The following is a 144,179-nucleotide window of genomic DNA, read 5'->3' as shown; positions in this document are numbered from 1 at the left end:
CCCGGAGCAGTTACCCTCCCAGCGTGTAGATCTGTACAGACCACTCCAGTGCGGTGCTCGGTTAACGCTGCGTTAAATCGCTGCCCAGTTTGGGGAAACTTGCAGCCCATGCTGGAAGTGACAGGATGTGCTGCTCCCATCCATTTACAGCTCCATATCTCCAATGTGCCATGACAAGGGGTGCCATGGGTGTGAAAATCACTGCCAGAGAGAGATGGTGGGGAATCAGTTTAAATACGAACAAATGGGATGGATTGGATTTCTAGACAGAGACGGGGAGATTGAGAGACTGTGTCATGGAAGGATGTGCTCACAAGTTTTAGAATACTGACATGTAGACATTTTGATAGCATCTTGCAACATGGGTCAGTGTTTCAGGAATGATGTGTGAATAGGATATTGCTGTGAGTTCAGATGATGGAGAGTTTTGAATGAGCATTTGTTCTGCATTTGTGACAGACAGTGTGGTGAGCACAGTTTTTGACTCATTGGGCTGAATCTAACAATAATTTGTCTCAGTGACATTTCAATTGAGTTTGACAGAAGGATAGTCTGCAGGAGGCCGAGCTAGTTTTTTGATGCTATGTTATCAAACTCCCCTCATTTTCTCCCTCACCCAGCACATGCCATTCCTCTCATTCAATGCCAGCCTGACTCTCCCACCCATCATGGCTGGTAATAGTTCCCATCGCCTGGATGGCCCAGGTATTCCATCCCTGGTGCAGGTGCCATTCTTTAAAAGGCCAATGGGCACACATTAGAACTTTCTTAGTTTGGTGCCAGCCTACACGGTTTACCCCGAGCCTGGCAGATCAGGAGCAATTGCACCAAGATTGATCGAAAGGGACACGGAGATCCTGGTGCATGGGCGAGTACAAAGGAGGACCATTCTTTTAGCAGAGGAAACCACACCACCAGACCCACCGAGTATGGCCTGAGCTCACCACACAGCCCAGTGCAGTACCTGCAGTCTGAAGAAATGTCCAGCAACACAGGGCAACAATAGCCTTCCCCGCTCCGTCAGGATAAACAACACTGTATTCTCACTGCTCCATCTCTCCTTCTCTCTCTCTCTCTGCCTCTGTGTCTCTCTCACTCTCTCTCTCTGTCTCTCTCACACACACACACACCACCTCCGCTACTCCCCTACACTGAAAACATTGCATGGAATCAACATTGTCAACTGATTCAATCCGGACACCTCACCAATTCCCCCTCACCTACACCATCACTAACAGCAGGGCCATGCACATTCACCTTCATTCCAACCCTCCCTTTCCCTCATTCCAGGAGGAACAGCCTGGGATAGGACAGAAAAGGCCAAGCAGGGCGGTGGTGTTCCCCACATCAGTTCCCTCACCCACCTTCCCCCGCCGCATGGGGTGGACCCTGGAATGAGCTGGAGAGAACCAGGACGACCCGTGTGGAGATTCCAAAATATACATGTCCCACCGACCGAGTAAGCAGCAATGTTCAGTGAAGGGTAATTCTCACTTTAACCCCACTGTCAGTTCCATTTCCACCTGGCACAGCTTAGAAACTGTGTCCCTGATGCCATCTCCCTTTTATATCGAGCCGGTATAAATGGAATCCCCACGGTCTCGGTGGGCAGGAGGGTGGGCTCACAACACATCGTCTCCACCAGCTCCCAGGAAGGGAGCACGGAGTCTCCCTCCTACACCTCCTCCTTCAGACAGGTCAGATACTGAATCTAACCTGTAATATTTACTAGTCTCCCAACTTGTCCCTACATCTTCAATAATCAAGCATTGAAAATCTCACAGAGTCACAGTCCCCATGGAACAACTGAAAGACTGTCACACTCACTGGAGAGAGCAAATACTGATGTACTCTCATGGAGTGACTCAAATAATGAAATGCTGTCCACGGAATAACAGGAATCCTGACACACACCAGATGGAATGAATGAAATATTGACAAACCACAGAGCCAGAGAAATTCTGATAGTCTCCCCTTATTTGTGTAAGTATCGGTGTATTTGTGTATGTATCTGTGTGTCTCTGTGTGGGTCAGGTCTGACAGTCTCTGTGCTGTTTGGTGTGATGCAATGCCACCCTCTGCTGGTCTCCACACGCCACTGCACAGGCAGCAGCAGAGGATGAGGACCATCTGGGATTTATTCAGAGAGGGCCTGGGAAGGCAGCAGCTCACAACACCATCCAAACTGATTTCTTCCTCATGTACTTATCTAAATGTCTTTTAAACATGGTAACTGTCGGCACTTTCACCATTTTGTCTGGAAGTTTGTTCCATACACGAACAACTCTGTAAAATAATTGTTCCTCATGTCTTTTCAGATATTTGTTCCTCAAAAAATTAAATATCCCCATCATCTTGAAATCCTCCACCCCCAAGAAAAGATGACTAACTTTCAACTTATCTGTGCCCCTCAAGCTTTGTAAACCTCAATCAGGTCTCTCCGCAATCTCCAAAGCACAACTGAGAAAAGTCCCAGCCTGTCCAGCCTCTCTTTATAACTCAAACCATCAATTCCCACCGACATCCTGGTAAATCTCTGCTGTTCTCTCTCCAGATTAATACTATCCTTCCTATAACAGTGCGACCAGAAGTGGACACAGTTCTTCAGAAGATGCCTCACCAACGTACTGTACAATCTGAAAATGGCATCCCAACTCCCAAACTCAAAGGCCTGAGCGATGAAGACAGTAAACTGAGCACCTTCTTAACCAGCCTGTCTATATGTGACAAAGACTTCACAGAATTATACCTGACAGTCTAGTCTCTGTTCTGCAACACTACCAAAGGCCCTAATTTAAATTGTATCAGTCCTGCCCTTGTTTGTTTCACCAAAAACAATGTCTCGCATTTATGCAAATTAAACACAATCTGCCCCACCAAAGCCCAGTGAGTGATATTCCCACCACCACCCCCACACAACACTGACATGTTTTGAAAGACCCTCCCATCTCCAGAATCTCTACAAACTCCAGTCTGCATTTTCCCAAAGACCCTGAGCTTGGTTTGCCTTGTGTGGGCAGGAGGAGATGGGTGGAGGGTGGATTGCTGACCAAATGAGGAGACTAATTTTCTTCAGGAAAGAGGGGTTGCCATGGGTACCTGGATGGGCCCAAGTTTTGCCTGTCTCTTCATGGGGTACGTGGAACATTCCGTTTTCCAGTCCTATTCTAGCCTCCACCCACTAATCTTTCTCCAATGCATCAATGATATCATCGGTACTGCTTCTCTCTCTCATCTGGAATTAGAAAACTTCAGATATTTTGCTTCCAATTTCCACCCTGCCCTCACTTTCACCTGGTCTATCTCTGACCCCTCCTTTCCCTTCTTTAACATTTCTGTTTCCATTCCTGGGGAGAGATTGGCCACTAACGTCCATTACAAACCCACAGACTCCCACAGCTACCTGGACTATACCTCCTCAATCCCACTTCCTGTAAAGACTCCATCCCATGCTGTCAGTGCCCCCGTCTCGGTCGCATATGTTCAGATGAAGCCAACTTCAAAAAGGGATCGTCTGACATGTCCACCTCCTTCCTCAATCGAGGATTCCCCAGCTCCGTTGTCGACAGGGCCCTCAGCCAGGTCTGACCCATCTCCCACACTTCTGCCCTCATCCCTTCTCTTCCCTCCCGCAACAGCGATAGAGTTTCCCTTATTCTCAACGACCATCCCACCAGCATCCACATCCAGAAGATCGTCAGAAACCATTTCCGCCACTTTCTGCGAGCTGCCAGCATCAAACTCAGATCCCCCTCCCTTTCCTTGTCTGCCTTCTACAGGGCCATTCCCTCTGGGACACCCTGGTCCAAACCGCCAACCTCCCCACAGCCCTACGGCACCTTCCGCTGTAACCGGTGAAGGTGCAACACCTGCCCATTTACCCCCTCCCTCCCCAGTATCCAAGGACACAAACATACCTTCCAGGTGAAGCAACACTTCACTTGCACTTCCCAGAATCGTGTCTACTGCATTTGCTGCTCACAATGTGGTCTCCTCTACACTGGGGAAACAAAGTGTAGACTTGGAGACTGCTTTGTAGAACATCTACATTTTGCTCCCAAGAAAAGTCCCTGAATTACCTGAGATAATGGGAACTGCAGATGCTGGAGAATTCCAAGATAATAAAATGTGAGGCTGGGTGAACACAGCAGGCCAAGCAGCATCTCAGGAGCAAAAAAGCTGACGTTTCGGGCCTAGACCCTTCATCAGAGATCTCTGATGAAGGGTCTAGGCCCGAAACGTCAGCTTTTGTGCTCCTGAGATGCTGCTTGGCCTGCTGTGTTCATCCAGCCTCACATTTTATTATCCCTGAATTACCTGTTGCCTGCCACATCAATGCACCATCCAGCTCCCTGGCCAACATCTCTGTCTCTGGCTTGCTGCACTGTTCCAGCAAAGTCCAATGCAAGCTGGAGGAACAACACCTCATTTTCCACTTGGGGACCCTGCAGCCCTCCGGACTCAGTATTGAGTTCAATAATTTTAGGGCCTAAACTCTCCCATGTCCCACACCCCACTGCACACACCAGGCCTTGTTACCACATACCCTGCCATTACACACTCCCTGTTGTCAGTCACTAACAGTCCCTATTAGCAACTACTCACCCTCCCAGCCTGATCGTTATTAACTCCTTTGTCTGTCCAACTTCTTTCTCGCTCTTTGCGCCCTATCCTATTGTTTACTCCCTACCCGACCCACCTCCCTATTTTCGGCAGACAAACTGACATTTTCCCAGCAGCCATAACTTCTGGGGAAGGGTCACTGGACCCCAAACATTAGCTCTGTTTTCTTTGGCCTTCACAGATGCTGCCAGACCTGCTGAGCTTTTCCAGCAACTTTGCTTTTGTTCCTCGAATATAGTTTGTTGCCTTGTAACATTTAATGGTTTTAGGGTAGGGCAGCCACACATTAGAGACAGGAAATCGTGATCTGCAATATGCTCTTTCGGGGTTGGAAATTATGCTCTTTGGTCATGTCTGGTGTTCAGTAATGTCTAATCGAGATTCTCTATAGTGCAGAATATGTCTGCAGAGTTTGTTTCGCTAACATTGAAGTTTACAGACAGAGTCGGAACTGCCAATGCTGGAGAATCGGAGATAATAAGGTTTAGAGCCGGATGGACACAGCAGGCCAAGCAGCATCAGAGGAGCAGGAAAGCTGACGTTTCAGGTCTGGGCCCTTCTTCAGAAATGGGAGAGGGGAACGGGATTCTAGAATAAATAGAGAGAGAGGGGAAGTCACATGGAAGATGGATAAAGGATCAGATAGATGCAGAGGAGAAGGACAGCTCAAGGAGACAGTGATGAGGCCGGTAGGTATGAGGTGGGGGTAGGAGTTGAGGTGGGAGGAGTGGATGGGTGGGAGAAAGAGCAGACAGGTTGCAGGGGCAGGGACAAGCTGGGCTGGTTTTGGGATGCAGTAGCGTGAGGGGAGATTTTGAAGCTTGTGAAGTCCACATTGATGCCATTAGGCTGCAGGGTTCCCAAGCGAAATATGAGGTGCTGTTCCTGCAGCCTTCAGATGGCATCGTGTGGCACTGGAGGAGGCCCATGATGGACATGTCGTCCAAAGAGTGGGAGGGTAAGTTGAAGTGGTTTGCAACTGGGAGGTGTAATTGTTTGTTGCAGACCAAGCGTAGGTGATCCACAAAGTGGTCTCCAAGCCTCCGCTTGGTTTCCCAACGTAGAGGATGCCCCATCAGGAACAGGGGATACAATATACCACATTAGCAGATGTGCAGGTGATCATCTATTTGATGTGGAAGGTTTCCATGAGGCCTGGGATGGGGGTGAGGGAGGAGGTGTGGGGGCAGCTGTTGCACTTCTTGCGGTTGCAGGGAAAAGTGCCGGGGATGGTGGGGCTGGTGGGGAGTGTGGAGCGGACAAGGGAGTCAGGGGGAAGAGTGGTCCCTCTGGAAAGCAGATTTGGTAGTGGGGTCCGATTGCAGGTGGCGGAAGTGCCGGAGGATGATGCAATGGGTCCGGATGTTCGTGGTGTGGTACGTGAGGAGAAGGGGGATTCTGTTTTTGTTGTTATTGCGTGGAGGGGGTGTGAGGGATGAGTTGTGGGAAACACAGGAGGTCCGGTCGACAGGGTTTTTGACCACTTGGAGGGGAAGTTGCAGCCCTTGAAAAACGAGGACATCTGAGATGTACGGGAGTGGAATGCCTCATCTCGGGAGCAGATGCGGCGGAGGCGAAGGAATTGGGAATAGGGGATGGCATTTTTGCAAGGAAGGTGGGTGGGAGGAGGTGTATTCTAGGTAGCTGTGGGAGTCAGTAGGCTTGAAATGGATATTGGTTTCCAGGTGGTTGCCAGAGATGGAAACAGAGAGGTCCTGGATGGAGAGAGAGGTGTCAGAGGTGGTCCAGATAATTTTAAGGTTGGAGTGGAAGGAGTTGTTGAAGTGGATGAACTGTTCGAGTTCCTCGTGGGAGCATGAGGCGGCACCGATACAGTCATCAATGTACCGGAGGAAGAGGTGGGGGATAGGGCCGGTGTAGCTTCAGAAGAGGGACTGTTCCACGTACCCTACACAGAGGCAGGCATAGCTGGGGCCCATGCGGCTACCCATGGCCACCCCCTTTGTCTGTAGGAAGTGGGAGAAATTGAAAGAGAAGTTGTTAAGGTTGAGGATGAGTTCAGCTAAACAGACAAGGCTGTCAGTGGAGGGGGACTGGTCGGGCCTGCGGGACATGAAGGAGCAGAGGGTCTGCAGGCCGTCTGCATGGGGACTGCAAGTATGTAGGAATTGGGCGTCCATTCTGAAGATGAGGTGTTGGGGACCAGGGAGTTGGAAGTTTTGGAGGCAGTGGAAGGCGTGGGTGGTGTCACAGACGTTGGTAGGGAGTTCCCAGACCAAGGGGGAGAAAGTTGAGTCTACAAGGGTGGAGACAACGTCGGTGGGGCTGGAGCAGGCAGAGACAATTGGTCGACTAGGTCAGTCCGGTTTGTGGATTTTGGGAAGGAGATAGAAGCGGGTGGTGCGGGGTTGGGGAACCATGAAGTTGGAGGCTGTGGGTGGGAGGCCACCTGAAGCGATGAGGTTGTGGATGGTCTGGGGGATGATGTTTTGGTGGTCGGGGGTGGCGTCATGATCCAGGGGGCGGTAGGAGGAGATTTCAGAGAGCTGGTCCTGGCCTCGGTGATGGAGAGGTCAGTGCGCCATATTACAACGGCACCTCCCTTGTCCGTGGGTTTTATACTGAGGTTAGGATTGGAGCGGAGGGTGCAAAGGGCTGAATGCTCTGTGGGGGAGACGTTGGAGTGGGTGAGAGGCTGGAGAGGTTGAGGTGTTTGATGTCTCAATGGCAGTTGGAAATGAAGAGGTCAAGGGAGAGTAAGAGGCCTTGGGGTGGTGTCCAGGAGGAGAGAGAGAAGGGGTCAGTGGAGGGAGGGTTTCAGATAATAACCATGAAAGTTGGAAATCATAGCCAAGCAATTCAAGATGTTATTAGTTGATCTCAATGGCACAGAAATGCACTCAACATGCTAATAGTTGAGGCAAGTACCTTGCATTTGGTCAACACTGAAAAATCTTCCCTGTGTACTTCAGAAAAGTTAACCAGGATTTGATAAACCAAAACTCAGTTGACAGCTGGCAGGCAAAATGTGACTCAAAATCTGAACATGACTTAGGCCTTGTGTAATGGGTAGTGCCAATGCCTCTGTGCTACAGCTCTGGATTCGATTTCCGTCCTTGAACCTGTGGCAATGTCACTAGCCCCGGAGCAAAAGTTCTGGATTCAAGTGCTGCCAGTCACAGAGGTGTGTCACAGCCTGTCAGAACAGGCTGATGAGCAAATTTACAGGAGAGTAATGTTGCAGATTCAGGGGCCTTTGCAGTGTGGTGGCAGTGTCTCCACCTTTGGGCCCAAAGGTCTGGGTTCAATTCCCACAGCAGTGTTTCATAAAATGTCTGAACAAATTGGTTCAACTTTTTTCCAGAATTGTGACTTGATTGAGAAGGATCAGTGTTGAATTACAGAATTCAGGCCCGGGATAACAGAAAGCACAGCCATTCGTGTGGACTGGAGTAAAATGTGCACCTTATATATGTTTATAAAATCATGAAGGGCATGGATAGGGTGAATAGTCAGGGTCTTTTTCCCAGAGTATGGGGAGTCAAACATTAGAAGGCACAGGTTTAAGGTGCGAGGGGAAAGATTTTAAAAACATTTGATTGAACTGCCAGATGACATGCTAGAGGCTTGTTGAAACACCATTTTAAAGGTATCTGGATAGGTATATGAATTGGAATGGTTCAGAGGAATATAGGCCAAACACTGGAAAATGGGACTAGATTAATTTCAGATACCTGGTCAGCATGGACATGTTGGGCCAAAGGATTTGTTCCCATACTGTACATCTTTATGATTCATTCATTCAATTAATCAAGTTCACTTTGTAATCTTGGAAAGCCTTCCCTGTTGACAGTTGAAATAATCTCAGTGTTATATGTAAACTTGCTACCCATGCCTTCTATCATTTTCATCTAAATCATTTATTGAAATGACAACCAAAAATAAATCCAGCACCAATCCCTGTGGATCACAGCGAATCACAGGCTTCCAGTCTGATGGACAATCCCACATGACCATGATATTTCCTGCCATAAAGCAGAAATACACAGACACACAGACAGACACACACACACACACACACACACACACACACACACACACACACAGAGACACAGACACACTCGCGTCTTTAAGATAAAGATAGATACGTTTTGATCAATGAGCAGATTGAGGGTTATGGTGAGAAGGCAAGAGAATTATTTTGAGAAACTTGGCAAGCAGGATCGAACAGTAGAGCAGACCTGACGGGCCAAATGGCTAATTCTGCTCGAACTTCTTCTGCTGTCTGGTCTGAAGGTATCGGGAATGTTTTCCCAAGAGAGCAGTGATGGCTGAGATTGATAAATACTTTACTGAACAGAGCCAATCGGAATATGGAATAGGTTTGAGGGAATGAATGGCCTACATCTGCTCCTATTTGTTGTGCTCTTTAAAGAGGAGGTAACTTGCTGTGAGGGTAACCCACTTTAAGGAGTTGCCCAATTAAGATTGAGATAAGAATTTATCTTTCTCTTTAATATTGTGCTGTCTGTGGTGTTTTCATCCGCAGGGAACAGTGAAGACTGGGTTAGTGAAGATATTCAATGCAGAGATCAACTGACCTTTAATGGACAAGAGAGTCCATTATTGGGAATAAACAGGAAACGGGTGTTCAGCCACAAACAGATCAGCCATGATCTTTCTAAGTTGAGCAGCAGGCTCGAGGGTCTGAATGGCCAACTGCAGTTCCTATCCTGTGTGTTGTTCTCTCACTCCACCCCTCAAAGCTGTTACAAAGGGAAAGGAAGTTATAATGAGATAGGGGATCATTCTTCCCCTCTCAGGAGTTACACAAATGGAGCAGTCAAACATGGATTCAGAGAGACATCGAGATAGACAGCATCCAAACAGACCCTTCGGTCCAACTCGTCCATGCCATACAGATATCCCAAATAAATCTAGGCCCATTTGGCAGCACTTGGTTCATACATCTTTAAACTGTTCCGAAACATATACTCATCCTGATAATTTTAAATGTTGTAATTGGACCAGCCTCCACCACTTCCTCTGGCAGCTCATTCCATAAACACATCACCCTCTGCATGAAAATGTTGTCCCTTAAGTCCCTTTTAAACCTTTCCCCTCTCTCCTTAAAGCTGTGCCCTCTCGGTTTGTACTCCCCCACCCCAGGGAAAAGACCTTGGCTCTTTGCACATCTGTGCCCCTTATGACTTTGCAAACGTCTGCAAGGTCACTCGTCAAAGACTTTGTTCTATTTTGTTATGGGAAATTTTCCACACAGCACCTACAGCCAGAAATGAAATTAATTAAGAAGATTATCTGTATTTGTGGTGTTTGTAAAGGGGCGAATGTTAACCAGGCTGATAGGAAATCTCCGCTCCTCCTCAATATGTGTCCAGGGAAAATTGAGCACCTGATTGAGAGGGTAGACTAGATTTATTGCTGCATCTAAAAGACAGCATTTTTGACCGTACAGCATTCTACTCAAATGTCAGTCTATATTCTATGCTTGATTTTTTAAATGCTCAAGGATCGGAATCATTGACAATACAACCTCTACCTGATGATCTGACAACAAATAGCCCTAATGGTGTGTTGCTGAGCTCAAATACACCTCGTCTACGAGTTACACACTGCAGTAGAGGCCCTGCAACCTTTCTTGGCTGCTACACAGCAAGCCCTGGTTCGCTAACAGGAAATGCAGAGTAGAGATAATTATTTATTTTCAGTTTGAAAAGCTGCAGCGACTGGAATTCCTTGGGGATGAGTGCGAGGTCATCAACAGTTCACAATCTAGATTAACGATTTGGACGAAGGTCTGACAAGATTGGAGCTCAATTTGCTAGTACACCAGTACAGTCATTCAATAAGATGTCAAGTGGAGGCGGAGCATCTATAACGGGCTGTAGACAGGGGATGATAATGAGCGAACTTTCAGCATTGCAAATAAAACAGTACAGTGTGGGTTATGGGAAGTTTGTGTTTTGGGGAAAGGGTAAAACGGCAGTAAATTATTTAACTGGAGGGAGAACACAGAGTTTGCGTGCGAAAGAGGGAGTTGTGGGTCCTGGTACATAAATCAGATAAAGTTAATCTGAAGATGTCACAAGTGATTTGGAAAGGAAATGGAATGGTGCTGTTTCCTGCAAAGGGTGCTGGGTATGATCTTAGGCATATTTCCCTGCATTTCTACAGGACATTGCTGAGATTCTACCCAATGCACTGTCTGTAGGTATCATGCCCTAAACTAATAAAAAATGATGGCCTTTGAAACTTTTCAAAGATGGGTCTCTATATAGAACAGAACAGTGCAGCACAGTGTAGGGTTTTCGGCCCACAATGTTGTGCCAGACCTTTACCCTAAACCTAAGGTCTATCTAACCTCCACCCCCACCTTATACTATCACATTTTTACATGTCTAATAGCCACTTAAATGCCCCTAATGAGGCTGACTCCACTACCCTCTCTGGCAATGCATTCCAAGCCCCTACCACTCTCTGAGTAAAGAACCTACCTCTGACGTCTCCACTATATCTACTTCCACTCACATTAAAACTATGTCCCCTCATAAAAGCTACCTCCACCCTAGGAAAAGTCTCTGGCTCTCCACTCTATCTACACCTCCGATCATTTTGTACACTTCTATCAAGTCACCTCTCATCCTTTGTCATTCTAGGGAGGAAAGCCCTAGCTCTCTCAACCGTTCCTCAGAAGACCTTCCCTCCATTCCAGGCGACATCCTGGAAAATCTCCTCTGCACCTTTTTACAATGCTTCCAGATCTTCCCTGTAATGAGGTGATCAGAACTGAACACATTACTCCAGATGTGGCAGAACCAAGCTTTTGTACAGCTGGAGCATAAACTTCATGGCACTTGAACATAATCCCTCTATTAATGAAAGCTAACACACCATGTGCCTTCTTAACAACTCTATCCACCTGGGTGGCATCTTTCAGGGAACTGTGGACATGAAGCCCAAGATCCCCCTACTCCTCCACACTGCCAAGAATCTTTCCGTTAACCCTGTATTCTGCTTTCAAATTTGTCCTTCAGAAATGAATCACGTCACACTTTTCAGGGTTATAATCCATTTGCCACTTCTCAGCCCAGCTCTGCATCCTATCAATGTCGCTTTGTAACCTACAGCAGCCGTCCACACTGTCCACAGTTACCCACCTTTATATCATCCACAAACTTACTAATCCATCATTCCACCCCTTCATCCAAATCATTTACAAACGTCACAAACAGAAGAACACCCAGAACAGATCCTTGTAGTACACCACTTGTGACAGAGCACCATGTTGAATATTTCCCATCCATTACCACCCTTTGTCCTATAAGGGTCAGCCAATCTGCCACATTTCCCCATATCCCATGTCTCCTTACCTTCTGCATAAGCCTACCCTGGGGAACCTTATCAAAGGCCTGGGTCAAATCCGCAGATACCACATCCACTGCTCCACCTTCATCCATGTGTTTGGTCACCACTTCAAAGAATTCAGTAAGGTTTGTGAGGCATGATCTAACCCTTACAAGTCCATGCTGCATATCACGAATCAAACTGTGCCTGTCCAAGTGATCATAAACTCTATCTCTCAGAGCCCTTTCCAATAACTTGCCCAGCACTGAAGTAAGACTAAGTGTTCTGTAATTTCTGGGGTTATCCCTGTTCCCTTTTATGAACAAGGGAATGATGTTTGCCTCTTTCCAATCTTCCAGCAATATAACCATGGACAGTGAGGATGAAAAGATCATTGCCACAGGCCCTGTGATCTTGTCCTTCACTTCCCACAGAATCCTTGGATAAATCCCATCAGGGCTGCATGACATATCTACCTTCAACTTCCTCAGAATTCATAGTACATCTTCTTTACGAACATCCACGTCCTCTAGCCTACCTGTTTCACAATGTCCTCCTCTACAATGAGGTCCCTCTCAGTTGTGAATACTGAAGAAAAGTATTCATTAAGGACCCCTCCTATCTCTTTCGGCTCTGTGCACAAATTCCCTTTACAATTCTTGATCGGCCCTACCATTCCTCTGTTCATTCTCTTGTTCTGCACATACGTGCAAAAAGCCTTGGGGTTTTCCTTGATGCTATCCACCAAGGGTTTCTCATGCCCCTTTATAGCTCTCCTAAGCCCTTCCTTCAGCTCCTTCCTTGCTAACTTGTATATACCGTCCTGTGATGAAGGCATTCAGTTCCTGGAGGATTAACAGTTTAGGCCTGAGAACGAGAAATGTTCTTGACTATGTAAGAGCTTGAGGTGAGTGTTAATGGTGAAGACCTGACTGATATTTCCTCTTGTATGGGAGAATAAAACTGGGGAAATAATTTTAAAAATAAAACAGTTTCTGAGGAAGGATCACTGAACCTGAAACATTAATTCTCATTTCTCTTCATGGATGCCGCCAGGCTGCTGAGCTTTTCCAGTAATTTTTGTATTTCTTTAGGAATAAGACACATTCTTGTTAACACAGATTATATATGTATTAAACATATATTAAACATGTTATTTTTATATTATGCAGGCACATATAAACATACCTTTATAACGAGTGCGGTCATATGTGGCTCTGTGTATTACAGCAGCAATGATACATCTACGTGGAGCAGGGAATGTGATGTACGCATATAATGGAGACAATGTTCAAGGAGACCTCACATGTTCCAGTTTGTGGGTTGGATAGTGTTATTGTGCGATTCAACTCAGAGGAAAAAAAAGTAACCTGCCTCGAAAGCAACAGCCTGTTGCTCCGTCTCTATTTCCTTGTTCCTCATCACATCAATGTATGAGAGCTGAAAATGCACCAATCATCTTTACCACTCATGGAGGATTCATGATGAGGATTAATTGTAATCTCCCACCAGCTGTAGCAAAGGGAATTCAGCCAAATCTAAGGGCTGCAGGAAGTAATCCCATTGCCAACAACTTGTGCGAACAGAATAAATTTTGCACCAGAATAACATTTGTGAGAATTGATCACATTTCTTTGTGTGTGTGTGTGTGTGTGCGTGTGTGTGTGTTTGTGAACTGCATGTGTCATTCTTCATTCCATCATAGTTTGAGTAAATTTGTTTTGATCATAAACATGTTGTTTTCGCAGATCAAAGTAAACTGCCTGACTTGCTCCTTACACTGATGCTGACACAGTCTGAGCCCTTTCTCATCGGCCACATCACCAACCTGGTTGCATTTAAAATTTGCTGTGACCAGTGGAGGAGTGGGACTCGAAAAGGAAACAATGATCAGCCAAGCCAGTGAACCATAGACCAGTGAGGCTGACATGAGAGCTGGGTAAGTTGTTGGAGGGGATTCTGAGGGATAGGATTTACATGCATTTGGAAAGGCAAGTATTGATTCGGGATAGTAAACATTGCTTTGCGCAGTGAAAATCGTGTCTCACTAACTTGATTATTTTGAAGAGGTGATAAAGAAGTTTGATGAAGGCAGTGTGGCAGACATTTTCTATATGGGCTTCAGGAAGGTGTTCGGTAACGTTCCGAATGGTAGACAGATTAGTAATGGGTAATCACATGGGATCCGGGGGGAGATAGCCAATTGAATTCAAAATTGGCTTGAAGGCAGAGGATTGTTTTACAGACTGGAGACCAGTGACCAGCGGCGTGCTGCAAGTATCAGTGCTGAGTTCACTGCTGTCCATCATTAATATAAAGGGTTTGGGTGTGAATATCAGAGGCATGGTTAGTAAGTTTACAGATGATATTAAAATGTGATGCAGTGGACAGTGGTGAAGATTATCTCAGAGTGCAATGGGACATTGATCAAATGGGCCAATGGGCCAAGGAATGGCGGATGGAGTTTAATTTAGATAAATGAGAGGCTTTGCATTTGGTAAGGTGATGCTGGGCAGGACTTAGACAGCCCTGGGGACTGTTACTGAATAAAGAGACCTTTAGTGCACACACATAGTTCCTTGAAGGTGGAGTAGCATGTGAGACAGGGTAGGGAAGGACAGTGATAGTGGGAACTGCAGATGCTGGAGAATCCAAGATAATAAAATGTGAGGCTGGATGACCACAGCAGGCCCAGCAGCATCTCAGGAGCACAATAGCTGACGTTTCGGGCCTAGACCCTTCATCAGAGAGGGGGATGGGGTGAGGGTTCTGGAATAAATAGGGAGAGGGGGGAGGCGGACCAAAGATGGAGAGTAAAGAAGATAGGTGGAGAGGAGAGTATAGGTGTGGAGGTAGGGAGGGGATAGGTCAGTCCAGGGAAGACGGACAGGTCAAGGAGGTGGGATGAGGTTAGTAGGTAGGAGATGGGGGTGCGGCTTGGGGTGGGAGGAAGGGATGGGTGAGAGGAAGAACAGGTTAGGGAGGCAGAGACAGGTTGGACTGGTTTTGGGATGCAGTGGGTGGAGGGGAAGAGCTGGGCTGGTTGTGTGGTGCAGTGTGGGGAGGGGACGAACTGGGCTGGTTTTGGGATGCGGTGGGGGAAGAGGAGATTTTGAAGCTGGTCAAGTCCACATTGATACCATTGCGCTGCAGGGTTCCCAAGCGGAATATGCGTTGCTGTTCCTGCAATCTTCGGGTGGCATCATTGTGGCACTGCAGGAGGCCCATGATGGACATGTCATCTAAAGAATGGGAGGGGGAGTGGAAATGGTTCGCGAGTGGGAGGTGCAGTTGTTTGTTGCAAACCGATTGGAGGTGTTCTGCAAAGCGGTCCCCAAGCCTCCGCTTGGTTTCCCCAATGTAGAGGAAGCCACACCGGGTACAGTGGATGCAGTATACCACATTGGCACATGTGCAGGTGAACCTCTGCTTAGTATGGAAAGTCATCCTGGGGCCTCGGATAGGGGTGAGGGAGGAGGTGTGGGGGCAAGTGTAGCATTTCCTGCTGTTTAAGGGGAAGGTGCTGGGTGTTGTGGGGTTGGAGGGCAGTGTGGAGCAAACAAGGGAGTCACAGAGAGAGTGGTCTCTCCGGAAAGCAGACAGGGATGGGGATGGAAAAATGTCTCACATTTGTCATGGTTGCCCTAATCAGTCAGAGCATTGGGTATAGGGGTTGGGATGGCATGTTGCTTCTGTACAGGACATTGATGAGGCCACTTTAAGAATACTGCGCACACATCGGTTGGCTCTGCTAAAGGAAAGATGTTGTTAACCTTGAGAGGTGCAGAAAAAAACAGATTTACAAGGATGTTCAAGGACAGGAGGGTCTGAACTGTAGGGAGAGGCTGAACAATTTGAAGTGTTTTCCCCGGAGTGTGGAGGCTGAGGGGTGACATGACAGATGTTTATAAGATCATGAGGGGCATGAATAGCCTGAATAGCCAAGGTCGGTTTCCCAGGAGAGGGGAGGCCAAAAGTAAAGTGCTGATGTTGAAGGTGAGAGGGGAGCGACTTAGAAGGAAACTTCGGGCAACATTTTCACGCAGAGAGAGGTGTGTGATCAGAAAGTGCTGTCAGAAGTGGTGAAGGTGTGTGCAATTACACAGCTAAAAAAGTATCTGGATTGGTACAAGAATAGGAAAAGTTGAGGGGGATATGGACCAAATATTGGCAAATGGGAATAGATCAGATTACATATCAAGTCAGTGGGGGCAAATAATCTGTTTCTGCGTTGTGTGACTTTCTGATTCCATCAGGTAGATGAGAAGAAATTTGAAAAGGGCATTTGGAGTGGGAATTCTCTTCCCTAGAGGTCTGTGCTGCCTTTGTGTTGACATTTATTCAGAGATACATTAATGAAATAGTTGACAGATGTTAAACAAAACACAATTTATTTAAACACTGTAGTCAAAGTAGAACCAAAAAAAAGGAATTTAGAATAACCTCGCTCTGGTGGATAAACTTATAGTATAATAGCTATAGCAAATATTACTAATTAACTGTTCCAGCATAGTAGCAGCCCATAAACAGACACTTTGGTCAGAAATAAAATTCAGAGAAGGTTCTCACATGCGGTTCTCCAATTCAGGAGGAGAAAATAATCATCCAAAGAAAATTCTGCAGTCAGGAGACATTCACTGAAGCTTCCAACTCCATTGAGACACCAATAGCTTCTGATGCAACAGAAAAGCAAAACTCAGAAATTCTGATCTGTGAGAGCTCGTCGCACTCATTCAGGCTGCATTTAAAAAAAACCCGAACCCTCTCAAGACTGTTTACTCAATGGTCTTAACTAGACAGCTTTGTGCCTCTCGTTCAATCCTTCTCTTAAAAGAAACCAAAATAAAATAATATCTTACAGTTACAGCAATGTCACATGAACACATCGAACTGTTCCTCAGGAGCCCAGGGTGGATCAATTCAGCATTTGGCCCTGCTGTACAGCCCCTTGCGTCCCTACATATGAAAAGGAGAAGGCCATTGAGACCCTACAGTCACTTACATGTAAACAGACTTAGGTAACATGACAAGCAAATGGAGCTAGGCTGTACAGATAGTCTGCTTCACGCTGGTCAACATGCCTCCATTGTTCATGGTACACATGCAGTACTTTAATGCAGTTTTACAGTAGTGTGGTGGGAAGACTAATGTTTTGTGCAAAATCACAAGTGGCATCCTCTGAAAATACATGCTTCCGTTCTCTATGGAGATCAGAATCTGGTTGGTCTGGCTAATGTCACAAAGAGGGTATTTGGGCTGCTGTCAGGATTGTGAACAACATCGGGTTCAGTGTAAGGTCACAGATTAATGTGGGGAGAGTTCATTCAGAGCCTGTGCTTCTCTCTGAATCACTGTGGGGCTCTATGTCATTTTATATGTAAAATCCACATGTATTTACATGGGTCACGTATGGGATTTCTCACCCTATCAATTTCTTTTGTGGATAAAAGAGTTCATCACCAACTTTGTAATTTTAATGCAGTAATCTCTGATTCTCTCACAGCACAACATATTAAACACTCACTTTCTTCACTCGCTCCTCATGGTACCATCATCTCAGGGATTAGACTGGTGATGACCATTTGTACCGTGTCTGTGGCAAGGAGTTCTTTCATTACAAAAGGGATCAAGCCTATGCACAGTGCCCATAAATAGTCTTTCATCAAGGCTGTACATGTGCAGACATATGGTTTTATTCATGTACATGAATCATCTTACAATGAAGGACAACATACCATTTACTTCCCACATGACTGATAGCGCTGCATGTACCAATTTTGGTGACCTACGATCAAGGACATGCAGGCCCTTTTGTGACCACAACACTTCCCAACCTCACATCATTTAATCATTACAAAATGAGATGTATGCTGTTGCTGGCCACATCCAAATAGTTTGTATGCCTTTTAAATTACTGTGGTCCAAACACTGATTCATGTGATACCCCATAACGAGCAGCATTCAGCCTGGAAAAGGGCTCCACTCTCTGTATTGCGTCAACTAAACAATTCTCAATCCATGTAGTATATTCCACCTTACCTCTCAACTCTAATTTTATTCACTCACCTGTGTGCAACCATATCAAAAGTACTCTGTAAATTCAAATACACCGCTCTCACTGGTTCTCATGTGTGGATACTTCAACTATTATATACATATTACTCAGTCGTACATGCACTGGGCAAAGGATCACAACACACAGGAATTGCCAAAACAAGTTGGAAAGTACATCAACTTCAGTCGATAATGCAGTTTTCTCTATTTTCACATCTCATCACCCATATTCTCTCTCTCTCTATCTCATACATACATGACATAAATCAAGTTAATGAATACTCCAATCTTTCTCCATGTTTTATCTCTCAAAGCTCCCTCTTTCAGTTTAAATGTATTGTTTGCATTTGGATGTGACACAATTACAACTGAGTGATGAAACTAAAAAAACATCATGAGGAAGGAACTGGCTAGAGTTAATAGGAATAGAATCTTAGGGAAGATGGTGGAGTAGCAATGGAAGACATTTCTGGGGATAATTTGGACACACATCTGAAATTTTTGGATGTTTCAATTAACATAAACTGCACAGGTTTACCAAAGATAACTTCCCTTTCCTGAATCGAAGTTGACTCTGCCAAGTCATATCATGATTTCCCAAGTGTCTAGTTTTTACAGCCCTCAAAAAAGGTTCCATATTTTTCTCATAACAGATATCAAGTTGTCCAAAATTTATTTTTATTTTGATTTCCCTCTCACTCCAGTTTTTTTTTAATGTGCGTTACAACAGCTACTTCCATTCTGCAGGAACTGGCAATTCCAGAATCTGAAGAATTCTGAATGGTAATCAATAATTCTTTCTCGTAGTTACAAGTTTTAAATGACATTTGGACAAGTTCATGAACAGGAAACAGTTGGAGAGATATGGGCCAAGCCCAGGCAGGTGGGACTGGGATAGTTTGGGATTATGTTTGACATGGACTGGTTGGACTGAAGAGCTGTCTGACCCTGTAACTCTTTCACAAGCTCTATTCCCACCTCCATGTAATCTCTGGGACATACCAGAGCAAAGTACCAAACTTCAGTTCAATTAGTTTTGAGCAGTTCCGCTTTATTAATTCTAATCTCCCACAGTTTCTCATTTTCACAGTCACAGTCCTGTAGAATTTCTGGAAGATTTCCTATATCTTATTCTGTGGAGACAGAGTAATGTATCCCACTCAGCAGTGGGTCAGTGGGGGTTGGGGTGAAGAGACACTGCCTCCTTCAACAAGTGAACACATCGGAGCACTGCACTTCAGAGATAATGGACATGGCACCACTGCTACTTGGAAAGTTCTAGAATCTAAACAGTTCAATGAACTGTCATTTGATGGCCATCGACGGGTTATGCTGAAACCACTGACACAAAGCTGTAACCTCCTCATTTTAGAATCAAACTGGCTCCACACTTTGCAACTGGCATAGGTCGAGGTAGAGATAAAAATAAGAATACAATCAAAATATTAATAACTGCAAGTGTGGCCAGAAGAGAGCTGCAACTGGAAAGGAGCAGATTATGATTTAATCAGAAACAGCACTGAAGCGGAAGTGAAAACTGAGGATATTATTAGTGATAAAGGGAATATTGTGATATAAATCAGATCAGGACAAAATGGGCCAATGGTGGTTATGAACACTTTTCTTCCTCCTCGGGTGTTTGTAAGTGAAGGTGAAAAAATCCCTGGAATAAGAGTTGAGTTTGTCACTGAAAGTGAATACAATAGTTTCCTTCGTTGCCAAATACAGAGCTTAGAAATTGAGTCGCTGGTCACAGAATAAATGAATGGACAGAGATAGAGAGACTTACCGGGAACACCAACAATAGCGAGGATGGGATAGTAACCCGCCTGAATAACCATCAGTACAGCTTCTATCCACAATGTTAATGGTAACCAATTGATAGAAAGATAGTAAAGGCCAGAGGATAAACTCCTGTCCATTGTTGGAACATTCCAATCTATTCCTCTCAGTTTCTTATACATTGTTGTCACATTCCCGGCTGTGGTTCTGAGATTCTGATCCATCATTTGGAACATCCCAATCTGCTGGTCACAGATTCTGATCTCTCCACATCTCTGGAGCTGCTGATCCCAATTGTGTTGAATATGCCACAGCCACAGATACTGTGGGATAACGCATTGGGAGAAACCCCTTATTAATAGAAGAGGGAAACCCTCCAGTGACACAGTTAGTATCCATGGAGACTGACATTAATTCGAGTCACTGAACAAACAGCTCCAGTTAACCCCTTTCACACTGACACTTTTAATGTAACAACAATACCTGGTTTGGGTGACATTGCCTGCTATTGGACTCAATGCCCATCTCCAATTCCTCTCACAATGATAGAGACAGAGGAGAAAGTTGATACTTTCTCTGCACAGGCTCAATGATTCTGCCGTGTTATCCACATGTGATGATGTATGTAACCATTTTCCTGAGAGCCAAATGAGAGGTTGTTATTTCACCGAAGTCTCCTCCACCACAACAACTGCCAATCCAAACACTGTCTCTGGCCACAACAACCTGGAGAAAGACAGGAAATGTGGGTTTTGCTGAACTTTCCTCTCACTGCCCTAATAAGGCAACATTTTATCTTTAACACAATATTTTCAATAATTTGCTTCTAAAGTTGCAAACAATTTTTTTGCAGTTTATACAGCCTTTCCTGACCAATTTTTTTAGCCTGAGCCCAAAAGTAAACATTACATTTCCAATAGCTTTGCTTATTGGGAGGAAAGGGTCAGAGACAATATCTATGTGATTGATTAAGAAACAGTAAGGAAGAGGGGACAGTGGCTGTGCAGTCTGGACAGGATGAACTTGATATTGCCCAGTAGGCAATTTCTTCTTCATAGATGGAATAAAACAAAATGCAGAGAAAGAGACAGAATAAATTTGGCTGAAGGAATGGCGACTGACAAGGTGAACAAAACACGATAGGTTGCAACGGAACGGAGGAGAAATGATTTTATATACACTGTTTAATCAGCGTATGTGTGGAGACATATAAGATTGTTCACATATGCTCAACACACTCAGGGTTATTAATGAAGATATGATGTACACAATATGGCATAGGCGATGTGACCTTGTCTTGTTTGTGTCTTGTTAACATTGCATTTAGTTGAGGGAACCCATCTCCCCCATTCATAACTTTATTTACTCCCATTGTACATCTGCTTCTCTTTCAACACAATTAAAAGCCGATTTGTATTTTGCACGGCACCCCAACACCCTCTGTTTTCTGTTAGCCCTCCTCCACCTCTCGTAAGGTATTAAAAAGGCCATTTCCCGAACCTGTTCAGTTCTGAAAAAGGGTCTTGCTGGACTTAAAGCCTTAACCCTGTTTCTCTGTCTCCACCGATGCATCTCGACCTGCTGAATTTCTCCAGAAATGAATCAGCACTGACTGAATTTTCAACAAAACAAAGAACCATGCATGCTGGAAATCTGAAAAATGAAAAATTGCTGCAGAAACTGGAAGCTTTGAAAAGGCATCACTGGGTCCAACAGCTTAACTTTGCTTTCACTCTACAGACACTGCCAGACCTGCTGAGTTTCTTCAGCAAATTGTGTTTTTGAATAAATCCCAAAAACGTGTGTCAAAGTTGCTCAAATACCCTTTCCAACATGGATCACCAAACACTGAGAAGTGAGTGACAGTGCAAGGTGAAAAAATTACTTGGTTCTGAAACTACATAACTCTAGCCTCACTGACAGTACAGAGCTCTTAATCATGGTCAGGGAGAGAAACATTCACTTTAAAAACCTTCCGACAGTGTGGAAACAAGCCCACCAGCCTAACAAATCCACACCGACTCTCACAGCATGCCATCCAGACCCAGCCCCCTATTACTCACCTAATCCACACAATGGGCACTTTAGCATGGGCAATTCACCGAGCCTGCACAGCTTAGGTCTGTGGGTGGAAAGTGGACCACCTGGAGGACACCCACGCAAACATGGAAGAACATGCAAACTCCACACAGTCGCCTGAGGGTAGAATTGAGCCGACATCACAGGGGCTGTGAGGCAGCAGTGTTAACCACTGAGCCACTGTGCCACCCAAAGATGTTCCTACTGGAAAGGGAAAGGTTCAGATGAATATGTTAAAGGGTTTTGAGCAACGTGACAAATTGGAGATGTGACACCATGGAGAGACTGTCAGTAGAATGAGAATATTAAAATGTAAGTGTTACCACATCAGAAAATAGAGTAGGTCACTGCGTACAAGGGCAATGGGGACTCAGTCTGAACTGGGGAACATTACATTGCACTTATTGCAGCTCAAAACTGGGCATCCATGTGGTGATGGAAACCACAGCAGCAGCAGCAGAAGCAGAATTGTATTCCACCAGAATCTGTGACTCTTTGTCCCGGATAATCCCTCAGTCTATGATTCCCATGAAGCTGATCAATGGTTCAGTGACGAGTGCAGGCAAACATGCCGGGGTCAGAACCATGCGTACCTGAAACTGATGCCAACCCATTATAGCGACTGCATTCAACTGCTTGCATTACAAACAGCAGAACTAATGCATTACAGACAGGGTGGAAGGATTGCAACTATTCTGCTACAACCAGTCATGAATGGTGATGGGGGCAGCAGGAACTGCCGATGCTAGAATTTGAGATAACAAGCTGTGAAGTTGGATGAACACAGCAGGCCAGGCAGCATCAGAGGAGCAGGAAAGCTGATGTTTCAGGTCTGGACCCTTCTTCAGAAAAAAAGTAGGGGAACAGAGCTCTGAAATAGAGAGAGGGGGAGGCAGTGATAGAAGGTAGATAGTGGAGCAGATAGGTGGAGAGAGGATGGACAGGTCAAGGAGTTGGGGATAAAGCCAGTAAAGGTGAGGTAGGTAGGGAGATTTGACGGGGGTTGGTCAGTGAGGAGGGAGGGGCGAGTAGTGGGAGGGAAGACGGACAGGTCGAGGAGGCAGGAATGAGACTAGTAGAGGTGAGGTTAGTGTAGGTGGGAAGTGGGGCTGGAGGTTGGTCAGTGAGGGGGGAGTGTAGGTGCTCCACAAAGCAGTCTCCAAGCATTCGAGATAACACGGTGTGAAGCTGGATGAACACAGCAGGCCAAGCAGATTCAGGGGAGCAGGAAATTTTGACGTTTCAGATCGGGACCCTTATTCAAAAATGGGTGAGAGGAAGGGGATTCTGAAATAAATAGGGAGACAGGGAGGCGGATAGAAGGTGGACAAAGGAGAAGATAGGGTGAAAGGAGACAGACAGGTCAAAGAGTTGGGGTTCAAACCAGTGAAGGTGACTGTAGGTGTGGAGTTAAGGGGAGATAGGTCAGTCCAGGGAGGATGGATAGGTTGGGAGGGTGTTGCGTGAGGATAGTGGATAGGGGATGGGGGTGGGGCTTGAGAAGGGAGGAATGGTTAGGGAGGCAGGGACTAGCTGGGCTGGTTTTGGCATGTGGTCGAGGGAAGGGAGATTTTGAAGCTTGTGAAATCCACATTGATACCCTTGGGCTGCAGGGTTCCCAAGCGAAATATGAGATGCAGTTCCTGCATCTTTCGGGTGGCATCATTGTGGCAATGCAGGAGGCCCAGGATGGACATGCCATCCGAGGAGTTGGGGGGGTTGGAAATTGAAATGGTTCGCAATTGGGAGGTGTAGTTGTTTGTTGCGAACAGAGGATAGGTGTTCCACAAAGCGGTCCCCAAGCCTCCGTATAGTTTCCTCAATGTAGAGGAGGCCACAACGGGAACAGCGGATACAGTGTATAACATTGACAGATGTGCAGGTGAACATCTGTTTGATGTGAAAAGTCTTCCTCGGGCCTGGGATGCGGGTGAAGGGGGAGATATAGGGGCAGGCATGGCACTTGCTTCGGTTGCAGGGAAACATGCCCGGGGTGGTGGGGCTGGAGGGGAGTGTGGAGCGGACAAGGGAGTCACAGAGAGAGCGGTCCTTCCGGAAAGCAGATAAGGGCAGGAACGAAAAAATGTCTTTGGTGGTGGGGTCGGATTGCAGATGGCAGAAATGTCAGACGAAGATGCGTTGGATTTGGAGGTTGGTCATGTGGTATGTAAGGATAATGGGTATTCAATTTTGGTTATTATTGCGAATAGGGGGTGTGAGGGATGAGTTGCGGGAAATGCGGGAGACATGGTCGAGGGTATTTTTGATCACTGTGGAGGGGAAGTGGCGGTTTTTGAAAAAAGAGGACATCTGGGATGTTTGGGAGTATCATAGGCCGAGACATCTTTGTCAAAGATCATCAGTCTCCTTCGCTTTGTGCAGAACATCTTCAGTTTCACCAACCTGACCTTACAATTAATATCCCTCAGTTCCTGAATCATTCTGATCAATCTCCTTTCAATCACTCCACAGACCCTCACTTCCTTGGTGCACACCACCTGTTTGTGCAGACCCGAATGCTCTGTGTTCAAGTGGGTGATGTTATCACACACGGGCAATTGCTCAGTGACATCACCCTGAATCCTGGGCATTTCATGAACTGTGGGTTTCCTCTGATCCCAGTGGCTCTGATATCTTTTGAGCTGCAGACTCCAGCATTTGATTTTAAAGTTGAAGACAATGAAATTATTTCATTATTTTCAACCAGTAATGTACACATTTTGTATCAGAGATAATAGGAACTGCAGATGCTGGAGAATCCGAGATAACAAAGTGTGGAGCTGGATGAACACAGAAGGCGAAGCAACATCTTAGGAGCACAAAAGCTGACGTTTCGGGCTTGGACCCTTCATCAGAAAAGCGGAATGGGGAGAGGGTTCTGATATAAATAGGGAGTGAGGGAGAGGTGGATTAAAGATGGATTGAGGAGAAGATAGCTGGAGAGGCAAAGGTGGCAGAAAAACTGCTCAATGTCCTAACGTGACTGTCATTCGTGGATGTGTGGGTGAATGAGGACAAAGGTGAGCCCCTTACTGAGGACTAACCGTTTGACCTCAGTCAGTGGGAGGTCTGGGGGATGGTGAAAATTCGGCAGGGCTCAGCGTGGCTGTCTCCTCTGGGGCTGCTGGCTGTGGAGGCTGTGGGCTGTTTGGCCTGCTGTATTCATCCAGCTCCACATTTTGTTATCTCATGTACACATTTTGCTTCACATACTGTTCCCAGTCATCTGACTCTGGTGTTGGTGTGATGTAAATCATGTCCCACTAACATGAGGATTTTGCAGAGGTGACAAAGAAGGTTGGTGAAGACAGAGCGGGTAAAAATTGTTTGGATGCACTTTGGAAAGGTGTTTGAAAAGGTTCCTCATGGTAGACTGGTTAGATCACATGGAATCCAGTGGAAGCTAATGGTTTGGATCCAAGACTGGCTTGAAGGCAGGAGGCACAGAGTGATGGCGGAGTATTATATTTCAGACTGGAGACCTGTGACCTGTGGTGTGTCACAAGAATCAGTGCTGGGACACTGCTTAGCCATAACTTTATATAAATGATTTAGATGGAAGCATAGGAGGGGTGGTTAGTAAGTTTGCCGATGGCCCCAAAATTCATGTTGTTGTGGATAGTGAAGAATGTTATCTCAGAGTACAACGGGACCTTGATCAGATGGGCCTATGAGTGACAGATAGAGTTCAGATAAATGTGATGTGATGCGATTTGGTAAGGCAAACTAGGGCAGGACTTACAAGTTAATGGTAAGGCCTTGGGGAGTGTCACCAAACAGAGACATTGGGGTGCAGATGCAAAATTCCTTGAAAGCGGAGCCACAGTTAGACAGGGTGGTGAAGAAGGCATTTGGCACGCTTGCTTTTATTGATCAATGTATTGAGTATCGGAGTTTGGACGTTATAATGCAGGTGTACAGAACATTGCCACTTTTCGAATACTGCATTCAGTTATAATATCCCTGCTACAGGAAAATTGTTTAACTGAAAGGTTTCAGGAAAAAAAACATTTACAAGAGTGGTGCTTGGATTGAATAGTTTGAGCGACAGGAAGAGGCGGCTGAATAGGCCGGAGCTGATTCCCTGTAACGTCATAGGCTGAGGCGTGACCTTACAGAGGTTTATAAAATCATGAGGGGCTTGGATGGGGTGAATTGTCAATATCTTTTTCTCAAGGAAAGGAATCCAAACCTGAGAGCATGGTTTAAGTTGACAGGCGAAAGGTTTAAAAGGGACCTGAGGGACAGTTTTACATGTAGAGAATGCTGCATGTACGGAGGAGGTGGTACAATCCCAGCTCTTAAACAGCATCAGGATTGGTAAATGAATAGGAAGGGGACGGAGGGATAGGGGCCAAATGTTGGCAAATGGGACTAAAATAACTTAGGATATCTGGTTCGAATAGACAAGTTGCAGCAATCAGTCTGTTTCCATCCTTTATATCTCTGCAGCTCTTGGATCTTAATTTGCAATTCTAAATTACCAGATTGTAATTGGAATGTTTGGAGTCGAAGCCAAACCATTTGTGACTTTTCAAGGTACTGAACTTAATATCCAGCAGCATCACGCTGCTCATTTCCATGAAGGGCGGGGAGTGACGTTAGGGATGTTGGAGTGGTTTGGGGACCAGAGTTCATATATTCCAGGTCAGATGGATTAGTCTAAGAAATTCTGTTTGTAACTGTGACCCAGTACTTCCTGACAGGGATATTACTTGATCAGAATTAGAATTTGTTTCAAGTATTTGATTTGATTTGGGAAGAGGCAGGCATTTTTATGCATTGCTAACAGTTCAGTTTGCTTAGTGCACAGAATAGAATGGCATAAAAATCAGACCCTTTTAGCAACTGCAGGCACATTGACACTGCAGGCAGTTACACATTCCAAAGAAATAGACGGGGTGGGATGGATTTGGAGGGAGGGGATAGTGATTCGCCTTTTTTTGTAACAAAGAGTCACATTTATCAAGGGAGGGGGACCCACCATCTTCAGCGAGTGGTTCCTGCCGGCTGTGCACTGCCTGAGAGGGCGCTGGAAGCAGAATTATTCATGGCCCTCAGGAGAGAGTTGAATGATGAGATTTACAGGGCATCGGGAGGGACTGGTGAAGTTACCCATACAGAAAGCTGATGCAGAGAGTGACAGGCTGAAGCACCTTCCTCTGTGCTGGGACATTCTCTGAGCGTGCCGTTCTCTGCCGATTGTTGCTGCAATCTCACTGACCCGCTGCTAGTCATGGAGCTGGTTGATGAGGCTTGTTGGTGACGTCAGCTCTGCCCTACCTCATCTGATTGGTACATTTTCGATGATCTACATTCACTACGAAGATGTTTTCTAGAAAAGTGATGAAAAAGCACTGGTGCAATCTGACTTCTTTGCCCTGGTTAAGAAACCCAGGAGTTTGGGAACAACAGTAAAAACTGTCAGCAGTGATTTACAAGTCTTTGCACACAGTCAGGCTGGTGGAAAATAGGATCAAGTGTTTATTATACCAAGTGTTCACAGTTGGTGGCTATCTCATGTGTGGAAACATGGCCTTGCTTTTAGTGGTTTTGGTGTGAAGACAACACCACAGAAAAAGCATTTGTCCCTATCAGCTTTAATATCTGATATGTCCTTTGCCTAAGGACCCTATATTAAACTGATTTTTGGAGCAGGGAGTTGGAATACGAGCTTTCTCCATGCATTATTGTGGTATTGCAGTGTTCCCAGGAATGATGAAGTCTTATTAAACCAATTTTAAAAGCAGACTGATCAAAACTTGAAAAATCCTAGGTCCAAACACCTTGTTATCTCAGATTCTCCAGCATTTGAAGTTCCTACTATCCTCGATATGCTGGGATATGCTCAATGCTCTGGAACCATAATCATGGAATTCCTACAGTGTGGAAACAGGCCCTTCAGCCCAACAAGTCCACACCAAACCTCACAGCATCCCAGCCAGATCTATAACCCTCCTAATGTACCCCTCCCTGAATACAACAGGCAATTTAGCACAGCCAGTCCACCTAACCTGCACATCTTTGGACTGTGGGAGGAAACTCACACAGACATGTGGAGAATGTGCAAACTCTACAAAGGCAGTCGCCCAAGGCTGGAATCGAACCCGGGTCCGAGTGCTGTGAGGCAGCAGTGCAAACCACTGAGCCACCGTACCACTGAAATGCTTTCTCTCAGTACTTTCACCCAACTTTCTCTAAATATGCTTGTTCCAAGGTAAACGTTAATCTCTCCTTTTCTGCATGGTCAGCACTTACTCTGAATATTATTGCCTCATCCCTGGTACATGCTGCACCTTCCCACCAACACCATCCCTGAATATTCACACATGGCATCAGAAGTAAAAGAAAATCACCTGCCAACACTACCTCATTACAAATAGCATTTCACAAAAAAATGCTATCGAAGTATTCACTAATTTTGAATTTGATGATGATGACTTGGATGTATTGAATGAGAGATTTTGGGAACACTGTGAGCCAGGAAAGGATATGGTGTATACAACGCACATTTTTCATTTGAGTGCAAAAGCAACCAATCAAACAGATGTGCACGTGGCTGCTTTATTTTTCGCAAGTCGAGGCCTATGAGTTTAATCAGATTACTGACTCACTGATGTGGGACACAACTGTGAATGACCAAGTCAGTGGCATATTACGCCAAAAGCCATTTCTCACATTAGCCAGACCAATAGATATTTGCGGATCTAGCAAAATGAGCCAGAGTGAAATAAAAATGCTACATCAAGATGCCCAAAAAGTACATTGTTGCTGTCAGAACTCTACATGCTTTTCAGCACCTGAGGCATGTTCTGCTCAGGGCCTGGCACAATGTCTCTGCCTTTCCCTGGCATTTTTGCACTTTGATGTCTCAACTAGAACCTAATGTCCCACAGTGCTCCTGTCTTGCCTGGTTGCTTATCACAGGCATAAGTCAGGCAGCTTAGCATCGTTATTACCAGCAGTCAGTCAAGGGCTGGTCAGCAGCTGTGGCAACTAATGCATTTTTTTCAACCAAATGGTCACGTCTACAAGTCTCAGGGAAACAGTTCTCAGTCAGGGCAAGGGAGACAGGATTCAGTCAGGGGATCCTGACACAGCATGTCCAAGGAATCATTTGATATCAGCCCAGGGACTTTGACAGTGTCAGTCAGCCATTGGGGCAATCAGGATCAGGGAATCTGTATCACTACAGTACAGAGAGGTGGCCACACTCACTAATTACATTCTCAAAATGCTGCAATAGACTTGTTGAGCCTGAATTATGTTCATCAATCCAAGCTGACCCTGTCCATTCCTGCCATTGGAGGTCAGTTTGATGAAATGCTCAAGGTTTTTGGGAGTTTGGGAGGTTCAAGTCCATAGCTCCCTGAAACAGCAGCACAAGTAGATAAGATGGTGAAGAATTTCGCTTTCATGGTAAACAGCATCAGGATATGGTCAACGTGGATGTCTGGTTCCTAAGTGGCATGTCAGAGCATGCACTATTTGTACGAGAATTACTATGGTTTCAACCACGAAATGGCCACAACTTGATCAAAAGAGAAAGTGACCAACAAGCAGTTTGAACCATCAGCTGTCAAATAAATTAAGACAGAGTTAAACGTATTGGCAGGAGTTTTTTTTACATTTTTTTAAAAAAAATTCATTCATGGGATGATCACATCACTGGATAAGAATGGCAGTTTCCTTCCCTAAAGGCCGTTGGTGAACAGATGGGTTTTTTCCAACAAAGACAATGGATTCACAGTCATCATCAAATTCTTATTTCCAGATGGATTCACACCTAGGTCCCCAGAACAGTATCTCAGCCTCTAGGGAAGTGACGGACAGAAGACTAAATAGAAAATATGTACTAGAAATCATACAACGTCTTGGTTTATGTTTCCATCATGAGATCCATCACTGCTATGGACACCAGGTAAAGAGCTGAAGAGACTGCAATGCCCCCAGGCAGAGTCACAGCGGTCACCAGGTTTCATAGCCGACTGGGAAAATGCAATCAGGGATTATAGGACATGACTCAGCCCAATCCTATGTTTGGATTTAAAACTTTCCTTTGATTTTTATCCACAAAATGAAAGATTACATTGTTTCCAATAAACAAATGTCTGTGGAGAGCAACAGAATCCGTCATTGTAAAGGTGTGCAGACCTGTCTAACAAATAAAGGGCCATCGAGATCATCACAGAATTCCTACAGTGTGGAAGATGGCCATTCAGTCAATATCAACCCTGCAAAGAGCATCCCACCCAGTCTCACACCCTACCCACCCTATGCCTGCATTTTGCACACAAGATACTATGGGCAATTTAGCATAGTCAATCTACATAATTTGCACAGTTTTGGACTGTGGGAGGAAACCAGAGCATCTGGAGGAAACTCACGCAGACAGTGTCTGGGTAAGACACTGTTTGTCAGGTCAGTGCGGACATGATGGGCTAAATGGTCTGCTCCCACACTGGAGGGATTCTATGATCTCCAGCAACAAGCCCAAAACACATGGTTTTTGAATCTACTATAACAATGTGTGGAGCTGGATGAACACAACAGGTCAAGCAGCATCTCAGGAGCACAAAAGCTGACGTTTCAGGCCTTGACCCTTCTCTAGGCCCGAAAAGTCAGCTTTTGTGCTCCTGAGATGCTGCTTGGCCTGCTGTGTTGATCCAGCTCCACACTTCGTTGTCTTGGATTCTCCAGCATCTGCAGTTCCCATTATCACTGATACTATTTTTGATTCTACTGTTAGCTATATTCAAACCAATCAACTTATTCAGAAATTTGCTGGCAGTTAACCAGTCCTGATGAACCAGCAAGTCCCTTTTCACATATCGTGCAGGTGGATAGTCTTTAGTCAGTGCGAATGTGTCGACGTGTTGTGACAACGTGACTATTTCCAAGCTCTACCTTACACAACTGTTAGTGTGACATTTTATTCACAATACCAGCACCTTTAATTGAGCAGGGGTCGGTAACATCTGTACAAACAGCCCAAAACCATGGTTCATTTGATAGTGAGAGTGACAGCAAAGTTCTTCAACTGTGGTTGTCTGTGAACTCGCTGGTGTGTTAACAGTTTGGATGACAATGAATCCCTTCCCACACTCAGAGCTCATGAAAGGTCTCTCCCCAGAGTGAACTCGCTGGTGTATCAGCGGGGAATTCGAATCAGCAAAGCCTTTCCCTCATGCAGAACAGGCCAATGGTCTCTCTCCAGTGTGACTCTGGTGGTCAGTTTCTAGCTGGGATGGATGAAGAAATTCCTTCCTGCAATCTGCACATTTCCACACTGTCTCCCAGTGTCACTGCACTGGTGTTCGGACATTTCAGATGAATCTTCACAGACTCTTCAACACACACACCATGTGCATTTCTCCCCAATGTGAGTGCTGCGTTTTCCTTCAATGTTCAAAACCCTGAGATAATTGGGTTGTGATAAACAAAGTGACCGTCAGACCTGGATGTGGACCTGTTAAAATTCTCCAACTGCAGACTATACTTTCAAACAGAAAGTTAAGTGTAGCGAGTAAGAAACCAGAAGGACACAGATTGTGAAACTGAGAAATTCTCTGGGCATGTGTGGAGCGATACTTGGGGAAAATGCTGGATCACCATTAGAACAAATTCATTCATAAATATCCTCCAGGTAAGGGATCCAGTCAGTGTTTGCATAAAACTACCAAAAGAGAGGTGGGGGAAGCCAGCGAGGAAGGACAGTCATTGTATAGATCTGTAACTCAACCTTTCGATCCCTCTGAAAGACTAAGAATAGTGCAGAAGTAAAATTGTGGGAATCTGAAATGAAAACAAAAAATGCTTCATCAGCATTGTACAGCACAAAACAATCCCTTTGGTCCCAGTTGTCCATGCTGACTAGATATCCCAAATTAATCTAATCCCATTTGCAAGCATTTGACCTATACTCTGCGACACCCTTCCTATTCACATACAACATTTAAAAGGTATCTGGATGGGTAACTGTACCAGCTTCCACCAGTTCCTCTGGCAGCTCATTCTACACAGGCACCACCCACTTTCCCTTTTTAAAAAAAACAAATTCGCTGGAAAAGCTCAGCAGGCCTGTAGCATCTGTTAAGGAGGAAAAAAAGTTAACATTTCAGGACCGGTGACCCTTCCTCAGAACCCGAAACTCTTCTCTCCTCCACAGATGCTGCCAAACCTGCTAGGCTTTTCCAGCAAATTTGTTTTTTTTTAGATTTAAGGCATCTGCAGTTCTTTTGGTTCCCTTTTAAGACTTTCCCTCTCGGCTAAAGCCAATGTTATTAGTTCTAGTCTCCCCTAACCTGGGAAAACAATCTTGGCCATTCACCCTACGCCCACCATAATTTTAACAACCTCTATAAGGTCACCCCTCAGCCTTCAATGCTCCAGGGAAAATAGACCCAGCATATTCAACTTCTCCCTACAGCTCAAAATTCCACCTCTTGCAACATCCTTGTAAATCTTTTCTGCACCCTGCCAAGTTCAACAGCATCATTCCTATAGCAGGGAGACCAGAACTGAACACAGTATTCCAAAAGCAGCATAATCAATGCCTTGTTCAGCCTATAACATTGACCTCCCAACTCCTACGCTCAATGCACTGACCAATAAATGCAAGCAGAGCAAATATCATCTTCACTACCTTCTGTACCTGCAATCCACCTTCAAGGAACTGTGCACATGCACCCCAAGGAGTCCCTGTTGCATAACAGTCCCCAGGGCCTCATCATTAACTGTTTAAGTCCTGCGCTGATTTGCATTACCATAATGCAATTGCTCACATTTATCTGAACTAAAAACTTATTTCTATCACTCCTTGGCACATCAACCCATGTGATTATGTTCCCATTGTGCTTGGGAAGTAAACGCCTTTGCTGTCTACTACAACAACAATTTTAGTGTCATCTGCAAACTTACTAACCATTCCTCCAATATTCATTCCGCATGATTTGCATCAATGATTAAAAAAAAGCAGTGGACCCAGCACCGATCCTTGCAGCACACTGCTGTTCATAGTCATCTAGACTGAATCCACTCTCCCCCAGCTGACCATGATCTTGTCTCCTACCTTCAAGCCAATTTTGTTTCAAATAGCTAACTCTCCCTGGGTTCCATTTGATCTAATCTTGCTAACCAATCTGTCATGTGGAGCTTTGGTGAATGCCTTGCTGAAGTCCATAATAGACAATGTCCACTGCTTTGAGTTTTTTGAAGAAGTGACGAAGAAGGCAATCAAGTTAATGAGACAAGATTTCCTACTCACAAAGCCATGTTGACTATCCCTAATCAGTCTTTGCTTCTCTAAACACATGCAAATCCTGTCCCTCAGAATCCCCACCAGCAACTTACCCACCACTGACATCAGGCTCAACGGTCGATGGTCCCGTGGCTTTTCCTTAAAGAATGACACCACATTAGCCACCCGGCCTTCTGGCACTTCACTAGTGTCAGTGATACAAATACCTCAGCAAGGGGCCAGCAATTGCTTCCCCAGCTTCTCCCAGAGTTTGTGGGTAACACCTGATCAGGTGCCAGGAACCTATCCACCTTTATGCATTTTAAGACATCTAGCACCTAGATCTCTGTAATATAGACACTTCTCACGACTCACTATTTATGTTTCCAAGCTCTCTCACTTCCATATCCTTCTCTGCAGTAAATACTAATGCGAAATACTCATTCACTATCTCAGCCTGCAGTTCCACACAGACAGCCTCGTTGATCTTTAAAGGGGCCCTATTTTCTCCCTAGTTGCTTTTTTGTCCCAAATGAAGTTTCAGAATCTCTTGGGATTCCCCTTAACTTGATTTGCCAAAGATAGCTCATGTCTCCTTTTTGCCGTCCTGATTTCTCGAGTATAATCCTACTGCCCTTGTACTTCGAGGGATTGACCTAATTCCTGCTGTCAATACCCGACATGTGCTGCCGCCTTTTTCTTGACCACAGCCTCAATTTCTCCAGTCAGCCAGTATCCCCTACATTTACCAGCCTTGCCCTTCACATGAACAGGAACATATTGTGTCTGGGCTCTCCTTATTTTAGTTTTGAAGACCTCCCACTTTCCAAGCATTCCTTGACCTGCATATTACCTCTCTGGATCATCTTTTGCAAGTTCTTGCCCAACAATGTCAAAGTTGGCCTTACTCCAATTTAGAATTTTGAAATGTATATTAAATAAATAAGTTTTATTTTAAACTGATCACATCTGCCTGCATCTGGCATATACTCCTCTAAACCTCTCTTGTCTATGTCCTAATTCAAATGTCTTTTAAACAACGTGGCTGTACCTGTATCTGCCACTTCCTCTGAAAGTTTGTTCCACACATGGAAAACTCCATAAAAATAAAAGTTTCCCTCATGTCTTTTTAAATATGTCTTTCTCCTCTCACCTTACACACATGTCCGCTTGTCTTGAAATCAGCCAACCTTGTGAATAAACCCTTGCTATTTGCATAATCTGTGCCCTCATGATTTTATGAACCTCCAAGGCCACTCGTTAACCCATTATGCTGCAGTGAGAAAAGTGCCAGCTTTGGCCGTCTATTTGATAATCAAGCCCTCCATTCCTGGCAACATCCCAGCAAGTCTATTCTGAACTGTCTCCAGTTTAATAATAATGTCCTTCCTGTAACAGGGCGACCAGAGCTGCACACAATACCTCAAATGAAGCCAAAACAATGTCCTGTACAACCTCAACATAACATCCCAACTCTGAGACTCTAAGGTCTGAGCAATGAAAGGAAGTGAGCTAAACAACTTATTAATCACTCTGTCTACTTGTCTACATAAACTTCAAAGAATTATGCACTTGAATCTCAGCATTTCTCTGTTCCACAACACTACCCTGGGTGCAACCATCAATTGTGCAAGTCCTACCCGGTTCATTTTACCAAAATACAATGTCTCACATTTATTCAAATTGAACTTCATCCTCCACTCCTCAACCCATTGACATAATTGATCAAGATCTTGCTGTCATCTTCGATAACCTTCACTGACCACTATACCAACATTTCATACCACTAATTCTAGTATCATCTGCAAACTTACTAATCTTGTCCCTTAAATTCTCATCCAAATCATTAATATAAATGAGAAACAAAAGTGGACCCTGTGCCAAATGCTGTGGAACATGCTGGTCACAGAACTCCACTCTGAAAAATCCTCCAGCACCACCGTCTCTCCTCCAACTGAGCCAATTCCGCTTCCAATTAGCGAGCTCTTCCTGAATCACATGTGATCTAACTTTACGTATCAGTCTACCATGTGGAATCGTGTCAAAGGCTTCACTCTCACTCTGGAGGTGCTGCAAAACTGAAACAATTCCCCCACCATTTGCCCATCATTCCTTGAAAAGTTAAATCCAAACTCTTTTTTGAGAATAACTGCTAAATCTGCATCCAGCTGCCATTCAGACTGTTCCAGATCCTGGGAACTTGCTGAGTCAAACACTCTTCACATTTTCACTCTGCATTTTTTGCCAATTATCTGAATGTTGTACTCCACGGTTACCAAACATTGCTACAATGGAGAATTACCTGAGCTTTTGTTCACTCTCTCCAAACCAGAGACCCATCAATTTTAATTGACTTATGGGATGTGGCCTTTGCTGCACAGGCTAATATTGATTTCCACTTTTATTCAATTTGGAGAAAGTGGTACTTTCTATTACTGCTGCACTCCATCTGCTGTAAGTACACCACTGTGCTGTTATGATAATAATCCACCCTGGAGCCTCACTACCCTCCCTACTGCAGGAATCATACCTCAGACCTCACTACCCTCCAGATCATGCCCTCAAGCCTCACTACCTGCATTGTTGCAGGCATCATTCTCGAGTCTCAACACCCTTCACATCTGTGGAATCCCTCTCCAGCCTCATGACCTGCCTATCGTTGGAATCCCCCTCCAGCCTCAACTCACACCATCTATCTAGATTCCTCCAGTCTCACAGACCACCTTATCTGTCATCTCCTCCAGCCCACAAACTTCTTTAGCTCTATAATTGTCTTTACCGTCACAAACTCCCTCTGTCTGGTCTCCTCCAGCCTCACAATCTTCCCCATTTCTGTAATCTCCTCCAAGCTCACTTTTCTCTATTTTTGTAGTCTTCTCCAGTCTCAGAACCCTTCCTGTCTCTCATATCATCCAGCCTCACAGATCAGTGATACAAGAACGATATTTCTTTCCTCTAATACAATCCTTATTTTTATTCATCCACATGATGGCAGCACTTTCAATTTCCTGGGCTTCAGGCCCCAGAATTGAAGTCAACCGCTTTCCCTCTATACCTCACTTTACTCCCGAAAACACTGACCAATCATGAGTCATTTAGTCTAATATCTCATTTTCTGAAATAACTTGAAATATTGCTGGGCATCTTCCTATGTGAAGAGTCTCGGAGGTCTACAGCACAGAAAAAGGCTTTGTGGCCCATACAGCCTGGGCTGGTTAAAAACCACACCCTAACTATTCTAATCTAATTTTCCAGCACTTGGCCCATACACTTGTCTGTGTTGGCATCACAAGTGTGCATCTAAATATGCCTTAAACGCTATGAGGATCTCTGTGCCTACCACCCTCACAGAGAGTGAGGCTCAGTGCCATTGTCACAGCATGATGACATCACAGACAGGAACAGAGACGAGCTGAGTCTGTGCAAACCAAAGATCCCCCACACACCGTGAAGGACGGGAGGGTCCCTGATAGGGGGCAGAGGAGATTTAACAGAATGGTTTGTACGAAGAGGGTTTTTAGTTGCATGGATAGGGTTTTTTTTAAAGTTATAATTTCATGTGACTTAGGTATTGCTGGTACATATTGAGAATATCCATCGACAATAGATGGACTCTCATTCTCAACCTCTCCCCTTGCCTGGGGTGTGGTAATCTTCAGGTTAAACTAGCCCTATGGTCAGGTAGGATAATGGTGACTTCACCTTAGGCACAGTGATGCCACTTTGCCTCAGTGGTGTAGAGGGGAATGTTGAATGTGGTGGATGGGACACCACTCCGACACTGCTTCATCTGGAGGATGTTAACTTCCTTTAATATTGTTGGGGCTGTACTCATGCAGGTAAGTGGAAATGAAAAGTGGATGAGTGCCTCACACACAAGAAGCAAACTGTCATTGGGTAATCAGGTGCTTGGGGAAACGGAGATTGATCTCCTTGTAACAAAGGATTTTGAGGGGACCTTTGATAGGAGGTGTTTACAAAAGATAAACATTAGAATGGTAAAACGTACACAACTGGCCATAAAAAAGGACTACAGGACATATATTGAAAGTTGTAGGAAAGATCTATTGAGAGAATGGAGTAATAAGAGAGAAATTTTACATGGCAAATGGGAATGAGCAGGAACACAATACTCACACACAATGCGAATATCCAGGTCCTGATGAATTGAGTAATTCTGTCAGAGTTTGGTGTTACAATTATTGAGCTTCCTACCTGAAAGTCCACTTGTAATATCCTGTAACACAAATTCATAAAATCCATCACTGTCAGAGTAGAAATCCACAACATCCCCTCCTCCTGGCCGAGGGTAACTGTGCATTGTTCCTGCTGCACATTATTCCTTGTGGGAGTCAGCAGCTGATTTGAGGGATTTCTATTTGGGTTTCTCGGAATTTCCACATTGGGGCTTCATGTCACTGAACAGAACAACAGGTGTTTGACACAAGGCAAAGAATGGCCAAGATTTAGTGCGATGCAGGCAGCAGGATTTGCTTCCTTTTCTTTCCTTCTGTGCTGCTGCACTGCCACAATGAGACATCAGCTTTTCCGGCCCAATGCAACTTGATGAACAAGTTGTCTCGATTCTGAGAAATGGGCAGTAAGCTTCTCCCAGTCATTTGAAAAAACGCCCCTTAAAAAGGCAGCAATTACATATGTGTCATGTTGCCCAGTGCTCCCAACAAAAAGATGAGAAGAATGAGGGAGGATCTCATAAAAAGGGATAACAGTCAAGTTCCATGAGGGTTAGAGTTTATGGAGAGATATTGATAAATGGGCGACAAGTCGGCAAATGGAGTATAATTTGGGAAAATGAGAAGTTGCTATTTTTTGAGGAGATGACCGAAGAACAGTGTTATTTAAAAATGTAAAAACTGTGGAAAACTGCAACACAAAAGGGATTCAGGAATAATTGTGCAGGAAGCATGAAGCGAGCACACAGTTGCAACAGGTAATCGGGAAGGGTCATGGGATGTTATCCTTATGTCAAGGTGTTTGCAGTAGAAGAGTTTGGAATACATGTCTTAGGACAAATATCCAACTTGCTGGCAAGACCACATCTGGAAGAATGTGAGCAGCTTTTTTGGTCCACTTATTCGAGCAAGTATATCACTTCACTGGAGGCATTTCAAAGAAGTTGAACTAAGATGATCATTGGTTTGGAGGGATTATGTTTTAAGCTAAGACTAAACAGGTCTGGAATATACTAACTAGATTTTTTTGAAGAATGAGAGATGTTCTAATTAAAAATAGAGGATTCTCAAGGGAGTTGACAGGATAAATGCTGAGGAAATATTTCTCATCGTGGGAGCAGATTCTTGATAAGGCAGAGAAGAGAGGGTTCTCTTTTGGAATTGTCAAGCTTAAGGCAACACAGACATGGGTAAGGGGTTTCAGTCGCGAATGAGCTGGAGAGAAGGAGCATTTTAGAGATTGAAATTTCTGGCATTTGTGATTGAAATGTACGGTAAGATGTTCATCTTGAGACCAGATATGAGAGCATTATTGAGAAGGGTGCAGTTCAGCCTCAGACAGTTCCCAATGAGAGGGATGGATTCAGTACAATAGTAAGGAAAAATAATTTGTAATAATAACTGAAGGCAATGTGTTTTACTATCACAAAGTGTTATTGGAGGAAATTTCAGCTAATCAAGTAGTGGAAGCATGAAAAGCAGTTTTATAATTGAGTAACAGTGGAGCAAAGTGATGGAGACGAGTTAGATCTGAACATTGTAGAATACATGTGAAAGTTAACACAGTGCTTGTCGAAGATCTCACCTCCTGGAAGTATGTTGGTGAGAAACAGCATGGGCCAAGGATAGATCCTTGAGGGACATTTACTACATGGATTTCAGACAGGAAAGAGAGATGGAGTGGGATTTTCCAATGACGGTGAGGTCGAACATTGGTTTTAAACAGAATGGGTGAGAAGGACATAACCAGAAAAGAGAAACAGACAGAACAAGTAACAATATCTGTGAATTGGCATGGGGGAAGAGGCAGGGAGGAGGAGGAGGAGAAATAAGAGTTGGAATATTTGTAGTTTAGTGAGAATAGGGCAAAGGGTTAAGATGAGCTCTGATAAGGCTTGACATGAAACTGGACAAAGATGCAAGTTTAAGCCTAAAACGAGGAGCAACATGCTAGGCAATTTGGTTTGGTGGGCTTGTGGAAGAGAGGGAAGCAGCAGAGGCAGCTGATTGGATTGTCTCAATCTTAGTGACATAGAAACTGCATGTGTCTCCTTCACTTGCTGTTGGAGCGGAGGATGGAGGAGACAGGATGATGGACAGTGTTTTGCAAAGAAACAATGCCTGTGTTAGTGATATTTAAAAATGAGTGAACAAACCTGATGACTAACTTTTATCCAGAATGTTAAAATGTACAACAGAAGTCCAGGTTCAAATCCTATCTCAGCAGATGGTGGAATTTGAATTCAATTAAAAAAACTGGAAGAATCAACTGGTTGCCATGGCAACAATTGCTGATGACAGAGTGAAAAAAAATCTAATGTCCTTTGGGGAAAGAAATTTGCCAACCTCAGCAAGCCACTCAGTTGCAAATCACTGCAAAGTTTCAACAAAGGAATGAAGCTGGGTGGCCCATTTGGCATCTACCAGGGAACTAGGAAAGACAACTGCAGAATCAGCCCTATCGGCCCCCCAAACTCCTGCTTAATAATATCTGGGGGCTAGTGGCAAAATTTGGAGAGCCGCTTCAAAGACGAGTCAAGGAACAGTGTCAGACTCATGGAAACATACCTGGCAAACAATGACACACACCACTATCATTGTCCTTAGTGAAACCCTGTCCCAGCAGACGTGACAGCACAGTGCTATTCTGACCAGATTATTTGACCTGGGAGTACTCAACTTTGACTCTGACGCCTGGAAGTCTCACGGCTCCTGCTGATTACCATGTACCATCCTCCCTTGGTTGATAAATCAGCAGTAGTATTATCGCTAGATTATTAATCCAGAGACCCAGGTAACATTCTGGGGACCTGGGTTCGCATCCTGCCATGGCAGATGGTGAAACATGAATTAAATAATGATCTGGAACTAAGATTCTCATGATGACCATGAAACCATTGCCAATTATCAGGAAAGACCCATCTGGTTCACTTATGCCCTTTCCGGAAATGTGCCATCCTTACCTGGTCTGGATGACATGTGACTCCAAACCCATAGTGATGTGCTTGACTCTTAACTGCCTTCCAGGTTATAAACGCTGGTCCAGCCAGCGATTTCCACATCCCAAGAGGGAATTTTAAGAAACAAAAAACTCCATCATGTTGAACAGCACTTAGAGAAAGCACTGCGAGTGTGAATAGCACTAAATGGACTCAATGTCCACATCAGGAGTAGTTTGCAGGAGGATTACCAATCAGGCTGGTCGGGTCCTGAAGGACAAAGCTGCTTGGCTGGGACTGCAGCAGGTGCTGACGCACCAAAACGGGGAAAATATAGCTGATCTCATCATCACCAATTTCCCAGCTGCAGAGGCATCTGTCCATGACAGGATTGTTAACAGCAACCACCGCACACTCCTGTGGAGACAAAGCCTCATCTTAAACTTGAGAATACCCCCCATTGCGTTGGGTGGCACTAACTTCGGCTAAAAGGGACAGACTTGGAACAGACACAGGAGCTCAAAACCAGATATCTATGAGGCTTTGAGAGAGACTGCAACAGTAGCAGACCTTCTCCAGCACAATCTATAACCTCATGGCCCAGCATATCCTACAGACAGCCATTGCCATTGATCCAGGGACCAACACTGGTTGAACGGAGAGTATTGGAGGGCACGCCAAGGGCAGCACCAGGCATACCTAAAAAATAAGGTGCCAACCTGGTAAAACCACCAAACAGGACTATCTGCATGCCAAATAGCATAAGCAGCAAGAGTTAGAGCTAAGCCACCCCATAACCAATAGATCAGATGCAAGCTCTGCAGTTCTGCCACACCCAGTCGTGAACGGTGATGGACAATTAAACAACTCACTGGAGGAAGAATGCCAAAAATCCCCATCTTTACCCGACACAGGACCCCAACCTATCCATGCAAAAGACAAGTCTGCAGCAATCTTCAGCCAGAAGTGCCAACTGGATGATCCATCTCAGCCTTCTCCAGAGGTCCCCAACAGAGATGTGAGTTTTCATCCAATTTGATTCATTTCACATGATATTAAAGAAATGAATGAACAGTGCAAAGGTTATGGGCCCTGGCAACACTCTGACAATAGTAGCGATGACTAGTGCTCTAGAGCTTGCTAGCATCCAAGCCAAACTATTTCAGTTCTGCTACAGCGCTGGCATCTACTAACAATTTGGGAAACTGCCCAGGTCTGTTCAGCACAGAAACACTGAAAATTGAACCCGACCAATTTCCCCTCAAGCAATCTACTCTCTATCATCAGTAAAGTGATGGAAGACGTCGTCGACAGCGGTCGTAAGCAGCACTTACTCAGCAGTAACCTGCTCAGTGACACCCAGCATGGGCCATGGTGGGCACTCGGTTCCTGATCTTATTACAGACTTGATCCGCAAATTCACAAACAGCTGAATTCCTGAGGTGAGGGGAGGGTAAACAGCAGAGCTCTGCACAAAAACCACTTACTTCCACTTCAGTGACAATGACTGACAGTGACACCTTAGTTTCAGCTCATCTGCTGAACCTCTCATCTATTCCTGTGTTACCTCTAGACTTAACTATCCAAACTCACTGCCAGTCGGCCTCCCACATTCAACATCCCTGCAACCTCAAGAATACCTAAAATTCTGCTGCACACAAGTTCATTTGTACCAAGACCTGTTCACCATCACTGCTGTGCTCCCTGACCCACAAAGGCTCCTATTTATAAGCAACAATTTAAAATTCTCACCAGTGATTTAATTCCTGGCTGTGATGAGCCCTATCTCCCTGCACCAAACAACCTTCAAGACTTGGATAACTCATTTAGTTCCAGACTCCAACAATGCGTTTAATCATCCCTTCACTATTGGAGGCTGTTTCTAAAGTTGCCAGAAAACGTGATCTGGAATTCCCCTGATAAACCTCTTAGGTTTGCTTTCCTTGAGAGAGTCAGGAAAACCTGTAGATTTGGTAACTTTTTGGTCACCTGACCTAATATGGCCTTACGTCAAAAGTTTGTTGATAATATTTTTGTGAAATTATAAAACATGATAAAAATACAAATAGTTTGTTGATTTGGACATACACCATTAGCTCTTCAGTATCGCTAGATGAATGATCTGTAACTTCTCAAATGGAGCATTGTGAGAGCACCTTTATCATACAAACTGCAGTAGCACACGAAAGTTAAACATCACCTTCTCCACAGGTAACAGGGCTTTGGCAACGATCGCTGGTATCTGTGGAAGGAGAAACACACAGTAAATGTTGCAGAAGTGCAAAATGAATGACAGATAAAAACGCTGTAGAATTTGGTGGTCTGAAATGGAAGAAAAATACACTCTTTCTGGGAAAATATTTCCTGACTGTGAAAGATACCATTCAAAAATTAATCTGGTCAGAGAGCAGCACATGGTCAGGGGGTGGGCAGCAGAGGAAAATTTATTTACAAAAAAGGTACAAGGAAATTACAGTAAAATACTACAGAGATCAAATCTATCCATCAGTAGAGACTGAAGAGATTAGACACCGACAAAGGTGATCAGGGAGCACAGAAGTGAGCAAGAGCAGTGTGAGCTGCTATGATCCAACAGTCTGGGAAAAAAAATCCATAAGAAACAAACATTTCTCTTGGATAAGAGATAATAGGAACTGCAGATGCTGGAGAGTCCAAGATAACAAGGTGTGGAGCTGGATGAACACAGCAGGCCAAGGAGCATCTTAGGAGCAGGAAAGCTGACGTTTTGGGCCTGGACACTTCATCAGAAACGGGGGAGGGGAAGAGGATTCTGAACGAAATAGGGAGAGGGGGGAGACAGATCAAAGATGGAGAGAAAAGATATTTGGAGAGGAGACAGACAAGTTAAAGAGGCGGGCATGGAGCAGGTAAAGATGAGGAGAGGTGGGGAGGTAGGGAGGTGATAGGTCAGTCCAGGGAGGACAGACAGGTCAAGGGGGTGGGATGAAGTTAGTAAGCAGGAAATAGGGGTGCAGCTTGAGGTGGGAGGAGGCGATAGGAGAGAGGAAGAACAGGTTAGGGAGGCAGGGACAAGCTGGGCTAGTTTTGGGATGCAGTTGGGGGAGGGGAGATTTTGAGGCTTCTGAAATCCACATGGACACCATTGGGCTGCAGGGTTCCCAGGCAGAATATGTGTTGCTGTTCCTGCAACCCTTGGGTGGCATCATTGTGGCACTGCAGGTGGCCCAGGATGGACATGTCATCTGAGGAATGGGATGGGGAGTTGAAATGATTCGCGACTGGGAGGTGCAGTTGTTTCTTGCGAACTGAGCGTAGGTGTTCTGCAAAGCGGTCCCCAAGTCTCCGCTTGGTTTCCCCAATGTAGAGGAGGCCACAACGGGTACAGGGGATGCAGTATACCACATTGGCAGATGTGCAGGTGAACATCTGCTCGATGTAGAAAGTCTTCTTGGGGCCTGGGATTGGGCGGGGGGGGGGGGGGGGGAAAGAGAAGAGGGAGGAGGTGTGGAGGCAAGTGTAGCACTTCCTTTGGTTGCAGGGGAAGGTGCTGGGAGTAGTGGGGTTGGAGGGCAGCGTGCAGCGGACAAGGGAGTCACGGAGAGACTGGTCTCTCCGGAAGGCAAGCAAGGGTGGGGAGGGAAAAATGTCTTTGATGGTGAGGTCGGATTGCTGATGGCGGAAGTGTCAGAGGATGACGTGTTCGATCCGGAGATTGGTGGAGTGGTATGTGAGGATGAGGGGGATTCTTTTTCAGTTGTTATTGCAGGGACAGGGTGCGAGGGAGGAGTTGTAGAAAAATGCAGGAGACACGGTCAAGGGTGTTCTTGACCACTCTGGTGGGGAGGTGGGGAGTGGAGTTGCGGTCCTTGAAAAACAAGGGCATCATAGATGTACGGGAGTGGAATCCTGGGAGCAGATGCGGCAGAGGTGAAGCAATTGGGAATAGGAGATGGCATTTTTGCAGGACGGTGGGTGGGTGTGAGATGTTAATGTGATAACATCCCATTAATTTAAAGAAGTATAGAAATCAAAGTCTTTCATCTGCATTTGATTCCTATACAGAGACTTCGATTTATAGAAGTAAAGTCTTTTATCTACTCACATCGGTATGCAGACACTGCCCTGAAGCTTCCTGCCCAGCTAGGAATTCAGTGTAAAGCTTTTGTAACTCCTTATCTTCTCACACATCGGCATGCAGACACTGTCTTAAGTTTCCTGACTGAACTGAAATTAGAATCAATCTGTATCAAATAGGGTTAGGTGGGGAAATTTTGTAAAGGTGTGAAACCTCTAAAGCATGTAACTTCTGTCGCTGACTAAGGAGCCAGGGCACTGACTTTGTCCTAGCCAGACACACTGGCAACTTGAAATCACAATCTGTCCCGGACAACAACTCAAAATCACCTCCTGCCATGAGCAGCTACTTCACAAGCAATCGATACTATATCCTGGTCTTTTATGTTGTCGATGTAATAATTGCTTGGTATCCTGTTTTTGTCTGTTGTAGTAATTGTTTTATGTATCATGTCATTGGAGGTTGTGAAATCGTTTTCTGTATCATGTCTTTTGTAAAGTATAAAAAGCAGGGACTGTCCGGGGAGAACTCCTTGTGAGACTTTGCACTGTGTGCCGGGTTGAGTACAGTGATTCTTCACAGCTTGTACTTGCTTGGTAAGAAAATGATTGGTGTTTTTCTAAACAGGTCAGTGTCTTGTTATTGCAGCACGTCCGTGAGGGTCTCCGAAAACAAACTTGACAGGTGGGAGGAGGTGTATTCTAGGTAGCTGTGGGAGTCAGTGGGCTTGAAATATATATCGGTTTTGAGATTGTTCCCCAAGATGGAAATAGAGGACCAGGAAGGTGAGAGAGGTGGTTAGAGATGGTCCAGGTGAACTTAAGGTTGGGGTGGAAGGTGTTGGTGAAGTGGGCGAACTGTTCGAGCTCCTCATAGGAGCACGAGGCAGCGCCGATACAGTCATCCATGTACTGGAGGAAGAGGTACGGAAGAGGGATTGTTCCAACAAAGAGGCAGGCAAAGCTTGGGCCCATGCAGGTACCCATGGCCACCCCCTTTGTCTGTAGGCAGTGGGACGAGTTCACCGAAGCACATAATGGGGTCAGTGGAGGGGAACTGGTCAGACCTGCAGGACAGGAAATAGCGTAGGGCTTTGAGGCAATCTGTATGGGGTATGCAGGTGCTAATGTGGTATACTGCACCGCTGCACCCGTTCTGGCCTCCTCTATATCAGGGAAACCAAGCAGAGGCTTGGGGACCACTTTACAGAACACCTACACTCAGTTCGCAATAAACAATTGCTCATCCCCACCTCCCTAACCTGCTCTTCCTCTCACCTATCCCCTCCTCCCATCTCAAGCCACACCCCCATTTCCTACTTGCTAACCTCATCCCACCCCTTTGACTTGTTGGTCCTCCATAGACTGACCCATCCCCTCCCCACCTACACTCACCTTTACCTGCTCCATCCTCACCTCTTTAACTTGTCTGTCTCCTCTCCACTTGTCTCCCACTCTCTCCCTGTTTGTTTCAGCATCCCCTTCCCCTCCCCCATTTCTGAAGGGTGTGGGCCCGAATACGTCAGTTTTCCTGTTTCTCTGATGCTGCCTGTCCTGTTATGTTCCTCCAGCTTCACCCCCGGCCCTTTTAAAGTTTCAAAGCTGTCGCGCATGCGCCCCGCGGATCACTGCCCCCAATAAAGATGGTGACGGTCACACGGGCCTATCGCCATCTGAGGCGTTGATTTGTTTTCTGCAAACGTGAGTCTGGGAGTTTCAAATGGGTGTGTTTTCCGACGTGCACTAACTGTTTGTAAAACTTCCAAACCCATACGAATATCACTTCCCTCCAGCTTTCTACCGTTTTGCTTTCTTTACTGTGGCCTGCTCTTACCTCAATTGCACAAATCTTGGTCTCAGCGAAGGATCTAGGCCCGAAACGTCAGCTTTCCTGCTGTGTACATCCAGCTGCACACCGTGTTATCTCGGATTCTCCAGCATCTGCAGTTCCGGTTATCTCAGCGACTCTGCACCGCACTCGTGGATGATCACGTGGTTTTCACTGATCCCGCCCTCCCTTCATTCCGATTGGGCGACATCCGTCCGGTCATGCACGGCACACCTGTGCTCCTATTGGTCGCGCACTGACATCAATCAGCCGGACTTCACTGTGAGCTGGAGCATGCGCAGTGCTTTGTGTTATTGTTGGAAGCAAGTGAACGTCGTCGCAATGTTGCATTTTGAGACGAATGAGACTGAAAACTGGATCTGTCTTTTTACCTTCACAGATGCTGCCAGACCTGCTGAGCTTTTCCAGCAACTTTGTTTTTGTTCCTGATTGACAACATCCCAGTTCTTTTGTTATTTTTTAATAAGTCGCGATTGAAAAGGCTTCCGGCAGCTCAAAGCTAAAGGTACTCTTGATACCGCTCTGTCAGCCAATAGAGAAATAGCGATGAAATAAGGGTAATAAATACAGGTCTAGCAGTCCTCAGGTAAGATGTAAAGGGAATAATTATGAATATGAAGAACATCACGTGGTGAAGTGAGGTGAGTGTTGTTCATATGAACTGTGATTGGACAGAGAGGGAGGTTAATCAAAAAAGAACAAGCAGAAAAGAGACTCTCAAGAAAGGTCTGTGCAATGGAAAGCAACGAGAATCAGAAGATAAAAGCCCAACACAAGAAAAAGTTTGAAGACCGCGGCTGCAGAAACTCCAATAAGTTGTTTCACTGCTCTACTGCCTAGTTATTGACTTAAGCAGTATAATCCACATTCAACTGTAAGTAGCTGTCTGAGTTTGTCACTGTAGTTTACTTCATAACAGATAAACTCCACACTTTGTCTCAATAAAGCTGACAGTTGGTTCACCAATTAGTTCTGCTGCCAAGTCTGTTCTTGTTTGAAAAGGGGTATAGATCACATTTAAATAGACAATGAAAAATGTCAATCCAGGCTGGGAGCAAAATTCTACTCCCTCGCCACTGACTCCATCCCTGCCCCGGGTAACTGGCAGGTAACACACTGGTCACAGTCAGGGTGCAATATTTCACCCCAAGATGAGCTTCTAACCACATTACTCACCCCCACACTCATTATCACAAAGACCACATACAATTTCAACCTCAACAGCATCTCAGGTCATCTGCTGCTGAAACTCTCATCCATTCCTTTGCTACCTCTCGACTTAACTCCCCAAACACACTCCTGGCCGGCTTCTTAATACTACTTCCCTGAAATCTTGAACTGATCCAAAAATCTGCTGCCCATGTGTTTATTCTCACCGATTTTAACATCTTCAAGTTTTGCCATTCTGTGCTCACTAACATAAACATTTTCTCAGTGGCAAAGCACCAAGGTTTTGAAATTCATATCCTTATTTTGAAATTTTGGCATCACACCACTTTCGTTTGATAGTCCCTCCAGCTGCAAACCCCTCTGAGATATATCTGAAGAAGGGTCACTGGACACAAAACAGTAATGCTGCTCTCTCTCTCTCCACAAGCACTGCCAGATAAGCTGAGTTTTACATCAATTTCTGCTTGTGTTACAACTTTCAAGCATCTACTGTCCTTTTGCTTTTTCCTTCAAGACATTTGTTCTCCCTGACTTCCAACCTCCTGTGGATTTCTGGTTTTAACTCCCACCTTTTTCATGTTTTCAGTTCCTAAGGCCATAAGCTCTTGAATTTACTCCCTAAACATCCGTGGTTTTCAAAGTCCCCTTGTTTGTTCAGGATATTCCTTGAAACCTACTTCTTTGGCCAGTTTTGGGTCACTTGTCCTAATAAGTACCTGGTATCAAATATTGTTTTGTGACAACCTTGTGTAATATGTCAGATCATTGGATTGAATCAAAAATGTGAAAACATTTAAATTGTTCTTTTGGAAAACATCACTAATCCTTTACGATCATTTGGGAACTCGTTACCTAATATCATTGCAAGTGCGACTTCACCACATGACCTGCACTGGTTCAGAAAGGTCAAACATCAAGTTCTCCAGATGTAACTGAGGATTGGCAATAGTTACTGATACCTTTGGAGAGTGATCCAACGTTCATGTATCTGGATATGGTGAATGAATAGACAATAGGTGCTGGAGTAGGCCGTTCGACCCTTCGAGCCAGCACCACCATTCATTACGATCATGGCTGATCATCCACAATCAGTATCCTGTTCCTGCCTTATCCTCATAACCCTTGATTCCACTATCTTTAAGTGCTCTATCTATCTCTTTCTTGAAAGTATCCAGAGAGTTGGCCTCCACTGCCTTCTGGGGCAGTGCATTCCATATATCCATCGCTCTCTGGGTGAAGAAGTTTTTCCTCAACTCTGCTCTAAATGGCCTACCCCTTATTTTTAAACTGTGTCTTCTGTTCTGGACTCACCCATCAGCGGAAACATGCTTCCTGCCTCCAGAGTGTCCAATCCCTTAATAATCTTATACGCCTCAATCAGATCCCCTCTCATCCTTGTAAACTCAAGTGTATACAAGCCCAGTCGCTCCAATCTTTCAACATATGATAGTCCCGGACGCCATTCCAGGAATTGACCTCGTGAACCTACGCTGCACTCCCTGAATAGCCAGAATGTCCTTCCTCAAATTTGGAGACCAAAGCAGCACACAATACTCCAGGTGCGGTCTCACCAGGGCCCTGTACAGCTGCAGAAGGTCCTCTTTGCTCCTGTACTCAATTCCTCTTGTTATGAGGCCAGCATGCTATTAGCTTTCTTCACTGCTTGCTGTACATGCATGCTTGCTTTCATTGACTGATGTACAAGAACACCTAGATCTCGTTGTACTTCCCTTTTACCGAACTTGACTGCATTGAGATAGTAATCTGCCTTCCTGTTCTTGCCACCAAAGTGTATAACCACACATTTATCCACATTAAACTGCATCTGCCACGTATCCGTCCACTCACCTAGCTTGTCCAACTCACCCTGTATTCTCATAACATCCTCCTCACATTTCACACTGCCACCCAATTTTGTGTCATCAGCAAATTTGCTAATATTACTTCTAATGCCTTCGTCTATATCATTAATATATATCGTAAACAGCTGCGGTCCCAGCACTGAACCTTGTGGTACCCCACTGGCCACTGCCTGCCATTCTGAAAGGGACCCGTTTATCACTACATTTTGCTTCCTGTCAGCCAGCCAATTTTCAATCCAACTCAGTATTTTGCCCCCAGTACCATGTGCCCGAATTTTATTCACCAATCTCCTATGTGGGACTTTATCAAAGGCTTTCTGAAAGTCCAGGTACACTACATCCACTGGTTCTCCCTTATCCATCTTCATATGGACATGTTGCAGAACCTGTTGGGTAGGAGAAGTTCAGAAACAGAACTGCGATGGCTTCCTTCTGACTCGAGAGGGTCTAACTTTACTTTTTAATTGAAAAATCTTCAGGTTCATTTATAGTTCTTCACGGAGTATGAATTGTTGAACTTATTCAGCTGCATGTGTCCAATAAATTTCTTCAGATGTGAGGTCAAAGAAATTCAAAACTATTCCTCATCCTCCCACAGACTTTCTCTCACTGTTAAGGTGCCTACTCATGGACTTAGGGGATCCAGGTACATGATTATTTGAAGTTTACATCTCATTTAGACAGTGGTTAAACAGTCTTTTGGCACGGCAGCCTTCATTGCTCAATTGTTTCAGTTTAGGAGTTGGGAAGTCATATTGAGGTTGCACAGGATGTTGATAAGACCTCTTCTGGAATACAATGTGCGGTTTCTGTCACACAATTACAGGAGGCATATCATGAAGCTGGTGAGCGTTAAGAAGAGGTTTACCAGGATGTTGCCTGGTATGGAAGCTTTGATTTATAAAGAAAGGTTGGATAGACTTTGACTTTTCTTGCTGGTGCTTAGGAGGTTGAGAGGCGGCCTGTTAGAAGTTCATAAAATAATGAGACATGTAGATAGTATGAATTGTGGTCGTCATTTCCCAAGGATGGGAGATTTCAAGACTAGGGAATGTCTTTAAGTTGGGAGGAGATAATTTAATAAAAAAAATATGCAAGGCAGAACTTTGCAGTGACTGTGAACAAAGCAATGGCAAGTTCCAGCAGAGAAACGGGTGGCAAAGAAACAGGTGACAGCCAGGCATGTGAGGGCTAATGTGTTTCGTTTGCCAGTGACATTCACCGCTTCACAAAGTGGAGAACGTTGAAGTGCAGCAGCGACGGTGATTATTTTGCAGGATATTCACCTTGCAAATGGTTTTTCCGCCAGTATCCCTGATTACATCGCAATCGACAGGATGAAAGCTGCAGCAAGACGTGTGGAGCCAGTGGTGTAATTGAGACGGCATCTGATTTTGAATTGGAAGTTTGGAATATTGTATCCTCTCTCACTCGAGTGAAGTTGACAGCTTTTCTACCCTTGCAAATTGACAGACACTCCCGAAGAGGAATGTCTGGCCAACGCTGTTTTTGTCAGGTTCCCAGCAGCTTAAGTGAATGGATTGCTGGGTTTTGGAAATTGAAAATTGAAATTAAAAGGTAAATGAGTAACTTGAGTGTGGGGCTACTTCAGCTCATTGTATATTTCATATCCCAGCTCATGGCAACAGTACCCATTGTCAGGAGAAACTGCATGTGTTCCACACAAAGCTGCCTTTTGCTGGGAAACCTTGTGTACAGCAGGAGAAGCGGGTAGAACACTGTGTGTATAAGACTGACACTGAGCCACACATTAAACGGTAAAGATAACAAGTAAAGTTGTAAACTTGCTCACCCAGCTGGCTTGTTTTCGTTCAGACTTTTCGTCACCACGCAAGGTAACGTCATGAGTGAGACTTCCGAAGAAGCGATGTTGTTCTCCTCCACTTGAAATTTATACTGCCCGGTCTGTTCCGGCAACTTCTGTCATTTCGCATTCTGTTCTGTATGGGTTGCATATGGGGTCCAATTCTATATGTTTGCCGACTGCATTATGGATTGAGAACCATGCCTCTAGGAATTCCCATGTGTGGCTATGTTTGGATTGCACTACTACGGTTATGTTGTCCCAGTTAAACTGATGGCCTTCATTATCCGGGTGTACTGATATTAGGGAAAGTTTGTCATGTCATTTTGCTGCCGGCTGATGTTCATGTACACTGACGGCTAGTTTCCTTCCTGTCTGTCTGATATAATGTTTGTGGCAATCGTTGCACAGTATTTTGTAAACACTGTCAGTTCTGCATGTCGTGGGTATGGTGTCTTTAATCCTTGAGAATGTTTGTCGTAGCATGGCTTTGGGCTTGTGTGCTACCGTAATTCCTAGTGGTCATAGGAGTTGTCAGTTCTGATATGTTCTTGATGTGTGGCAGTGTGTCCAGTGTGTTAGGGCATAATGTGTCCTCTTCGTGTTGCTGTTTAGTCAGTACCTGTGGATGAAATTGCAGGGATAGCCATTCAAAGCGAAGATTTTGTATTGGTGTTCTTCCTCTTTCTGCATAGTTCTGGGTCATTGCAATGAGTGGTGACCCATTTAAATAGTGTCCCGACACAGCTTAGTTTGTGCACCACTGACCTGAGTTAGTTGCCAAATTAAAAATATCCGAGCCCCTCGAGGCACTGACCCGAGTTGTTGTGTGCAAAAGACAACACACAAAGGAGGATCCTTGTGTGATTGATCCAATGTGATCTGTATGCCAGGGTAACAGTGAAGACTGGTCTTCAACACCCACATTGAACCTGGCTCCACTTGGCCTCCAGTCACCTCTCACAAACTACCATTGCCCTTCACTTTTCCTGACCTCCCCTCTATTCTTGTTTTAAACTGATTGCACGCCAGGCAGTTTCAGCTGGCATTGCTGATGTGGAACTGTAACATGGAGTGAATTGATTTTGACTGATCAATGACATAATTCTGCTTCTCAAGATCAGTCAATATTTCAGATTTATTACTTTAAATGATAACCATGAACAGGCTACGACAGTGAAGGCACTGAATAGTAATCTCTGGACCAGCAGGAAAGATCAGTTTATGGCACTCAGGACACTGTCTGATTCGGCCTTGCATTCTCCCAACCTTCTGCACATGATGCCCCTCTGCTCTGTTTCGGTTTTGTTACGTCTTGATATATAATAGTCTCCAGTTATCTATTCTTTTGCTATTTCCAATACATGAGACCCTCTTTCCATGCCTTGTGCCTGGCTGCACAGCTCAGTGGTCAGAGCACTGTTCTCAGAAACTAGTGGTTGTGAGTTCGAGCCTGTGATAGTGTTTGTACACCCCCTGCTTCAAAGGGCAAAAAGAGCCCTTTAAAAATTATCTGAAATTATAACAGTATCATTTCCTCCACAGACCAGAAATATGTGTGAATTTCCACATTGCTGTTTGTCCTTCCACTTGAGGAGGAGCATTTGGAATGGCAGGAAGCAGCTGACATCAGTGATGTTTGGCTGGAAGTACAAGGTGAAGCAGGAAAACTGCAGGTGAGCAATGGGGGAGGAGCACAAACCCAGGGCATCCATCAAATACTTCCATTTGTTGCTGTAAACAGGTTCTAGTTTTGGAGTCTGGAATGGGACAATAGAGCCAAGTGAGTGACGTTCTGCTTTCTGGGGGTTGCTCTCTCCGAAAGCCTCTGGCACTCTCAGTGGAAGGTGTCCTTGTTAGTTTCCTTCTGTGGGTGAAAATGAGGGTCACTTCCCCGAGGGGGCATGGACACAGTCTTCCCACCTCAAACTTCAGTTTTGCTTGTTGGTTCCTCAAAGTGTTGACCCAGAAACCCGCACTGCACACACTTCATTGGGGAGACAGTGGCCTGAGATTGTTATCACTGGACACTTAATCCAGAGACCCAGATAGTACTTTGGGGACTTGTGTTTGAATCCAGTTGCAGCAGACGGCGGAATTTGAATTCAATACAAACCTGGAATTAAGCGTCTAATGATGAGCATGAATCTGTTGTCCTTTAAGGGAAGTAAACTGCCAGCCTTGCTTACATGTAACTCCTGACCCACAGCAATGTGGTTGACTCTTAACTGCTCTCTGGACATTTAGGAATTGGTAATAAATGTTACCCTAGCCAGTGATGCCCTCATCCCGTGAATGAATTTAATAAGTATGTCAGGAATTCCTCCTGTATGCAATGATAACTGATTTGCTTTGCCCAATCTTTATGCAGACTGAAGTCACCTGACTCTTGAAGTCAGTGACCTTTCATCACAGTTAGAGCTCTCCCTTTCTGCTGGTGTCTTCAATTTCCTGTTTAGTGCCTTCTGCTAAAATTACCACTTGAGTTGACTGGGGTGGATATACATCGACCACTGTCAATTTCTGTCCCTTGATGTTTCTAAACTGTACCCAGACTCCATTTCACCAGAACTAATATCCATTGTCATTACCATATTAATTTTATTCCGTAACCAGTAATGCTGACCTACCTCCTCCTTCTTGTCAGTCCTTCCAAGAAACTGAATACCCCTGGAGCCCAGCTTCAGACATCGTAGATATTTTGGTTTCTGATTTACCAAAATATCCTGGATTCTGGAAAAGTCTGAGTTCAGTAGAAATTAGCAGTTGTAACACTGCTATGTAAGAAAGAAAGAGGAGCAAAAATAAGGGATAAAGCCAGTTAACATGATTTCAATCAGTTGGGAAAGTGCTTAATAATGTCTCTTCATTAAGTATGTTTCAGCAATGCTTTTAAAACAAAAATCGTATCATCTGATTAAATCAACGTGGTCAATCCAGAAGAAGACATTCCATGATGGAGACAGGGCAGTTGCAGGTAAGTTCAAGGTCACCCTGGGGCCAGGCATGTTTGACAATTTCATTCCTTTTTCAGAGTCAAACAAGTGAGGTCGCAAAGAGGAAACCAACAGCTGCATAACACCTGGATCCCCAAGAGGCATTTTGTAGGGTGTCACACTGGTGGCTAATAGATAAGATAAGGGCTCTGGAACTGAAGGTAATGTATGAGCATGAATAGAGAGTTGGTGAACATGCAGGACATAACAGTAAGTGTTATTGTGACTGTGATGAGAGGAGTGCAAAGGATTCGAAGGTGAATATAAAGGTTAAATTAACCTCAGGGATGTTTTTAAGGGACTTTCAGGACAGATGAGACCATCCATCCTCTTGACAGCTGATCAGCCAGTCTGGCCACCAAATAAATTAATAGACGGATTGGTCACATGTGGGCAGGCCTCCTGGTGCCTTCACCCCCATGGGCAATATCCCAGGAAGGCTGTTAAGGGAAGATGGTGAAGATGGGAAACTGCATCCATGTTATGATGCCCACGTTTACAAACAAGCCCTCCCCACATGACAACCGCGTACACGGAGATGAAGTGGAAAACAGCAGGTAACTGCTGGAACAGGTTTTGTGTTCTTTCTCGGGAAGGTTTTCTTTTAAAAAAGAATAAGCCCAGTGACATCACAATGGTTTGCCTGTGATGTCATAAACACAAACAAGAATAAACAATAACTGCTGTGTGTCTTCACTTCATGTTGAGACAACGTGAGGTGAACATTGCAGACTTGTAGCTCTGCAGTTTCAAGTGCGAATCGCTTATTTCTTTTCTCTCCCTCATCAGTGTAATTAGAACTAACACTAATTGAAGCGGAGGGAAAGGAGCAATACCTTTGTGGTATCACTCTTGGTTGTGAGAAGAGTTTTGAGGTAATTTGAATTCAATATATACTGGACACTATTTGTAAAGAAATTGGATTTTAGTACGAATTTCAAAGACGGGAAAACTGGAAAAATGATGTGAATTTGGGGTAACCCGATTGAATTAATGCGTGTATGTTGTGGGTCGCAATGGTTCCAGTACTTGCCAAAACCAAAATTATATTGGCCACATTTTTGTGTCCGCTCTTTGATGGAGGAAAATGTTTCTTCTGGTCTTTGCTGAAGGTGATATTAGCAGGAAAAATGTTCATCTCGGATGACCGCAAGATCCCATTATCACAACAATTCGCAAAAAAAACAAGAATGGAATTCTCCCGTATAAATCATCTACTATTTATCCCTCAGTGAATGTTATTTCAATGGAAAAGCTAATCATTACCAATTGTTATTCATGAAAACGTGCTTTCTGCACATTAACCAGTGCCTTTCCTACATTACAGCAGCCAAAAAATAGTATTTAGATGAAAAAGGCCCTTTGGGAAATCATTCCAGATGTTCAAGGTGTTGGATTAGAGCAAAGCTTTGTTGAGTTTCATTTTGAACTGAAGTATCTGAAGGGTGATGTCCTGGCTGCTCAGTTGACAAGTTAAAATGTTAAATTGTTGAAGGAAGACCAAGTAGACAGTGAAGGCGCAAATGAATATTTGACATATGTAATGAGGCTGAAGTCAGCATATTTTTTGGTCTTGTATTTAAGTGTGATCGTACTCTTTCTCTTTTCATGTTGAATTTGGTTTTTACTTTTATGGTGTTTTCATTTGTCTTTTAGGTTTGACGATACTTCACCTTTCTCATTCCTCAGACTCCAACCCACTTTGATTCTGAAAGGTATGAGTTATCATTAATTTTTCACAAAGCACAAGCTTCAATCCAGTTCCTTGTCTCCCTGTGTTCAGTCAGGCATCGACTCACTTATTCCAGACCTCACATGGAAATTTGCCTTTAGAGACAATGGGAACTACAGATGCTGGAGAATCCAAGATAACAAAGTGTGGATAATAAAATGTGAGGCTGGATGAACACAGCAGGCCAAGCAGCATCTCAGGAGCACAAAAGCTGACGTTTCGGGCCTAGACCCTTCATCAGAGAGGGGGATGGGGGGAGGGAACTGGAATAAATAGGGAGAGAGGGGGAGGCGGACCGAAGATGGAGAGCAAAGAAGATAGGTGGAGAGGGTGTAGGTGGGGAGGTAGGGAGGGGATAGGTCAGTCCAGGGAAGACGGACAGGTCAAGGAGGTGGGATGAGGTTAGTAGGTAGCTGGGGGTGCGGCTGGGGGTGGGAGGAAGGGATGGGTGAGAGGAAGAACCGGTTAGGGAGGCAGAGACAGGTTGGACTGGTTTTGGGATGCAGTGGGTGGGGGGGAAGAGCTGGGCTGGTTGTGTGGTGCAGTGGGGGGAGGGGATGAACTGGGCTGGTTTAGGGATGCAGTGGGGGAAGGGGAGATTTTGAAACTGGTGAAGTCCACATTGATACCATATGGCTGCAGGGTTCCCAGGCGGAATATGAGTTGCTGTTCCTGCAACCTTCGGGTGGCATCATTGTGGCAGTGCAGGAGGCCCATGATGGACATGTCATCAAGAGAATGGGAGGGGGAGTGGAAATGGTTTGCGACTGGGAGGTGCAGTTGTTTGTTGCGAACTGAGCGGAGGTGTTCTGCAAAGCGGTCCCCAAGCCTCCGCTTGGTTTCCCCAATGTAGAGAAAGCCGCACCGGGTACAGTGGATGCAGTATACCACATTGGCAGATGTGCAGGTGAACCTCTGCTTAATGTGGAATGTCATCTTGGGGCCTGGGATGGGGGTGAGGGAGGAGGTGTGGGGACAAGTGTAGCATTTCCTGCGGTTGCAGGGGAAGGTGCCGGGTGTGGTGGGGTTGGAGGGCAGTGTGGAGCGAACAAGGGAGTCACGGAGAGAGTGGTCTCTCCGGAAAGCAGACAGGGGTGGGGATGGAAAAATGTCTTGGGTGGTGGGGTCGGATTGTAAATGGCGGAAGTGTCGGAGGATAATGCGTTGTATCCGGAGGTTGGTAGGGTGGTGTGTGAGAACGAGGGGGATCCTCTTGGGGCGGTTGTGGCGGGGGCGGGGTGTGAGGGATGTGTCGCGGGAAATGCGGGAGACGCGGTCAAGGGCGTTCTCAATCACCGTGGGGGGGAAGTTGCGGTCCTTAAAGAACTTGGACATCTGGGATGTGCGGGAGTGGAATGTCTTATCGTGGGAGCAGATGCGGCGGAGGCGGAGGAATTGGGAATAGGGGATGGAGTTTTTGCAGGAGGGTGGGTGGGAGGAGGTGTATTCTAGGTAGCTGTGGGAGTCGGTGGGCTTGAAATGGACATCAGTTACAAGCTGGTTGCCTGAGATGGAGACTGAGAGGTCCAGGAAGGTGAGGGATGTGCTGGAGATGGCCCAGGTGAACTGAAGGTGAACTGACCTCTACATCGCCGAGGCCAGACGCCAACTCTCCGACACCACCTCCTACCGCCTCCTCGATCATGACCCCACACCCGAGCACCAAACCATCATCTCCAACACCATTCATGACCTCATCACCTCAGGGGACCTCCCACCCACAGCCTCCAACCTCATTGTTCCCCAACCCCGCACAGCCCGTTTCTATCTCCTTCCCAAAATCCACAAACCTGCCTGCCCTGGTCGACCCATCGTCTCAGCCTGCTCCTGCCCCACCGAACTCATCTCCACCTATCTGGACTCCATTTTCTCCCCTTTGGTCCAGGAACTCCCCACCTATGTCCGTGACACCACCCACGCCCTCCACCTCCTCCAGGACTTCCAATTCCCTGGCCCCCAACACCTCATATTCACCATGGACGTCCAGTCCCTGTACACCTGCATTCCGCATGGAGATGGCCTCAAGGCCCTCCGCTTCTTCCTGTCCCACAGGCCCGACCAGGCCCCCTCCACCGACACTCTCATCCGCCTAGCGGAACTCGTCCTCACACTCAACAACTTCTCTTTTGACTCCTCCCACTTCCTACAGACTAAGGGGGTGGCCATGGGCACCCGCATGGGCCCCAGCTATGCCTGCCTCTTTGTAGGTTACGTGGAACAGTCCATCTTCCGCACCTACACAGGCCCCAAACCCCACCTCTTCCTCCGGTACATTGATGACTGTATCGGCGCCGCCTCTTGCTCCCCAGAGGAGCTCGAACAGTTCATCCACTTCACCAACACCTTCCACCCCAACCTTCAGTTCACCTGGGCCATCTCCAGCACATCCCTCACCTTCCTGGACCTCTCAGTCTCCATCTCAGGCAACCAGCTTGTAACTGATGTCCATTTCAAGCCCACCGACTCCCACAGCTACCTAGAATACACCTCCTCCCACCCACCCTCCTGCAAAAACTCCATCCCCTATTCCCAATTCCTCCGCCTCCGCCGCATCTGCTCCCACGATAAGACATTCCACTCCCGCACATCCCAGATGTCCAAGTTCTTTAAGGACCGCAACTTCCCCCCCACGGTGATTGAGAACGCCCTTGACCGCGTCTCCCGCATTTCCCGCGACACATCCCTCACACCCCGCCCCCGCCACAACCGCCCCAAGAGGATCCCCCTCGTTCTCACACACCACCCTACCAACCTCCGGATACAACGCATTATCCTCCGACACTTCCGCCATTTACAATCCGACCCCACCACCCAAGACATTTTTCCATCCCCACCCCTGTCTGCTTTCCGGAGAGACCACTCTCTCCGTGACTCCCTTGTTCGCTCCACACTGCCCTCCAACCCCACCACACCCGGCACCTTCCCCTGCAACCGCAGGAAATGCTACACTTGTCCCCACACCTCCTCCCTCACCCCCATCCCAGGCCCCAAGATGACATTCCACATTAAGCAGAGGTTCACCTGCACATCTGCCAATGTGGTATACTGCATCCACTGTACCCGGTGCGGCTTTCTCTACATTGGGGAAACCAAGCGGAGGCTTGGGGACCGCTTTGCAGAACACCTCCGCTCAGTTCGCAACAAACAACTGCACCTCCCAGTCGCAAACCATTTCCACTCCCCCTCCCATTCTCTTGATGACATGTCCATCATGGGCCTCCTGCACTGCCACAATGATGCCACCCGAAGGTTGCAGGAACAGCAACTCATATTCCGCCTGGGAACCCTGCAGCCATATGGTATCAATGTGGACTTCACCAGTTTCAAAATCTCCCCTTCCCCCACTGCATCCCTAAACCAGCCCAGTTCATCCCCTCCCCCCACTGCACCACACAACCAGCCCAGCTCTTCCCCCCCACCCACTGCATCCCAAAACCAGTCCAACCTGTCTCTGCCTCCCTAACCGGTTCTTCCTCTCACCCATCCCTTCCTCCCACCCCCAGCCGCACCCCCAGCTACCTACTAACCTCATCCCACCTCCTTGACCTGTCCGTCTTCCCTGGACTGACCTATCCCCTCCCTACCTCCCCACCTACACCCTCTCCACCTATCTTCTTTGCTCTCCATCTTCGGTCCGCCTCCCCCTCTCTCCCTATTTATTCCAGTTCCCTCCCCCCATCCCCCTCTCTGATGAAGGGTCTAGGCCCGAAACGTCAGCTTTTGTGCTCCTGAGATGCTGCTTGGCCTGCTGTGTTCATCCAGCCTCACATTTTATTATCTTGGAATCTCCAGCATCTGCAGTTCCCATTATCTCTAACAAAGTGTGGAGCTGGATGAACACAGCAGGGAACTGCAGCTGCTTGGCCTGCTGTGTTCATCCAGCCCCACACTTTGTTATCTTGGAAATATTCCTGCTCCTTTGTTCCATTTGCTCATACTCATCTGTGACATATTAAATTAGATTAGATTCCCTACGGTGTGGAAACAGGCCCTTCAGCCCAACAAGTCCAAACCGCCCCTTGAAGCATCCCACCCAGACCCATCTTCCTTTCACCCACACACCCTTCAACACTACGGGCAAATTAGCATGGCCGATCCACCTAGCCGACACATCTTTGGACTGTGGGAGCACCCAGGGGAAGCCCATGCAGACACGGGGAGAATATGCAAACTCCACACAGTCAGCCTGAGCCTGGAATCGAGCCCGGGTTCCTGACACTGTGAGGCTGCAGTGCTAATCACTGAGCCACCGTGCCTCCCGTATCCGACGAGATTAAAACAGCAGCGGTCCATGACACCTGTGAAAAGTAGTAGTTGTCAGCCTTGCATCAATGACAGCAGCCTGACCCTGGAGTCAGACAGTTCTCAGTGTAATATCTTTGAGCACAATGAGGACTGATGTGGCAGCCCCCTTTTGCGACCTTGACAGACTGAGCAATAGGTGACCCGACATCTAACTGATGTCTCTACAGTTTCCCAGCTGTTTTCTCCCCACTCCCCACACCGGGTTCGGTCTCCCACTGGGCTGACTGTGTCCCACTCACTGGACTGCAGAGGTGTGGATTCTGAGAAGCTGACTGCCTCAGGTGTCCATCTGGCAGAGCCCATTACCCTGTATTAATGCCAGAGACTGCTCTTGGTGAACCGATCCTGCATGAAGGCAGCCTCGCTTGCTTTGACTCTGGGTTACTCCCTTTAGATTCTGAGACAGTGCTTCCAGGGTGTGTAGAGTGATTTTTATTCATATATTGATGTGAAAGCTTTGTTGATTTTTATTTTGAGTGGCCTAAAAAGTCTGAATCCTGACGTCCGTGTTGGCTCAGTTAGGATTTTAAAGTTGTGTTTTCTGAACAAGAGCAACATGATATCAGAAGAGCAAACAGATCATGGACACATGTAACTACACTGAAGTCAGCATTTTATCTTTTTTGGTCCAGTATTTAATTTTTTTATGGCAGTCTTTCTCTTTATATGTTGAATTTGGTTTTGTCTCTCATGATGTTTTCACTTATCTTATAGATTTGACTGTTGTTTCCGGTCAGTCAGCTTGCCGAAGCAGTCAGATTTCCGTCATACTACTCAGAATAAAAATGGTATGTACTATCCTTGCTTTTTCACACACAACAAATTCCAATCCCCTGATTACTTATTCTTCATATTCCTCTACACCATCCAACACTCACTCACTCGCACATTCTTCCACGATGTGCAAGATGTTTTATATATTTGGTCACAGGTTTGTCCCGTTTCATTTTGAGGGAGCTGAAATGTTTGAAGGCTGATGCTCTCATCTGCTCACTTGGCCTTTTAAAGTTTCAATTGTTCTAAGGAAGAGCAAGGTGATATTGAAAGAGGAAATAAACATTTGTGTTGACCATGAGGGTTTGTCCTTATCGACTTCTCCCCGTGCCTGACATGCTGGTTAAACAATCACCAGCTGTCTCTCTCTCTCTCACTCATGTGAGCACAGCCCTATGATGTGGTGTGGTAATGGTGACTTTTTTTTCGAAGGTGGGTCACTTTGGAACAGACAAGCTGGGTTTTTTTGTGATAATCACTGACTGTTTATGTCAGGAAATATCTATTGCTGCACTTTTCAAATCCGAGCTACGTCCGATGGGTGTGAAATCTGGCGACAGACGTTTTTCCAAAAAATGTCGTCCATTGGAGGTTCTGAAGTTGAAGTCTGTTGGGTTCATTCAGAACTTCAAGACTGCCATTTATGTTACGCTAGTGTATTCACAGTAAATGGATAAATGGAGTTAAGAGAGAAATGCATCATGATGTGATACAATGGAGCAAGCTCAAGAGACCTTATTCCTATGAATTCAAAAAATATAGTTTAAGTTCTGAGATATTCAGCAAGCAAACTGTAAGACAAATGGAGTAACAAAAGTATGCTGTGTACTAGGATAGAGATCTGTTCAAACTTTTCTAATTGTTATTAATTAAGTAAGCGACATGTGCAAATTCTTCTTTTCAATTTAAGACTGAGATAGAATAGTCACCCAATTTACATTCATGATGAACATAGAGCAACGATATAATCATGAAGAGGAATTGTGTCCCTTGATGTCGTGTAGTGGGGGTGGTGAAAATAACTGTCATGTTTTTCATAAATTTTTGACAATCATCATGACTAGAACTAACTTGTAGCCACAAACTGGAGTGTGTTAATAGGGGTTAAGAGTGGGCATTAGATGGTGTTTCAATCACTGGCCACTTTCCACTGCTCTGCCACATGCTGTGCCTGGCAACCTTCAGTGAACAAAGTCCAAATCTGAACCAGATTTGCAAACCAGTTCCTGAATTCGAAACAAGAAAAGAACATGTCATCTGTCAGGCAAGCTAGTGTGTTGTGGCATTTTGACTACGAGAGGGAAATAAAACAATGTTCATGTGGAACTCTACTTAATATTTGAAACCTGAATGTGCACACTTCAGTTGATTCTCTCCGCTGCATAATTAACTTCAACTCTTCCATCCTGCTTTTATTGACATATTAATATCTGCTTGAGAGATTTCCTCCATGCCTGTTGATTGCTTACTGACTGCATGTGTACAATATACTGAGAAAACGCACCAGTTTTGATTTATCGCCGCAAAAACTGTGCGTTGAGGGACCGTGATTTACTGCGCTCGATTGTATTTTTTTTTCCTTTTTGCTGGAATTGTGAAAACTTAGAACACTGGAGGGCACATCCTTCCATAGATATCCTGTCCTTTCTTCTGTTACACCGTGCAATGAATGGGAAGGAAAGGAGCGGGAAGAATGATTATGAAGTAAATTTGAGTAGGGGAGCTGATAGCCTTTTACCACAACAGCAGAACAGATGGAAGGAATGAGTAGTAGGGTGAGAGAGAAAGGAACAGAGATTTCACCATTAAAAATGTTGAAGGCAATGTATTGGCAGCTGGTAGCCTTTGTTTTAGTAATGTATTGCAAACATTCAATAGTTTTGCTCTTTTAATATTTAAAGATGGACATTACATAATTTCTCTCACTGAGATTGTCATCATCGTCATAAAACATCAATTTATTTTTAATGTTATTTGTCTTTCTGGATCAAAATATGATGACACATAAACAAATTGAGCTTCAAAATCTCCCCTTCCCCTACCGCATCCCAATACCAGCCCACCTTGCCCCTGCCTCCCTAACCTGTTCTTCCTCTCATCTATCCCCTCCTCCCACCCCAAGCAACACACCCATTTCCTTCTGTCTAACCTCATCCCACCCACTTGACCTATTCGACCTCCCCAGCCTGACCTATCCCCTCCCTACCTCCCTACCTACAATCACCTCTACTGGCTCCATTCCTGCCTCGAAATTTGTCTGTCTCCTCTCCACCTATATTCTCCTCTACCCATCTTCGGTCCGCCTCCCCCTCTCTCCCCATTTATTTCAGAACCCTCTCCCCCTCCCCCTTTTCTGATGGAGCGTCTAGGCCCGAAACGTCAGCTTTTGTGCTCCAAAGATGCTGCCTGGCCTGCTGTGTTCATCCAGCTCCACACTTTGTTATCTTTGTTTGGAGGTTATGCTTTTCTGCAGTCATGCTTTTTTATACTTGTGTGGGGTAAAGTTCTTAAAACGGCAACTTCATTTAATTGAAACACATTTTGTACAATTTTCTATTACTTGGAACAAGTCTTGGAAATACATTTCCTGTGAATACAGACGATTCATAATTCTGACAGAACCGGTCAGCTACTCTGGCAAAGTTGAGAGGTTCGCATTGGATTTCAAATTTCAAATCAGGCTCCTTCAAGAGTGCTCCAATTCCCTCCTTTGCTGACATGCTCCACCCTGACCCCTGCCCAATCCCAAAGGTATATTCATCTGCTGACATGAAGGAAACTGAATTTGATATAGGGGTGCTTGATGTGATTTGAACTATGAAGTTCTTTGTGAGAGTTCTTAATTTCTTTTGCACACTCCACAGTATCAAGTATGATAACCCTTCGGCAGCACATTGGAAGAGACCTTGCATGGCACGAGTTGTGGAACAAAAAAAACAGAGGTTTCCTTTTTCTTCAGTTTCTCCCTCCTTCTATTTTCCGCCAAGTCAGCAAACATTTTACACCTCTCTGCTTTCCTTCCAGTTATGTAAGCTTGCTTTCAAGAGTAATTAGATTCCTCAGAACAATATTGTTCAGAAATGTGAAGTCAGTGATATTGTTAGCAGAGAATTCAAACAGGATTGAAGCCAGACTGTCATGTTTCCTGTTGCTGGCTGTGGCCTCGAGCTGTAGACAGAAGTTGCTGCACATAATTCCACATTTTCTCTGTTGTGGAAACTTTCTGGCCCGTCTGATGACTGGATTAAAGTAGAAATTGAGAAATAGTGGGTAGTCAGCTGAAGGGATTTAATATTAAATGTTTATTTACTTAAAATGATGGTTTAATATTCTTGAGATCGACACAAAATAACTCCAAGGCTCAAATTTCTGTTTTGTATGAATCTAGCTGGCCATGTTTCTGTAATGTTTTGACTTTAACTTTGTGTTTTTTTTAATGGTTCAAGCAATACATGAAGTGACCAGCTGCTTTATCATTGGATTGAACATATTGTATCTCCTCATCAATGGTATTCCCCTCCAACCCTTCAATGCTCATATCTTTGTACTTCTAATTCCGGCCACTTTGATCTTGCCTGCATGCTTGATCTTCTTTATCCTGTCATTGGTGTGTTCAGCTACCCAGTTCTGGGACACTGTTCCAAAACATCTCCTCTTTGTCCTCAAAACCAATCTTTCTGACCAAGCTTTTGGTGACCTGCCCTAGTTTTAGCTTCATGAATCTTGGAGCGATTTTTAAATGATTATGTAAATGTGAAGCATTTTGAAATATTTCTACCATGTCAGAGATCTATACAAATAAACATTGTTCCTGCATCACATTTACTTTTTAAATTTGTATTCTCTGTAGGCATCAGGAGATGAGCTTCCATCCCATCTCGCTGTCGATACCTCCAACGTTCAAATTCTTCACTCTGAGACCTCAAAAAGACTTGTCGAAAATTTTGTAATCGCTCTCATGAACAAGGAGCGTTTCTACATCCGCACATTCTTTTCGACATACAAAGCATATACCACTGCTGAAAGTGTGTTGTACATCCTCCTGGACAAGTGAGCATAAATCTTATGAGCATCTCCTTTGTTTAATGGTAATGATAGAAAAGTATGTTCTGTCGAGTAATTTTTGTTATTAATCCTTCTGGCAATGAATCGCTGAAACTAGCCATATGGAAACAACTCTCAGTAAACTGAGAATCTCCATCCAACCCTCAGTTAGGGAGACTATTTTTTGTTCATTGAAGACACAAACTTACCTGCACCCCAATCCCTTGGACATTAAGCTCTGCAAATTTGGGCTTTAACTTTCATCCAGTTTCATCAGAAAAGTCCACATTTTTTAAAGTATTCTGGAGGATTTTATCCTCCACACAGATGGTTTTATCTTCCACCTTCTGCCTAAAAGGTCCGGATTCAAATTCTATCTCCTATGTCATGTGTCATAATAAGTTTGAATAACTTGATTAAAAGTAATTAGACTTGAAGTCCTTCATAAAGAGAGACTGCAGTGGGACTGATGAGCTTGTTTGTTTACAACAAGGCAAAGCAGTCCTTCAGTTCTCCTGTTTTGTGCCCCCATCGCCTTCCAATATCCCTGATCCCAAATGGTGGCACAAATCATGTTTAAGCACCCGGCTAGTGATTTGGGACAGAAGTGAATAAAACATACTCACAAAACATAATGCTGAGACAGCTGCCAATGTATTTTTGATTATTTTTTCGCAATAATGAAGCGATCGAGAACCAGTACAATACAACGATTAAAAAGTGTGGTGAATGTATTAGGACAATGTCTGGACCTTGGTATTAAAGATAAACAGTGACGTTGACTTCCTTCAATGCTTTTTATGTAGTTTGGAGCTTCCTACAACTATGTTTGGAATGTTTAAGTTTCTGCATGTAGTGAATGGAAAAATGTTATTTTAATTGAAAGAAGCCTATCAATTGTCTGTAATAACAAAGTGTGGAGCTGGATGAACACAGCAGGCTAAGCAGCATCTTAGGAGCACACACGCTGACATGTCAGGCCTAGACCCAGCTTTTGTGCTCCGAACATGCTGCTTGGCCTGCTGTGTTCATCCAGCTCCACACTTTGTAATCTCGGATTCTCCAGCATCTGCAGTTCCCATTATCTCTGATCAATTGTCTGTAAGTCTGTGTTGGGCATAACAATCAAAGTTTGGAAGCTGAGTTCAGGGTGAGGAACCTTCATTGCAAAACTGAAATGTTGGTCAAATGAATGTCTGCTTCCAACTGAAATATGCAGGAATACCGCAGTTCTGTAATAATGGGTGAAATGTTTTTCAAATGACATCAGTGATGGTTTCTCTTGTCACCTCAGTTTTCATACATTAGTTTTTTTGCATGTTGGGTGAGCATTGAACAGTTTATGTACTTCACAAATGGTGTTTTGGGGTAACTTATAAAAACTCAGTTCGGGGACAAAGCGATTCTCACCACTGCTGACCTGCAATTGATGTACCTCTGACATTAGAGGGATATCCCTGGGTAGGAAAAGTTTCCCAAATGTGCTATGGTTAAAAAATTGGAGAAAATCAGCAAATAACCAGAGATTATTAGATTTTTCTTCAAAGCAGTAAGCTAATGAGCAGGCTTTCATGAACCCAATAGGTTGCAGAAATCGATCCAGCTGGACCTTTCAAAAGGGAATTTGGGTTTCTCTTTTTGCCTGTTGCCAAAATATTCTCAATTCTTTGCCCAAGTAAATAAATGTTCCAGCAGAATAATTCCAACCAGAAGCTTCTGAGTTTTTAAAAAAAGATGACCCATACTTGCCGTAGAATTTGAAACATCACAGCTCACGCATGTGTCTCACGTTATCTCTCAGAGGTGAGATAGTGGACAACGATTCTTCGCAGGTTATTACTTTCTTATTTGCTTTTGTGTTAGGCCGGTGGTCATCTTAGATGATGGTATTCTTTTAAAGGTAAAGTGAAAATTTCGTAAAACCAAGGAATCTCAGCAAACTGTGGTTTGTTGAAATTTGAGGAGTTTGGTTCTCATTAAACTCTAAGGTAGCTGTGGTTAAGACAATCATCTGTTATATTTACTATCTCCTCCTTTCACAGTGTAACTGTTTATGACTTTGGCTGCTTAGATCTCTAACTTGTCCATTGTCTTTTGGTGAAAGTCTCCATCTGCAGGGAGATTCTTGGAGTTTTTAAAAAGTCAACAACAAAGTGGCTTCCATGCCATTCAAAAGTTCAAACCCATTTTACCAATTGGTCAGATTTTGTGTTTAAGATTAGTGTTTGAGCCAACCATTTTAATTCGGCTAAAAGATCATCATAATTCAACGGATGTTTATAGCATCCGTTCACCTTCCAGGCACCCTACATTTCAAAATTTTCCTTTATCCATGGTGAAAGGGAGAAACAGTCTGACTAGTTGCTACAGTTATTTTGGTGTTCTGTAATTAGATCCAGGGAATTCATCCCTTTTTACGTGTGCTTTTATACGTGAGAATTAACTTGAGTTCAAAATGGTTAGGATCGTATAGTATGAGTATAATTTAAAAAATCTGTTCCTGCCCAAGTTTTCCAAGTGTTGACGACCAGCCCATGACTTCTGAAGGAATGAATTTATGACTGACAGATTTGGTGATGTGACAAAGATGCGCTAAAAAATTAACCTTAGAGGACTTCGGAATACTGCAGAGAAATATAGGTTTAGCAAGTAGTCAACGATATGACAAATAGAGTTGTACATGGGTAAATTTGAAGTCCATTTTGGCAGAAAGAATAGCAGTTTTGTTTTTATTGAGGGAGATTGCATTGCTCTGAGATAGAGTGGAATCTGGGTATCCTCGTGCATGAATCACAAAATGATCATGTACAGACACATTAAGTAATTTGGAAAGCAATTAAATGTTTTCATTTTATCATGAGGGAATTTAAGCACAAAATTAGGGATCACTGGTTATCCAATATCTTGAATGATTTTCTTTATATTAGTCAGTGTATTTCAAGGATGGAAGTAAATATATTAGACGCAGTTCAGAGCAGGTTTACCAGAATAACACCAAGACTAAGTGACTTGTCTTACAAGGAAAATTTGCACAGGCAAGGCTTGCATCAGTTGGTGTTTAGGGAAGGAAGAGGCAACGTGTTTGAAACAAAAAAAACCTGACGATTTGGACAGGGTAGACATGGAGACAATGTTTCCTCCTGTAGAAGAGACTAGAATGAAGGGCGAGTGTCTAAAGGGCAGTGGTTGTCAATTTAAAACAGTGATTTTTTAAAAAAACATTGAACCACATTGAATGCTTTACTCTTCTCTGTGGCAGGGGATGAGGCAGGTATGCTGTAAAGTGCCAAATTGGAGTTTCAATGCAAAGTATTAACAAACTTGGTAATCAAGGCTTCAAATGCCAAAATCCTGAACCTTCAGATGTTTTTCAGTGGCTGAATGCAAATTGTAGATTCAAGCTTGTTTAAAATCACTTAGTTTGTGCTGTCTGACCAATTGCAGATATGGAAGCTTTGGCACCTCAGAGGCAGAAGAGATTCCAGTTATCGATTCAGTGAGCCCAAAGTAAGCTTTAGTCTAATGTGTGACTTAATTAAATTTCATCCAAAATACAACAATGTTAAAAAACCTGCTGGCACTTCCTGTAAGATCTGTGGAGGGCCTTCCTCCCACAGCAATGCAGCAAACACTAGACAGCAGCAGTCACATGAACAGAGTTGTTTGATTGTATCAAAAATCTACACAGATTTTGTTTGTTTAAAAAGAAAAGTTGTATCAACAGAAAAGATCCAAAAGTGTTCAGTGAAAAATTGCTCATCTATTCACTATTCAGATCTCCATTTGTCGCCAAACATTTAGATAGCTGAACTCTGAATTAAGGATACAACATGTTGAAGAATTGAGGTTCCTACCTCCTCCCCTCCCCTCAGTCTGCCTGTGCTGTCTTTCAAATCTCCTGTGAAGGTTTTGAAGAAAAACCTACTCCCAGTACATCTGGAGGGTGATCTATTTTATAAAAACTGTTGACCAAAGAATGAAATAGAGGCAGAGCTGCAATCTTTTCTTTGCTGTCATGAAGGTTGGTATTGCTGAGCTTACACAAAAGAGATTTGCAGGCCAATGTCCACTGTGGGAGTTGTGGAACTCTCTTATTTGCAAGACAGACAGGCACAAGTGGCTTTCAGCTGGTGACTTACTTCATGCCCAGTGAGTCATGAAACCAGCTACTTTGCCCACCGCTGACAATACAGTATAATGGTGCAGAAGAGAATTCAGCTTTCCTCATGAACTCCCCTTCACTTTACCAAGAATGTCATGTCTCAGGCCAAGGCCAGTTGACTTGGGAAATGCAGCCCTGTATGTCGAGACACTATCTGAAGTATTTCATCGGACAGTTGGTTGCCTTTCTATATTTGGGCCTGGAGCTCTTTGTTTAAGATATTATTCGACTTTGCAACAAATATAAAATGATGAAGAAATGGATCTGATACATCCGTCTCTCTCTCTCTCTCTCCTTCCCTCTCTCTCTCTCTCTCTCTCTCTCTCTCTCTCTCTTTCTTTACTGCCATACCCCAGTCTCACGGTCTTATCCTGCAAACTGCAGTCAAGGGCTTTGTGGAGACAAATCACCATATTCTGTAGTTGCGTCTAGACCTGTTGTTACAAAATTAGCTGTCAATGGCTCAAATTACGGACTCAATGTCTTTCAGGTGTATGACGATAATTTTATTGTGGATGTAGATGTTCGCTTAAATTTACTTGATAGCGCTTTTATGACCATTTGCAGAATACCTGACAGTGCAAACAACAAGGTAGATGGGAAACCATGCACTCTAAAATCTATCATGAAGGAATAAGTTTGAATACAACAAGCGGTTAAGGTTTTGCTTTATTCAGAGTACAAGGAATACAAAGGAAACTGCCGATGTGCGAACAATTACTGGCTGCAAGTGTTTGTTTAAAATGACATTTTTCACAACTAATTTCAGCAGCGGAAACAGTGATAACATTCCGAGCTGTGAGGAGCTTGCAAATCCAGTGCCTGCAGAGACAGTTACAGAGATCAGAAAGTAAGTATTGATCCAATGTGTGAGGAAATAATGCTTTAATCAGAATACAACTATGTGAAGGGCAGCTGCTGGAGGGCCACCATTTTCAGGAACATTATTTTGAGACTTTCTCCTGAAACTGAGCAGCATCTGTGGAGAGAAAGCAGAGTGGGCGCTTTGAGTTGAGGTTCCCCTGTTCAGAACTTTGCATCTCTGAAGAAGTGTCGCTTGGCTCAACTTGAACTCTGTTTTCTGTCTGCAGATGCTGCAAAACCTGTAGAGTTTCTCCAGAAACATCTGCTTTTCTTTCAGATTGTCTGCGTCCGTAGTTTGTTTTTTTTATATTAAAGAAACAGTTGGCTGTTGTTCTAATATTTGCTCTGTTCTTAGTGTTGTAAAAAGAAATTTTAGATGGAAGCTTGTGGTTCATGCTGCAGGCCTTCTGCTGGATCTGAAACCTGGAGGCCTTGGCCGATTCCAACGGTAACCAATACAGAGATTGCTGCCGGCGTTACTCACCAGTTGACGGTTTGGCTCAGTTTTGACAGCTGCTGGTCCAGAGAAAGGGATGGCAGATCAGCATCTTTCTCAGCCCAACTGTTAATGCTGATTGTCACTGAGGTTGTGTAGGTGGGCGCCATCAGGGAAATGAGGGAGGCAGTCCTTAGAAGTCAAGGAGAGTCCAGGTGTCAAAGAGAACTGGCCCATGTCACATAGCTTTGCAATGTATAGGTGGCAAACCCCCTCCCTGCCATTTTCCTAATCCTCCCGCCTCCCATTTAATTGCCAGTGAATGATTGGGCATGCATTACACACGATCTTTAATGGAATGTTTCTTTTCCAAACATTGGACTGTGCACTGCCGGTAAATATATTGAAAAATTTGACTCTCTAACTCTATTTCCAATGTTATTACATGCCCCACCTCCCCCCGTTGCCCAAAAAAGAAGACCGTGGTGTTTTGAAAACGTGTGAAAGTTGAAATTCCTTCTTTCTTGCAACTTCCCCAGCTTCTCTTCCAGACTCAACTCCTGTCACTTGCAAACCACCTTTTAATGCTTGGAGGTGAAAAACAAATCTCGATCTATTGTAGTTACATACATCAGAAATGTTGCCTGTTTAACAAACCCAGTTGATAAGCACTTGAAAACTTGGGAGAGCTTGTCATCTGAAGAGTGGTTGAGGGTTTTGGTTCTGTTCAGGATGCAGTTTAGAAGGATGGGAGGGAATGTCATTGAAACTTTCAGAATACTGAGAGACCTGGAAGGATTGCACATGGAATGGAGAAGATGTTTCCACTAGTAGGAGAGATTAGGACATGCCGGCGCAGTCGCACAGTGAAGAGACCAACCTTTAGAACTAAGGTAAGAAAGAATTTCTTCAGTCAGGGAGTTGCTCATCTGTGGAAAACATTGCAGAAAGCCATCGAGGCCAAGTCATTCGGTCTATTTAAGATATATAGAGAGAAGGGTTCTTGATTAATAAGAGGATCAAGGGTACCAGAAGAAGGCTGGCAATTGGGCTTGAGAAACATCACAGTCAGAATTGAATGGCAACGCAGACTCAGCAGGTCGAATGAGCTAATTCTGCCCCTATATCTCATAGTCTTATGGATCCACACTAAATACTTCAATGTTCGTTTTGTGAGTAAGCCATTTCTGGGTGCAAGTGCTTGTTTACAATGTCTTTAATTTTTGCCTTATATATTCAGGAAGGCAAATGCAATGTTGGCATTTATTTTGAATGTAAAAACAGGGCTGTATCTCTGAGGCTTTGTAAGGCTCTGGTCAGGTCGTACTTGGAGAGCTGCGTGCAGATTTGTGTCCTATATCTCAGGAAGGATGTACTGTCCCTGGAATGGGTTCAGAGGAGATTCACGACAGTTATCCCAGGAATGGAAAGCGAAACATATAGGGAACGTTTGAGGAATCCAGAACTATATTCATTGGAGTTTAGAAGGATGAGGGGTGATCTAATTGAAACTTTCAGAATACTGAATGGCCTGGACAGAGTGGATGTTGGGAAGATGCTTCCATTGATAGGAGAGACGAGGACCCGAGGGCACGGTCTTAGAATAAAGAGGAGACCTTTTCAATTGAAGATTTGGAGAAACATCTTCAGCCAGAGAGTGTTGAATCTATGAAATTCACTGCCACAGAAGGCTGTGGAGGCCAGGACATTTAAAACTGAGACAGATAGGTTCCTGTTTATCAAGGGGATCAAGGGCTATGGGGAGAAAGCAGGAGAATGATGTTGAGGAACTTATCACCCATGACTGAATGGCAGAACAGATTCAATGGGCTGAATGGCCTAATTTCTGCTCCTATGTCTGATGGTCTTATGGTCTTAATGAATTGCAGGTCCAAAACCTTTGACAGCCCAAACTCTGAGAAAGATGAAGAACCAAGTTCACCAAAAGCGACTGCAGAAATCTCAAAGTAAGTTTCATCCTTCTGTGCTTCATTCATAATACATAATATGAAAAGAAATTGCTGTGAATATAGTAGCTCCTGAAAGATTATGTCACCATTCGAAATGATAAAAATCACATTAAAGAAACAGCTTTACTCCCTCTGCGGCCATTGCCAGTAATTAAATCAATGACACATTTCAGCCTTTGATCTATAGAAAACATTCAAAAATGTTCAGTGAAAATTTGATTGGCCCTCAACATCCAGACCTTGGTGGTCTAACTTGCAACAATGCTAAACTGCGAAACCTCCCACCTCCCGTCAAATGCACCAGCCTACGTAACTGGAGTGACCTACATATTTTCTCTGAAAATTTGGAAAGCAAACCATCTAGTGTAGTCATTCGTCTGGACTTTGACCAATTGGGGACTTGAAATACAGAGCATTTTGGGATTCAGTATTTATTTTCAATGTTTATAAGTCAGTTGTAGATGCAGATCCTTTCCTTAATTTGTGCTTCATGAGCACTTGCAGCTGCAGATATTTTGGCCGTACAGATTGTCGGGTGGGTGGGAATCAAAGTTTGCCAGGCATCTGTGTAACCATGAGGAAGCAAGGTTGATCGGAAATAATTTTGATGTGTTTTAATTCTGCTTCATTTGGAATGCAGCAGTGTGAAAAAGGAATGATGGAGAATCATTGATTTCAAATTTTTTGTTGCAATGTAAGGAATGCCACTCCAGACTATAGCAATCACATTAAAGTGGCTGCTGGACTGCCTCCCTGGAAAATTTATAACAGAGACATTTGCCTTAAATGATAGCATCACCATTGAAGCATCCAAAACACTGAGATGGGAAATTGTTTTCAGATCAATATTGAGGTTATATTTCTGGACAATGTGGCTCTGGTAAAAAAATATGAAAGAAATGGGTTAATCTCCTCTACCCCACCTCAGCACTTCTCTTTGTTCCTCTTTCCTGCTTCAGCTGCACCCTCCCTACAAACTTCCTCCAAGTTCATTGAAGTGTCCTCCAAACTTCCGTGACATTTGAATAAATATTCCTACAATTAAGAATGTGACCTGCTCCCCGTGTCCGAGCCTTGGTATTTCTCCCATACAATATTGCCATTGAATAGTTTGCGTTTTTAATTATCTAATCTGGCCATCTGCCATGTGCATCCATGAAGTCAGGCACTTTCCCAAGTCAGAGACCTGGAATTAATCCTGAGCTTATTTTGTCCAAATCTTTAACTAAACTCAGAACTATTAAAGGAGCAGGAAAGAAAAATGAATAAAATTAATTTTTCAGCAAAACAGCCACTGGTGACTAATCTGACATTAAGCTTCAGTGAATTTGAGCAATGACAAATTCCTACATCAGGGCTCCGAATCAAACTTTGAGTTACAAGCTGTGCTTGTGAGGGTTGAATTGTCAATAGTCTGTAAAGAGCTTGAGTTTCTTTGTCAGAGATGAGGAAGTTAAACTTAAATCGTCTCTTTTGGGATATTTATTGTCTGTCCCAGTGCAGAGGTTCTTTATTTGACATCTTTACATCTCATCTACCCACTGGCTCCCCCTCACAGCCAAAAATCCCAATGTTGATAAGAGTGCCAGAAATTAAAATTGTGATCACATGCACAATTAAAATGATTTATTTGGTGTTTTGTGACCATTTGCAGCTGTGAAAATGTTGACATGTCACACTGTGTAGTGGGTGGAATCCTAAGTTTGTCAGAAACTGAAAGAGTAATTGACAAGTAAATTTGATGTGACGTCAGATTAAACCTGTTGTACAGTATTTGGGATCTAATACTGTGAAAGGAAACTGTTGGGATTTGCTGTAAGATTATGTCAGGGTTGCTTCAGGAAGATACCCCAATTGGCAGTGCAGTGAGCACCAGTCCAGACAATAGCAATCGCATGAAGCAACTGCTTGACTGCTTCTGCAATGTTTGGCTTATTTTGGGAGGTGAGATAATGTTGAATTAGCATAAGGCTTTCAAAGCTTTTCAGTGGTAGATTGAATTTTGCTTGTCTTTCAGTATTTAGTTCTTGCATAGCCCAGAAACAACTTTCAACAAGGGTGAAATACTGAAGAAATGGCTTTCTCTCCTTTTTGCCCTGCTCTGTCTCTTCCAAGCCCCACCCCAGCACTGCCTCAATATGAAGACCTGTGGGCATCCTGTGGAAGTCAAAACAATCCATCTCTCAAGACTGTGATTTTTTTGTGTTGAATTGGGTTGGATTTAATTCTGGACGAGTTTGCCTGTTCTAAATGACTTAATTTGTCCTCTTTGATCAGTTGCAGTTTTGGAAATGTTGACAGTGCAAATGGTGAGGAAAATGGAAGTTGTGGTTCTTCAGGATCCAGCGAAATAATTGCTAAGTAAGTTTAACTGCATGCATGACAAAGTGAGTCATTATTCAGAATATGACAAAGCGGTAGGAAATAGCTGGGGAGCTAGCAGTTTGTGCAATGTTGTACAGCCATCAAATGGTAATAGCCCAGAGACAATGATTTGATAATGTTTGTACCAGCTCTCAAAGAGGGACTTGCCGATGTTCAGTCCTAAATCCCTTTACTGTGTAACACTGCGAAACATCTCCTTTCGAAAATTGTAGCTCACTTTTGAAGACCCCATTTGAAGCTGCATCCACCACACTATTAGGTCGAGCTTTCCAGTTCCTAAATAGGCTATTTAATAAAAAATCCTTGTCACCATTGGTTCTTCTTGCTGATCATCTTAAATCAGTGTCCTTTTCTTCTTAAGCCTTCTGTCACAAAGAACCGATTGTTCTTATCCATTCTAACCAAATCCCTCATGATTTTGAACACTTTTAAAACCACTTTTTAGTCTTCTCCAAGAGCAGCCGGAGCTTCTTCAGCCTCTCCACAGGATCTTTAATGGAATGTTTCTTTTCCAAACATTGGACTATGCAATGCAGGTAAACGTATTGAAAAACTTGACTCTCTAACTCTCTGCTTTCCAGTGTTATTACATGCCCCACCTCCCCCCATTGCCCAAAAATAAACAGACCGTGGTGTTCTGAAAACTTGTGTGAAAGGTGAAATTCCTTCTTCCTTGCAGCTTCCCCCCAGCTACTCTTCCAGACTCAGTCACAATCACTTGTATACCACCAGTTAAAACTTGGAGGGGGAAAACAAATCACGATCTATTGTAGTTATACACATCAGAAATGTTGCCTGTTTAACAAATCCAGTTGATAAGTACTTGAAAACTTGAGAGGGCTTCTCATTTGAAGAGTGGTTGAGGGTTTTGGTTCTGTACAGGATGGAGTTTAGAAGGATGGGTTGGAATTTCATTGAAACTTACAGCATACTGAGAGGCCTGGAAGGATTGCACGTGGAACGGAGAAGATGCTTCCACGAGTAGGAGAGATTAGGACATGCGGGCACAGTCGTGGAGTGAAGAGACCAACCATTAGAACTCAGGTCAGAAAGAATTTCTTCAGTCAAGGAGTGGCTAATCTGAGGAAAACATTGCAGAAAGCCATGGAGGCCAAGTCATTAGGTCTATTTAAGATAGAGAGAGAGAAGCGTTCTTGATTAATAAGAGGATCAAGGTTTCGAGAAGAAGGCTGGAAATTGGGCTTGAGAAAGATCTCAGCCAGAATCAAATGGCAAAACAGACTCAGTAGGCCGAATGAGCTATTCCTGCCCCCAAAACTTATGGCCTTATGGATTCCACATGAAATTTTTCAATGTTCGTTTTGTAAGGAAGCCATTTCTGGGTGCAAGTGCTTGTTTACAATGTCTTTAATTTTTGCCTTATATAATCAGGAAGGCAAATGTAATGTTGGCATTTATTTTGAAAGGACTTGAATGTAACAGCAGGGCTGTACCTCTGAGGCTTTATGAGGCTCTGGTCAGGCCATACTTGGAGTACTGTGTACAGACTTGGGCCCCGTATCTCAGGAAGTATGCACTGTACCTGGAACGGGTTCAGAGGAGGTTCATGAGAAAGGTCCAGGGAATGGAAAGCTTAAAATATGAGGAACGTTTGAGGACTGTGAGACTACACTCATTGGAGATTAGATGGATGAGGGGTATCTAATTGAAACTTTCAGAATACTGAATGGCCTGGACAGAGTGGATGTTGGGAAGATGCTTTCATTGGTAGGACAGACTAGGACCCAAGGGCCCACATTTAGAATAAAGAGGAGATCTTTTCAAATGGAGATTTGGAGAAACTTTTTCAGCCAGAGAGTGTTGAATCTGTGAAATTCACTGCCACAGAAGGCTGTGGGGGCCAGGTCATTGAGTACATTTAAAACTGAGACAGATTATCGAGGGGATTAAGGGTTATGGGGAGAAAGCAGGAGAATGGTGTTGAGGAACTTATCACACATGACTGAATGGCAGAACTGACTCAATGGGCCGAATGGCCTAATTTCTGCTCCAATGTCTGATGGTCTTATGGTCTTAATGAATTGCAGGTCCAAAACCTTTGACAGCCCAAACTCTGATAAAGTTGAAGAACCAAGTTCACCGAAAGCGACTGCAGAAATTTCAAAGTAAGTTTCATCCTTCTGTGCTTCATTCGTAATACATACCATGAAAAGAAATTGCTGTGAATATAGTAGCTCTTGAAAGATTATGTCGCCATTCGAGACGATAAAAATCACATTAAAGAAACAGCTTTATTCCCTCCGAGGCCATTGCCAGTAATTAAATCAATGACACATTTCAGCCTTTGATCTATAGAAAACATTCAAAAATGTTCAGTGAAAATTTGATTGGCCCTCAACATCCAGACCTTGGTGGTCTAACTTGCAACAATGCTAAACTGCGAAACCTCCCACCTCCCGTCAAATGCACCAGCCTACGTAACTGGAGTGACCGACATATTTTCTCTGAAAATTTGGAAAGCAAACCATCCAGTGTAGTCATTCATCTGGACTTTAACCGAATGAGGACTTGAAATACTGAGCATTTTGGGCTTCAAAATTTATTTTCAGTGTTTATAAATCAGTTGTAGATGCAAATCCTTTTCTTAATTTGTGCTTCATGAGCACTTGCAGCTGCAGATATTTTGGCCGTATAGATTGTCGGGTGGGTGGGAATCAAAGTTTGCCAGGCATCTGTGTAACCATGAGGAAGCAAGGTTGATCGGAAATAATTTTGATATGTTTTAATTCTGCTTCATTTGGAATGCAGCAGTGTGAAAAGAGAATGATGGGGAACCATTGATTTCTTCAAAATTTTTAGTGCAATGTGATGAGTGCCACTCCAGACTATAGCAGTCACAAATTACAATCCGACCCCACCACCCAAGACATTTTTCCATCCCCTCCCCTGTCTGCTTTCCGGAGAGACCACTCTCTCCGTGACTCCCTTGTTCGCTCCACACTGCCCTCCAACCCCACCACACCCGGCACCTTCCCCTGCAACCGCAGGAAATGCTACACTTGTCCCCACACCTCCTCCCTCACCCCCATCCCAGGCCCCAAGATGACATTCCACATTAAGCAGAGGTTCACCTGCACATCTGCCAATGTGGTATACTGCATCCACTGTACCCGGTGCGGCTTTCTCTACATTGGGGAAACCAAGCGGAGGCTTGGGGACCGCTTTGCAGAACACCTCCGCTCAGTTCGCAACAAACAACTGCACCTCCCAGTCGCAAACCATTTCCACTCCCCCTCCCATTCTCTTGATGACATGTCCATCATGGGCCTCCTGCACTGCCACAATGATGCCACCCGAAGGTTGCAGGAACAGCAACTCATATTCCGCCTGGGAACCCTGCAGCCATATGGTATCAATGTGGACTTCACCAGTTTCAAAATCTCCCCTTCCCCTACTGCATCCCTAAACCAGCCCAGTTCATCCCCTCCCCCCACTGCACCACACAACCAGCCCAGCTCTTCCCCCCCACCCACTGCATCCCAAAACCAGTCCAACCTGTCTCTGCCTCCCTAACCGGTTCTTCCTCTCACCCATCCCTTCCTCCCACCCCAAGCCGCACCCCCAGCTACCTACTAACCTCATCCCACCTCCTTGACCTGTCCGTCTTCCCTGGACTGACCTATCCCCTCCCTACCTCCCCACCTACACCCTCTCCACCTATCTTCTTTACTCTCCATCTTCGGTCCGCCTCCCCCTCTCTCCCTATTTATTCCAGTTCCCTCCCCCCATCCCCCTCTCTGATGAAGGGTCTAGGCCCGAAACGTCAGCTTTTGTGCTCCTGAGATGCTGCTTGGCCTGCTGTGTTCATCCAGCCTCACATTTTGTTGTCTTGGAATCTCCAGCATCTGCAGTTCCCATTATCTCTCTCACAATAAAGTGTCTGCTGGGCTGCCTCCCTGGAAAATTTATAACAGAGACAGTTGTCTAAAATAATAGCATCACCATTGAAGCATCCAAAACACTTAGATGGGAAATTGTTTTCAGATCAATATTGAGGTTATATTTCTGGACAATGTGGCTCTGGTAAAATTGCTAAAGAAATGAGTTAATCTCCTCTACCCCACCTCAGCACTTCTCTGTGTTCCTCCTTCCTGCTTCAGCTGCACCCTCCCCACAAACTTCCTCCAAGTTCATTGAAGTGTCCTCCAAATGTCCGTAACATTTGAAGAAATATGTCGTCAATTAAGAATGTGACCTGCTCCCCGTGTCCGAGCCTTGGTATATCTCCCATACAATATTGCCATTGAATAGTTTGCATTTTTAATTATCTAATTTGGCCATTTGCCATGTGTATTCATGGAGTCAGGCACTTTCCCAAGTCAGAGACCTGGAATTAATCCTGAGCTTATTCTGTCCAGATCTTTAACTAAACTCAGAACTGTTAAAGAAGCAGGATAGAAAAATGATTTTTTTTTCAGCAAAACAGCCACTGGTGACTAATCTGACCTTTAAGCTTCAGTGAATTTGAGCAATGACAAATTCCTACATCAGTGCTCCGAATCAAACTTTGAGTTACAAGCTGTGCTTGTGAGAGTTGAATTGTCAATAGTCTGTAAAGAGCTTGTGTTTCTTTTTCAGAGATGAGGAAGTTAAACTTAAATCCTCTCTTTTGGGATGTTTATTGTCTGTCCCAGTGCAGAGGTTCTTTATTTGACATCTTTACACCTCATCTACTGACTCATTCCCCCTCTCAGCCAAAAATCCCAATGTTGATAAGAGTGCCAGAAATTAACATTATGATAATATGCACAAGTAAAATGATTTATTTGGTGTTTTGTGACCATTTGCAGCTGTGAAAATGTTGACATGTCACACTGTGTGGTGGGTAGAAACCTAAGTTTGTCAGAAACTGAAGGAGTAATTGACAAGTAAATTTGATGTGACGTCAGATTAATCCTGTTGTATGGTATTTGGGATCTAATACTGTCAAAGGAAACTGTTGGGATTTGCTGTAAGATTATGTCAGGGTTGCCTCAGGAAGATACCCCAATTGGCAGTGCAGTGAGCACCAATCCAGACAATAGCAATCACATGAAGCAATTGCTTGACTGCTTCTGCAATGTTTGGCTTACTTTGAGAGATGGGATAATGTTGAATTAGCATAAAGCTTTCAAAGCTTTTCAATGGTAGATTGAATTTTCCTTGTCTTTCAGTATCAAGTTCTTGCACAGCGCAGGAACGGCTTTCAACAAGGGTGAAATACTGAAGAAATGGTTTTCTCTCCTTATTGCCCTGCTCTGTCTCTTCCAACCCCCACCCCAGCACTGCCTCAATATGAAGACCTGTGGGCATCCTGTGGAAGTCAAAAGAACCTGCTCTCAAGACTGTGATTTTTTTGTGTTGAATTGAGTTGGATTTAATTCTGGATGAGTTTGCCTATTCTAAATGACTTAATTTGTCCTCTTTGATCAATTGCAGTTCTGGAAATGTTGACAGTGCAAATGGTGAGGAAAATGGAAGTTGTGGTTCTTCAGGATCCAGCGAAATAATTGCTAAGTAAGTTTAACTGCATGCATGACAAAGTGAGTCATTATTCAGAATATGACAAAGCGGTGGGAAATAGCTGGGGAGCCAGCAGTTTGTGCAATGTTGTACAGCCATCAAATGGTAATAGCCCAGAGACAATGATTTGATAATGTTTGTCCCAGCTCTCAAAGAGGGACTTGCCTACGTTCACTCCTAAGTCCTTTTACTGTGTAATACTGCGAAACCTCTCCTTTCGAAAATTGTAGCTCACTTTTGAAGACCTCAATTGAAGCTGCATCCACCACACTATTAGGCAGAGCTTTCCAGTTTCTAATGATGCTATTTTTAAAAAAAATCCTTGTCACCATTGGTTCTTTTTGCTGATCATCTTAAATCAGTGTCCTTTTCTCCTTAAGCCTTCTGTCACAAGGAACCGATTGTTCTTATCCATTCCAACCAAATCCCTTATGATTTTGAACACTTTTAAAATCACTTCTTAGTCTTCTCCAAGAGCAGCCCAAGCTCCTTCAGCCTCTCCACAGGGCTGTCTAGTTTGTCATCTATGGTAATATTTTTTGTGAATGTTTTGTGCACCCTCTCAAATCCCTTCCTGAAGTGTGGTTGGTAAATACCAGAGTTGAGGGGAAATCAGGAGGTTTTTGTTTAATCATGATTAGTCAGAACATATTTGTTTTTCATACAATGCTCCAATTTTTAAAGTTCAGAATCCTGATGATATCTTCAACCTGCACTACCACTTCTATAATTATTGTGCACACACATACACACACACTATATATCGAATATCAGACATGGATCATTTCAGGAAGCACCATATCATAAGATATTTATTTTGGCTGCAGAAAAGAGGAAGGAACAATCCAGAATAATTTTGATTTGGAGGAGGTCCAACTTCAAAAGGAGCAAGAAGGCGTTTGCAGCAAGTAAGGTTGAACACAAGTTCAGGGAAAACTGTAATGAAACAGCAGTCTGTCTTACAGAAGGAGGTTGTTTAGTGACAGTGTCAGAATGTTTCCACAAGCAGGAAATAGTGGCAAATGGTACAAATGATGAGGATTATTGATGACCCCAATGTGTACCGAGTTAATTATAAGTAGTTCAGAAGGGAAGTGTTGAACTAAATGATGCTGGCAGCTCATGTTAACAGGGAATCCGAATGTCGTCCTCCATTGTGAGCAGTGAAAGGGTCGCAAAAGTGGGGCTAATGGTCATAAATCCACTGTTTAATCTTCACAGAGGTAAGGGCCTGGCTGAGATACTATTCAGAAGAAGTTGATGTCCAATTCACGATGAAAAGTAAATAGTTGAGACAAGGATGAGCTGAGGTTGGACAGCATTTTAGAAATGTGAAAATAAAACAACTGCAGATGCTGGAAAACTGAAACGAAAATGGAAATTGCTGGAAAAGCTAAGCAGGTCTGGCAGCATCTGTGGCGAGAAAGCAGAGTTAACGTTTTTGAGTAATTTAAACCACTGAGCTTTTACAGCAATTTCTGCTTTAATTGGAATGGCTGGCTGTCCTTGGTGTCGGTAACTCAGAAGGAAGTGAATTGTAGACAACTGAGGATACTGAGAAAGAGAAAAATAGCTTGAGGCTGCAGTGGCACTTTGCACAACAACCTAATGCTGTTTGAATGCAGGGGTGGTATCAGAGGACTGGAGGATTACAACATGTACTATGTTTATGTTCAAAAGTGTGTGGATAAATCCAGCAACTAGATTCATCTTATTGGTGGGACAGCATCACAGGAACTGTAATCCCAGTCTCAAGCAAGAATACTTGGGGAGCATATGGGCTAACATTTTATGCTGACTCAGAAATCTTCACCATCTGGTGTGTAACCTGTTTAATAAAACCATCTGATGGAGGCTTCTAATTCTGAATCTTTAATTTTCATGGGTATTTTAATGGATTTAACTGAAGATAAAAGGGTTTGCTTGAGGTGTTTTAAATTGTTCTTCATGTTCAGTTGCAGCTGTGAAAGCGTCGAGTCTGAACACGGTCCGAATTCTGATGAAATTCAGAATTTAAGTTCACCAGAAAAGGGAGCGACAGTCAAGAAGTGAGTTTGATCCAAAATGTGACCATGTTATGCTTCATTTGCAATACAGTAGTGTATAAAGGGAATGGCTGGAGAGCTGGTGGCCATAGGCTGGATAATCAGAAATCTCTTCATGAAGGCAGCGATGTTTCCATGCTGTATGACTCTGTAACACATACCACAGAAACAAATACACGGATATCATTCCAGATCATGGCACATTGATGAAGAAACAGCTTCTGAGTTTTTTTCCTATTCTCTCCCTAATTCTGAGGAACAAGCAATACAAAGCACAAGCAGCAGTTGCATGTGAAGGTGTTGAGTTTATCTCAGACTGAAATTTCTGGACTAGTAGCAAATGTAAGCTATTGAAGAAGTGGCTTCACTCCTTGCACCTGCTCCTTTCCCCTGTTACCACCAGCCGCCACCACTGCTGGCGAGCTGCTTTGGCCCTCAAGGGCATTTCTGGTAAACTTCCTGAGGAAATTTAAAGAACGTATTCACTATTTTATGCAGTTTTACATTTAGAGTGTGACCTTGTTTCATAAAGTTAGCTGATCACAGCTTGGGATGCTGAATTTTGAGACTTCATTTTTTTATTTTACGGCTGGCAACCAATTGTAGACCTAAACACCATTTCAATTTGCTTTTTCTTTTGTGGTTTATGATAAATCGCAGAAGCATAGACTTCAACAGATCAAGCTTTCTAGAAGAATATAATTTCAGTCCTGCAGAAAAGGAAACACTAATGAAAATGTAAGTTTGATTTGACATGTAGTGAAATTGTATTTTCAATGCGAAATTTAAGAATGTGAGAAGAATTGCTGGAGAGCCAGAAAGACCTGTAAAATAATGTAGAGCCTTTGTCATGAAGATATGAGGCACCCAGAACAGGATGGCAAACGGCACTCCAACCCATAACAATCACATTCAAGAAGCTAAATAATAACTGAAAGAATCACGGACACTGCAACTCAGGGACAAAAACAAAGTTGTTGGAAAAGCTCAGCATTTCTGGCAACATCTGTGACGGTAAGAACAGAGTTAATGTTTCAGGTCTGGGTGACCCTTCCAGTTCTGAGGGAGGGTCGCTGGACCCAAAATGTTAACTCTGTTTTTGCATTAAAGAAGCTGCTTGCCTTGCATGTCCAATGATTGCATTCTTCCTAGAGATTGGCTTGTTAATATTTTTCAGTGTAAATCATCCAAAATTCTTTGTCTTTTGGAATTGTTTGTCCTACATTATCACGCTTTTGGGGTTGTTTATCTCAGATTGTCATTAATCTAGTTTGTGATAATGATGCATTGTTGCAGGAATGGTTTTCCTCTTCACACCACTTTATTAGAAGTTATCCTGCAAACTTCCTGTGAATAGTTGAAACCGAATGATACCGCTATCTAGAGCAGTCAGATACTTGGCAAGTGGTTTGTTTGTGGTGTCCTGACTTTGGTAGCCCTCCGACTCCATGCTGCTGTTGTACGTTTTGCACATAATGGATCTTGAATTAATACTTCCTGAATCTATGAAATCCAAATAATCTCATGAAATCATTTTTCATGTTTGAAGTTTGCCAACGAAGTGCTTTCAAAGATATTTGACTGTAGAAAGCATCGCACAAATGCATCTCCAGCTGGAATTCTAGTTATTTTTGAGCTATACCAGATTGCTGAGGTTGTTTTACTGCTCTGAATAAGATTAGATTACCTACAGTGTGTAAACAGGCCCTTCGGCCCAACAGGTCCACACTGTCCCTTGAAGCATCCCACTCAGACCCATTCCCCGAACACGAAGGGCAATTTAGCACACGGCTGATCCGCCCAGCCTGCACATCTTTGGACTGTGGGAGGAAACTGGATCACTTGGAGGAAACTCACTCAGACATGGGGAGAATGTGCAAACTCCTCACAGACAGTCACCCAAGGCTGGAATCAAACCCGGGACCCTGGAGCTGTGAGGTGGCAGTGCTAACCGCTGAGCCACCATGCTGCCCTGCATGACACTTTGGCTGCATGGGGTTAAAGATGGGATTATTCTTCTTTGTCTGGCCATTCGATTAAACTCTGTGCTTTTTGATTAAGACAAAAGAACATTTATCCAATAGATTTGAGTGCTGGACTGGACTTGGGGACTTTAAAGTTTGAGATTCTTACCTTTATATATACAGTGATTTATTTTCTTTTGTACATGGTTTGCTTACTCATTTATTTTGTTTTCTTGAGTTGATATTGTTTGTCGTTTTTACAATCAAGAAAGCCAATGCCTGAAGGGCCAAGCACAGAAAAATTACTTGTGAGCAAATACAAAGGCAAATTTTTGCAGTATTGCATTGAGAAAAATGGTCAATTTGAGGGAGTGAGGATTTTCAGGGAATATTTTTACTTCAGATGCAATAGCAAGCGTTCACAACTGGGCTGCACTGAAGTTTGAAAGAAAGCTCAAACAATTTATGAAAAATGCAGCAAAGGAAAAATCCCTCTTGTTAATCAAACAAATAGGACACAGTTGGCCAGGCAGCATAGGAGGAGCAGGAAAACTGATGTTTCGGGTCTGGGCCATCCACCAGAAATTTTCTGAAGAACGGTCCAGACCTGAAATGCCAGCTTTCCTGAGCCCCTAGCCTGCTAGCCTGCTGTGTTCATCCAGTTCCACACCTTGTTATCTCAGACTCCAGCATCAGCAGTAGCTACTAACTCAGAACACAGTTGGGATGCCTTGTGCATTGCTATTCACTCTAACCCACCCAGTTGGCTTTTTGGGTAAAAGAAACAAAGTTTTAGAAATCTAAGCCACAGGGCTTGGTGGTGATCTGGACATTTTTCTCCAACACCTAGCTATTCATGTCTGGATGAACACAGCTAATTGTGGATACCAAATTGGTCCTGATTAATTTCACAATATTCCTGTACTAATGTCTCAAGAGACATATAGGGATGAAGTGTATGAAGGAACCTAAATTATCCTGATCCCCGATTGAGGACAGTGTAATCCTCATGAAAGTAATGTGCTGGTTTGGCATGTTATTTGGTATGTTAATCTCCTTTTGAATTCAAGTTTTTTGGGTTGACTAAAGTAGAAAAATATCATTTTTGTTTTCTCCAGAATAATAGCTTACAACCTGTCAGTTTGACATTGAAGAAAACACAGATATTTTGGGGGTTGAGTAAAAGCATGGTCAAAACATGGTTTTAAAGGAACATCTTGAGTGAGGGCAGAAGTGGCAGGAACATATCCAGTGAAGTTGTCATCGATGAAACAATTAATCTCAGATGCGCAAGTGGCCAGAATTTTAAAGAAAGACAAAAGTGCACCTGTACATAATTATTTCAATTCTGGAAGACTCTAATACTTTAAGAATACACTTCTCTCCAGTGCCATTGCAATCTAAGTTTATGTTGTGCTCGCTTTCGGAAATGATCCTTTTAGATGGTGGAAGGATGATAATGAGTAATTAAATGAAATGATGTTGTACACTGCAGCTGATTAGAGGTTTCAGATTACTCGGTAGGGATGTAGTAACTTGTTCATGAATCTATTGGAAACAGAGACTTTACTTCTAGTGGGACGACAGAAAAGTGTTTTGGGTCAAATTTTGGACTCTGCACAGTACTAATTAAGTTCTACCATATTGTCAGCAGGGTAGAGGCTCTTTAGCTCAGCAACTTATTTCCCAGCCACGAAGGCTTTCAGTAGGATATGGAATTTTTTGGTTTTGTGATCTTTTGAATTGATTTTTCTTTCTATATATTTTTGGAGGGTTACTGTTCGAGTGTTTGTAATGTGATCTAAGCATTTCTGAAAGATTCAGGACCAAATGAGCCCAGGCAACTTCCTTAAGTCACATTTCCAGTGTGTTTCAGTTAGTCACTGTTTCCGAGAGGTAACATAACAAATAACATTTCCACAGCCTTGTCCCTCCATCTCTGCAATTTCCTTGTGTCCACTTCAGACGTTTCTCTTTTTTCCTGTCCAGTTTCACTTTTTTGCCTATCCCAGATTATGTTTGTCCTGTTGTTACCAGCCATGGCTTCAGCTGTTTAGACTCTAAAATCTGAAATGCACAGTATTGTTTTCTCCATTTTTTAAAAAGCTGATTAAAAACTTCACCTTTTATCAAGCTTTTCATAATTCTTCTGACCTCACTGAAAAACATTCTCTTGACATTTCCAAAAATGAGTCACTTCATTTCATAATTTGCCATGTTCACCAGTTAATATCATTCAGCACCTTAGCAGTGTGGGCCAGCTGTGTTTTTGAATCATTGCAAAAGAGTACGACCTATGCCAACTGACCTGAAAGCAGATGAAGTCAAAATAGTCCCTCCAGTGTAAACTATTTCTAAGTCGTATATCTTTCTCAAACAACAAGAGGCTATTGCTGCATATGGCGCTATGGCTGCCTAGCATTTCCTACACCAACCACTGTTTAACAGGAATGGAGCTGGTAAAGTCTGAGTGAAGCCCCAATGTCTGTGTGTAATGTTTCACATCATATAATTTCTGTGCTGTAATGATCTATTATGAACGGACTCAAATAAGTGATCATCTGTTTCAGTGTAGGGCTGCAGATAAGGAAATTCCAAATTAAAAACTAGAACAGCACTTTCAGTGTAAAATATTCCATGTAAATTGGGGATGCTAATCAAACAAATGTTTACTTTTTGGAGTCTTTGGAACATCAAAGGTTTATTCTGCCTATTGCATCATAGACCATAGCTGCAACTCAGTCCATCTCGCAATTCACAACAAGACTCATCATTCTGATGTTTGCTGGCCCACGTTGTCTCTCGGTTGACCAATGTCTGAACTTCAGATTTTTTTTCGAAAAAGACTTTCAATTCTTGTGTTCACATCCTTTCACGTTCTTATTTTGCTTTTGTCTGGAATTATTTTAGGTCCCAAACTTTGCCTGGTACATTTCTGTTCTGCCACGTCCAGTGTGCTGTGTACTTCTTATTTTTTTCATCAGCCCACCACCGTTAGTGCTTCTTCCTGCAGATGTATAGTTTCTTCCTCCAGACATCACCATCTCTCGCCTTTAAGAAACTCGTGAAGAGTCACGATGACCAGATGTTTGGACACCTGTTTGAATATCTCCTCCTTTGTCAGTTTTTGAATGGTTAATCTGCTGTGAAGGGCCCTGGGGAGTTTTTCTGTGCAAAGGGTTCGATTTCAGTGGTGTGATGACTTCTCTGTGCCGCTGATGTCTTGTTGCAAAAAAGTAACCATTGATTTACCTGTGAAATAATGCTACATGGCCTCTCAGTATTAGCCAGGCAGGCAGTTAAAATAAGTGAATTGAAAGCTGACTATGTTGGAGTATTTCATTATTCATCCTCAGCTGGACCCAATTTATCCATGTTACCGAGGTATCCAAGTACTGGCAATGCAACTCCCAGAACAAAGACAAACAAATCATCATCATCCTTGTGTTTTTCTTTGTTCATCTGATTTGTCCCATTTGACTTTGAAAAAGAAGATTTTTTGTTAAAGCTCACTTTCTCTTTACTAGCAAACTCTAAACACCAAGAGGTCCTGCTGGTGTAATAAGTAACCTCAGACACATGTGAAATCACTTTATACGTGAGCCTTAAGCTTACTTGTGCAATCTACAAAGAAGAAAATTTGGAAACATGGCCAAATTGCAGTTTCCATCCATGGCCAGCGTAATTCGAACTTGGACAGCCATTTCTTCATCATTGGGTCAAAGTGCCACACAGCCCCCCTCTGATGGCACAGCAGGATCACCATTGCCATGTGCACTGCAGCAGCTCAAGATGGCAGCTCATCTCCTGTGTGAGCACGATGACCCCATATTCCAACTTTAATCTATTGCATTTACATTTGTAGAATTAGAAGCTTTTTTCCCACACGTTTTGCTTCCCCGATAAACAGATATAAACTCTGACTTTATTTCCAGTGCTGTACCTGAAATTCTTGAAATCTGGCTGGAGGAGTCTGCCGAAGACTTTTGTCAAGTTCCAACTTACTCTTGTCTCCGGAAGGTACTTTGCTACTTGAACCAGACAGTGTCGGGGTCAGATGCTGAACATTGGGCCCAGAAACTCCTGAGTCGGTTTTTGGTGGAGGAAACAGCGGAGAAAGAGATGTTCAGTAAGATTTATAATTATGTTGCAAAAATGTGGTTTTAATTCAGGGTGCCTCCCTACAAGTTTGTGTGCGGCTTGCCCCTCTATCTCAGGATTTAGTTCATTTTGGTTTCCTTTGACAAGCTTCAAAATTACTTCCAAATATTTGGGTAAATGAAGTTAATTAAAATTATTGCTCAGTGATTACCCCTGTACTACATGATGTACAAGACAAAATTCTGCATAGAAGTGATACTCTAATATGGTCCGATAAGACCCAGCAGCATGTAATACGACTTTCTGGACAATTTCCTTTTGAACTGTTGCCGTCAATGACATTTTATTTTATAATCTGATGTAATAAGTTTGCAAGTTATTGTGAAACAATAGATTGTGATTCGGAAGATTTCCTAAAGCTAGAAATTGGGATGGGGATCTGTCATTAAATACAATTTCTTTTGCAATTGAGATGCTCCCAACAAGAGGATTTCAGTGCAATATCATATTAATTTCACCAAATCTAGATTTAGAAGTATGACTATTAGATAACTATTGTAAACCAATGCATGACTTCTATTCACAAGTTTGTGAGATATTTTAGAGCAATGTGAACTTTGGGCACAAAATAAATGTCTATCTTCACTTGCACAGAAGGCTACCGTAGAAGAGTTAGATTCTATATTGGAGAAGAACACGACCAAACCATCGAACAAGTTGACGAAAAGCTCCTGTCCTCCCCATCACGCTTCATTGCAGAGCAGCTGACTTTTATGGATGCTGTGAGTAAACAGGAATCTGGGGCCCAGTCATTCTGAATAAGATATTTCAGTCAGCAGTAGGCATCTGAATCTCTCTGTATTGTTTAATGCTATTACTGCTCCACCAGTCGTTATAACTGAATTCCCTTCAAAATGCAGTCTTCCAAGATGTTAAAATGTGTTGTTTGACGTGTAACTTCAGTATCTCGCTTGAAATACCTGCCAACTAATACTTCAGCACTTGTCATTTGTTTTGAATGAGCGTCATGTGAAATAAGTGACCCGAGAGAGCACTGAAAATCCTTTGTAACTTAGTGTTGAACCTTTACAAAATGAATAGTATTTCAGGGTAAAAGTTTAATTGTTTCATCATAACAGTCACTGTTTCTTCAAGAGTCCACTGATTTTGTTTGAAGTATCCAGTATGGCAATTTTGTTGTTTTCCCAGAATCTCCTGGAGTGGAATCAGCCACACGGTATTCCAGTCTCGCCTGCAAGGTGGCTTGATGTCTACCTCTAAAAAATGAGACTCGTAGTTGCTGAATCAAAATCTGAGTTATGTCAAAGTCTGGTCATAGGCTTAGGCTTGAAGTGGAAGTTCAGTGGTCTGTATGTCAGCATTGGGTGTGACTCTAGAATGTAAGTAGTCCTCTAGGTCTCAAAAATCCCAAGCATGTGTTAGTGTTCAGAACAGGGGTGCAGCGATCTCATCTGGAAGTGACCACTTTGTCAAAAGTAGGTTTTGGTTTTGGGATAAGAGGTAATGGGAACTGCAGATGCTGAAGACCCGAGATAACAAAGTGCAGAGCTGGGTGAGCACAGTTGCTCCTAAGATGCTGCTTGGCCTGCTGTGTTCCTCCAACTCCACACTTTGTTATCTCAGTTTGTTAAGGGGCAGCTGCTTTTCTGCACAGAGTTCAAAAGGTAACTGTCTGTTTTCACTGCAGTTTCTGTTGCATATATGTATGTATATACCGACTGGCATTTAGAGTGTAATCATGTGACATAATGATGACAGCAGCCATTTTTGGTGGGAAGCAACCTCGTTGGGTGTCTGTCGAGGAATGTAGCTGCTTTTCTTTTGTTGAATCATAGAGATCTGCAGTGAGGGCTGTGAGTCTTTTTTTCAAATCAGTGGTTTGACCTGATGAATCTCAAAGCGGTTTTTTTTTGATCTCATTGCCAGTTCTTTTTTTTTTTCCTTTACCGCACAGGTCCAGGGGGCTGAAGCATTAAACAGCAGGAGTTTTATTATGTAGTTTGGGGTCGAGGCAGCAGGGTTAGCCGAAGCTATTCCTTGCCAGAAATGATCGATGACATCATTGTGACGTGATCAGACTGTTAAAAGTGAGAGCCCACCATGCTTGCATAAACATGCAACAGTTTCCCACTCGATGGTTTCTGAGCATTCCATTCTATTCCAACCTGTCACAGCCAACTCTGGCTTTGAAAGTGACGAGACTGACAAATTTCTCCATTCTGAATGAGTTTACGGGGATCTGAAGGAACTATTTGCCAGCTGTGTTAACTTTCACTGTTGGGGCACAATTGTTGATGGGAGTTGCTCATCTTGAAGAGGGAGACAGAAGGACATTATGCAATCTGAATGGCCAGTTGACAAGCTTGGACGTTTGGCAATATTCGTGTTCAGCATGAAACCAACAGTGGGGAAGTGTTGACATTGAGATCTGTTGAACCAACAGAGGGCCGGGCTGCCATTGTGTTCTGTCAACCTGCCTTGGTGCGAGAAGTAGACGTGATGCAGGGCTGCTATACTGATGCCCAGCCTGTCTAGCCTGTGGGCCACCAGGGCTGAGCATCTGTAGCAGTGACTATTGCCAGCAGAGCCATGCATGATGGTGTGCGTGGAGCCGACAGTCGGAGTTGGGTGGAGATAACCAGTGATTTTAAATCTAACCCACAAATAGGAAGCAGATGACTGAAAATTCGAGGGTTTTGATCTGTCTGAATAGCCAATGTGCCCTTGTGCATCAATGTGAGTATTATGTAGCCAGTCGTTGACAATATGGCATGCGGTTTTAATGTACAATTGCAAACTAGCAGGACGAATGTACCCATGGACGGACAAATCTTGTTTGTCGTTCATTGCCAAAATCATGGCACGACTGACACCTTTACCCTTTGTTTCCTTTTTATTTTTGATCAGGATCTTTTTCGGAAACTTGTGCCCAGCCAATGTTTAGGGTCCATCTGGTCTCAACGAGGGAAGGAAGAAAAACAGCATCTGGTATCAACCGTCCACGCCACCATTATACAATTCAATAATGTTACAAAATGTGTCACCAGCACCATATTAAGACCTCAACAGCTGAAACCACGGCAGACGGCTAAAATCATTGAGAAATGGATTGATGTTGCCCAGGTACACTATTCTTTAATGGTTTTTAGCCTTTGTGACATGTTAAAGTCCACAGTGCATGAAACAACCATGGTGGAAGACAGCAAGCCATTAACACTATGTGTTGATATGTCCAAGGTTTGAAAGCCTCTTGAATTGGCGAGCAGAATACTTTTCTGAATAAGAGTTGAATGCTTCATGGAAAATCCTAGCATTCATAATTTCTGTAGTGCTGGCTGCTAATAGTTCTTGCCTCAGTTTACAGTTGCATTGAAATATTAATGTATTTTTTTCTAATCAAAAATATTTATGTGGATAAAAAAGGCAAACTGATTTCAGATTTTTACTGGCCCTTCAAAAATGAAGTTAGTTATTGGGCATTACATAGAGTTATTTGCCTCCCTTCCAAGCTGTAGTCAATTTACGAAACAGTGTACATTTTATTCCCAATGTTCTGCATTCTGTGTGCCCACATGATGGCCCTCCAGTAACTTGCCTGGTTGTCTGTTTCCTATGTGTTTGTCAAAGGAATTTGTCTCAGCATGTTAGTCAGCAATCGGGAAAAGAGTGAGGAAGGGCTGTCAGATCTGATACCAGGTTTGTACTTGTCGCCAACATGTGGCATTCCCACTCGTACATTTGGAAAGGATCAGGATAGGAACCGAGTAATTAACTAATTAAGGAAAGGAAGTAATTGATTCTTACTGATTTTGTAATCCTAAATTGCACTGGATTTTGCAACAAAACTGTACTTTCAATGTATTTTCCCGTATACACGTGACAACAAAATATTCATTCATTAGTAAGGTTTGGAATGAAAGTTCACAATAATTCTGTTGCCAGCTAATTTAGAGAAGCCTGGTTTGGGTCTTGGCAACACTGCCTGCATCAGTTTTGACTCATTATGAGTCTTGAGGCATTAATGGGACCTTGATGGGGATTTGAAAGTCTGTCTCCAGTTTTACAATATGGAGCAGTTCAACCGAATGTAGGCTGACACCCAGTCATAGACATGGATGAAAGAGTTCCTGACATATCCACTGGCACTATCAAAGGCTATTCTGAAGAGGAATCACTTGATCACTTGGCTGACTTTTCTAGTTCTGATTTTGAGTTTTTACAATAGTTGACAAGGAGTGGCTTCCATGTTGAAGTGCCCTCCATTACTTCCATTTTACTGCAGCAGCTTTATTTCCCTGAAGCCGGAAGACTCTGGGCTTGAGAACCTACCTGCTGGCCTTGATCAGATAAGGCACTTATGATTATGCCAATTGACGCACCTCCAAAGAAATCCCAAATGGTGTGATCACCCTGCCCCTCCCTGGCCTTCCTCCCCAAGCAGAAGTGGCTTTGAGACCTGATAACAAACACTCGCAGGCTTCCTCCTCATCTCCACCACACCCCAAAGTACACATTTGGGAGGTTTGATTTGATCCAGTTTTCTCCCTACCTCCAACAGGTTGGTGGGGTGGGTGGTGGAAACAGATGAAGGACATTCAGCTGCTAATCTAGGTAAGATTAGTTAACTCAGTATCAATAACGTAGTGATTCATAAAAGTAGACCCAATTTCCTGATTTGTTTGTTTTCCCTCGAATGAGTATCTCACGTGACTGGTCCTGCCCTCGTATTCTGTCAGATAATACAACCTATCATTCATTTATGAGCAAAATGTGATGGATATAACAAAGATGATTACCCCACCTCCACCCCCCTACCTTTGCCACTTCTACCACTCAGATGTCCATGTCTCAATCCTACTCATTTTAAGCTCTCCTTTGGTGTCAGTAATCATATCTAACCAGTCACAGGCTGGCAGCAAGTGAACTGAAGAGGTTGTCTCAGAGGGATACAAAATGAATATCAAGGTTTGAGTTGCCAAGAATCATGGAATTCTTTCCCTCAAAAAGTTTGTTTGTTAATGCTGTTATTTTCTCAGCTAACATTTTACTGATAGAACCTTTTTAAAAAGTCTGAGGTGTTGGGTAATGGAGAGTCACTGCTTTTTCCACAGAACTCACGGCTTTTTTTCTCTGACAGGAATGTCGGATCTTGCAGAATTTCTCGTCAGTGCATGCTATTACCACTGCATTGCAATCAAATAGTGTGTTCAATTTGAAGAAGACTTGGGCAGCTGTGTCAAAGTAAGTCATTGTTCAGAAAGAGCCATGTAATTTTTATTTAATAAATATGAGGTAGGAAATTGCAGGTTTGACCTCCAGGTTTACTTGCACAAGTGATCTTCACACACTCGGTGCATTAATAGGATTACCAGAGGCACTACAGTGCAATCCTAATAATTGGCTAATTGGCAGAATCTTTCATTCTTTCACGAAGGAGCGAAGAGTTAATTTGTTTAAGTGGAAAAAGAAAACTGTTTGGCAACTTGAAATATTTAACTATCGTGTTCCAAAACTGATCTGCTGTCGGATGGAACGTAACACAGTTTCCTGTGGATATGCTGTGATGGGGTGATATAAGCCAGAGGTTTATGTGGGATACTAAAATACAAAAACAACAATTATTTTAATCACCCAAGAAAGCACTCTATAACACTTTGAAGTGCACACCTGTAGTTTATGTTCGTGTGCCTCAGACCATTTGATCATGGTTGTTTTTTGTAGGCAGCTTGGGAATGAAGTCTCTCTTGCTGCAATGAGATTCACCAAAACGACTGCACTCAAGAGCTTTTGCGGCACAATGGCAGTATCCCCATCCCTGGGTTTCAACAATCAGGGTTCAAGTTCTACCTGCCCCAGAGATTGCCAAAACATTTCTGAACAATTTGGCTAAAATAACTATACTTACTGTAAAAATGCTTCACTGCCGTTCACTGTCTGTATTACTTGCTTATTTGTCAGATTCTATGTCGGCTGTTTGTTATCTTGACTCTATTCTGCCAAGAGTAATTTGTCTCATTCTCTTGACTAGGAGCAGTAAGATAACATTTGAAGACCTTTCAAACAATGAAGAAGATAACTTTATAGCAAGTAGAGAGCTGCTAATGGAGGTAAGGTGTTGCACTTGGCCCAGTGTGACTATATTCAGGGCGTGATCAATAGTTTCCAGTAAAATATCTGCAATGAACTCAGTTGGTGACTGAATGCGTACAGATTCTGTCAATCAATACTGCAACAGGAATATATGTATTGCAGTCCAGGTGGTCTGGCTTGGCTCAAGTCTTCCAAGATTGTTTTGCCGTGATTCTTATAATTGCTGATGATATTGCAGTTAACATTTTAATCAACATCTAATGTGGTTATGCTGCAGTGATGCAGCCTTCATAGATTATCTTTCTCAGTGTTCATTATCTTGGAAATTTGAACTGAAGCAATGTCTAAAGTGTGATATGTGCCAATTTCTTTTTCTTTTGCTTTGTACACTTCAAGGGCCTTGTAATTAATAAAAGCCAAGGCAAAACATTAAGAGATTTAACTGGTTCTCATAAGTGTTTTTACTCAATTACCATGTCTTCCTTTTATTGTTCTCCGCAGTAAGGACTATTTGCTGCGTAGGAATGGAGAGATATTCATATCTCTTTGTTTGTTCAGTATTTCAGACATCAACTATCTAGTTTCAACTAGCTTGGACGAAAATTGACAAGTTTCTAGCCATTCCTCCTCACTCCTTTTATCATGCACTTTGTCCACTCATTTTGCTCCTGAATTTGATAAAAGAACAAAATAATTGGTCAGATATAAATATTTTGGTGCCACTTTACCAAACTAGTTGTCCAGCTCAGAAAATTGTCAAAGTTTTCTTATTCTCTAAATCATTCTTAGATGGAATTGAAGCATTTTTAAGCTGGTATTTGAAGAGGGAGAAATGCAGTAATCATGCTAGCATGTTGTCAGTTTGACAGCCACTCCATGTTTCAAACTGCTCAATGTTCCAGTTGCAGAGAACTATCTTTTTACATTGCTTTCCAGATGTTTGCCCTAGAATTTCTACTGCCCTGCTGTCACACTTTGTTTATTGTGTGTTGTGATTGGTGCACTGTACAGAATTTCAACATATTTTTCTGATCTAGATTGAATCTAAAAGTAGGTTTGCTTTTATAATCAAAAATGTGTGCTCTGCATGATGATTGTTTTTGTGGTGCAAAATTCTGTAAGTATACAGGGGAAAATGTGAGTTCATGATTGGACAGTTGTATAACTTCCATAAAGCTTTCTCCCAGATTATGCAGTGAATGACAGTGCATGGTTTGCTAATCTTGCAGCATCTTACACAAATGTGCTTTGGCAATGGTGCAGGGCACCGCAATAGTTCTTGTTGTGAGTACATTAATGTTCAAGACACAAAAGCTCCAAGTATGAACAGCAGGTTCACAGATGACACAATAATTGGAGCGGTAGTAAGTAGCAAAATGCCTTAGTTTCTCGGCACACATTTTTCCAGCTGTGGCTCAACTAATGTTATTTACAGTTCCATCATTACTTCTTTGCTCTTATATTCAGGCAAGTATCCAATATTTTATCAACTTATCCACAGGTCCTCCTGCCTTCAAGAATATGTTTATGCACACACCAAGGTCCTTCTGATCCTCTGTCATCCAGACCCAAAACATCAACTTCCCTGCTCCTCTGATGCTGCCTGGCCTGCTGTGTTCATCCAGCTCCACACCTTATTATCTCATTGAACATATATTGTCCTGACTTATTAGACTCCCAAAATGCTTCACCTCACACTTTTATGGATTGAATTCTATTTGCCTCTGTTCAAGCCTTCTAACCAGCCCATATGTGTAACCCGAGAGACTAAGGCTTTTTGCTGTTTACAACCGTCCAATTCTTGTGTCATCTGTGAACCGGCTGTTCATACTTGGAGCTTTCGTGTCTTCAACATTAATGTACGCACAGTAAGAACTATTACTGTACCCTCTGGTATGCTGCTGGATGAAAGCATCAAGTTGCCGAAAAGCCCCTCAAAAATCGCATTTACTTCCTGCCACAAACCCAGTATTGGTTCCAATTTGCCAATTCCGATAGATCTCCTAGGCTGTTAGGTTCTTCACCAACCCACCGTCTGAGACCATTAAATTATTTCTTTGGGTAAGAGAGGTGTCCTATGAAAAGACATTGAGAAGAATTATATTCTTGAGTTTAGAAAAAAATGACGTTTAAACTTGTTGAGACAAAGTTTTGGAGATCTGGTGAGGTAAATTGTTTTTGTCTTCAAGCGAAATTGCACATTATGTAGAAAATTTCCAATCTCCAAATGATGAGGTTACACAAGTATTGAGTTTGGTTTCCAGTTCACAGATCAGGGATCAAACGTTGAACTTGCCTGGCCTTTATAGATCTAACTATGCATTCCACTGTATAACTGTCTAAAATTTTGAGTCCTAAATTTTGATTCTAAACAGATTTAGTTGTATGATCAAGGGAATAAATAAGACATGGAGTAGTAATTTTGAGAAATAGGACAATGAGTTCACAATGGATGAAACAAATTCACCTCTCTTTTTCTAGGATATCGTTCAGGGAATTGTGCCGTACCTGGGAACTTGCTTAACAGAATTTTCAGCGCTGGATTCGGCTTTCCCGAATTACCATTCAGTAAGTCTCTCTTACAAGATTTGGATTCCTTATTTGCTGATGAGCGCTATTATTATCGTTTCATTGCAAGCTGCTTGTAGATGAGAATCAAAGCAATAAAAAAATGAATGAGTTTGATTAATAATCCCAACCAGAACAATTTGATGCTTTGTGCTGTGAATCAAACAATTTGTGAACAAAGGAACATGCAAATCACTTTGCAGTTAATTGAATATCGGTTTAGTTTTCCAAAAGGTTGGATAAGTTGCACATCATTTTTATTCTGTACAGGTAAATTGGTTACCTGGATGTCACTGCCTGTTGAGCAGTTGAACAGCTGAGAATGTCTTCAGCTTTGTACTGATCTACTTGACTGGAGCAAAGGGCTCTCTGTAGTGTCCAAGATATGACCTGGTGGTATGATAGATCATTTGTGATTGGCCTTTGACGATATACTAAAATGGAACCAAGTTTACAGAGCTTGTATTTCACTTCTGATCTTTTAAATTTCATGATCTTGTAGTACTCTTTGACCTTTGTACATTTGAACTAATTTTCTTTGTCCTTGTCTATCTCTTACAGAATGGCTTGATCAACTTTGACAAGAGACAAAAAGTTAGGACTGAAAATTGCACTGTGCAAAATGTTTGGAATTGTATGAAAGGGGAGAAGCATGCCTTTCATTCTTGTGCTGCTTTATTTTCTTGATGGGGGTGTAGCGGGGGTCTACAACTGCATCCTAAATGTATATGGTCACTAATAAATCCAATAAAGAATTCAGGAGATGCTTTGTTGCTCAGAGCAGCCAGATTGCAGAAGCTGCTGCTACCAGGACTCATTGAGAGGATGAGCACAGATGTATTTGAGAGAAAGTTAGATGTCAGAAAGGACACAAAGAGGCATATTTAGAGTTTGAAGCAAGGTGGGAGAGGTGTAAAGATCAGCATGGAGCAGTTCAGCCAAATGTCCTGTTTTTGCGCTGCTAATGTGCTGCAATTTGCCTTTGAGCAGTCACAGCCACGTACAGGATATGCCAGGTGTTATGTGAATGAGGATGTTGTTCAATTAATCTCAGTGTCATGGAAGCTATTTCATTATTGAAGACACTGGGTAAACAATCTCTCCATATTAGTCAGTATTTTCCTTTAGATGTGAGGCATCATTTCGTCATGGGATGTCAGAAATTGAGGGAGTACAACTGTTTGGATTCTCACTGACTGGGCACTATTTTTTACTCCATATTTCTGAATTTGGTAATACCAAATTCTCAAACATCCCTGTTGTCACGGCTACTGTTGAGGGTATCATCAAATCCCTATAGTGTGGAAACAGGCCATGCGGCCCAACAAGTTCATAGGGCCACTCTGAAGAGGGTCCCACCCAGACCCATTCCCCATGTCTAACTCACTGAACCCCAAAATATCCCTGGGCACTACGGGCAATTTAGCATGGGCAATCCACCTATCTTGCACATCTTTGGACCTTGGGAGGAAACCAGAGCACCCAGAGGAAACCCACTCAGATTATATTTTCATCTTGTACTGCAACATTCAGCAGGCAACCTGAGAATATTAATTTGAGTGGAATTTGACCTTATGGCAAACAATGAATTATTGCTTACAGAGCTGTAACTTGAGGTCCCTATGAATAGAACAAGTTCCGATCAGGAGCAGCTGATGCTGAATTTGCCAAACTGGGCCATGTGATGTAAAATCAGCTGGGTGGCAAAGTAGGCATCCAAAGCTGTGTGACTCCAATTCACCAGCTCGGAATGTAATCTGTCAAATGGCCCGCCATTTGTAGTGGCTGATGTGGATGTAGTGAAGTGTTTCTTTTCACTGACCTGTTGAAAACTGGCACGCACTTTACAAGTTGGCAGTAACATGTTGTCAGAGTTTGACTTAGAAAGGTCTGCCCCTTTTTACATGTGAAATTGTGACAAGATTCAACCAAGAAGCCACTGTGGTTGAAAGAAAATAGTCCAGTAACTTCAAGCTGCTCATGGTCCATTCAATTTCATGGTGGTGCAACTTTGAAAAATTAACTCAACATTTTCACCATCTGTCTTGGTATCAGTTACTATAGATCAGCCACTTATTTTGTACTTGGCAGACTTCCTTTTGCTTGGATGAATGATCTTTCATAACATTTCTTGTCTTCACCCTAAATCAGCTTATGGTTCTTAAGTGAATCATTTTTTAAAAATAATCCATCTTTGAAGCGCTGTTCTGGGAATTAGTGTCCTGAAACCATCCTGGATAATCTGTACAGAAATTTATCCTTGAAAAGTCACATTTGTGTCATTTATTTCCAAAGCAGAAATATTTTTGTGACATGATGTACTGTGCACTTTGAATAAAGTTAATGATGCTGTTCAAAATACCATGGACTCGGATTTAGCAGGAACAATTATAGCAGTTTAAACTTGGTTTAACAGCTCATTATTTATTTATGTTCTTTCAGGAATATGAAATAATTTTGGGTATCAAATCCCTGCAGTTTGCTTGCTCATCTTACACCCTTCGTCCAAACGAGAATTTTCTAGACTTGTTCTTTATGCAACAATACTTAAGTGAGGATAGCGAGTACGTAACTGGTATTGTAGGAGTGTGCAGGTAAAACAGTTAAGGGTTGTGTGTGAAATCTTCTCTAGTTATAATTGCTGTTTAATGCTAGTGAGCTGCCAGATTGTTTATTGTCTTGCTTTTCCTTGGTTTCAAAGTTTTGACAATGAATTCTGACCTATGAGGATAAAGCCAGTTGCTCAATGAATCAATTCTGTTGTGTTGCATCAAAATGCGTTTCATTGGTATATAATAGTGCAGAGTATACTACCACTAAGCCAATGATTGCAGGAAAATGCAAAAAACTTGATGAGTGACCAATTTTAGCAACATGTCCAAGAGCTCCTATTGTGGGTGCATCTACAAATCCAGATGTAAATTGTACCAGTTTTGAGAAATGTTTCATTTCCTTCCAATTTCTTTTCAAATACATAATCCTATTACTAACATAAAATTAACAATAACCCTACACAATTGGTCAGCATTTTAAAGTATCTTTCAATGGTTGCCTAAAAACATCATTCCCTCATCTCAAAATAGCCACAGTATATTTTTAATAATGCAACCAAAAATAATCTCCAACTGAAAAAAAACCACTTTGCCATTGCTGGACCAGAGTTGATGAAGGAACCAGATTATAGATCACTGAAACTAATTTTTTAGTTTTGACAGAGCAGGCTTTGTAATAATTACATTGTTTGAAAACAGTTTGCTTCTTCATAAATTGGTGGGCAGAAGTAATTATTTAAAATGTACCTGATGTATCAAGTTACATTCCTGCTTTGAAAAACAAAGCTCACTATTAAGCCCATCCTCAGGCTATGGATGACCATGTGCAGCAAGCACCTGGCATTATCGTCAATTCAATCAGTGGCACCGTCAGTATTGGGCGAACTTTAAACATGGTATTTATTGTAACAGTAATTACAAAATGTTTCCGAAATTCACTTTACATGGATCATAAGTTATATTTAAAGTTCTTTTGGACCTCTCGGATAGTTTGGTTGATTTTCGGACAGATTGTCTAAAAATATCAGCAACAGAAAATCTGGTCAAGAGATATACTCCTTCATTTTACTATCTCCGAGATGTGGCATGTGCTGTTTTAGTCACCTGAAGTGACTGATTCATGACCACCTTTCTTTGCTTGACATTGTCTGTACATTCACATGACAGTGTGGATGAGGCCCAGAGAAACTCCTGTATAACTTTACAACCTATTGTATCACATTCGGCACTGGAAGTTTGATTCTCATGTTTTCCAGTTAACTTTTTTCAAGCCCAGTCCTTGTTAATTTTTTCTGTACCTGCTGTAGAATTTCGAGCATTTTGTTCAATTCCACGTGTTCTGCAAAAAGAGGGGGTTATCGTCTTGGTAAAAAAATTACCCAAAGGAATCGCAGATGCTGGGAATCAAAAACACAAAGAGAAATTGCTGAAAAAATTCAGCAGGTCTGGCAGCATCTGTGAAAAGAAAGCAGAGTTTTCTTTCGGGTCTGGTGACGTTTCTTCAGAACTCTTATTGTCTTGATCTCCTGTTCATAAAGCAGAAAAGATCGATGTGCCTACAGTGAGAACTTTTGTCGCTCATTAGTCAAAGTAATGTTCAGTGTTCTCCTGCCTGAAAACACGTGCCTTTTGCAAACAAAATTATCATTCATGCAATTTCAATTCTATGTAAATGATTGATTTTGCCATTAATAATAAAAATATTGAACAAAGGCATCTGATTCTTTTTAAATGAATCTTGTCTGAAAATGTTTATCTGCCACCCTGCAGCTCCTCTGAACTCGAGAAACCGCCAAAGCCCAAAAAGAGTGTGTTTAAACGCCTCAGCTGGTAAGTATCCCATGTTAAGCACCGCAAATATCTCATTATTTCCTTTATTACCTGGATGAATGGACAGAAAGATAAGTACATCTGTTCCTTGACAAATAGAGACATCTGATGTGTGGTCATTATTGCTTCATTGGAGTGAGATTTTTTAGTAACTGGTTGAGTAATTTGAGACGATGCAAGGAGTAGTGCTGTTATTCTCACCTTATGCATGTGTCTCGTGTAGACTGATTGATAGAGATTCTTTGCTATGACCATGATTGTAGACTGTGGACCTGTGATGAGCTTGGTATTGCCTAGCGATTCTCATTTATCCACTGAGAAGTTTCTGCACCATGGCTAAATTTCGCCGGAATAAATTTGTTTATGAGAGACAAGTAAGCCAAAAAGGTGTTACAGTGAATTAAATTTGCATATTTGTGGGCCTGCATAATGAAAACTAGCAATGTTTAACAATTTTGAGAGAAAAATCAGATCTGTGTTCCACTTTGTGGGTCAGCAGGCAGCAGAAATATCTTCTGTTGAAAAATTATCAGCCATGCTTCTCACATTTGAAGCTCCACCTCAAAATTACTATCCCAATGGAGTCAAGTTAGGTAAAGGGGAAGCACAACGAGATCTAGGTGTTCTTGTACATCAGACAATGAAAGCAAGCATGTAGGTACAGCAGGCAGTGAAGAAAGCTAATAGCATGCTGGCCTTCATCACAAGAGGAATTGAGTATAGGAGCAAAGAGGCCCTTCTGCAGCTGTACAGGGCCCTGGTGAGACCGCACCTGGAGTATTGTGTGCAGTTTTGGTCTCCCGATTTGAGGAAGGACATTCTGGCTGTTGAGGGAGTGCAGCGTAGGTTCACAAGGTCAACTCCCGGAATGGCGGGACTATCATACGTTGAAAGATTGGAGCGACTGGACTTGTGTACACTTAAGTTTAGAAGGATGAGAGGGGTTCTGATTGAGACTTATAAGATTATTAAGGGATTGGACACTGTGGAGGCGGGAAGCATGTTTCCGCTGATGGGTGAGTCCAGGACCAGAGGATATAGTTTAAAAATAAGGGGAAGGCCATTTAGAACAGAGTTGAGGAAAAACTTCTTCACCCAGAGAGTGGTGGATATATGGAATGCTCTGCCCCAGAAGGCACTGGAGGCCACCTCTCTGGATGCTTTACAGAAAGAGATAGACAGAGCTCTTAAAGATAGTGGAATCAAGGGTTATGGGGATAAGGCAGGAACAGGATACTGATTGTGGATGATCAGCCATGATCATAATGAATGGTGGTGCTGGCTCAAAGGGCCGAATGGCCTACTCCAGCACCTATTGTCTATTGTCAAAAAACTCAAATATATTTCCATGTGGAAGTTGACATGAAAGTATGTGTTTGTTGTTGTGTATACATGTGTAAAGACTTCAAAGTTATTGTTTTTGGTAATTTTTCCTGAGTTGGGGATATTATCTTATATTTCTGTTCAATAGGTAAGGACTGACCAGAACTCAGCAAAGTCAGATTTTTCCCCCACCTACCCGTGTAGAGTTTCAGAGAAAAAACCGTGCCTTGTTGCTGTGTTGTGCCTTGCAGTGATCTGGAGTGTGACATGTGATTATTGTCATATAGAGACCAAGAAAGAGAAGGGAAACACTTATTCACTTCCTGGGATATCTTCTCTTTACATGAGTGTGGATGTTACATGAATGTGATTTAGGCTTCCGTGGCTTAATTGTGATTCTCGAAGTGCAGGCATTCAACATTGCAGCATTAGTGTGCAATCTCACATTTCAGCAGCCATCTGCTCTTGGTCCCTATACTATTTAATGACTAATATACCAACAATCAGGATTTTCAGCGTGGGAGTTTTTTATCATGCCATCTGCTGTACTTCTTTTGGGAGTTTTGGAAAATTTTCTATGTTAATCATGCAATATAAATGCAAATTGCTGAATAGAAATCCTAACGTTTGCAGTACCAATATACTGAAGGCCACAATCAGAGTTCACTGTCGTACCTTACAAAGTGTTGTGTACAGTTTTCTATCAATTATCAATGGTGTTACTTTGTTTTACGTTTTATTTTTAATAAACTGCAGCTTTCAGGAAGAAATTATATACACATTAGCATGTGGCCAGGTTGGGGGAAATTTTCCACCCTGTGGGTATTCAAATCCACATCTTGCCTTTCATAAGATTGAGGTTGATAGCAGGTTGAATAACATTGCAAAAAGCCCAGATTCTTGTGCCATTTAAATATGCAAACATTATAACCTATTCATATACTCCCTAACTATTACGCAATGTAACAATGTTCAATACAAGTAATGCGAGCTCTCGGTATGAGTGTGCCACTATTAATTTCTCACAGGTCAAATGTCGCGCACATCAAACTCCTGGTACTCACATCATCAGTATACCTTCATTCTAGTTAATTTTTTTTAACAGTTTGTCTAGAATGCAATGACATTTCCATATTTTTTGTTGTGCCCCCTTTCCCTTGTGCAGCCTGTTTTCAAGGAGTGATGTTAAAGTACACAACACTCAAACTAAAAGCTCTGAGCAGCGAGCAACCTTTCAGAATGAGGATTCAGACGACAGCATTACCGCAGCCAGCATTTTATCCGATTCCAGCCACTTGGAAATGGAAGAGCCGAGCACTTCGCAAAAAGCGTCAGAAAAGGTGAGACAGTGAGGCACTCATCACGTAAAATATGTTGTTCTCGGAGACTCTGGTTTGCCTAATAATGTCCAGACACTTTTTTTCTTCTTTCTTTCCTTCCTTTCTTCTGCCTTCCTGCCGTCTATTATCCTGACTACACTTTGGCAGTCAAGAGGATACAAAGGTACTCAGTGATACCGTCCCAGCCACTGGAGCTGGATGGCTGCCTAGCCAATCTCCTTCGCCTTTCTTTTAAGAGCTATTAGCCGAATAGCCATTTTGATGTTTCAGCCAGACTGAAATCCTTAATGTGAATGCCGTTCCACCAAGCATCTTCATAACTGGCTGCTGCCAGCAATTTTCCATCCCAGGTCCCACTTGCCAAAGTTGGGTCACTTGCTTTCAGAACGAAGGCAAGACAGCTGTGCCTCTCCCATCAAAATTCAACCTTTGTGCTGGTTACTGAAGCATTTGATTCCAGAAAAGGTATTATTCGTTCACAAAGTGAGAGCTGATTTTTTTGGTTTTTTTTGAGTTGTGCTGTTGGCTTTGTTTTGCTTAGATATTTTATATGATTTTATACTAATCGCCAAAATATTTCATCTTTAATTGTTCACAGCATCTTTAATTTCTACACAGTAAATTTTAGTGCATGGGGTATATCTGTCGCAGCTTGAAGCGCCCAGTCCACAAAAACAGTATTTAGAGTATGTTGGACAGGTCTTGATCCAGCAATTGCAAAAAAGTAATGCAAGTCTCTGCATGGAGTCCTCGTGACTGCACGTTTTGTTTTTCATCAATATTCGGGCTTTGAGCTGTTGATTAGTGCGTTCTCTGCTGAAGACCATTGTATCTTGGGAGATTATCAAAGTTGTGTTATGGTTATTGTTTATAGAATATGTCTAGGACTTGTGCCAGGGATATTTTCATAATGTATTTCTCTAAGAATTGGGCTAAGTATTATTAGGTCACATTTGGGTGTTTTGGAGTGGTATTTTTTTGTTTCAAAATACCCTCTTCCTTTTTATGGATTCTCCTGTTTAGTGTTGTGACTTCCTGTCTATTAATCATAAACTGAGAGCTGCAGTGACTTGGATGATTTCACTTCTGGTTTCTTTAGTTCTGTGCTGTATGTGGTTTGCGTTGGCTGTCTGTCTTTCTTTCTGCCAGTGGTGCTGTGCCACACACATTCTGACCTGCACCATACACTTGTTGGCCCATTCGCAGTCACCCGCAATTCATAAATGTGTGTTTTAACTTCAAACATTGTAGTTGGATCCAAGATTTCTGTGCAGAGCAAGGTGAAGTGGGCAAATAAATATTTATGTAGGCATGTTCACATACTGAGTGCAAACTGAAACCCCAAAGGGTTTATCTGACAAACCTCGAATTGAAGCACCAGTTTACATGGTCAAGTGAAATGACCACAATGTTATTGTGCTGAAGGAAACTAATTAGTAATTTATAGGCATGCTAAGTACTGAATTGTTGATGTTGACTGAACAGCTAGTAAACACAAACGGGAGTATAATTCCTCAGAAGTGTTCTATGGTGGTAGAGGAAAGAACTGCAAGTAAAATATTTCACAAGACAGCAACGACCCAGAATTCATGTACAACATCATGTTCTTGCAATTAAGCTGTCCTGCGCAGAATGCCTTCACCTTTGTGGGCAGCAGGACAGCATATTTTGTGTAATAATAAATATGACTGGAAAGGGGGAAGTTTCTAATATGCAACAATTGACAAACGTCTTCTTCAACAAAATAATTATTCCACAGTCATTAAAATCCGTGGATACTGCCTCCTCTGGAGGTTCATCCAACAGTGGTGCACCAGCAAAACCAAATTACGACATAGCCAAGTCTCGTAGGCGTGCGGGTTTGGGCAGCTGCTGGTGTGCATCACGTCAGAGGGACAACCGCCAGAATGAGAAAAGCTGCCTCATCCGAGTCCAATTAGAGGAGGACAGAGCACAAGAATTCAAAACGATTTTGGTAAGTCCCTGGACTGGTTGCTCTCGTCATGCTCGGTCCAAATAATTGCCATTGCTTTCTGCCAGTATCGCAAGAGGATTTATTTATCCCAATTATTTGTTGCCATGCAGTCATATTCAGTGTGTATTTTCCACATTGCTGAAGTCTTTTTTGGTCAATAGGGGTGCTTTGACCATCATTTTGATCCTGTTTTGTAATGCAGTAGCAATGTTTAGGTTTTAGGCCTGAACACATTTTCCTTGCATTTCTCCTTTAAGTGTACATGGCAAGGTGCAGCACTCTGTTGCCCCATTTTGGGGACTGGCTGATAAATATTGAAGAGGAAAAATCACAAATTAATGTGCACCATTAACTGTACAATAAATCAGCAAGGAGGTACCAGATCTTCAGTTAGCTGACCACAGGCACTTTGGTCCATCTGTCAACGAATCGAGTAATATTAGCAGAGCCATTGAATATTTCTTTCCTGACTTTGGAAATTTGTGAAATTTAAAAGCCTGGGGCATGGAAGAAAGCACATCAAAAATGGGTTAGAGAAGAGTGCAATCCAAAATAGAATAATTACCTGCTGGCGAGTTCAGGAAAGCCAAAGGAATGATGGCCAAATTGGAAGGCACATCGGTTGTTTTGTTTGATCATTTATTTTCCTTCAAAGGATCGGTCATACTCTTTGACTGTGGCTCCACAGATGTCAGGGTAATGTGTGGGAAATTACTTCTGGTACTTAAATATTGTTAAACAAACAGTGCCTCTTTACTTTGGTAAAGAGAATATTTGTTAGCTTGTAAGTGAGTTGGAGATGGGGCAGAACCAGCCTAAGATCTGAGGTAGGATTTGGATAAGCAAATGGCAAACAGCCTATTTAAGTTGGACATCTATGAAACACAGAAAACTAAATTCTCAACCAGAATGACGAAAATGTCTCCTGATGAAAGTGCAACAAATTTTTGCCCACAAACACAGTCATGAGAGGCCAACTAGAGAATCGTGGAATGTTATTACAAAGCAAAAAAAAACTTTGGCTGATTGTGTCTGTGCTAAATCTCAATAATAAGTAGCTAAATTCGCCACCCACCTCCCCCACCACCACCACCACCACCATCATTGCCCTTTTTACCCCTGCCCTGCAAATTTTGCTCCATGTAATTATTCAGTCGTCTTATGAAAGTAATTTAATCTGCTTTAACCACCTATTCGGATATTGTGGTTGGAAAAAACAGAATTTTTTTTTTGCTTTTGCTCCCCACCTTAGATTTTGTCCTTGGTACATAGTGCCAGAAGGACCAGTAAACAGTTTCCACCATTTACTTTAGTTAGCCTGAGCAAATGACTGTTCTTCATGATTCTGTATTCTCATCCTGACCCAATTTTGTGTCCATACCGCCACTGCCCATTTCATTCCACAGGCTTCCATTTTGCTTGCACACTTGTGTGTCACTTCATCGAACATAGAAAATCCAGTGTATTACCAACTAATCACTAAAATCAGTGATTAATCATTTACAGTGTGAGCTAACTGAGTGGGAAAGGTATTGGTTATTCAAAAAAGATCACTTCAGGGGATGTTAGTTAATGTAAAATGACAAGGTGTAGAGCTGGATGAACACAGCAGGCCAAGCAGCGTCAGAGGAGCAGGAAGGCTGATGTTTCGGGCCTAGACCCTTCTTCAGAAAAATAATGTAGTTAATGTAATCTCTAATTGTGTAATATTTGACTCTGCCACTTACAGAATTGTAGAGACATACGGAACAAAATATCCCTCCAAACTTTTCCTATTTATGTACTTATCCAAATGTCATTTAAACATTGTAATTGTGCCTACATCTGCCATTTCCTCAGGAAGTTAATTCCACAACTTCTGTTATATTTTTCAGATTTGTTGTTCATTAATATATTTATTATGGTCTTTGCTTTTGAGTGCATGGCAAAAGTAATTTTTTTAGCCATGAACTATAGTGCAATTAAAGCAGAATTAAGTATGAGTCTACTCAACCAGAAAACATTGCAGTTCTCCAGAAGAAACAGCAAATTTTCTAGTTTATTTCAATTTCCAGGTCATTGCTCAAACTTGAGTTGAGAAAAGTAATCTCCAAATTTAACATAGAATTCCACAAAAACAGACAATTGCCCAAAATGTGTCTTTTCAATGTCCTGCCTATTAAATATTATTCCTGCACAGTTTACAATTGATTGAATATTTTTTTTTGCACTGTCTTTGAATCGCAAATTGCTAAATGTCCCAAACTGCGAAAACAATTTTATGAATCATTTTATACGAATAAGCACAGCATTAGGAAATGTCAGACTTCATAAACAACATTGAGCCATTTGCTGTAATGACAATAAATGTTAAAAGCAGGCAAATGGGATGGGGGTTTTGGGTGGGAGGGGGTGGAATTGGCTTATTTAAATTATGAATTTCGTAACGAGTTACTTGCTTCAAACTGACTGTATAGGTAAACTTGAGCATTGGGCTCTGTTTCCAATCAAATTCCAACCTTTACTGTTCACAGTTTATGCGTTATGGAGCATCGACGGCATGTTTAACAACAACTGTCCTTCCAGTTATTATTTTATTCATGTAACTTGTACAGATTTTGGTGTAATGTTCCGATTAGTCTTCTGGGTGAAAGCAGCTATGTTGAGAAGCCCTTTGGAATTTGAGGGTGTGTGTGTGTGTGTGTGTGTGTGTGTGTGTGTGTGTGTGTGTGTGTGTGTGTGTGTGTGTGTCTAATGCATTAATGAAAAGTGAATATTGTTTTAATTAGGTGACTAATCAAGATCGGGTTTCCGAAATCTTCCACAAAGCCATGACCATGCTCAAATTTGAACCCGAGCGTCCTCAGGACTTTGATCTCGCACAGATTATTGAATCAAATAAAGGTGAGCAGTGGAAATTGCTTCAATTTAAGTTAGAGATAATGAGAACTGTAGATGCTGGAGAATCCAAGATAATAAAGTGTGAAGCTGGATGAACAAGGCAGGCCAAGCAGCATCTCAGGAGCACAAGTGCTGACGTTTCGGGCCTAGACCCTTCATCAGAGACAGGGATGGGGTGAGGGTTCTGGAATAAATAGGGAGAGAGGGGGAGGCGGACCGAAGATGGAAAGAAAAGAAGATAGGTGGAGAGGAGAGTATAGGTAGGGAGGGGATAGGTCAGTCCAGGGAAGACGTACAGGTCAAGGAGGTGGGATGAGGTTAGTAGGTAGGAAATGGAGGTGCGGCTTGGGGTGGGAGGAAGGGATGGGTGAGCGGAAGAACAGGTTAGGGAGGCAGAGACAGGCTGGGTTCGTTTTGGGATGCAGTGGGGGAGGGGAAGAGCTGTACTGGTTGTGTGATGCAGTGGGGGGATGGGACGAACTGGGCTGGTTTTGGGATGCGGTGGGGGAAGGGGAGATTTTGAAGCTGGTAAAGTCCACATTGATACCATTGGGCTGCAGGGTTCCCAAGCAGGATATGAGTTGCTGTTCCTGCAACCTTCGGGTGGTATACTGTATCCATTGTACCCGGTGTGGCTCCCTCTACATTGGGGAAACCAAGCGGAGGCTTGGGGACCACTTTGCAGAACACCTCCGCTCGGTTCGCAATAAACAACTACACCTCCCAGTCGCGAACCATTTCCACTCCCCCTACCATTCTTTAAATGACATGTCCATCATAGGCCTCCTGCAGTGCCACAATGATGCCACCTGAAGGTTGCAGGAACAGCAACTCATATTCCGCTTGGGAACCCTGCAGCCCAATGGTATCAATATGGACTTCACCAGCTTCAAAATCTCCCCTTCCCCCACCGCATTCCAAAACCAGCCCAGTTTATCCCCTACCCCCACTGCATCACAAAACCAGCCCAGCTCTTCCCCTCCCCCCACTGCATCCCAATACCAGCCCAGCCTGTCTCAGCCATCCCTTCCTCCCACCCCAAGCCGCACCTCCATTTCCTACCTACTAACCTTATCCCACCTCCTTGACCTGTCCGTCTTCCCTGGACTGACCTATCCCCTCCCTACCTCCCCACCTATACTCTCCTCTCCCCCGCCTTCTTTTCTCTCCATCTTCGGTCCGCCTCCCCCCCACCTCCCTATTTATTCCAGAACCCTCACCGCATCCCCCTCTCTGATGAAGGGTTGAGGCCCGAAACGTCAGCTTTTGTGCTCCTGAGATGCTGCTTGGGCCTGCTGTGTTCATCCAGCTTCACACTCTGTTATCTTCAATTTAAGTTAAATCAGTTTCTGAATGGCATAACCACTGCAAGGGAATTGATATTTTCTTCTGATTTCACCAAAAAGCTGAAGATATCTAAATTTGTAGAATTGAACATACCCAACTGTGTTCAGCAGGATTCAACTCTGAGGAATATAAAGCCAATAAACAACTAATATCTGCACCTAATAAAAACAAATTATTCCATCTGATTCCCCAAAGCCAAATCAGAACAAAGAACCGCAAATGCTGGAAATCAGAAACTGCTGGAAAAGCACAGCAGGTGTCACAGCACTTGTAGAGAGAAATCAGGGTTAGTGTTTCGAGTCCAGTAGCCCTTTTTCAAAGCTACTCACATATTGAGTGAAGGATGCACATAGGAGTTGGTTGTGGCATTAAATCCTGAATTACTCACATTGCTTTGTTCATTCTTATTTTAACTGGTTATTCCAAAATAACTGTTTTCTGTTGCTGAAATTAATCAGTTCTTCCCCTCTTTTGGCCTGTGGCTGAGACCAGAAATATGGGTGGGGTCGCTGCTGCCAAGTTGCTAATCTGTCGCAACCCTCCCCCCACAATTTCCGGGTGAAAAGTAGAAACGAGGACTCATGGGTTTAATTCTGCTGTGGTTTAAAACGTGCCATCCAGGCTGTGTTAAGCAGAATGCCTTATGAAAATGAAAGGTTCCAATGCCTCTGCAGCATGCTATCCCTGTCAGTTTTCACAGAAAAGAAAAATCAATCCCCTGGATGCAAGCCTCACTGACAAAGCTGGAATTTATTCTGCATCCATCATAGCCCTCAGAAAATGGTCATAGGCTGTGTCACTAACTCGTGTTTGATTCAGGTGCCCTCAGTGGTGTTAGTTCCAAGATTCCAATCTAATGCTGAAGGAGAGGATAGCTTTTCTCAGTGTTTTCGCATTGATCACACTGCACCTTTTTGTGTTTGATGCTGGTATCAGCAGAAGTGACATGTAGCTGCTGGGTCATTCGTGAATCAATTGGGGTTTTGCGTTGTTCTGTAGTAAGGAAAATCTGACATCTTTACCTGGGCTGCTGTATGCTGACTCTTCACAGCCTCATATGTGGCAGAATAAAGCCACTCAATTGTACAAACTGTCATGAAGAAGGCATGTGCCATCGGACAGCGAAGGGTTTGAAATGGATTTTAGTCTTGACCAACAATGCTCATTCTGAGAATGGGTCTCAGGTATAATGGTTTTCAGTTATTGAGTTTACCTAAGGATGGTATAACTCCAAGACTTTCTCTTGTGTTTTGTAATACGTTCTGAATCCTTGCAGTACATTTGTTCTGTTCCTCCCAGCCATTGATATTTCCGTACCCAGGAAGCAGTTGGACCTGTGCACAATCAATATGATGAAAACACGTGTGAATAATAATGTGCTTTCCCTCTGCTTTTTCAGTGCTCATACTTCCGGCCGATGCCATCCTGTATTACGCAATGAACAAGGAAGTGAATCACGACTTCATCCTGAGATTCACCGAAAGAAGATCTTCATGTCTATGCAAGTTTTAGCTGTAAGGAACATAATGTTTCATGGGACTCTATTGGATCTAAAATCTCTGCTCAGTATCAAAAACCCTGCAATATATGAATAAATTACTTTGGCAGTTTTCTACTTTAAATTATTGGACAATTTGGAGAGAGTGACTTGACTTCAGACAATTGCTTAACATTAACTTTTGAGTCCAGTGCTTGTTTGTGCTTTTCAAACATCTTGCACATCAGCTATTTTTTCTGGAAGGCTGGAGAATTGCACCCTGCCACCGGTCTTCTATGAACATCACAGTCATGTTTCAATTGGTTGGATGAGAAAAGGAATCTTTTACGTATCAATCTTGTTGACCAATTGTGTTTGAAGTTGCCTGGTTTCCTCAATGGTTGTTTGGTTAAAAAGCAAACCAGCCATTTGGTCAGCCAATGGCAGGATGATGAATACTTCAACTGAAGTGTTTGGTTTGGCCTTTAAACTCTTCAGCACTCCACTCCTGCCTTCAATATTTTTATTTCTCCAGTGGTTTAAACTAATTTGGAGAGAATGCCATTGATATGCCTTCAACAAAGGGCAACTACAAGAAATAATAGAGTTGTTTATTACTGCCAGTGATATTGCACTTGTTTGAGACCTTAACTGTTTTTACTTAATGTTCAATTTTACAGAAATTTGATATAAAATTATTATACGGGTTACGTAGTGCGACCAAGTGTGTGAGAGTGAGATTATGTGAGTGAGATTGTGAGAGTACGAGTCAGACCATGTGTGTGAGTGAGTGCCAAGTCAGTGAGAGTGAGTGAAACTGTGTGTGAGTGAGTGTGTGAGACTGTGGGAAGTCAGAGTGAGACGGTATGCATTAGTGAGACCGTGTGAGTGTGAGTCAGAGTGAGCTGATGTGTAAGAGTGAGACTGTGTGAAGTTAGAGTAAGACCGTGTGTGAGTCAGACTGAATGACAGTCAGTGTGAGACTGTGTAAGTGATACTGAGAGTTTCTGTGTGAGTGGGTGTGAGAGAGTGGGACTGTATGAAGTCAGTGAGACTGTGAGTGAAAGCATGTGCGTGAGTGGGACCATATGTGTGAGTGAGACTGTGAGAGAGAGAGTCAGAGTTAGATTGAGAGAGGGCGAGTAGGAATTTGTATGTGAATGAGACCATGCATTTGTGAGAGTGAGACCATGTGTGTGACTAAGAATGTGTGTGTGAGTGAGAGAGTCTGAGTGGGGCTGTGTGTGGGTGGGGCTGTGTGTGGGTGGGACTCTGAATAAGATTGTGTGAGAATGTATGAGTGAGAGAGCATGTGTAATTGAGTGAGTTTGAACAAGACCATGTGTGACTGAGATTGTGAACTCAGAGTGAGATTGTGTATGAGTGAGACTATGTGAGTGTGAGAGGCAATGTGTGTGAGACTGAAATTGTGGGAAGTCAGGCAATACTGTGTGTGTGAACCTCAGGGTGAGACTGCCTGCGAGTGAGACTGCGCACTCAAAATGAGACTGACTACGGTGTAAGAGACAGCCTGTGTGAGTGAGACTGAGTTGGTGTGTGAGAGTCAAGATTGAGCATGTGTGTGTTTGAGCCTGAGTTTGTGCGTGTGACACAGTGAGTGAGTGTCTGTATGGGAGTGAGTCAAACTACGTTTGTGAGACTGTGTGAAGTGAGAATGAGACTGTGCAAAGTCAGTATGGGACTGTATGTGTGAGACTGAGACCATGTGTGAGTGAAAAAGTCAGAGTGAGGCTGTGTGTGAGACTGATGTGTGTGCGTGAGACTGTGAGGTTGTGTGAGTAAAACTGCAAAATCAGCGTGACACTGAGTGAGAGTGTGTGAGATTGTGCTTGTGATACTGTGTGAGACTGAGTGTGAATGAGACTGTGTGAGAGTGTGTCGGAAGTGAGTCAGTCCATGTCTGTGAATGTGTCGATTATTTGTGAGTGAAACTGAGTGTGAGTGAGGCTGCATGAAGTGTGAGTCAGACTGACTGAGTGTGTGTGAGTGACTATAACAGGCTGAGTGAGAAATTGTGTGTGTAAGTGTGAGACTGCGAATGAAACTGTCAGAGTGTAAGAGTGAGGGAGTGTGTGTATGAGAGGATATATCTGTAAAGTGCATACCATCTCAGGGAAAAAAAAACTAACAAACTAAATATTTATCCAGAACGTTCGGTGGGATGATGAGTACTTCAGCTGGACTGTTTGGCTCGGCCTTTAAACTCTCCAGCCAACCTTTTGTTTCCAGTGGTTTTAACTAATTCTGGATTAAAAACCCACTGAAATGTTTTTAACTGACTGCAAATGCAAGAAATAACAGCATTGTTTATTATTGCCAGTGGTATCGCACTTGTTTGAGACTTTAATTAATGCTCAGCTTTATAATGAATTTATTTTGAATTGTTATATTGTGAGATGTGCGCGCGTGTGTAAGAGAATATATATTTGTAAAGTACAAACTTTACAAATATATATTCTCTTACACACGCGCGCACATCTCACAATATAACAATTCAAAATAAATTCATTATAAAGCTGAGCATTAATTAAAGTCTCAAACACACAAACTGTTCTGGGGATAAAAGGTATTTAAAAGATGCACAGGGGACCAGATCACCTCAGACATGAATACAGTAAGACACTTGTTGTTCCTAGTTTATCTGCTTATGTTCCATTACTCAGATCTGTCATTATTTCAAGTGGGTCTCATTGGTTAACAGCCTAATCTGAAACTCACTCATTGACCTTTTCATCTTCATGCAACCACATCTCACATGTAGGACAGCGTTGGTTATGTATATTCACTTTTCAAATGGATCCAAAACAAAAATCCAGTCAAAGTAGCAAAATAGCAGGAATTTTTAACAATATTTGAGACTCTGTTAAATTCACAGTTGCACTATGTATAAATTAACACCAGGAACAACAAGCACTTTAACATTTCTGGCATTCCTTTCTTCCACAGGCAATGTTCGAACCTCCTTCCCGATGTGAATAAGTGAGCTCTGGTGAGGAAGGACTTTAGAGAGCTCACTGCCCTGATTTTTGAGAGGTTGTATGTATTTTATTTCCTTCTCCTCCTGTAAATCGCTTGGTGCTCGATATAGGATTCACTAATTTGACATTTACACATAACTACTTTAAAACTAAAATGGTTCAACATCGAGGCTTTGCCAACAATACCAGCCACAGATAAAAGAGGAAATCATCTGAGTTCTTTGTCTAAGTTTCATTTCTAAAAATAGTGTTCAGTAAATGTTTTTGATGTTCTTACATTTGTTTTAAATTAAAAAAACTTAAATTGCTATCTTTTGTTTCATTCTTTTGAAGTAGAAGACAAATTCTGGGCTGATGGAGTATACTTCATATCGAATTAGTGCTGCCTCACTAAATATAAGCTCCTATCAGCAATTTGTGTTGAGAGCTCACCTCCACGAACCAGGTATCTGGGGCAATTGACAGCCATAATCCTAGAGAGCAAGGCAGGTACCTTGGCACCACGCAGGAAACCTCCATTGGTGGGGCAGCTGATGGAGAAACTGGTTGAACAAATAATGGCTCTGCCAGGATTGGAACAGTTTGTTTGCAATATGTGGGAAAGGTGCCTCCATTAAAAATGGCCTCTGACATCCGTCTACTCACTTGCATCACTGACCCCATGCCATTTGTAAAATGCAAGCTTCAGTGCAAAGGCCACATTGGCCTTGATGCACTTTCAAAGAGTTTCTGTGCAAGACTGTTGTATAATGGTGTTTGCAGTGACTGTCACATCAGCGCTGTGGGGCAACTCGTGCTGGCACAAGCATTGGTGGTACAGATAGAAGAGTTAGCTCCAGGAATAGCGGGTGTACTGTTGTAGTTTTCCTCATCTTTGGATTCTGGGGAAGTATCTGGAAAACTGCCAATGTGACACCCCTATTCAAAAAGAGAGGGAGGCAAAAGGCAGGTAACTTTAGGCCTAGCATTTAACGTTGAAAACGTGTTGGGATCAATCATTAAGGAAATAACAACAGTGCATTTGGAAAGCAATAACCTAATTAAACAGAGTCATCATGACTCCATGAAAGAGAAATCATGTCTGACTATTAGTTTTTTGAAGAATGCCGAACCAGAGCAGTTAGGGGGGAGCCAGTACATGTGTTATATTTGGAATTCGAGCAGGCGTTCATCAAGGTACCTCACAAAAGGTTAAGCCTTACAGTAAAAACCGTGGTGTTGGAGGTGATAAGTTGACATGGATGGAGAATTGGCTGACAGCCAGGAAGCAGTGAACAGGGATTAGAGGTTCTTTTTCCAACTTGGTGACCTGCGACCAGTGGAGTTTCACAGGGATCAGTACTGGGGACGGCAACTGTTTACAACAAATATAAACAACTTGAGGCAATGAAGTGTAAGTACCTGGGCCGAATTTGCAGAAAATGTAAAAAAAAAAGTAGAAAAGTGGGTTGTGAGAGATGTACACACAGTTCACAATGAAATATTGATTTCTGAATAGACAAAAAGCAAATGCAGTATAATGTGGGAAAACGCAAAGTTGTTAATTTTGGAAGGAAGAACAGAAGAGTTGTTTTATTCAAATGGAGCAAAAAACAGCAGAAATCTGCAATAAAAGCAGTTGAGGTCCTTGTGCACAAAACACAGGAAGTTGGCACACAGATGCAGCAGGTAAACACGAAGACTAATCGAATGTTGGCCCTTGTCTTACATTCCAACCACTTAAAATGAGGGAGGTTTGCTGGTGGGACACATTTGGACTATGTCAGCAGTTTTTCCTCCCTTATTTAAAGGATATCATTTTACTGGAGGCAGCTGAAAGAAGGTTCACTAGATGATCTCCAATGTGATGGGATGACCTTATGAGCAAAGGCTAAACAGATTGGGACACTACTGTCTGGAACTTTTTAAAAAATGAGGATGTGATTTCAGTGAATCGTACAGGATTCTTAAGAGGCTTGACAGGGTAAATGTGGAAAGGATGTTTCCTTCATGGGAGACTATATGTCCAGAGGGCGTAGTCCCCAAATAAAAGGTGCCACGTTAGAATTGAATCTGAGAAGTAACTTTATTGTCACATATACTCAAATGTCACAGATCGGGCCATTTCAGGTACAGAGGTACCCAGGTTAAGATTCTTAAGTACAAATTCTTGGTCAGATTGACAATTAGAAAAATAAAGAAAGAAAAGTTCCAGGATTATAGATCAGAGGAATAAGGGAGAACAATAAGCAAGAAATTCACCGTGATAGTTCACAGGAATAAATTTTAAAATATTAGTAAAAAGTTCAGAATGTCAGTCCTTTGAACCCAGTTCACGCTGGCACCGAGCCTCCAGTCTGAGCCTTAACTCCTGACCATGCCAGGCTTCACTTTGAGCCTCTCGAGGCCGGGAGACTGCTCTGGAATCACCTCAAGGCCAGAAGTCCATGCTGAGGGCATGTCAGCCAATGGATCACCTTGCTGGGCCTACACTGAGGCTGGACATTCAGGGCATCACTGAGAAGAAAGAAGCCAAAATAGGGAAAACAAAACAGAAATTTAAATGGACAGAGTTGACAGGTCCTACTCCTCAGCCTAAGACTGAGGCGAGGAGGAATTTGTTCTGAGGCTTAAGAGTCTCTGGTACTCATGGAGCCATTGAGCTCTACAGCACAGAAACAGACCGTTTGGTTCAATTGTCCCTGCCAACCAAATATCCCAAGCTGATCTCGTCCGATTTGTCAGCATTTGGCCCATATTCCTCCAAACCCTTCCTATTTATATACCCATCCGCATTCCTTTTAACTGTCATTGTACCCACTTCCACCACTGGAGTCAGGCTCACCGGTCTATAGTTCCCTGGCTTTTTCTTACCACCCGTCTGAAATAATGGCACTGCGTTAGCCAACCCCCAGTCTGCTGGCAACTCGCACATGGTTTTTGATGATACGAATACCTCAGCAAAGGGCCCAGTAATTTACCCGAGCTTCCCACAATGTTCTGGGTTACACTTGATCAGGTCCCAGGGACTTATCCACCTTTATACATTTTAAAACCTCCGGCACTTCCTCTGTAATATGGACTGTTTTCAGGACATCACTATTTATTTCCCCAGGGTCCCTAGCTTCCACGTCCTTCTCCAGGGGAAATACTGATGTGAAATATTCATTTAATATCTCGCCCACCTCCTGCGGTTTCACACACAGACGGCCTTGTTGATCTTTAAAGGGCTCTGCTATCTCCCTCGTTACTGTTTTGCCCCTGTTATTGTTACAGAATCTCTTTGGATGCTCTTTAACTGCACTTGCCAAAGCCATTCCATGTCCCTTTTTTGCACTCGTGGTTTCCCTCCTAAATATATACTTATTTCCCCTATGCTTGTTCAGGGAGTCACTCAATCCCAGCTGTCCAAACCCAATATATGGCTCATTTTCTTTAACCGGACCCTCAATTTCTCTATTCATCCGGCATTCCTGGCACCTCCGAGCCCTACACTTCACATTACCGTCAACAAACTGTCTCTGGACTCTCCTTAACTATTTTTTAAAGGAGTCCTGATTCCCAATCTTTACCTGCAAATAATCTCTCCCAGTCAAATTTTGAAAGTAAAAACCCTGAAGAAACTGCGGATGCTTAAATTGGAAACAAAAGCTGAAATTGCTGGAAAAGTCTGACAGAATCTGTGGAGAGAAATCAGTGTTTGCGTTTCGGATCGAGTGACACTCCTTCAGAGTCTAGGAAGGGTCACTCGACCTGAAACGTTAACTCTGATTTCTCTCAACAGATGCTGCAACACCTGCTGAACTTTACCAGCGATTTCTGTTTTCGTAACTTTTGAAAGTTCCTGCCGAATTCCATCAAGATAGGGCTTTTTCCAATTTAATTTTTTGATCAATCTGTCCTTTTCCAGAACTATTTTAAAACTATAGAATTATGATCACTTTCCCAAAGTACTCCCTTACTGTGACCTCAATCATTTCACCTGCCTTATTCCCAATAGGTCAAGTTTTTCTCCTTCTCTTGTACATACATCCACATACTGAATAAGAAAGTTTTCTTTCACACATGCAATAAATTCCTTCCCATCCCACCTCTTAACACTGTGCCAGGCCCAGTCTATGTTTGGAAAGTTAAAATCCCCAACCATGACAAACCTATTATTCTCACAGATATCTGAGAATTCCTTCGATATTTTCTTCTCAATTTCCCGTTGACGACTGGGGGTGACTTTTGTACTTTCACAACAATATGGTCACCCCTTTCTTATTTCATAGTTCAACCCAAATAATTTCCTTGGGCAAACTCCCAGAAATCCTCCCTAAGTACTCGCTAAGTACAGCCATAATGTTATCCCAAACCAAAATCACCATTCCCCCTCCTCTCTTTCCTCCCCTTAAGTCCCTCGTATTGTCCACAAACAAAACTGTTTAATCCTACTGTCAAATTTAAGCCCTTTAATAAATTCCCAATATGTGCCAATATTTAACCCCAATCCGGAGGTCTAATTTTGAGTATTAACCTATTTAATCCTTTTTATAAAATCTTACTGATGCTTTCTGAAAGTCTAAACATATTACTTGCATGAGGGAAGCAGCAGGGACCTGAGGGGCAATATTTTCACACAGAGGGTGGATTGCATGTGGAATGAACTGCCAGAGGAAGTGGTACAGACAACTACAGCTGAATTCTGCTTCTACATTTATAAGACATTTGGACAGTTACCCCAAGAGGAAAGCTTCAGAGGCGGATAAAGGCAAATGAGGTTAGTACAGTTTGGGAAACTTGGTCGGCACGGACAAATTGGACTGAAGGGTCTATTTCTGTGCTGTATAACTCTGTGACTCTAATAAATGCTCTAAGTTGAGTGTTTATATTACTACGTTTCATTATTGGAACCAGTAGATTTTCGTGCAATCCTGAAGTGAAAATATTAAAAGCAAACTTGCTTTCAGTAATGTATGTTTCCCATGGCCTGATATAGATGTTTGCAAAAATCTGAGCTCAGACATCCCCACTAAAAGATTTAACTTGACTGCAGTGGCAAATGTGATGTGTCCTGTTCTGCAGGGAAACCAGGTAATTGCTTACGTTGTGAAGGTGACCCATGGCAGCTGATATGGGGGATTTTCTCAATAGTTCCAACATGAGAGTACTGATATAATCTCAGCTGCATCACGCTTGGCAGTCATCAGCATAGTTTCAGAACACAAATGGCAGGTTCATTAACGTAAATTGTGGTATTTATCAAATCAGATGATCACAATATGTTTGATAATGCTACTCAACCAGTTTCTGCTCATTACTGAATTACTCAGCAAGGCTCCCTGTCCGTACCACTTTAGTATTTTATATAAAGTGGAAATTATTCTTCAAGGTTAGTGGTGGAATTCCGCATCTTATAACTTCTGCCTACTGACCTCTGTTTAGAGCATGAGCTAAATCCCTGGTCATGATGCTTTGCTTACAAGATTTTTATCAAAATGTTGTTGGATGCTCATTGCTTTTTCCCTTTTCTAAAAAGGAAAGCTGCATGTTTATTTTTGCAGTGACTGAGCTCTGAGGTGGTGAGGCTGTTTTATCGGAAAATGCATCTAGGACCAAAGCAGGGCGAAGGAAATGTTAGCTGAAATGTTTGCTGAAATGTTAGTTTTGTCGCTTCACAGATGTTGCCTGAGTATTTCCATCACTTTCTGTTTTCCCCAATTTCCCCACATTCTGATTTCCTGCTTCTGTAGTATTTTGCTGTAATTTCATTTAGGTTGAGTTAGCCTGTGAAATACATGATTAACTTTTACATATTAACAAAAATACTGTCCCAGTAGGATCAAACAGCTTGGAAAACATTAGTCTTTCAACAGCAGACCCTTAACTATTGAAACAGCCATTCTTCATCCCTGTTAAATTTCTGTTGGAATGTGCAATTCACAACAAGCAGAATATTCAGTTCTTCACACAGGGTTGGTTTGGCCCCGACAGTGATTATGTGTAGTGAATGAAGAATTGAAAACCAAAAGTAATTTGGAAGAGGATTGCATTGTAGCAGCACATATTGTACATTTCTGCAGAGATAGCTAAAACAGTTGGAGCAGCAAACAACATATTTTCTGATGAAGGCTTGAAACGTAAATAGGATTCGATGCAGCTCAGTCAGGCTCCACATGGTTTACATAGAACATGGAACATTACAGCACAGTACAGGCCCTTCGGCCCTCGATGTTTGTCTCTGTCCTGTCCACAGTTAGTTGCTATTGAAATATACTGCATGGAAAATAAAACTAATAGTCCAGGAGTCTGCAGCATGTTCTAAACAGTTTAGTTTCCTGGATGACCTCCTGATGTTTACCTTTAGAATCCCAAATTGGGCCTGTGGGAATTGTGGTACTGTCAACTAGACTGAGAACTGGAAAATACATCTTTTCAGTTTCTAACAGAATGTAGGAACACGAGTGAGCTAGTTAGATCCCTAAGCCTGCTCTGTCATTCAATGAGAACATGTTTCATCGTCTACAATAAAGCTCCATTGTCCCTTGATGCCATCAGTGTACAAACATCTTTCCATTTTTGTCTTGAGTGTGCTTAATGTCTGAGCTTCCGTAACACACTGTGGTATAGAATTCTAAAAATTCAGCAAGCTTTGAGTGAAGAAATTCTTCATACCTTGGTCTTAAATGGCCCATCTCTTATTCTGAGATTATATCCTCTGCCTTTAGCCTTGCCAGCTAGAAGAAACATTTTATCTGCATGCATGCTGACAATCTCCATGAGATTTGTATTCGTTTCAATGAGATCTCCAAGCATTCATCGAAACACGAGAGAATATTTATTTTTAGTCATTCATGGGATGAGGGCATCGCTGGTGAGACCAGCATTTATTGCCCATCCCAAATTGCCCAGAGGACAATAAAGAGTCAACCACATTGCTGTGGGTCTGGGGTCACGTGAAGGCCAGACCAGGTAAGGATGGCAGTTTCCTTCCCCAAAGGACATTAGTGAGCCAGAATCATTTTCCCAACAATTAACAATGGATTCGTAGACATCATTAGATCCTCAATTCAAGATTTTTATCGAAATCAAGTTCCACCATCTGCCATGCGCATGGTAGGATTTGAACTGGGCTCCCCAGAACATTACTGGGGACTGTTGGTTAATAGTTCAGCAATAATACCCACTAGGCCTTCACCTCCCCCAGGGAGGTCAGCTTCCTCAATCTATCCTCATAAGACACACACACCATCACAAGAATTAGTCTGCTGATCCTTCATTGCACTGTCTCTACTTATCCTTTGTTGGAGAAGGAGCCCAAAACTGTGCGCAGTATAGTCTCACCAATGCCCAAAACAGTTGCAGCAAGATGCCTCAAGTCCTGTGCTTAAATCCCATTGTGATGTGGGCCAATGGTTTATCTTCCCAACAGCTTGCTGTACCTGCTGCTAACTGGGAGGCTCAAGATAGCCAGGTCCTTACAGACAGCAACACTTCTCAACCTTTCACTATTTAAGAAAGACTCTGTCTTTCATTTTCCCTCATTCCAAAGTGGAAAATTTCACATTACATTCCAATTGCCGTGCCCTTACCAAGTCACATAAACTGTCCAAATCCCATTCAGATTCCCTTCTCAACTTCACTTAGAAGCATTAATATAAAAGTAATCCAACTTCAAATGGCTGTGTGTAGAAACTACACTGTGGCTCTTTGTGACAGATGTAAGTAAATCTGTGTTGGTTTTATGCAACCTTTCGATGCCATATACCAGAGCCAGTCATAAGAAGATCAGTGTTCTGTCTATTTGATGCTGATACAAATGGAATCACACTTACAGCCACTAGGAAAGCCACAACTCTCCAACTTTCCAGTTCAACAACCCCAGCCTGTTTCAATCCCTTTGGGAATGGCACCACCTCATAAAAAATGACATCAGACTATTAAAATATTGTACGGATAAAGTCTTGCAATGAAAATTTGGCAGAATGAAACAATTAATGGTCTGTAGTGTTGGCTGGTCAGAGAAAGCTTCAAGTGAACCAGGTAACTCAATACAGTATGGAAGTAGGCTATTCGGCCCATCGACTGTACACCGACATTCTGAAAATCCCTGAACCACCTGCATTGCCCATGTCCACACCACCTAACTTGCATATCTTTGGAGGAAACTGGAGCACCCAGAGGAAACCCACACAGACAGGAGGAAAATGTGCAAACTTCACACAGTCACCTGAGGCCGGAATCAAACCTCAGTCCTTTTCCGACACCATATTGATATCCACTTACTTCTTGATAAACCTAACTAAAATGTTCAGGGAAGTCATAACACAGTTCTGGAGCAGGTGGGGTTTGAACGCAGTACTCCAGGCTCAGAATTAAGGACACTACCACCATGGTTTCACTTTCTGATCGACAATGTAAGTAGCTAAAGGCACAACAATAAAACAAATCATCTTAAACTTGAAGGGATTGTGCACTTTGGGATTAATCACGAACTTGTGAAAATGTAAAGTTTCTCAGTGACTTTGTGTACAATGCAACTAGTTAATCCTTGGAAATTGACCTACGGTCGTATGTCAGAGCTAGTTTAATACCTGCATTTCCAGGTTGCAATGCAGTTCAAACTGTTTTTTGCCTGTCAATGTTCCAAAGCCGGAATTGATGTAATCACAGGAGGGGAACTCTTGCAGTTTGTAAGAGAGGGGAAACTGGAAATAGGAAATTTTCAAAATCAATATGATCAGTTCTTTAAAAATACATTTAAACCTAATTTGACTGGGAAGCCAAAAATTCCAGCTGAAAATTTAATGCAAGCACTAAGAAGTCGCAGGCAGCAATATTAGACCGTTATGAAATGAAAATTACAATTGATGAGCTTTCCATTTCAAACTGTTTGAAGATATTTCTCTGATAGGCATAGGTAATGGAGAACTAGTGGATGTGCTACTTATGGATATTCAGAAGGATTTTCCAAGAGATCGCACAGTGAGTTAGGAAATTGAAGCAAAGGGTGTAGGGAGGAACATATGCAAACTGAAAAGTGAAAGTTAGGTTTCCCTTCATTTGCAGGGTATTGGAATACAGCAATAATGATGTCTTGCAGCAGTTCCATAGAATGTTGATGAGACGGTACTTGAAGTATTGTGTCCGGTTTTCTGAGAAAGAATATACTGAACAATGAGGAAATGCAGTGGGTATTCTCGAGATTACTCCCACAGATAGCAAAATTGTCTGATCAGAAAACTCATTCTGTGTTCTCCAAGTTTAAAAGAGTGAGAGTGATCACAGTGAAACTGAGAAAATTCACACAGACGGGACTGACTAACACAGGGACATGGAGAACAGCAAGCAGGTGAGATGAGGGAGAATCCGAAAATATTCCACATGTACATCAAGTGGAATGGAATAATCAGGGAACAAATAGGGCCCACCAGAAACAAAGGGACAATCTGTGTGTGAAGCTGGAGAACCATGATAGATGAGTATTTCACGCCTGTTTTAATTGGGAGAAGGAGGATTCGGGGACAGAATTCAATAAGATGAACTGTGAAGCCCTTTAGCAGATGGATATATAATGCAAGCAGTGATTGATGGTTTTGGCAGGTACAAAATTGTACAAATCCCCGAACCTGGCTGATTTGCAACAGAGGAAGCTGTCGGAGACAGGAGAGGGAAACCCGGATCCAGATTTATAAGAATCGCCGCAGGGAGGCATCAGAGGATTGGAGAATAGCTAGTGTAGTACCTCTTTACAGGAAGGTGTGCAGAGATAGACTGGGCAATAATAGACCAGTGAGTATCAGATCAGTGTTAGGGAAACAGTGGGAGAAAATAGGAAAGCAAAAAAAAAATGTTCTGCATTTAGAGAGACAAGGTTTGATCAGGGATAGTCAGGATGACTTTATTCGTGGGAAGTCATGCCTAATAAATTTCATTGATTTCTTTCAAGATGATCACTTATATGGTTTTTCAGCAAGGCCTTTTGACAAAGCCCCACATGGGAAACTGATAAAGAAAGTAAAACGCAATGGTATCAATGGTAATTTGGCAAGTCACATTCAAAATTGTCTTAATGGCAGGAGACAGGGGATGGTGTGAGAAGGCTGTTTATATTACTGGAGACCAGGTCCTTGATGAGCCATATCTTGAACATTGTGCAGTATTGTATGCAGTTTTGGTCTCCTTGCCTCATTAAGGATAAACCTTATATTGAGGGAGCACAGCGAAGGATGACCAGACTGATCTATGGGATGACAGGCTCATTGTTTGAGCTGAGTTCGAGTCAAATCAGCCGAAATTCCATGAGGTTTCGGAAAACGAGTGAAGATCTCAGTGTAATGCATTAAGTTTTCTCAGAGTGAGACAGTTTGGAAGCAGGGAGAATAATGCCCTTGGCTGGGACGTCTAAAATAAGGGGCCACAGTATTAGGTACAGGCAGGCCACTGTACAACAAGATAAGCATTAATCTCTACATAAAGAGACTGGTGAACTTTGGGAACAGTCTGCCACACAAGGCTGTAGAAGCCAGGCACTGAATATAAATATGGATTTCTAGACACTAAATGGCAGAGAACAGAAGCATGAGAAAGAGTATCAGCGTCATTATGTTGAGTGGTGGAGGAAAATCAATCGACCGAAGGAATTACTACAGTTCCTAATTAATATTGTTTCCCCAATGATTAATCACAGTAAGGGATATGTGTACGGTGTGAGAGAAGTGCATTGAAGCGATGTTCAGACATGAACTAGAATGGGGAACACTAAATGGGTTGAATGGCCTTCTCCTTTCCCGATATTTCTGTACCGCCCATGGGAAAGCTCTTTAAATGTTCTCACAAGCTCTCAGATATCAGGAAGGAGGCCTGTGTATGTTCAACACAACAGAGTTTCTTTGTCCCTTTTCCGATACCGCGGCTGGGTGTTCCATCCGATTTTATCCTTTAACGCATCAGAGCAGTTTGATACAATTGAGTCCCTTACTTGGCTGTTCCAGAGAACATTGAAGTGTTCATCACATGTCTGTGTGTCTGGAGAGGCTTTTCGGCCAGATTAGGACAGCGCGGTAGATTTTCATCCTGAAAGTGTGTTGGTGAAGCAAATTGATGTTTCCAATCGATATTGGCTTCAAGGTCACTTTTACTGACACCAGATCTGAGACATCGATGTTTTATTAATTATTCTTAACATCCCCCAGCTGCCAGAGCATTAGCCTGGTCTGGATTAGAAACCCAGTGATATTTCCACAACAGCACCATCTCCATATGGGGAACTATCAGAAACCACACTGAGCAGGTTATTTCTGTGCTGCTTGACAGCTCTGTCAAAAACAACTTCCAACAATTCGACAATCGTAATGAGACTAAGAGCATGGCAACTAGTCAGACTGCAGTTATGCTCCTCTTAGGAAACTGCGCACAGCTGATAAATGTTCAACATTGCCAGGTAGGTGTCAGAGTTGGGGCTGGAAAGAAACAGCTTCCCCAGGGGCACGGCTTGTTGTGCAGCACAAGCCTTCAGTCCCATTGCAGGAATGGCATCAGGGCCAGTTATCTTTATCGTATCTTTACTTTATCGTTATATTTTCTCTTGGTATCATGTGCCGCGAATCTAATTGGTTGAAGACTGGCTTCTGTGATTTTGTGGACGTCATGGTGACGGTGAGGTGAATCATCAACTCGATACTTCTGGCTGAGGAAAGTGGGGATACTACATCCTTGAAGTTGCACTGATGTGCAGGGCTGTTCCATTACTTAGGATGTGGATATTTCTGGAACCCTCTCCTCCAGGGAGCTGTGTAACTGACCATGCAGATGGACTAAAAGCCCTCCACTTCATCCTCTCCCCCTGGCCCAACCGGTCCCCCACCACCAATACCCTTATCTACCTAACCAAACTCATCCTTACCCTAAACAAATTCTCCTTCAACTCCTCACAATTCCTACAGATGAAAGGGGTGGCCATAGGTACCCGTATGGACCCAAGCTATGCCTGCGACTTTGTGGAATACATGGAACAGTCCCTCTTCCACAGCTACACTGGCCCCATCCCCACCAATTCCTCCATTACATCGATGCCTGTATTAGCGCTGCCTCGTGCTACCACAAGGAGATTGAAATGTTCATCCACTTTACTAACACCTCTCACCCAACATTAAGCTCGCCTGAACCATCTCTGATACCTCTCTCTCCTTCCTGGGCCTCTCTGTCTCCATCTGGTAAGTGCTTGGAAACTGATATCTATTTTAAGCCCACCGACTCCCACAGCTCCCTATAATATTCTGCTTTTCACCTGCCTTCCTGCAAGACAAAGGTCGGAGGTGTCGTTGACAGTGTAGAGGGCTGTTGTAGGCTGCAGCGGGACATTGACAGGATGCAGAGATGGGCTGAGAGGTGGCAGATGGAGTTCAACCTGGATAAATGCGAGGTGATGCATTTTGGAAGGTCGAATTTGAAAGCTGAGTACAGGATTAAGGATAGGATTCTTGGCAGCGTGGAGGAACAGAGGGATCTTGGTGTGCAGATACATAGATCCCTTAAAATGGCCACCCAAGTGGACAGGGTTGTTAAGAAAGCATATGGTGTTTTGGCTTTCATTAACAGGGGGATTGAGTTTAAGAGTCGTGAGATCTTGTTGCAGCTCTATAAAACTTTGGTTAGACCGCACTTGGAATACTGCGTCCAGTTCTGGGCGCCCTATTATAGGAAAGATGTGGATGCTTTGGAGAGGGTTCAGAGGAGGTTTACCAGGATGCTGCCTGGACTGGAGGGCTTATCTTATGAAGAGAGGTTGACTGAGCTCGGTCTCTTTTCATTGGAGAAAAGGAGGAGGAGAGGGGACCTAATTGAGGTATACAAGATAATGAGAGGCATAGATAGAGTTGATAGCCAGAGACTATTTCCCAGGGCAGAAATGGCTAGCACGAGGGGTCATAGTTTTAAGCTGGTTGGTGGAAAGTATAGAGGGGATGTCAGAGGCAGGTTCTTTACGCAGAGAGTGTTGAGAGCATGGAATGCGTTGCCAGCAGCAGTTGTGGAAGCAAGGTCATTGGGGTCATTTAAGAGACTGCTGGACATGTATATGGTCACAGAAATTTGAGGGTGCATACATGAGGGTCAATGGTCGGCACAACATTGTGGGCTGAGGGGCCTGTTCTGTGCTGTACTGTTCTATGTTCTATGTTCTAATGCTATCCCCTATTCCCAATTCCTTCACCTCCACCACATCTGCTCCCAAGATGAGGCGTTCCACTCCCGGGCATCCCGGATGTCTTTGTTTCTCAAGGAGTGCAATTTCACCCCCACAGTGGTCGAAAATGACCTCAACTGCATCTCTTGTGTTTCCCACACCTCAGCCCTCACACGCCCTCCCTGCAATAAACACAAAGACAGAATTCCCCTTGTCCTCATGTATCACCCCATCAAATTCCAGATCTGATGCATCATCCTCCGCCACTTCAACCATCTGCAATCTGATCCTACTGCCAAGGATATGTTTCCCTCCCTGTCCTTTACTGCCTTCCGGAGGGGCCGCGCTCTCCACGATTCCCTCGTCTGCTCCACACTCCCCACTCGCCCCACCAGGCCTGGTACCTTTCCCTGCAGCCACAGGAAGTGCTACACCTGCCCTTACACCTCCCCCATCACCTCCATCCCAGACCCAGGAAAACCTTCCACATTAAACAGATATTCACCTGTACGTCCGCTAATGTGGTCTATTGTATCCGCTGTTCCCGGTGTGGGCTCCTCTACATCGGGAAAACCAAAAGGATGCTTGGAGACTGCTTTGTGAAGCACTCATTGACCGACCCCGACCCCCACTTCCTATCTACACTCACCTCACCTCCACTAGCCTCATCCCCGCCACCCCGACCTGTCCATGTTCCCTCCCACCTACCCGCCCCCTCCTCCTCACTGACCAACCCCCGTCACACCTCCCTCACCTTTACTGGCTTCATCCCCACCTCCTTGACCTGCCCGTCCTCTCTCCACCTATCTCCTCCACTGATTCCATTTTGTTCCCACCTCCCCCTCTCTCTATTTATTTCAGTGCTCTCTTCCCCTCCTTTCTGAAGAAGGATCCAGACCCGAAATGTCAGCTTTCCTGCTCCTCCGATGCTGCCTGGCCTGCTGTGTTCATCCAACTCCACAGCTTGTTATCTCAGCCTTCAGCATCAGCAGTTCCTGCTGCCCCCATCACCATTCATGACTGGCTCCAGCAGGATAGTTGGTCTGTTGATCTTGCAATCATTCCACCCTGTCTGTAATGTGTCAGTTCTGCTGTCTGTAATGCAAGCAGTCAAATGCAGTATCTATAACAGTTGCCATCAGTTTCAGGTACACATGCTTCTGACCCCGGCGTGTTTGCCTGCATTCGTCACTGTGCTATTGACCAGCTTCATGGGAATCATAGACTGAAGGATTATCTGGGACAAAGCGTCACAGATTCTGGTGGAATACAATTCTGCTGCTGCTGCTGCTGCTGCTGGGGTTTCTATCACCACATGGATGCCCAGTTTTGAGCTGCAATAAGTGCAACGTAATGTTCCCCAGTTCAGACCGAGTCCCCATTGTACACAGTGACCTACTCTGTTTTCTGGTGTGGTAACACTTGCATTTTAATATTCGAATTCTTCTCTCCATGATAACACACCACCAATTTGTCACATTCCTCAAAACCCTTTAACATATTCATCTGAACGTTTACCCCACCAGTAGAGGCATCTTTGGGTGGCACGGTGGCTCAGTGGTTAGCTCTGCTGCTTCACAGCGCCCAGGATGCAGGCTGAATTCCACCTGCAGGTGTCTGTCTGTGTGGAGGTTGCATATTCTCCCAGTGTCTGTGTGTGGGTTTCCTCCAGGTGGCCCGGTTTCCACCCACAGTCCTAAGATGTGCAGACGAGTTGAATCGGCCTTGATAAATTGCCCATTGTGTTGAGCAATGTGTAGATTAGGTAGGTAATAGGGGAGTGGGTCTGGATGGGATGCCCTGAGGGTCGGTGTGGGCTTGTTAGGCTGGAGGGCTTGTTACCAAACCATAGGAAGGTTTTTTTTAAAGTGAATGTTTCTCGCCCTGACCATGATTAAGAGCTCTGTAATGTCAGTGATGCAAGTGTTATGTAGTTTCAGAACCAATTAATTTGTTCACCTTGTGCTGTCATTCACTTCTCAGTATATGGTGATCCATGTTGGGCAGGGTTTTTGAGAAACTTTGACGTATGTTTTGGAATTTATTCAAAAACACAAATTGCTGAAGAAATTCAGCAGGTCTGGCAGCATCTGCAGAGTGAAAGCAAAGTTAAGCTGTTGGATCCAGCGATGTCTTTTCAAGGGTCCCAGTTTCTCCAGCAATTTTGCTTGTTTCAGATTTCCAGCATGCACGGTTCTTTGTTTTGTTGAAAATTCAGTGAGTGCTAATTCATTTCTGGAGAAATTCAGCAGGCCTAGAGCATCTGTGGAGTTGGAGAAACAGAGTTAAAGTTTCAAGTCCAGCGAGACTCTTCTTCAGACTGAAAAGGGTTTGAAAACAAACTTTTTATAACTTGACAGAGGTGGAGGAGGGGTGATAGAAAACAGAGGGTGTGGGGGAACAGTGCAAAATACAAATGGGCTTTTAATTCCGGTGAAAGAGAAGCAGATGTACAATGGGAATAAATAAAGGTGTGAATGCGGGAGATGGGCTCTCTCTATTGAGTGCAATGTTAACAAGACACAAACAAGACAAAGTCACATCGTCTGCATCACAGACAACAGGAACTGCAGATGCTGGAGAATCTGAGATAACAAGGTGTAGAGCTGGATGAACACAGCAGGCCAAGCAGCATCAGAGGAGCAGGAAGGCTGATGTTTCGGGCTTTGACTCTTCATCAGAAATGGGGGAGTGGAAGGGAGTTCTGAAATAGATGGGGAGAGAGGGAGAGGTGGATTGAAGATGGATTGAGGAGAAGATAGGTGGAGAGGAGACAGACAAGTCAAAGAGATGGGGAAGAAGCCAGTGTAGGTGGGGAGGCAGGGAGGAGATAGTTTAGTCCAGGGACAACAGACAGGTCAAGGAGGCGGGATGAGATTAGGAGGTAGGAAATGGGGGTGTGGCTTGAGGTGGGAGGACGGTATAGGTGAGAGAGGAGCAGCTTAGAGAGGCGGGTATGAGCTGGGCTGGTTTTGCGATGCGGTGGGTGGGGGGGTCGATTTTGAAGCTTGTGAAATCCACATTGATACTATTGGGCTGCAGTGTTCCCAAGCGGAATATGAGATGCTGTTCCTGCAGCCTTTGGGTAGCATTGTTGTGGCACCACAGGAGGCCCAGGATGGACATGTCGTCTGCGGAATGGGAGGGGGGGGTGTTGAAATGATTTGCAACTGGGAGGTGCAGTTGTTTATTGCAAACTGAGCGGAGGTGTTCTGCAAAGCAGCCCCCAAGCCTCCGCTTGGTTTCCCCAATGCAGAGGAAGCCACAACGGGTCCAGCGGATGTCGTATACCACATTGACAGATGTGCAGGTGAACATCTGCTTGATGTGGAAAGTCCTCTCGGGGCCTGGGATGGCAGTGAGAGGGGTGGCGTGGAGGCAACTCCGCCCACAGCTGACGCCGACGCAACTCCGCCCACCACGACCGACGCAAATCCGCCCACAGCCGAAGCCAGCATCGCTCCGCCCACAACCTCGACAGACAGCAGCTCCAGAGGAGACAACAACCCAAAGCCCTGTTGAGTCTTCACCATCCCTGCAGACCTTCCCCGTACGGAGGATGAACATTCAATCCTCAGTACAGGGCTCAACTATGTCCCCCTCCACCCACACATCAATGGATACCGGTTACGTTTGGGCATTGAGCAGATTTTCCGCCGCCTCCACCTCCACACTTACTTCTTTAACTGTGAACCTAACCCTCCCTCTACTGACCCCTTCTCCCACCTCCAACACAAGCCCCTATCCTGGGCACCACTACAAGGTTTCCTCCCCTCCCTTGACCTCTTCATCTCCAGTTGCCATCAAGATATCAATTGCCTCAACCTCTCCACCCCTCTCACCCACTCCAACCTCTTCCCTGCAGAACAGGCAGCCCTCCGCTCCCTCCGCTCCAACCCCAAACTCACCACAAAACCCACGGACAAAGGAGGTGCGGTTTTAGTATGGCTCACTGACCTCAACATCACAGAGGCCAGACACCAACTCCCTGACACCTCCTCCTACTGCTCCGTGGATCATGATCCCACCCCAGAGCACCAAAACATCATCTCCAAAACCATGCACAACCTCCCACACACAGCCTCCAACCTCATTGTTCACCAACCCCGAGCTGCCTGCTTCTATCTCCTTCCCACATCCACAAACCTGACTGCCCTGGTGGACATATTGTCTCCAATTGCCCCTGCCCCACCAAACGTATCTCCACCTACCTGGACTCCATTTTCTCTCCTTTGGTCCAGGAACTCCCCACCAACATCCATGATACCACACACACCCTCCACCTCCTCCAGAACTTCCAATTCCCCAGCCCCCAACACCTCATTTTCACCATGGATATCCAGTCCCCATACTCCTGCATTCCCCATGCAGATGGCCTAAAGGCCCTCCGCTTCATCCTGTCCCACAGGCCTGACCAGTCCCCCTCCACCAACACCCTCATCCGCCTCGCCAAATTCGTCCTCACCCTAAACAACTTCTCTTTCAATTCCTCTCACTTCCTACAGACAAAGGGGGTGACCATGGGTACCCGCACAGGTCCAAGCTATGCCTGTCTCTTTGTAGGTTATGTGGAACAATGCCTTTTACGTACCTACACTGGCCCTCAACCCCACGTCTTTCTCTGTTACATTGATGCCTGTATCAGAGCTGCCTCATGCTCCTAAGAGGAGCTCGAACAGCTCATCCACTTCACCAACACCTTCCACCCCAACCTTAAGTTAACCTGGACCATTTCTAACACCTCTCTCACCCTCCTGCACCTCTCTGTCTCCATCTCCAGCAACCACCTAGAAACCAATATCCATCTCAAGCCTGCTGACTCCCACAGCTAGTTAGAATACAGCTCCTCTCACCCACCTTCTGCAAAAATGCCATCCCCTTTTCCCAATTCCTTCGCCTCTGCCTCATCTGCTCCCAGGATGATGCATTCCACTCCTGCACATCTCAGATGCCCCTCGTTTTTCAAGAACCGCAACATCCCCCTGCAGTGGTCGGGAACACCCTCAACCACGCCGCCCGCATTTCCTGCAACTCATCCCTCACACCCTGTCCCAACAATAGCAACAAAAAAGAATCCCCCTCATCCTCACATACCACCCCGCCAATCTCTGGATCTAATGCATCATCTTCTGACACTTCTGTCATCTGCCATCCGACCCCACCACCAAAGACAATTTTCCCTCCCCACCTTTGTATGCTTTCGTAGGGACCACTCTCTCTGTGACTCCCTTTCCCGCTCCATACCCCCCTCCAGCCCAACCACACCCAACACTTTTCCCTGTAACCGCAGGAAGTGCTACAACTGCTCCCAAACCTTCTCCCTCACCCCCACACCAGGGCCCAAGAAGACTTTTCGCATCAAGCAGATGTTCATCTGTACATCTGCTAATGTGGTATACTGCATCCCCTGTAGCTGTTGTGGCCTCCTTGACATCAGGGAAATCAAGTGGAGGCTTGGGGACCACTTTGTAGAACACCTACACTTGGTTCGCAATAAACAACTGCACCTCCCAGTCGTGAACCATTTCAACACCCCCCTCGCATTCCACAGATGACATGTCCATCCTGGTCCTCCCACAGTGCCACAACGATGCCACCCAAAGGTTGCAGGAACAGCAATTCATATTCCGCTTGGGAACGCTGCAGCCCAATGATATCAACATGGACATCACAAGCTTCAAAATCTCCCCTCCCCCCAAGTGCATCACAAAACCAGCCCAGCTCATCCCCGCCTCCCTGACCTGTTCTTCCTCTCTCCTATCCCCTCCTCCCACCTCAAGCCGCACCCCCATTCCCTCCCTGCTAACCTCATCCCGCCCCCTTGACCTGTCCGTCCTACCTGGGCTGACCTATCCCCTCCCTACCCCTCTACCCACACTCATCTTTACTAGCCCCATCCCCGCCTCGTCTGTCTCCTCTCCACCTATCTTCTCCTCTATCCATCTTTGTTCAAACTCCCCCCTCTCCCTATTTATTTCAGAGACACCTTCCCCTCCTCCATTTCTGATGAAATGTCTCAGCCCAAAACATCAGTTTCCCTGCTCCTCTGATGCTGTTTGGCCTGCTGTGTTCATCCAGCTCCACACCTTGTTATCTCATCTGCATCATATTGTATTAACCACGTCTCCATTAATAACTCTGAATGTCTTGCACAAATGTGAACATTTATCTATGCATGTTATCTATCTGCACACGCACACTGATTAAACAGTGAATATAAAATCATTTCTCCTCCATTCCATTTCAAACTATTGTGTTTTGTTTGCACTGTCAGTCCCCATTCCTTCAGCCAAATTTGTTCTGTTTCTTTCTCTGCATTTTATTTTATTCCGTCTATGAAGAGGAAATTGCCTACTGGGCGATATCACGTTAGTCCTGCCCAGTCTGCATACACACTGTCTCCTCTTCCTTAGGGTTCCTTAATCACTCACATAGATATTGTCTCTGACCCTTTACTCCCAGTAAGCAAAGCAATTGGAAATGTAATGTTTACTTTGGGGCTAAGGCCAAAAAATCAGGAAACAAAAGCTGTATAACCTGCAAAAAAAAGACTTTTGCAACTTTAGAAGCAAATTATTGAAAGTATTTTGTGAAAGATAAAATGTTGCCTTCTCAGAGCAGAGAGAGGAAAGTTCAGCAAAACCCTGTAATTCTCCAGGCAGTTGTGGCCAGAGACAGTGTTTAGTTTGGCAGTTGTTGTGGTGGAGGAGAGCTCAGTGCAGTAACAACCTCTCGATTGGCTCTGAGGTAAACGGTTACATATGGCATCGCATGTGGATGACACAGCAGAATCACCGAGCCTGTACAGAGACAGCATCACCTTTCTCCTTTTCTTCTCTCACTGTGAGAGTAATTGGAGATGGGCACTAAGACCAATAGCAGGCAATGTCAGCTTCCCACCCAGACCAGGTAGTGTTGTTACATTAAAAGTGTCAGAGTGAAAGGGGTTAACTGGAGCAGTTTGTTCTGTGACTCAAATTAATGACAGTCACCATGGATCCCAACTGTGTCGCTGGAGGATTTCCCTCTTCTGTTAATAAGGGGTTTCTTCCAATGCGTTATCCCATAGTATCCGTGGCTGTGTCATCCTCAACACAATTGGGATCAGCAGCTCCAGGGAGAGGGAGAGATCAGAATCTGTGACCAGCAGATTGGGATGTTCCAATCATGGATCAGAATGTGAGAACTTTACAACAATGTACAAGAATCAGAGAGGAATATATTGGAATGTTCCAACAATGGACAGGAGTTTATCCTTGGGCCTTTCCTGGCTTTCTATCAATTGGTTACCATTAACATCATGGATACAAGCTGTACTGATGGTTATTCAGGCTGGTTACTATCCCATCCTCGCTATTGTTGGTGTTCCTGGTAAGCCTTTCTATCTCTGTCCATTCATTTATTCTGTAAAACTTTGTGAACAGAATCTCAATTTCTAAGTTCTGTATTTGGCAAAAATAGAAACTTTCGTATTCACTTTCAATAACAAACTCAATTCTTATTCCGTGGCTTTGTTTCACCTTCAATTAACAAAGATCTGAGGAGGAAGTGTTCATAAGTGTTCATAACTTTCCTACACAGTGGAAAATAACTGTTATGACCCAAATAAAAGCTGGAGTGGGAGGGAAAACAAACAAATTGGCCCATTTTGTCCTGAGCTGATTTATATCATAATATTCCCTTTATCACCCATAATATTCCCAGCTTTCACTTCTGCCTCAGCGCTGTTTCTGAATAAACTATAATCTGCTCCTTTCCAGTTGCAGTTCTCTTCTGGCCACACTTGCAGTTACTAATATTTTGATTGTGTACTTATTTTTGTCTCTACCTGGGCCTATGCCAGTTGGAAAGTGTGAAGCCAGTTTGATTCTAAAATGAGGTGGTCACAGCTTTGTGTCACTGGTTTCAGCATAACCTGTCAATGATCATCAAATGACAGTTACATTGGACTGTTTAGATTCTAGAACTCTCCGATTAGGAGTGGGTGCCATGTCCATCATCTCCTAAGTGCAGTGCTCCAATGTATTCACTTGGTGACAGAGGCATCTCTCTTCACCTCACCCCCACTGACCCACTGCTGAGTGGGATACATTACTCTGTGTCCACAGAAGAAGATACAGAAAATCTTCTAGAAATTCCACAGGGCAGAGTGAATGTGAAAATGAGTAACTGTGGGAGATTTAAATAAATAAAGAGGAATTACTTAAAGCTAATTGAACTGAAGCTTGGTACGTTTCTCTGCTATGTTCCAGAGTATACATGGAGGTGGCAATAGAGCTAGTGAAAGAGCTACATGGTCATACAGCTCTTCAGTCCAACCAGTCCATGTCAAACATAATCGCAAACTATCCTAGTCCCACCTGCCTGGGTTTGGCCCATATCTCTCCACTTGTATCCTGTTCATGTACTTATCCAAATGTCGTTTAAAACTTGTAACTACAAGAAAGAATTATTGGCCACCATTCAAAATTCTTAAGATTGTGGATTTTCTGTTTCCTGCAGAATGGAAAATAGCTATTGTAACCCAGATAAAATCCGGAATGGGAGGGAAACAAAAAAAACTAAAATTTGGACGACTTGATGCCAGTTATTAGGAAAATATCGGAATCTTTTATGAGGGCTGTGAAAACTAGACACTTGGGGAATCATAAGATGACTTGCCAGAATCAACTTAGATTCAGAAAAAGGAAATCATGTTTGGTAAGCCTGTGTTAATTAAAGTATCCACAAATTTCGGATCTGCGTCCAAATTATCCCCAGAAATATCTTCCATTGCTGCTTCACAGTCTTCCCTGCTAAGATTGTATTCCTGTTAACTTTGGTTAGTTCCTCCCTCATGTCTTTGTAGTTTTAGTTCTCAATTACAATTGTGTCACATCCAAACGTGAGCAATATATTTAAACTGAAAGATGGAGGTTTAACAGCTAATATATGGAGAAAGAATGGAGTATTTATGAACTCAATATCTGTAATGAGCGAGGGAAAAAGTGAGAGAGAACGTGGATGATGAGATGTAAAAATAGAGAAAACAATATTATCGACAGAAGTAGATGTACTTTGCTATTTGTTTTGGCAATTCCTGTGTGTTGTGATCCTTTGACCAGTGCATGTACGACTGAGTCATATGTATATAACAGTTGAAGCATCCACACATGAGAACGGTGGGGGGGGGTGTATTTAAATTTACAGAACACTTTTGATATGGTTGCACATAGGTGTGTGACAAAAGTTGGAGTCGAGGGGTAGGTAGAAATATACTACATGGATTGAGAATTGTTGATTGAGACCATACAGCGAGTCAAGCCCTTTTCCAGGCTGAACGCTGCTACTTTTGGTATATAACATGTACCAGTGTTTGGATCACAGGAATTTGAAAGGCATTCAAACAACTTGGATGTGGCCAGCAATAGCATGCATCTCATTTTGAGTTGATTAAATGGTGCAAGGTTGGGAAGTCTTGTTGTCCAAAATGACCTGCCTGCCCTTCGTCATAGGTTGCCAAAAGTGGTACATATCGGGGTATCAGCAACAAGGGAAGTAAATGGTATATTGTCCTTCATTGTAAATTATTCCAGTACATAAATAAAGCCATCTTTCTGCACTTGTAGAGCCTTGAACAGAGAGTATTTAGGGGCATTGGTACACATTTGGTCTCTTTTGGAAGGAAAGATCACCTTCCCACAGGCTCAGTGCAAACGAGTATCACCAGTCTCATCCCTGAGATGATGGTCCCATGAGGAAACTGACTGTTTAATCTCTAAAGCTGTGAAAGAGTAACAGATAATTCCATTAGAACTTGGAGTTCGTGTTGAAGACTTATGTCCAAAGAAACGCATTGATAAGATAAGAAATTCCATAATTTGCTTATTTAAATACAAGTAGATTTTACATGTAGAATTATATAGAGCCCTATGTCAATTGAGACAGAAATGCAGACTCTTAATGAAATCTTGCCACATTGCTGTGTGACTCTCCACTTAATGTCTTGTTGTTCACAATCCCAACATTTTCCGTAATACCTTACTTCTGAAACAGAAGCCATTCCAACCAGATTCTGGTGTCCATAGAGAACACAAGTCTGTCGTGTTGGAGGATGCCACCTTGAGATTTTGCACAAAACATAAAGCTTCCCACCTCACTGCTATAAAACCATTTTAAAGTACCACATGTGTACCACGAGCAATGGACACATGAGGAACAGCATGAAGCTGACTATCTGTGCAGCCCCTGCCCCATTTGCTTGTCATGTTGGAGTATCAGTTGCCTCACTCTGTTTCCATGTAAGTGACTGTAGGGGCTGAATGGCCTCCTCCAGTTCATATGTCAGTGACGCAAGGGGCTGCACAGCAGGGCCAAATGCCTCATTGGGCTTCCCAGGGTTCCCGTGTAACAGCTCGATGTGCGAACTTTGGTGACAATGCTGTAGCTGTAAGAAATTGTTTTGTCCTGGTTTCTTTCAAGAGCGAGATTCAACGAGATGCACAAAGCTGTCTACTTAATAAAACTTGAGTAAACAGCTTGAGAGGCTTCAGTTTATTTCGCAACATCTGTCAACTATTTCACGACTGTAGCTCTGAATAAATGTAAACAGAAAGGCACCACAGATTTCTGGGGAAGAGAATTCCCAGTCAAAATGCCCTTTTAGAATTTCTTCTCATCCATATTATAGAATCAGAAACTCACACAGCACAGAAAGAGACCCTTTAGTCCACCTTGTCCACACTGACCAGATATGTAATCTGATCTATTCCCTTTTTCCAGTATTTGGCTGATATCCATCTAAATGCTTCCTATACATTTACCAACCCAGGTTCCCTTTAACTGTGTAAATGCACCCGTCCCCACCACTTCTGCCTGCACTTTCTGTACGCACACCACTCTCTGCATGAAAATGTTGTCCCACGTTCCCTTCTATATCTTTCCCCTCTCACCTTCAACATAGGCACTTTACTTTTTGACTCCTGGGAAACAGATCTTGGCTGTTCAGACTATTCATGCTCCTCATGATTTTATAAGCCTCTGTAATGTCACCCCTCAATCTCCAACACTGCAGGGGAAAAAAAGCTTCAAACTATTCAGCATCTCCCTCTCGCTCAAACCCTCCAATCCAGGAGCATGCTTGTCAATCTTTTCTGCTCCTCTCAAGGTTAGCAACGTCCTTCCTTTAGCAGAGCCAACCGAAATGTACACAGTATTCTTAACGTGTCCTCATCAACGTCCTGTACAGGAGCAACATGCCATCCCAGCCCCTGTACCCAATGCTCTGACTGATTAGGGCAAGCGCGACAAATGTCTTCTTCAGCATCCTGTCTACCTGCAACTCCACTCTCAAGGACCTCAGTGCCTGCGCCCAAGGTCTCTTTATTCAGCAACACTCCCCAGGGCCCTAGCATTAACTGTACATGTCCTGCCATGCTTCACCGTAACAAATGCAAAACCTCTCATTTACCTAAATTAAACTCTATCAGCCACACCTTGGCCCCTTGGCCCATCTGATCAATGTCCCATTGCACTCTGAGATAATCTTCACCACTGTCCACTGAACCACGTTTTAATGTTATCTAGAAACTGACTAACCATGTCTCTGATATTCACACCCAAATCCTTTATGTTAATGATGGAAAGCAGGGAACTCAGCACTGATACTTGCGGCACACCACTGGTCACAGGTCTCCAGTCTGTAAAACAATCCTCTGTCTTCAAGACAATTTTGAATTCAATTGGCTATCTCCCCCGGATCCCATGTGTCCCACCATTATTAACCTGTCAACCGTTTGGAAAATTACCAAACATCATCTTAAAGTCCATATCAACAACGTCTGCCACACTGCCTTCATCAACTTTCTTTATCACATCTTCAAAATAATCGTGTTATTTAGGCATATTTTCCACCACACAAAGCCATGTTGACTGTCTCTAATCAATGCTTGCCTTTCCAATTGCATGTAAATCCTATCCCTCAGAATCCCCTCCAACAACTTACCCAGCTCTCATGTCAGCCTCACTGGTCTATGGTTCACTGGCTTGCCGGGTCAGTGTTCCCTTTTCTAGTCCCACCTCTCCCCTGATCACTACAAATTTTAAATGTAACCAGGCTGGTGATGTGGCCGATGATATAGGTCTCAGACTGGGTCAGGGTCAGTGTAAGGAACGAATCAGGCAGTTTTCTTTAATCTGCTAAAAAGCACGTTTATGCCCAACATAAAGTTACTCAAGCTGTGCTGGAAAGAAGAATGTAAAACAGTCTGGATCTGCAAGTAGGTATATCTCACACACACACACACACACACACACACACATTAACATACAAATGTTAATTTGATATAACTTTGTTCACATAATAGTTGAACTCATGATAAAAGGAAAAATGTGACATTGCCCCCAATGTTATTCTGCTTCCAAATGTGTTCTGTTAGCACAAATTGTTGGCAATGAGATTCCTTCCTGGAACAGCTAGATTTGGCTGAATTCCCATTGCTCCAGGCAGTAGGAGATTCCAGTGAATCCGAGTCATGAATCCTCCACGAGCGGTAAAGATGGCTGACCGATGTTTAGCTCTCATACATTGCTGTGATGGGGAAGAAGGAAACAGAGAGGGAGCAATAGGCCATTGCTAAACAGGGAGGTTCCAATATATTTCCCTCTCTGATTTGAATCACACAATAATGTTATTTAACCCCCAAACTGGAACATGTGAGGTCTCCTTGAACTTTGTCTGAACTATATGTTTCCGTGACATTTCCTGCTCCATGTCGGTGCATCATTGCTGCTGCCGTACAGAGAGCCATTTCCTCAGCAACAAATGGGCCGACTTGATTTAAATATATGTTTATATGTGCCTGCGTAATTTAAAAAAATAAAATGCTTAATGTCTTCACAATATCTCTGCTAAAATGAAAGCGTCTTATTCCGAAATAAACACAGAAATTACTAGAAAAGCTCACCAGGCCGAGAGCATCTATGAAGAGAAGTCAGAGTTAATGTTTCAGGCCCAGTGAACCTTCCTCAGAACCTGTTTTATTTTTTAAATTACTTCCTCAGTTTTATTCTCCCATACACGAGAAAATATTCAACAGGCATTCACCAGCTACACTCCCTTCAAAGTCTTATATTGTCCAAGAAGAACATTTCTTGTTCTCAGGTCTGAGCTGTGAATCTTCCATAACAGAATGCCTTCATCCCAGGGCAGTGTATAGAGAACCATCTTTGAAAATTTTCAAGCACAGTTTTTTTTTCCCGTTTAGGGCATCATAACTACACACAGAGCATCAAATGTGGTCTCAGCAATGCCCTGTAGAGATTCAGAGAAACATGTCTGAGATCATACCCGGCACCCTTTGCAAGAAACAACATCATTCAATTCACTTTCCAAATCAATAGCAACATCTTCAGAACAATATTATATGATTTATGTCCCAGGACACACAAATCCCTCAGTGGCACCGACCTCTGTGTACCTTCTCGACTCATATAATTTCCTGCTGTTTTATCCTTTCCCCAAAATACAAACTTCCCATAACACACACTCTACTGTTTTAATTGCAATGCCGAAGGTTTGCTCATTCTCATCCTCTGTCTACAGCCCATTGCAGATGCTCTGCCTCCACTTGGCATCTTATTGGACGACTCTGCTGGTGTACTAGCAAATTGAGCTTCAATCCTATCAGCCCTTGATCCAAACTGGTAATCTAGTTTGTAAACTGTTGATGAACCTCGCATTGATCCCTGAGAAATTCCATGAATTGCAGCTTCCCAAACTGAAAATAAATAATTCTCTCTACTCTGCATTTCCTGTTAGCTAACCAGGGCTCGCTGTGTAGCAGCTGGGAAAGGTTGCAGGGCCTCTCCTGTGGTGTGCAGCTGGTTGTCCAGGTGTTTCTGAGCTCAGCAACACACCATTAGGGCTATTTGTTGTCAGATCATCAGGTAGAGGTTGTCAATGATTCTGATCCTTGAGCATTTTCAAAAACAAGCACAGAATATAGACTGACATTTGAGTAGAATGCTGCAGGGTCAAAAATGCTGTCTTTCAGATGCAGCAATAAATCTAGTCTGCCCTCTCAATCAGATGCACAATTTTCCCTGGACACATATTGAGCAGCAAGGGAGATTTCCTTTCAGCCTAGTTAACATTTGTCCCTTTAACAACACCAGGAATACAGATAGTCTTCACGATTAATTTCATTGTTGGCTGTGGGTGCTGTGTGGAAAGATTGCCACAATTGCTACACAATAAAATAAAATAAAATGTCTTTGACGAGTGACCTTGCAGACGTTTGCAAAGCCATAAGGGGCAAAGATGTGTAAACAGCCAAGGTCTTTTCCCCGGGGTGGAGGAGTCCAAAACGAGAGGGCACAGCTTTAAGGAGAGAGGGGGTAGATTTAAAAGGGACTTAAGGGGCAACATTTTCATGCAGAGGGTGGTGTGTTTATGGAATGAGCTGCCAGAGGAAGTGATGGAGGCTGGTACAGTTACAACATTTAAAAGGCATCAGGATGAGTATATGTTTCAGAAGGGTTTAGAGAGGTATGGACCAAATGTTGGCAAATGGGCCTAGATTTATTTTGGATATCTGAACAGCATGGGCAAGATGGACCAAAGGGCCTGTTTGCATGCTGTATATCTCTGTGTCTCTGACTCGATGTCTGAGTACTTCATTCTAGTCCTGTGTGACTCCTGAGAGAGGAAGAATGATCTCCTATCTCATTGTCACAATCACAACTATTTGAATGGGGATTTCGTTTCCCTCTGTAACAGCCTTGAGGGTTGGAGTGAGAGAACAACACACAGGATAGAAACTGCAGTTGGCCATTCGGATCCTCGAGTCTGCTGCTCAATTTAGAAAGAACATGGCTGATCTGTTTGTGGCTGAACACCCCTTTCCTGTTTATTCCCAATAATGGACAATCTTCTCCATGAACGGTCAGTTGATCTCCACCTTGAATATCTTCACTAACCCAGTCTTCACTGTTCCCTGGGGGTGAGAACACACAGACAGCACAATATTAAAGAGAATGAAATATTCTTATCTCAGTGTTTATGGGGAAACTCCATAAAGTGTGTTAACCTCACAGCAAGTTACCTCCTCTTTAAAGGGCACAACACATGGGAGCAGATGGAGGCCATTCACCCCCTCAAAGCTATTCCGTATTCTGACTGACTCGGTTCAGTAAAGTATCAGTCAATCTCTGCCATCACTGCTCTCTTGGGAAAATATTCCCGACAACTTCAGACCAGGCAGTTTAAGAAATTGGAGCAGAATTAACCATTTGGCCCATCAAGTCTGGTCTGCTGTTCGATAATGCTTGACATGTTTCTCAAAACAATTCTCTTGTCTTCTCACTGTAACCCACCATCTGCTTATTAATCAAAATGTATCTATCTCTGTCTTAAAGACATGACTATGTCTGTGTCTCTATATGCTTGTGTGTGTGTGTGTGTGTGTGTGTGTGTGTGTGTGTGAGAGAGAGAGAGATAGAGCAGAGAGAACATGGTGAGACTTACCCTGACAGAGCGGGGAAGGTTATAGTTGCTTGTCCTGTGTTGCTGGATATTTCTTCAGACTGCAGGTACTGCACTGAGCTGGGTGGTGAGCTCAGACCATGCTCGGTGGGCCTGGTGGTGTGGTTTCCTCTGCTAAAAGAATGGTCCTCCTTTGTACTCGCCCACCCACCAGCACTTCCGAGCCCCTTTTGACAAATCTTGCAGCAATTGCCCCTTATCTGCCAGGCTCGGGGTAAACCGTGCAGGCTGGCTCCAAACTAAGAAAGTTCAGATGTGTGCCCATTGGCCTTTTAAAGATGGCACCTGCACCAGGGATGGAATACCTGGGCCATCCAGGCGATGGGAGCTATTACCAGCCATGATGGGTGGGAGAGTCAGGCTGGCATTGAATGAGAGGAATGGCATGTGCTGGGGTAGGTAGATACTGAGGGGAGTTTGATAAGATAGCATCAGAAAACTAGCTCAGCCTCCTGCAGCCTATCCCTCTGTCACACTCAATTAAAATGTCACTGAGACAAAATATTGTTAGATTCGGCAAAATGAGCCAAAGACTGTGCTCACCACACTCTCAGTCACAAATGCAGAACAAATGTTCATTCAAAACTCTCCATCATCTGAACTCACAGTAATATCCTATTCACACATCATTCCTGAAAAACTGACCCATGTTGCAAGATGCTATCAAAATGTCTACATGCCAGCATTCTAAAACATGTGAGCACATCCTTCCATGACACAGTCTCTCAATCTCCCCCTCTCTGTCTGTATATCCAACCGCTCCCATTTTTCATATTTAAACTGATTCCCCACCATCTCTCTCTGGCAGT

The 144,179-nt window shown here is 43.5% G+C and overlaps 1 protein-coding gene, 2 long non-coding RNA genes and 1 other non-coding gene across 5 annotated transcripts; 3 read left to right on the top strand and 1 right to left on the bottom strand.

Moving 5' to 3' along the window:
• Window positions 1-27,401: 27,401 nt before the first annotated feature.
• Window positions 27,402-27,593, top strand: LOC132207793 (U2 spliceosomal RNA). Its single transcript, XR_009443830.1, has one exon. It is a non-coding gene; the product is annotated as a U2 spliceosomal RNA (small nuclear RNA).
• Window positions 27,594-30,768: 3,175 nt separating this feature from the next.
• LOC132207791 (uncharacterized) lies at window positions 30,769-46,331 on the bottom strand. 2 transcript variants are annotated; one of them, XR_009443827.1, is made up of 4 exons: window positions 46,126-46,331; window positions 42,324-42,477; window positions 37,241-37,340; window positions 30,769-31,659 (listed from the first exon to the last, which is right to left on the bottom strand). It is a non-coding gene; the product is annotated as an uncharacterized LOC132207791 (long non-coding RNA). The 2 variants fall into 2 exon arrangements; XR_009443828.1 differs by having other exon boundaries at window positions 42,436-42,477; window positions 46,126-46,328.
• LOC132207792 (uncharacterized) lies at window positions 45,922-54,188 on the top strand. Its single transcript, XR_009443829.1, has 3 exons — window positions 45,922-47,014; window positions 52,543-52,673; window positions 53,872-54,188. It is a non-coding gene; the product is annotated as an uncharacterized LOC132207792 (long non-coding RNA).
• A 75-nt stretch (window positions 54,189-54,263) lies between these two features.
• On the top strand, window positions 54,264-114,949 carry LOC132207790 (ral guanine nucleotide dissociation stimulator-like 1). Its single transcript, XM_059643650.1, has 26 exons — window positions 54,264-54,550; window positions 55,650-55,708; window positions 60,745-60,818; window positions 64,655-64,854; window positions 69,780-69,860; window positions 70,230-70,322; window positions 72,200-72,277; window positions 74,564-74,641; window positions 76,714-76,791; window positions 80,105-80,182; window positions 81,016-81,096; window positions 82,144-82,236; window positions 88,133-88,326; window positions 88,953-89,080; window positions 91,227-91,442; window positions 93,457-93,560; window positions 94,348-94,426; window positions 96,891-96,977; window positions 97,539-97,571; window positions 99,420-99,571; window positions 101,300-101,359; window positions 103,848-104,022; window positions 105,782-105,997; window positions 108,766-108,880; window positions 111,624-111,738; window positions 114,669-114,949. The coding sequence occupies exons 1-25, from the start codon at window positions 54,447-54,449 to the stop codon at window positions 111,734-111,736; spliced, it is 2,769 nt and encodes a 922-aa protein (XP_059499633.1). The 5' UTR covers window positions 54,264-54,446; the 3' UTR covers window positions 111,737-111,738; window positions 114,669-114,949.
• Window positions 114,950-144,179: the final 29,230 nt, after the last annotated feature.

This window comes from Stegostoma tigrinum, unplaced genomic scaffold, assembly GCF_030684315.1.
Source record: "Stegostoma tigrinum isolate sSteTig4 unplaced genomic scaffold, sSteTig4.hap1 scaffold_158, whole genome shotgun sequence".
NCBI classification, from domain to species: Eukaryota; Metazoa; Chordata; class Chondrichthyes; order Orectolobiformes; family Stegostomatidae; genus Stegostoma; species Stegostoma tigrinum.
The sequence above is the reverse complement of the archived record's forward strand: the minus strand, read 5'-3'. Positions and strand labels throughout refer to the sequence as shown.

Bases quoted from the DNA above. Each gene is read 5' to 3' on its own strand.
- LOC132207790 (XM_059643650.1), top strand. From the start codon at position 54,447: ATGGTGAAGATGGGAAACTGCATCCATGTTATGATGCCCACGTTTACA. The intron at 93,561-94,347 runs GTAAGTCATTGT...TCTCTTGACTAG, and splicing joins ACTTGGGCAGCTGTGTCAAA to GAGCAGTAAGATAACATTTG. The intron at 97,572-99,419 runs GTTAGGACTGAA...ATGTTCTTTCAG, and splicing joins ACTTTGACAAGAGACAAAAA to GAATATGAAATAATTTTGGG.